The sequence below is a fragment of the Dicentrarchus labrax genome, unplaced genomic scaffold (assembly GCF_905237075.1).
Source record: "Dicentrarchus labrax unplaced genomic scaffold, dlabrax2021, whole genome shotgun sequence".
In the NCBI taxonomy this organism is placed as follows: Eukaryota; Metazoa; Chordata; class Actinopteri; family Moronidae; genus Dicentrarchus; species Dicentrarchus labrax.
The window spans coordinates 14,878,005-15,022,183 of record NW_026136701.1 but is presented as its reverse complement, the minus strand read 5'-3'; the positions used below and the strand labels follow the sequence as shown (position 1 = coordinate 15,022,183).

The window sequence follows — 144,179 nt, the reverse complement described above, 5'->3', positions numbered from 1 at the left end:
GCTAGATTCATGTTTTCAAAAATCATAACTTCTCTCATATGCCTGAGCTATGATAAAAGTATTTTTTTTAATCAGGTTAAGTAAACACCAGCAACAATCAGCTCCTTCCTAGAGGCATTCTCCAAATGTTCTAGTCCACGGCACTGGATCAAGAAACACTCTCTTTTGAGATTGCTCTTTGTGATCACACAGAAACACTGCCGCTGCCAAGGACCTTCCTTAATACAAGTTCATGGTCACTCCGTCTGAGAAAAAATACCAAAGCTGGGTGCAACAGACGGTGAGAATGGAAGAGGAATGACAGACAGAAAGGTCACATTGACTCCAGAGCTAATCTCAATCCTCTCCAGTCAAGTATACAAGCTCACAGACAAATGAGCTCCTCTCAAATACATTAACATCATAAATAAATCCGCCATTAAGCATCTCATTTCAATGCTAAGGTGCCACTGTAACCTCATACAACAATATCTCTCCTTTGTATCCCACTGGGCGATCTCTCCATTAGCCCTGTGATTTGGAGTCTGATGAGTCTATCACAGGTGACAGTGACAAGGAGGTCCCTCATCATACTTCATATACAACTGATATGAGCACAGCTGTGCACTTCAAAAGAATTCCTGGATGTCCTTTTTGCGGCTTTCAGTCACTTTATCATCCAGACACAATGACACCATGTGGCCAATGAATTACAAGCCAAGGCGGATACCAAAGAAGTGTGTCTCATGAATTATTCTTCACATATATTTAGCCTAAAGAGGAGAAATTGTTCCATTTAACAAGGAAAATATTCTCTTCTTATCTTACAGGCCAAGGGAAAGAAACCAGAAGACAAAAATGTAATTTGTTATGTCATAACAATTGAACACATGGAGCTGAAATATAGATTCAGAAGCTAGCTATTTGAACTTAAACATCTAAATTACCTTAATATTCATATTATGCCACTATAACCATGAGAAAAGCAACCTAGATAGCTTCATCTATATCTTTTCCATCCCACATCAAGCTGCAGGTTGGCCTGACATTGCAGCTAGAGGGAACACATCAGTGCATGTTTATATTTAAAAGCAAGAAGTAAATCATATTTCTGCTAAATAATTGTGTGAGTGTGTGTGTGTGTGTGTGTGTGTGTGTGTGTGTGTGTGTGTGTGTGTGTGTGTGTGTGTGTGTGTGTGTGTGTGTGTGAAGAAGTGTTTGTGTAAGAAGCAGGATCTGGCACAAAGCATATGGTAGCTCTGCCAGTCCTACTTTCACAGTTTGGTAGGTGCCAGAGTAGTCAAACTGATTTCTAACATGCCATGTGTTCAATTGTTCTCATTTAGCAGCTACTGAAAACACAAAGAGGAAAGTAAAAATCTGGAAAAAAAACGTGTGGACAGCACATTATCTGTTATATGTGCTCTCTTCCAGATTTGTTTAGCTAAGCATCTTAAATTGCGCGTGTAGGAAAAATATGTCCTAAAGTATATGAGCTGTTTGGGACTGAAGTATTCTGACAATCCATCTATCTCCGTCTCTCCATTCGGCTGCAGTGTTGTGCTGACCTGATGCTTCTCCCCGCCGCATAGACACCCAGTAGAGATGAACAGTAATTCTCCTCCAGTTCACTGGACCCACACTTAAATTAAACAGCTAATGTTTAAAAGAACTCAGTGGAGTTTCTGCCCTGCAGGGATCCTGAGAAACTCACCCGTCCAACTTAACTTCTGTCAGGCCTCTTGCTTTTTTGTTTTTTTGTTGGATTGATTTTTGTACCAGAGAGACACGGCTACTGCCCTTTTCCCCCATATGACATGTACTCCATTTTCAGTTGTGTTTGAGACAGACAGTGGTGTGTGTGTGTGTGTGTGTGTGTGTGTGTGTTGGTGTGTTAATGTTTTTCATTTTTGTAAAGAAATGAAAAACAAAAAAAAAACAATCCTCTTTTTTCCATTAAGAACTGAAGAAATGTGCACAAATATATGCCACAAAAACATCTCCGCGTGTATGCCATATTTCTTACACTCACACAATGTGCTCAGTAGCTCTCTGCCAAAGGATAATGGTGGGAAATACTCTTACTCACATTCATGTTGAGAGTTGGATGAAAAGATCAATACCACTCATGTCTGTACTGTCAATATGAAGCTGCAGTCATACAAAGGCCGAAAACATGGAAACATCTTGTCTGTCCAAAGGTAACAGAATCTGCTAACCAGCACCTCTAACAAAACATCCACATTAAACTGTATTTATGTTGATTTTGACAGGTAACCATAAAATAATGATTTGGTCAGCTGTGTTACCAACTGAAAAGAAGGCAAAGAAGAGATTTAGCAATTTCTTTGTTGTTTAGGTTTCACTGTGGACAGCTGTTTATACAAAATGACATGGAAACACTAATGTGGATGCAAATAATTTCCCCAGGAAAACAGCATTTTAAAATGTGGACACAATCTAAAACTCACTAATTAACACATTGTAAGTTGTTTGTTTAATCTGTACAAAAACTGAAGTGTAAAAAGAACACATGGGGTTCTCTGCTGGACAATGTCTTGGCTGTTACTTCCAACCTCAAGGTGATAACAGTTACCTTTAGACAGAGCCAGGCTAGCTGCTATCCCTTGTTTCCAGTCTTTGTGCTAAGCTAAAGTAACCGGCTTTTGTTTCATATTTACTGTACAGACAGGAGAGTGGTATCGACCTTCTCATCTAACTCAGAGTGTAAGCGAAGAAGTACATTTCCCAAAATGTTGAACCAGTCTTTTAATGATAGATTTTCTAAAGGGAAATGTTACACACAACTAATCTAATGGATGTTTGATTATCATGTGTCCAAATGATGACAGAGCTAATATCGAGCATGCACTTTGTCAGCTCAGCTTCTAGGACTTCTGAAGAGCTTTTTAGATATGTGTAAGGCTACATTGCAGTGTGATAATGTAGGAGTGCAGGCTAAGATCATGAGATTACTGTTTGAACACTATGAACTACTATAGTGTCTCTCTCGAAAGTGGTTTGCATGTGTGTGCACAGAATGAAATATACCAGAAAATGAATGTGTGTATAGCCAAGTATAGTCAGGTAATATGAGAGAATTACTGTACTGTGTTTGTGTGTGAGCGTGTATGTGTGAGTAACTTTATGTGCCTATATAGCAGTATAGGTGCTTTTGTGCAGAAGTGTATGCATAATGATTCTCTCTCTCTCTCTCTCTCTCTCTCTCTCTCTCTCTCCCCTGGCTGCTCAGTGGAGATCAGCGGAGTGTCACAGGGGAAATAAACAGCAGCAGCTCAGCAGGATGGGCCTAATTAAACACAGCGCCTCAGCACTGCAGCCAGCAGACTACTGCAGCTTGGACCAGTCTAGACCTGACTGGCCCCGCCAAAGACCCGCCGTTGCCATGATCACCGGCTGCCACCGCAAGCGAATGCCAGGGAGGAAGTGGAAGAACTGGATGGCACCTACAGAAGCTCATCCCTGCAGCAGCTATACAGTAGAGGGCTGGGCAGCACTCAGTCAGCACAGCAGGTATTCTTGACATGGACCAAAACCTTGCTTTATCATCTTCTAAAACTGGAGAAGAATCATTTAATAAGAAAAGAATGATAAGTGATTATGGGGTTGAGGAACCTGTGGAAATGATTTTTATTCAGTATATTTAAGAATTTAGATGTTTTACTTAAATTCTTAAATTATGCAGTCTCATGCAGTACCTTTTATCCACAATTCTTTATTGTAAATCCTGGCAGAGACCTCACAGTTAGAGATACTAAATATTTCAGCCTTAATTGTGGGGAAATGTGTATAAAGTCTTGAGTTTGAATATATCAGCCACTTTAAATATGTAAGATTGTCAGACAGTGTGGAATAAGATATACCATCCGTAAAGCTACTTAAGGGGGAAAAGTTGACAACTGCATGTTAATGAGTTAATTAAAAGCAGCGATATCACACTTAATTTCTAGTAATTTGAAGTTAAAGTTTTCAGAGTGCATTATGATATATATTATATTGATAAATTATTATTACTGGTGCATTCAATGTTAATACGGAGGCCGAGACCAGCCGTGTTTTTTTTTTTAAATGTCATCATCTCAAGTTCATTTATCTCTTCATCTACTGAAAACAGAGAGACTATTTCTCAAAATAACAAGAGAATTTATCACAAGAAAACAACTTGTGTTTTCTTGAGATCACAGGGCAATTATGGAGAACTTGAAAATGAGTGTCTGGTTCATTTGATCACTCTCATAACTTTCGGGGAGGATTCATAACTGAACTGAAAAGAGTTATTACCAGAATGTACATCTGAGAGTTCATTTAAGCTATTAATTTTCCTGTCAATGTGATTCATTCCAAAAAGTGATTCAGTCCAGATTCTCTTCTTTTCTCTTTTTCCTGGCTGCAGGATGAAAATGAATGTTAACTGCCACGGTGCAGGTCATTCCTCTCTGCATTGTCCATTCTGTTGAATCAATTGTACATCTATAACACACCTGGCAGGACACTCCTGATCTCTGATAAACATTACAAGTAATAAGAAGTAACAAAATCTCATGATAATGGATTCATTATCTCATTATCTTCGGATAACACAGCTCTTTTTATCGAGATAACGTGTTAAAGTACCTTGTGATTTTGACGTTATGGAATTGAAAACAATAACAACAAGCCATTCTTGGCTACCCGATGTTGTAGATGGTTGAGGTGAAGCTATTTTTTATATACTTTATATGCAGTTTATTCTATAACATTATTACATCATATTTAATAAGCTGATATAGTTTTTGTATGTAAAATATTTACCCCTGAAATGCAGAGAGTATTAAGTATTAAGTGAAAAAAATTGAAATATCTAAATAAAGTACAAGTTTTTCTCAAAAGTACAATTCTTGTAAATGTACTTACCTTCCACCACTGTATGATACCTTAGAAGTCAGGGAATTATTTTTTTATATCCACTACTTTAATAAGTAAAAAGCTATTATATCTGACAAAAATGTTACATGGTGTGAGTCCCACTTGCAGCGCAGCACAGAGTTTGTGTAATACGTCATGAAACTGGAGGAGATGTTTCACAGGCTACTCTCTCCCACCGGTCGATGAGCAGAGAAATGTTCAGCAAAAATGAAATATCAGAGCTGCCCTTATGTGATTTATAACACCAGCCTGCAGTGAGAACTGTTCCTCACTGTGTTTTTTTAAGGTCTCACAGGAAATTACGACAAGCTTTCTGCGAATGTTTGTGTGAAGGTGTGAATCGAGATGGTTGCGAGTAAACCAAGCCTCAGTTAATGCAGTGTTTTTGCAGCAGAAGCAGTGACTCAGGTTTCAGTTCCTCCCTGTTTCCTACAGACTTTCCTCCTTTATTGCATAGTACATAATAAAGAATGACAGCAGAGATGTTGGTGAGACAGAATAACATGCGGCAGAGCATTTGAATTAGAGCAAAACCCACAACCTACCCTGGCATGTATCTCAGTCATCTGATCTACTCAGCGCAGTGTTCGTCTTTTCTAACCTTGTATATTTCATTTGACCTTTTGACTCTCATGGTGTCACTTAAAATAAGCAGCTCCATCTCTAGTGCTATTCTTAAACCACTTATACTGCCAGAGAGGGAGAGAGAAAGAAGGGGGGGAGGAGAGGAAGCTTGTTCTCCGTGTGATGTTTATCTGACATTTTCCACTGGCCTGTGACTCAGTGGGCTGTGATTGCTAGTAGAACACATTGCTAGCTAGCAGGGGCTCTCCGTTGGCTATAGGGCACCACTTACTGGATGCTGAATTCCTGCATCCTCGCTTTCACAAGAGCCAGCAATGGCAAAAATCTCCCGCTAGGATTATGACGGGGGTGGGGTAGGGGGGGTTGGACCCATTCATGGTCCTTGTTTCCTGCATCTGCATGTGTATTTGTTTTGAATGCATTCATGTGCATCGGTGCTTTGATGGTCCTTGCGAATGCACTGTGAATTCTGTGCTGTCTAAATTCAGGGCCAAAGTGCTTTATTTTTTCTACATTAATAATTTACATCATCATATCCTTTTTTTCCCCCCGCAAAAAGCCCCCCTTGAGGACTTAGACACTTAGACTGTGATTAAGAAACCAGTAAATAACAAAGTGGCCGTACAGTGCATTGTATACAGTGCAGATGGAGACAGCATACTAACCTGCCCTGGAGAGATGCTGACAAGTCTGAGCTTCCGTTGTAGAAACTCAAACGTTACAGAATGGTGATAATTATTAATTTTTTTTTGCTTTCAATCTAACTCTTCTGATCTTCTCATTGTTATCTTGTTTAATAATGGGCAATGAGAAGCTCCCCTGGGACGATTCTTAATCAAAAAAGAATGTGTAAAAATACTTATCTCTGGGGTTCTGGAGAATTATATGTGCTTTATACTTATGTTCACAATTACATGTCATCATCTGATAGGTGACGAGATGTACTGTGTTGTATAAGATAAAAGCTTTTGTGGTGATAAATACTAAATGAAGACGTGCAACCTGAAATTACACGTATATAGCACAGAAGCAACCTTGAAGTAACTTGTCTAAGTAGCAGCTATGTGGCAGCGTAATGGCCAGGTGTCCTGAAACAGCAGGTACGGATGGCATTCCTCCATATTCATATTTCACATTCATTCATGTTTCACAGTGGAAGAGAGATTAGCATACATATCATGTCACATCCACCTGCCAACTTATTTCAAGTTTTATACTCCGCTGGTTACTTTCACCAAAACCCCACAAAAAGTTAAATTTAATGGTTCCAGATGTTGCACACTAATGTATTCAGTAACTGTATATGCTGTGTGGATTTCAGAGCATCTTGATGACCATATTAAGATATTTTAGAGCAGGCGGCACAGCAAAGGCAAAATAAACATTCCGGGAAGGATGTTTCCTCGTCCCTGATTCAAAACAGCTTTTAAGCAGTTAGGGTCATTGCCTTTTTGAAACCACAAGCCCTTTTATAATCAGAGCCACATGTGGACCAGGGGGCAGAGTCTGGTCACCAAAATCAGCCGTGTTAACAACCAAAACCATTAGCCCTGACACTTTTTCCATCATTTTGTTTGACTGCTTTCTGAAGAGTGTTCACAGATCATTTTTCACAGCAATGAACAAGAAGACAGTATTTCCCCCCCATTCATTCCTGTGGCTCTCTTTCTGTGGACACAAATTACCGGACCACATCCGTACAGAGCTGCCTGCATGTACTCTGAGTCCGTGATAGCCCATTGCAGAGAAAGTCAGCAGTGAATAGGCAAATAATACACTATTTAACTTCTATTTATAGCAAAGATGACAACAATAGGAATAAGCAAAGAGAATGTATGGATGCAGCACACTCCAGATATAATCAATACACTCCTTTGCAACAGTGGGGGCAAGTATTGGAGTGGTTTTATTTGAGAACATGATGAAACAGTTGCACACATTTCACAAAAGCTAGAGAAAGCTAAAAATTTAATGTAACAGCCTATAGGAACATCTTTTCAAATTTCTGTATAAATACCTATGATTATGTCCATTTTCTTTTACTTTTTCTGTAAGTCAACACCACAATTAGGGTTCTAATAAAATTTGGAATAAGTGTATTTTGTTTGTAATGTTCAATTAATAAACTAGATTTTCAAGTCTAGTAGGAGTAGTAGTTTAAGAAACAAGCAGTTAATTCAGATTCCACAATACCTTGACAGTAAGCTAAACCACATATAGCATTCAACGTTGTCCCCATTATCAGTTCAAATCTAGAGGTGAGGCCAGTTCACATTTAGGAGTTTCACTAAAACATTCTGTCTCTGAGCAGCCAATTTAATTTATACATATAAACTGCATATTTCTTTAAACCAAGAGAGAATAAAGTAAAATATGTGAGCTTGATTTGCATTGATGAGTGCATTTGTTTAACAAAACTTTAAACATCACCTATAATTGTCTTCTCAGGCATAAGAGCTTGTTCCTACACAAACATTTTCATAACCATTTCTGAATGTAAAAACAAACAAAACTCTGCTGAATGAGGTATTTGCAGATTTTAACCTGAATTTCTGCATTAAATCATTACTTTATTGTGAGTTTCTTCATGGCCTAAGGGACTGTACAATCTATCTTCAATATCACTTGATATGATAGAACCCTTCTTTCAATAACAACAAATTGCATCTCACTTCAGTGTTATCTCTTGACTGAGTGTTCTTCATCTTTGCAATAGGCTGTACTGGTCAATTGCTTTGTAGCATCGAGCTGTAAAATAAGAGGACAAGCTTCATGACATCAGCCTCAGCCTATGCTTTTAATGGATTAAGCTAATAATTTATAGCTAGCAAAAGCAAGCATGAGCACATAAACCAGGGGACAATTATGCATACATATAGTTTTTAATTATGGATTTGAGAGAAAATGTAAAGGAGAGTAAATCTTAGAGATCCATTTTACATATCCATAAATACTCCACATTGACACATACACACACACACACACACACACACACACACACACACACACACACGCACACATATATATATACTGTACATCCATCTTGTTACAGCATTCTTGAAATTACCCCTCAAATCATCTTTTTTGTGCATTGCTTTGCATTACATTTAACTCCTGGTTTTTCTCCTATGACTTTTGTTATTTCGTCTTCTATGTTTAATTTAGGAAGAAACAGCGTGGCCTGCTTTCATCTCTGCCTGTAACACCTCCACCTCTGCTTTTCTTTTGTAGTGAATTTCCATTTATTCATTCATCTGCTTGCAACAGACTCATGCACAGCAGAGGCCACTTTTAAGAACACATCCAACTCTTGCTTTCTGGAAGTTAATATTCAATGTATAAACAATATATTTTGTTTTTCAGAAATAAAAGGAATCTAGATTGTTAGAATTAATGTAATAGTTTAATATGTCATGTTTGTATACATAATCTTTGAGTGCATTTTAAGACATACCTGATGATATGGATTAATATACCCAGCCCTTGTAGAACACACTAACAATTTAAGATACGTTCATTGATCTTACCTAAATTGTAAGGCAATTGCCTGCAGATTCAAGTGGCCAGTGAGAGTTGTTTCATTTTCCCAGGAGTGAAGTCTCTTCCCCCCCATGTTAGCTAATGGTGCTTGCAGTGTTTTTATATTTTCATTTTCAGTTTTATTGATTTATTTATTTTGGATGCCACTATGACAGAAATGATCCGGTATGATCAAAAAAGCACGGGGAAGCCTCGACTCCTGCGGTATTAATCATAGCGGTGAGGAAGGGTTTTTGGATTGCCTTTGTCCCCGGCTCTGGTGCAATCAAAGGGTCGGCCCTTGCTCTTCACAGCCTGAGACACAACATTTAATAAGGATGTTGTGTCCTGGCTCCCTCAGTGACACTGATGCTGTCTTCAGTGTCAGCTACTGGACACATACTTGTGCTGATTACACCATTTTATTTTGCAGTTTTAACAGACCCTTGATAGCAAGACCTCTCTTATTGTGAGAAGTCCAAATGCCTGGGCATTCTTCACATGAGGATTGTTGTGTTGCAAGAGCTGGCATTTAAAAAATAATTGTTAGTAAGAGCACAAAAATAAAATTAAACAACATCCAAAATATCAATGAAGACAGTCCTCTAGATCACAGTTTCCTGCTTAGGGCCTGCGTCTTAAATGTGGACAGCATAAAGCTAACAGAATGCAAGACATGGTTGTGACTCATGTGAAATATATACGCCGATAGCCACAGCAAATTGGTCTTTTTCCAAATTGGAACAGTTCCTTTTCTTTCTTTTTTTTAAATTGAGAAGCCTGCGAGCCAGTTCAGGCAGGCTACAAAATTGCACTTTCACACTCTCACATGACGTACTCTACTGGCTGAAATATACATCCACAGCACCCTTAGCAATACAGTGTTCCATATAAGCTTCCAGGTGCTACCCTGCTCATTAGGTCTGCTGTAACAGTTGCTGCTACCACTACTGCTCATGTTGTTTGTCATAAGAAGCTTAATAAGAGGCGAATTACGTCTCTTCAGGGTTACTTTGTGGAAGAAAGAATTCAGTTGTACCTTGCTTTCCATTTTTGCTGCTTGTAGTTCCTTGACTTCATTCGTTGGTTGTTCTCAGCCTCCAAAAGATGCACTTCAAGCCAGATTACAGTTTTCCTCTCTGTGGTGTAGCAATTTGAGCTCAGTGTATCTACCTTCTCTACTGAGGTGCCAGGGATCAGTACTTCACATCACCAAGCACACTTCACCAAACTATTTACTGCTTGTAGTATCATGGAGGTGTCATTGTCTTGGCTCCGTTGCGATGTTTGTGTGCTTGGCAATATTAGTAACCCACAAGGCGGCTGACACTGCTCACTGCGATATGTAGATCTGCTTCTGGGCCACGTGATGGTATCTGCTGGCTCTTAATTTTTTCTTCTATGTTGTTGCTTGCTTGTGCTGCTACAACAGCCCACACAAGGTAAACCCCATATGAGCCAGCATCTCTCTAACCTATATTGCAACGTAATAATGTCTGAGAAGCAGGGGCGGCAAAGAAAAAGGGCACCAGTTGCATTCAGTGAGGCACCAGCACAGGAAGTTATGACGCTTTTATAGTGAAACCCTAGTTAATATTAATATAGTTTTATTATGTGACTCTGCCATATAATCACAGAGAGAACCATTAACTATTTGTCAGTTTAAAAGCATGTAGAGACCAACACATTTTTTAGCATGTAGGGCAGCTTATATGGCCCTGCATCATGTTTTCTCCACTGGAAGGGCATCTTGGTTTGAAAACCTCGAATTGCCAAGGAGCTGGCGGAGTCAGGCACTGCCAGGATGGTGGCGGTCGGAGCCACCACAGTTTACAAGCGCTTCACAATGGCTCTTTAGAAACCTATGGGTGACGTCAAGAACAGATTGCCTGCCATTCTCATAACGGATACATCTTCTCTCCAGGGAGACCACACCGCATTCTTTCATTCATCTGTTTTCTATACCAGTTTATCCTGTTTAGGGTCCCTGCAGAGCTGGATCCTGTCTCAGCATGAATTGGCCAAGAGACAGAGTAAACTATACCCTGGACAGTCACAAGGCTCTTTTTAGAGCTTGTGTTATCACCGTATTTTTATATGGCGATAACACAAACGGACCAACCAAATGCACCAAACAACAGTCATGGACATCTGACACTGACACACTGATGTTAAAGATATGGTATATTAAGCTATCATTTTCAATTCACCAGGTCACAAAGAACTACATTTATAGCTTTTGACATGCTTTATTTAAAGTTGTGATGTCTTGCCAGTGTTTTATTTTGCCTCTTGGCATATTTCTGCAGAGCTACTCAGTGATGGTAGCTGGTCTACATTGTTTGTTGACCTTGCCATGTTAGATTAAAATGACCTGATAAATTCACACAAACTGTTGTTTGGATTGAGTGGAAGAGTGGAAGAGATGGTTTGAGGAGTAACCTTGCACTGCTAAGAAATTCATTTAAAGTCAGAAAAATGGATATACTGTAGGATAGCATAGGATTTCCTCAGACTTTTATATTTCCACACTAAACAAGCACCCATAGATTTCCTTATGGAAACCATAATAATAATAAAGAAATGTTGTGGGTCAAATAAGTGAATGTATAGATTTATACAATCAAGACATAGGAAAGTAATAACTGACCTTCTTGGCTTGTACAAGAATGTGAGCTGTTAAATACAGAAATAGTAACTTTTCTCTTTATATATCTCAGTGGTTATAGAAATACCATGCATTCCTGAAGGCATGGTCAGATAAACAATTATTTTCGATTTATTTTATTTTTTCTCACATCGTTAAATGCGCCATATGTTCACAGAGTCCCAACGGGTATGAAGCTGATGGATCTCAATAGAGTTGCATATCATTCTGGACAGGATGGAGGAGGAGAGATTAGGCTAATGAGTAAAATTATAATCGTAATGGCCACAGTATTGTACAGTGTTAGTAAAGGTTCAATGTTCTATTATTTCTGACCTCTATCTCTCCCCTTCTTTCTCATTCCCTTTCCCTACATCACCATCTTCTGTTGTTCCCCTGGTATCTGTGCAGAATGTGTGCACACATGCATGTTTGAGTAATGAACTTGTGCATACATATATGTAGGTGGTTGGTGGGTGGATATGTAATCATTCCCAAGTTGTGCCCCTGGTGACCTGTTTTACTAATACGGCCATTAAGGAGAGTTATCGTGACCACATGGCAGCATGATGATTTGTGTGGAATGCAAATGCAGAAAAATTGGATAGTATAGCATCTCACATGTATTATTATAATTAGTAGTAAGAAGGTGTTTCTCACAAACACACAGAAGGGTGCATAAAGCTGTATATCGAAACTAATAATCCCTAGTGAAATTTGGGGAATTAAATGTGGGCGTTGGTATTTAACGACCTAGAAATGAGACAATCAACTACCCTTCTCCAGAATGACTGAGCCAACTTATAACACCATGCATTTTAAAGCAATATAAATAAATACAGATGACACGTTACAGACCATTAAAAGCTCTATTAAGTGATATTTGTACTTCCATTTAATGACTTCCTGTAATGTTTTTCTGCAATAGCCATTCAATGTATTTAAATCCAGTAATTACCTCTCTGTTTTCATTGTTACTGGCGGAGCCCGCTATTGTCTAGCTGGACTCTTTCACATGCATGAAGAATTCACAGCAGGAAACGATGCAGCATGTAAACTGATGTGATTTTATAAACACATTTGTGCTTGCTCATGGTGGTACTGTTGGGTTTCTGTAAATAATGTTATAAGGAGTTCGGTCTACACCTGCTCTATTTGGAAAGTGTCCTGAGATAACTTCTGTTATGAATTGGCGCTTTACAAATAAAATTGAATTGAATTGAATTTGTCGCTTCATTTACAAGACTAGACAATGGTTATTTTTGGCATTTTTTGCAAAACTATTGCAGGGAGTAATGAAACCAAGGAGCAGCCACAGTGAGCTGTAAGATGAAGAGCTGCAGGCAACAAGCTGCACGCCTCCAACTCCTCCGCAAGGTAACAAACTTTACTGTGCACTACTGTTGTGTGGAAAACTACTCGCTCCATGCTCAGAATGAAATCAGATTGTGGTTGCAATTATTATTGACGTTATTACTTTTTTGCAGCTTTACGATGTCAGCAGTTGATTTACATCTAAGCGTCTAGAAAACCAAAGAAATCCAGTGATATTACTTTCCTCAAGGGTTCATGGACTAAACTAGGGATGAAATGTGGGTGAATATCAGGCTTACATTTAACGGGTAGAAAGAAAAAATACCCCAGTGGGATGCCCATGTTGCTCTGTGTGGCTGCTGGATGTGTAAGCAGCCAATTCTCTACTAATACTTCAGCCCTCGGCACTGGATAAGCTGATGGTATATCAGGGCTCTGCTTCTGTGATTTTGTTTTTTTAGTCCTTCTTCTCTCTATTGGTAAACACTTAATGCTGGTTTAAGGGACATTCATTAGCGTATGACAGCGCATGACAGCGCATGACAGACTTTCCTGAGGGACATCTTATTTGTACTCTTTCATGTTTAATTCAGCATTAGACTGGTGGCATTTTAGAACAGCACTACTGTCAACAGAATACAGTAACTATAAACAGACAGAACTGGAAGCCACATTGGTCCTATGTTCCTGAGAGTGTTGCACAAAAAACAGTAAATGTTGGCTTTTATAAAGTGCACAAAAACTTCATGTGTCAGAACACTTATGATTTATGAAGCCTTCACTGTATTGGTCCTGTATAGTTCATGACAGCTGGCAAAGCCATTAATCATGTGATGTGTATCTTGCACTTCCCATGGGGTTGATCTACTGTCATTGATCATTTTCATGTCAACAGCAATGGGCCCAAGACACAGCCTGGAGATATTAAACTTTAAATAAAGATGATGGCGACATTTCCTAACATGGCTTAGGGACTGGCTATTATGACTTGTGGCTGGGCCACTCTGTAACTCCACAGGCCTTCTGAAACTGACTCACCTGTGAGTTTATTACATGAGTGGTCACTCTCAGTCAGTGCAGATAATCCCTCCTTGGATTAACCTGGATGTTCACTGATGTAGTAAATATAAAAAGGATTCAGTTTGTGCTTTCATCTTAATTAAAGATGGGGGCTCTGATTTCAGGGAGATTAGATGGAGGTGACTCTTTGGAACACATCGCATTTGTCATGACCTTATCCTCAAGTGACTTAGGTAAGACAGTGAAATCAGCCGCACTGCAAAAAAACATTTATGATAAAAAGACAATAATAATTGTTGCTGTTTGATGTGTTGCTCTGTATGTGGACAAAACAATGTCTCGCTTTCTGTCCCCTGCACCAGGGCCAAACCAAATGAACAATTTCTTTTACAGAGATTTTCACTTTGCAGATTATTCATACAACAGACTACCAATTTAAACAATTATCAGTATGACCTCACTAGATTGAATCGACTTGAGTTGAATCAAATGACACTAAACAACAATAAATAAAATAAAATTCAGAAGTCAGCTATTTTTTTTCGTTCAGGTCTTCTGGAGAGCTGTGTGCAGTCACCGACGCTAAGCCAGCTCCTGGATGGCCATTAAATACCTGTACATTGCAGGGTTGCGTGTTAAATCACAATATCTTGTTTCATATTTCTACATGTGTAAAATACAAAAGATATGACATGTGGTGTGTTGTTTGAAGGCATCTTTGACAGAGCTGGACTGAGTAACCATAGTAAAGTAACAAGTAATGTGTTATATAATACTTTGCTGCTGAGTAATTATGTTATGTAATTACTTTTCATTGAGTAATGTGTAATGCGTAATTTATTACCGTTTTCGAATAACTTGCCCAACACTAGTCTCCACAGCGCTGTGACTGTGCTGAAGAAAGGTCTGGCTGCACCCATTATCATTCTGCTAAAAAAAACCTCTCTAGCTTGTTTGTGCTTCTTTGAACAGCATCACAATCGTCTTGGGTCCAAGTTCAGGATGCACCAACTGTGCCCCTGCAAAATACTGTCGGGCGTTTTGTTTGGGTGGAACATTTACACGTGGGGAGGCAATAAAAGGGCTAAATGTTAGCAACCAGGTTAGGGTTGGGGTAACTTGCCATTTTCAGCATGTAGGTTGCTAGCTCAAAGGTTGTTGCTGTTTATTCAGAAAGCAATATCGATTTTAAAAATGGCAACACACAGATAGTGGAAGGAGAGGGGAATGCCATGTGAAATAAACAGCCCATGGTGGGTTCATACCAACAATCTAAAACTGGTGAGTCAGACTAGTCCTACGCTGGTCAACAGCAAAAAAGAGCTTCACCAAGACGGTGAAGACACACAGCAATATGAACACCACAGCAGGTGCACCCTACAAGCACATGCATTGTTTTCACACCTTAGCACACGCTCATGACTACACAATGCAGCAGTTGTTGATGTTCTCTTATGGAGAGTGCGTTGCAGCCAAGCAGCAACCTGTGTGACTGTACAATGAAGCCAATGCAGAAGTGCCAGAAACTGCACCTCAGGCTGGCTCTCAAAGCAAGTCAATCACTTCACAATCACAAATTAAAATGCCTGACTATACAGCAGAAATAAACCAGTTTAAAAATGTATTTGGTCACTATAGCTAATGTTCCTGTTCATGACAAGTGTATGGGGGGTGGATTTTTACATAAGTCACCTGTTTAAAATATATCCAAGCTTAAATGTATGCATAATTAAGGAAGTAGCTGCACTGTGTGACTGGTGGGTGCCGTCACAGGTGGCTGATTTCAACAACCAGGCTTCATTCTGCCAGGACTGCCGTGATGGTGATGGCCAGAGCCGACCACACTAAGCCTTTCAGTGACTCTTCAAAAATCTATGGGTGATGTCACAGGAACTACGTCCATCGTGGCAGCCCATCAGTGACTCAAGTAAATATATATTGTAATAAACACACACAGTCCTTGAGCCTAACACTCCATAAAGCCCCAAGTCCTCAAACTGCATGCTCCAAATCCCACCATTTCTTTCTCTTCTGAGCAACACCTCTACATTAATGCATGGCCTTTTGGCTGCACAATCCCATTGTAAGATTGTTCGATTCCGATTTTGTTTTTTAACCTATGCCGAGGTATGAACTATAATTAAGTCATCCGTAAAAGTCATTGTTGTAAATTCTGTTTTGTACTCTTCCCAAACTGCTAATGGGTATCCCCCCCTCAACAGGTAATTGTAGAGCCTGACAGTGATTGAACTGAACATTTTGAGAGCTGACACTGTCGCCACAGAATGTTGCAGAATGTCTCACCACCCTGTTAAAGTTCAAAGAATATCAATAACTCGTAGAAACATGGTAATCGACTTTTACACCATACACAGTATATACTGTGGCCAATTTTCAGAGGAGATTGTGAGTAAAGCCTGCAGCGCTCAATGGCAATAGTGTTTTAATCACTCTGTCACAGACTTGAGGCCAGCTTTAAGAGCACAGTGAGACATGATGAATGATGGCTTAGGCTCAGCACAACTGGTGTAGTCTGCAGGATTGCTATGATGCTGCAATAGAAAAGGCTGATTAGTGGCATCTGGGGGGATGATTAATTGATGCAAACACATTTCAATTTAACGGCTCTTTGATCAATTATTAATGAACAGACCCCCCACCCCCCTTCTTTTATTATGTACAACTTCAATTAACAGGCTCTCTGCTTTGACCTATTGCTGCCCTCTCCTGCAATTTTGAAACACTGGAACTCTGCAAGGTCTTAATAAGCAAAATCTTCATGCAGACTCAGACAGATATGTGGTAGGATAATTTACTTTCACGTGTGTAAATATTATTGAGGATTTAAGAATAAATAAGATTAAGACTTCAGAACATATGCTTTGGGAGAGGGAGAGCCATCGAGTGCTGTCCCATCTCCCTGAGATCTTTCTACAAAAGATTCTTCTCCAAAGAAATATAACAAAGAGCTTGATTCGTCATTTGAGGACAGTTATTGCTCACGTTCTTGTGGAAGCTGTAAATTGGAGCACAGATTTCTCCAAGGACCTTTAGGTGAGAGAGTGCTCATGAATGTGCTGCTGGTAAGTTGGAAATTGTTCCCCTCAAGGCATCAATGCCTTCATTCTTGTAATCTTGCTTGTCTTGCGGACTAGTGGAGAAAAAAAAAAGAAGCAAATCAAAAAACACCTTTTGAGTATTGTCCTGGGGCCTAACTGTTAAAATGCTTCCAAAAGCTTTTTATTGGTGTTTCTGATTGCCAGGTAGTCATGGATAATATTTGACACTCTTACTGAAATTGGGAGAAACCTGCAATTGGAGTAGCACTTTGATTACTATGTTTGCTTTTACTCTACCATGGAGGTCAAACTGCACAGAAAATGCAATATTTAAGGCCAGCCAGGATTATTATAGTTAAGATCAATTGTTTGTGCATCAAATTAAATACGATGTAGTTTATAACAAAGCAATTTCACTTAGACCACGTGTTTCTCAAGAATCACGTCGCTAAAGAGTTTGGACATTTTTAAAAGTTCAAAAATGGTGCATAGCCCATAATACTTTGAAACCCATTCTGGTAAAAGGGCAAATGATGCCTTCCATATCATTTTATTGCACTCATCTCTCCTTTTATTGGAATGTTTACTCCGAGGGAAATGCTCTCTACCCCTTAGCTCTCCCCACTATAAATAATTCATTAAGGAGCCAGGGATAACAAGGGTATAAAGAAAAATATATGTATTGCTAGTGATCTGGGAGAGAAGCCAAAGGATATGTCAGACACAATTATGGGGAAACGGGAGAATAATTCCTCCCATGTACTGCTTTGGCCCCACTTGTCCCTTTGGCTCTGTTCTCGGCTCATCTAGCCAGTGTGGATGGGTGCATTAAGGCACACAGGTGGACTGATAGGGGTTGAAAGTGACCCTCTGCTCTCAACACTGGCACAGAGCTGCGGAGCATCAGGCTAAGCCACTTTGACTCTCCCAGCTCTCTTAATTGCTCAGTGAACCTGGCTGCAGCATTGCGCTGCCTGACTTACTGGTCCCCCGAGAGTGTATTACGAGTGCTCTGTCCAGCTAATCGCCTCCTTTGTCCCCCATCATCCCCACACAGTTTGTCCACACATAGTGACAGGCCGGTCCTGGTGATACTAGTAGCATCACCTCTTTCTTCTGCTTCCCAAGCCCCCAATCACTCTCTTATTGCCTCCATGCACCATCACATGTAGGTAAAGCAGAGTGAAACTGGTGAAAGGGATTTGTATTTTCTCTTTTTTAAAGTGATAAAAATATTCAGCGTGGATTATTTTTTATTTTGCAAACAAACATTTAAAAGAGTCCTACACTCCAACACACTGGCAGTTTTTGAATCTATTTTACATTTTTCCCTCTCTGTAAAAGCTACCATCAGCACTCAAGGACGCTGGGTAATTCAATTTATAAAGACTGCTGTTGGTCAAAGTGCTCTTGTAAAATATAAAGAGGTTTTCCACTAAAAGGTGCACTACGAATTAATTCTTTTTCTGTAAATTTACCCTTGGAAAAGAGATACACTGCACTGAATGCTCCGGGGCATCCTTTTGAAAACAGAGAATGTGACAAATTAAAGCAAATGGTAACGTTATATGGCAAGAGACAAAATGTCTCATCAGCATCATAAATATTTTAATGTCATCCCTTGATCCAGATCAAAATATACAAGGTTGGAAGCGCATATTCGCTCTTAAGTAAACTACCATTCTTTATTTTGAAAGAATAAAATTGACTGATTGTTGTTTTGATTGATTGATTGATTGATTGTTATGGTAATACTCGCAGTGTCAAGTGTCCAAGCTCCAACTGTGGCATAAAAATATCAAGTAGAAATATAAATGTTAATTATTTTATGTGAGTTTCCACGTAAAAAGTTACACTGCAAGAGCTAAAGTCCAAACCAGACTAGGAACAACTTTTTTGAAGTTATTCTAAAACAATATTTTACAGCAGTCTGAGACTTTACACCCACAACAAGGAGGAGCAGAAAATGTACATCAACAGAATATAGCTTTTTCTCATTGTCTATCTCTCATTCATTGTCACCTTCTCATGGAGTGACCCCCATTTACTGTTTTATGATGGGCATTATAGTTTTGTATCCTTGGTTTAATGTTTTGTGAAAGACTTTTTGATGCAAAGACTTTGAAAAGAACTGTTTAATAGGCTATAGCATGTGTGATCTTTGGCTAGGGTCATTGTTGAAATGCTTAAAGACAGCTGAAGTTGTCACAGATATGTATTTAGTTCTGGGAAGTCAGGTAGTCATAGCCCCTCTGTGAAGAATAACATTCAGATAAATCAATCAATCTATGAAATGAATGCAGAAGCCTACTGTAGTTGCAAATATGCAGTATTAAGTAATTTTCATATTATATACATCTTTACAGGGTTTCTGTCTAAGTAAACTGAAACATCCTTAAGAGCGACACAATGTAACAACAGCGATTGTCCAATCATAGCTTAGCAACCGTAACTAGCCCGTCAAGCTTTGGATTTCTTACCATGATGAAGTGCAATTGTAATAAGAGGGATACTTGGCATTAAAAGAGTTTGGTGGGTGGTGTGTTGTTTTTTATTGCTTTTCCAACATAAAAAAACACAAAAGCAAAAGTGTAAAAAATGGATTAAAATGCATGTTTATCTGCTCTAACATAAGAAGCAATTGTTAGTATGTCCAGGCTGACAAGCTTACTAACTGCAGTGTGTTAGTGAAATTCAATCAGGAAGACTGAGTGTCTTGATGGTCACTCGTTATGTACTCCCTGTCTTTTCCCAGTCAATCAGCTGACCTTGGGCATATCACTCTTTCAGTTAAATCTTTCATATTTTGCCAGAGACGGCCCATTGTTCCAAAGGCCCATTATTCCGAAAACCCCAATAGTCCAAGAATGTCCTATTGGACTGAAAGCCCATTTGTCCAACAATCATTTGAAAACCAAAGACCACTGCTCCAATGGCTGTTTTTTCTGAAAATACACACTCCCCCTGGAGTGTTTTGCCTCAATATTGAATTGGGAATTTGGACATGCATAAAGGATTAAGTTAGATAACCTTAATGGTAAAATAAATAATTATGTGTTTTTATACATATGTTAAAAAGTCGCAGTTTGGTTAGGTTAAGGCATCAAAACTACTTGGTTTTGATCAAGGTTTCAGTTAAAATACGTACATCAGTTACATCAGCTTAGTTATGAACATAACCAGTGTGTATATTTTTGAACAACGGGCCAGCAGGAAACATAAAAAAGTTAGCTGAAGACCATTTGTTTGGTTCAGTTTTAGTCTACCTCTGTCTGACATTAAAAAAAACATTGTTTCTAAAATTTAGAAAAAAACTTGTCTGAAGATTTAGAAATAAAGAATGTATTAATTTGTAATGCCCCTTCAGAAATTTTCTTCAATGCTTTACTAATGTAATGCACAATAATGTAATGTTTTTTTTAAAAACTGATTAGTCATTAAGACGATAAAGATAAATACTGTACAAGGCTGTAAATTTAAATTGTTTATAACCACTAAGGTTACTACATTGAGATTAGACAGGGCTCTCTTAATGCCTTACTTTTTTATGTGAATTATTCATAAAAAAAAGCTTTAAAAACAACTCCCCCACAACCCTTTTTCATAAACTAGTGACTAATTGTGAAGGCTGAATATTTAAATCTATGAATCACCTCCAAAGTGTCATTTCAAAGGCAAAACCAGAGACTGCACTAACTTGTCATTATTTAAGTTAAAGTTGCAGTTTGACAGTTTGAGTGGAGCTTTTCTGTAATTTCTCAGTGTGCTGAAGGTGATGTGAGCATTTGAATTTGTTTGCCTATCTGTATTATACACAGCACTATGGTAGAATGAGGCTTTATGAGCTCTAAATTTACATCAACAAATAAACAAAATACATTTTACATAATTTTGCTTGACATGGATTATGCCGAGCATAATATTTAGGATTCAACAGTAGCAGCAGAGATCCGGAGGAAGAGACGAAAGAATCAAGAAAGTGTTTTGTCTATTTCAGTTAAAAAACATAATAATCAAATTCTTCCCTGGAATTAGACCATGACCTGCGGCTAGCCGCTGATCCACAGAGTTGACATATGGATGGATATCAGATAAGATGCATGGATGTTTAGAAGATTACAGATAACAGATGCAGTGCAGAGATGGATATTACTATGTGCAAATGACCTTAGCTGTGGTTTCATTCAGGAACATCTGCCCTTTTGCATGAGCTATGAATCAGTATTTGGGACATGACCTTTAAGAACAATGAGATATTTACCCAAAGGAAGGTGTTGGCATATTATGAGTTGTGAGGCGATGGAAATATCTCCGTACAGTAAGAGATTGGCTGAAAGCATTACGAGGAGGATAATGACTGTCTCAATAGCCCTGTAAATGGTTAAATCCCATAATTATATGCAAAGCCACCATCAAATATCTCATCTGCCCGTCGTTTATCTATTCTCCATACAATCAAGAACTCTCTGTACTCACTGTCAGATGTATATGCACATAATGTTTTCAGCTATATTCTGTTTTCTCCTCCTCCATTAAGACAAACACTCACCACAAATGTGCACAGAAATGTGGAGAAATTTTGCTTTTAATGGAACATGATGTCATTGAAAGACAGTGTGAACGTGATTACTGGCAGCTTTTGTGGTACAATACACGGTCGCCTCTTTTCATTCCAGTCTTTGTTGAGCTACGAGCAATGTTGATAATGTCTGCCAGTGCAAAGTGCTCTTTGTGCTTTTGAATGAGGCTGTGCTTAGAATCAACAGTGTTAATGAAGACTCTTTCCTCCACATTGCCACACGTCAGTTATATATGGTTATGAGGGATTTGCCTCTCCCATCCCCGCATGGCTTTCTGTCTGTCTCTTTGTATTTCTTTCTTTAGTCTTTCCCTCCCATTCCCTCTCTTCCTCTCTCCTCCTCCCCATCTCCCTCCCACTCCATCTCTCCCTCTTCCTCCTTTGGTCTATCACTCTGTGTGCTGGCATCAAAGAGGTGCATAACCTGAAATGAATGCATGTGTTAATCACCATCTCCTCAGAATTAAATGATCTCCAACCACTCTGACAATTCATGTGCAAAAGAGAGCTCTCAGTATTCATAAGCACTGCGCTGAGCATTTACATGGATAACAGTGTCAAAACATTAAGTAGGAGGTTCAGAGAAAATGGCTCTTGCATGAGATCAAAACCTTTCAGTGTGCTGTGTGGATTGGTTTCCCCCTATGTCTCTGTCGCTCTCTAGAAATGCATTTTGTAACCTAGATATGTTCATAAAAATACACAATTCATATCAAGATTTTTAAGTTTACAGAGCTGTGGGATGGGGCATTAGGTTGGGGGTGCTGTAGTGGGAGGTGCGTGTACATGCTGGGTACATGCTGATAGTGTTGACTGCTCGACAGCTGCTCATAATAAAGAAAACGCTTTACCTTGAGCCGGGTGCTCCAGTTATATTACGCTCAGGGATTGAGGAGGCAATGCCCGTTGACTATGATGCTTACTGTCATTTTAACAATTACTAATTTTTTTTTTAACCTTCCTCAAGCATTCAGTTCTCAGGTAAATAAGAGCAGGAGAATGATTTAAAATGTTTTAATACATTCAGCACTCCTACTTCTAACTTTCTTCCTCTTTCCTTTCTCCATTCAGTGACTGTTTATGAGTCATTCTCAACAAACACTGACATCAAGCAATTAAGATGATAAGCAGCACTTTCAGGAGTTATGAAATATGATATATAGTTTGGTACACAAATATTATTAAGAGATCTCTACGCCCACAGCATGATACATAGAAAAATCCAAAATTGGATCAAATGTTTAAACATGCAGTAAGTAATATTACTACTAGGGGGCAGTGAAAAAAAGGTGTACACAACAGTGACACCTGATTAACTTTTCAGTTGACATGGCAAAGTTATTAGCAAACACTGGCCTATATGTGCATCCTGCAGACAGAGAACAACATAAGCACTCATTTGGAGTTTTGATTCTGGCCACCTGATGAATAGCAGTCAAACATTCACTGTCCTTTTACCTCTGTCCTTTTACTACTGTCCTTTGGGCTCTGGTGTTTAGTTCTGGGAAGTCAGGTAGTCAGTTTTTTTTAGCTTTTTCACTAGTAGCTCAAAACAACTCAAGGCCAACGAGACTGAACCAATACAATAAAGTTGTGCAGAAAAAACAAAAATAAGATAATGAGCTGAAAGATGCTGTTATGTTCCTGGAACTGAGGAGACCTGCAGAGTCGGGTGATAATTCTCAGTGGGGTCATCACTACGAGCAAACCCCTTTACATGTACATGTTCATGTGATCCATTATTAATGTAAAAATATTGATTATAGCTGCTGTCAGACCTTGACGATTTGTTTTTCAACTTGATGTTAATTGGTAAATAATACATTGAGTTTTGCAATTGATGCAGGAGGCTATGTAGCAACATCACTTCCAAGGTTTTCATGTCTGGCAACTTAATCAAAATGATGTTGACCGATAACAGTGCTGTCCCAATTTGGACAGTCAGTTCTGGGGACCAATGGTGTAGAACTAAAACCTTTGCGATGAGCAGAAAACTGATTTCAAGACCAAACTGCAAGTCCAGTTACCACAGGCTTTTTGATAATTTGAATATCTGCAAGACAGAGACTCTTTACTTACTGCCAGCTTTCTGCGTGCGGAGATGAGTAGCTAAAGTCCTTTAAATCATTTCAGTCCTTCTTTCTTTAGGGGCTCAGGAAAAGATTCCCATCACAGGGCTCAACTTGTGATCACTTATGATACCAAGCTATGAATCGGTAAACACCAACTCTGGAGCAAGTATAAAATGGGTAATGTTTTTGCAGTTGGGTTTACATTGATAGAAAGACATTTATCATTTTTGTAGTAGCAGCAGTGGTTCAATAAGGAAAAGTGTTTTTTTATCTGTAAACAGGCTGTTAAAAAAGCACATAATTGTACAAAATGTTTGTACTTGTAGCTTTTCAAGTAAGTATTTTGAACCCAAGGGACGCCAAAAATAATGTCTGTTGCAGATGACTATTCACGAGCAATTGAAAACATTATGTCAATTCACGATATAACATTAAGCCATCCTCTCCACATGGCTGAAGTGGTTTCATTTAGTCAAGGCAAGAATTTTTGTTGCTGATAATTTTGGTTTTAGAAGGAGCAACAGCATCAAGAGAACTCAAGCAAGTGCTGTTAAAGCAATCAACAAACTCTTCAGATCTGAGTGGAAGCATTGAAGTAGTATTGGAAGGAAAGGGGGCTCAAAACGCTCCTGTAAATAAGCTGGCAGATGCAGAGTTAAAACTATAGGAGCAGGCAAGTGCACAAAAGGCTGGGAGAGTAACCAACAACCATATGGTCAGCTACACATATTTCTTTGAATGCAACATTAATTAAGGTGAGTCCAAATGGCAGTTCTCTCTGAGATCTTTACCTTTAAATAACAATGCTGTGGTCTTTAATACAGCTATTAGCAAAATAAAAGGCAGTAAGATTCATAAAAGTTGCAAAGCAAACAAAATTTTGGAAATGTGAGTTTCAAGAAGGATCTGTCTCTTAGTCTCAGGGGTCCAGGAAACACAACAGAACGTTTTGTCATTATTCAGTGAGCCCAATTACTCAAATGGAAGTTTAAAAGGAAGAAGAAGAAGGGATACCATTTGAAATCAATTTGGTGTAAAAATGCAACTCCATCAAGAGTAGCTGCAATCAATGGGGCAAATCCTCCGTCACTCAGCCGCAATTCAATTATCAGAAATCCATAGTGTAAAAGATCAGAGATTTATTTGACGTACACTTGTGTTTAATTATCCAACGTTGACGTAAGCAGTTGCAGTATTGACTATGGGCAAAAAAGAGAAATAAGTATTAAGTTTGAGTATGACGATAGTTGTAAAACACTCTGAAAAGGAAACAGTGAATCTTCAAGGGGAGAAATGTTGAGTGTAGGTGGATGTTGAAGATGGCAGAGCTCCTGTTAATTAGTGTGGAGGCAATTTAAGAAAAGAACAATGCCGTATCTAACAAAAGCTGTTGAATAGTTTCTTTATACCAGCCAGCATAAGTATATTTACTTTACAAGATGTTTTTTTTATCTTAAAAATACTGTATTTGATACTTTTTCTCTCTGGAATGTATGGCATTATAGCAATAACAATACAACATATCTCCATTCTCTAAAACTAATCTATATTTTGTCCTTGTTGGCACAATGGTTCACAATTCCTGTACAAATTGTATTAATACAAGAATGTGAACAGCAACTGTTTTTAGATACAGTCCTGACAATAACAGTGTCTCATTATTGATGTGATTTGTTGTGACAACCACTTACCATAGTTTTTCAACAAAACTGCCAAACCATTATCAAATCTTCTAAAGCTTGTTCAGGGTTCATGGAAAATATTATATAATATATATATATATATATATATATATATATATATATATATATATATATAATCTCTTCACTTTACTGTATGTCAGTATCTTTCATACACTAGTTTTATAGTCTAAGTATCACTTCTTAAATTGTTACATAATAATTGCATCACAAGCAACTGTCAACATTTTGACATAAGTTGGGTCTCAAGACAACCATGCGGGGAAAAAACAAACAAAAACAAAACAGATCCGTTTTCTGAAGAGACAGTCCTTTCATATTTTTCAAAACTCTTTGTGGTGGTGCATTTAAGGACTCGTCAATACTCCAGAACAGGATGTTGACAGCTGGAGAGCATTGCACTGATGAGCTATATTGTGTGACAACATGAACAAGTTAAACAAGCAAAGGATTGCAGGAAATCTGTAACTTTTTGTGTTTATGTTGAGAACCTTTGAACACATCAACAAGTTGTTTTTCAGAACAGTTTGTGCTCCCTTATCACAAAAACTTTGTACCCATCTAAAGCACATTTAAAATCTCTGAAACTTTATTTTCACGCTTTAGTGGAATAAATGGAGATCAATGGATTCCTAGAAGAAAATCAATGATATGCTTTGGAAAAGAATTGGCAGAGAAACGCACATGATTCTTAATCAATGCTGTAATTGCGAAGATGTAAAACCAGGGCTATTTTCTTTGGAGATAATCTGTGAAAAAGCAGTTGTCTAAAAATGACTGTATGCACAATGTTTATTTACTTTATGCTTCTTTTATAAAGTATTATTTTACTTTGGCAAGATTTACTTTTTAACCTAATCTCTGAAGTTTGGTGTGTCTGCCGAAGTTCCACAACATTAAAATGAATAATCGGCTGCAGGAGCTTGCACAGTGTCAGGCTCCTCAGGCAGTGTCTGTTTATTTCCCAGAGTGCAGTTTGTAAAGGAAATTGGTTTATACTTATGAGCCATTGATCCACAGAGAACAGTACAGTTTGTCATTCAGTAGGTCTCTCGGACAGAGGATGGAGAGATAGGAGAGAGTCCGGGGAGAGATACATCCAGATAAGTTACTTCCGTCATCGCTATCAGCACAGTCTAGGAGGAGATACTGTTAGAGAGGATATGAATGGCTTGCTGCTAAAAAGATTTACCAGCAATGCTAAATACATTGGTTTAGATGCTTAAAGGTCAGGGTCAGACATGGCATTCTAAAAAATATTGCTACTTTTATTGGTCTAGATTTAAGACATTTAAAAACTGGGTTGAGTTTTTTTTTGGTTTTTTTTACATGCATAGAGAAGACATGCAGTCCAGAAAAGTTATGAAAGCCTTTTGCATTGTGAAAATGTTTCTGATATAAGTTTTATTTTGAAGATCACTTGTTATGTAGATGAAGCCACTTAAAAATCTTTCCTGCACACTTGCTGAACTAATGATTATTTAGCCATAAATATTTAAAAGTTATGTTATTAATAACGACTTTGTTAAAAGATATTATTTCAATGAAATGAAACACTTTTGCTTTACTGTACATCAGCCAATGAAGGCCATATTTTGATGAAACCAAGATTGTTTGGAACATGCTGAGCCTATAGATACAGACTGCACTGCAGGGGGAGATCCTATGACCTTTAGAAAACTTGGAAACTATTCACCACAGTTGCTGTGTTTTTTACATAGGCGGAAACAACTTACTTTTTACAGCCACCTTTTGACCCTTTCAAGTCAATATTTGATGCTAAAAAAACTATATAATTCAATAATTCAAATTCAGGTTTCCTTGTAGCGTAGTGTATATTGATCAAATTATGAAAAAAATAATAATCTCAAAGTAACAGGCAGACTGACACCTTTAAGTTTTAATCCTACTTATGAAAATCCTAGTGCAAAAAAGGAACCAACCTTGGGAGGAACCTCACAGAGAGTGAGCTTCATTGACATTCAGGCACTGGACAAAGACTAAATGACTGTAAAAAACTTAATGCGAAAAAAAAGCAACACCCAGTGGAGGCAGATCATCTTGGCTACTTTATATCAGTAAATAAAATGTGGCATGACTATAAGCCTTTTCTTGCTTGAAGAAGAGGCAGCTATTTTATCCACCACAGCCTACATGTTGCCCAAAAGGATTAAGTTATATCTGCAGATATATTAGATTTTTTGTGCTATGATACTGATGAATTAACTCGATAAATGCCTTATTTGCAGAGAGGCAGTGCAGCCTTTTGAAGGAGAAGATTGCAGAGCTTGTGATGCCCATGCTCAACTATCTGCATTCACAATGTGTCATTACATACTCAAGCTTCAGAAGAGCAATTCAAGCTAATGAAAGTAATTACACAGAAATTATAACCTGTCTGAGTGAAAGACTACAAATGAGCAGGCATGTGACTGAAATAGGTGCTTCTCATACAATCAACACATCTATCTGTGTATGACATACTTAACCACTTCGCCAGTGTTCTTAGCTACAGAGTTCAGAGGCAGGGAAAAGACTGACATTTCCATAATCTTACATGAACACTGAATTTGACCTTGTGTTACTTAATACCCAGCACAGCTCAACACTTGAAAGAACTCTTATCTCCATTTTGATGAAGTTCAGAGGGGGGGAAGTGGATTCATCCCTTTTCTCTGCGGAAATCCCGAAGGTTAAAATCTACTCCCTTGATATTTAGTGTATGATAGTGAATTTGATTTTACTGATAATAAAGCTATCCTTTTTGTAGTAGTCTATTACTAAGCTCAGACTGTGTTTAGGGTACTAGAATTTGCTCCATTTGTATTCTACTTAAATTCACCTTCATTTCATCACGGTGTGGTTCTACAGCACATGATGAGCTGACAGTATTGACTGTGTAAGCTGAAAATTGAGAGCGGGTGGAAAGGGGGAAGAGAGAGTGTGATCTTGTGCTCTCATGGCATAGTTCGTCAGTGTCTTCCAAAATGTGTGTGATATATCTAATGTGACTGCTTTCTGATCTGCCAAATCTACAGTATGGTTAATGTTTGGTTAGGGTTAGGCACAAACCCAACTTGGTTAACATAAGGAAATTATTATGGTTGATTAGAAGAATACAACGGTGACCATCCAGCTCCCCAAACGCCCCTCCTCTCTTAAGGGTATATAGGATTCTTAATGCAGCACTATAACAAAATTGCGCTGTTTATTGCACATAGGTATAAAATAATCTTTAAACAACATTATATTATTTGAATTTCTGATAAACACTCTTAATTACATAACAATGTATTGCTACAGTTGCTCTATATGGTCCATTAAGCTGTGGCAGCAGCAAGTAAAAAGAAATTACATTTTATTTCTGCATCTGTTTACACAAAAGCCAGAACTTCTAACAAATTTTAAGTTGAAAAAAACAAAAGAAAAAGCCATTACAAACCAGGCTGCACAGAATTTGTTCCAATGGACTAAAATGATTTTTTTTTTTTTTTGTCCTTTGAATATTTGATAAATTACTGTTTTGGGTCATGAGGGGGTTTTGGTATTTATAATTAGCACAAAAGCCATACATCCATGTGGGATTTACCCATTCATGGAGCTCATTATAAAGAAAAATACCATAATTGGAGCTGAGGATACCTTTACTGTCAGTGGTTTGAACTGTGACCCTGGCATTTTCAGAGAGAACAATCTCTGAACCTAATCCTGGACCTTTTTGGTGGGGTTATGCTGTGTTTTAAAGAGCCTCATAATGAGTGGTTGGGTTTTAAAAGCTAAGGGACCAGGGTACCACTGAACCCCCAACCCTGACTGATATAACACAGTTAAATTATTCATTTGAAGTAATAGTCTTGGTGATGAAATATTCATCATTCTGTAATGAGGGATGTATTGATTTAAATAGCACCACTTTGTTGAAAGCCCAGGCTTCAGCCAATGAAAAAAAAACAGAAGAATGAAAGGTATTCTGCAGATCATCGTTTTGTATTTTATCAGCACTGAGCACTTGTACTGATTACTAATTAGGCACTCTTGTGTGGAAACTATTTGGCGGGAATCACAGTACCTTCATATGGTAGATTAGAAATAAGCAGTTACTGATAATGAAAACATTGTTACTCGTTATTGCATCATTTCATTGTGAACTTCATTTGCCCCAAACACAGAATTGAACAGACTACTTAATGACCACTTCTCACAATTAGGATTTATTTCCATCCTTTCGTACTTCAGAGTAATTCATTACATCAGAGATGTACAGTAATGTATTTATGAAGAATGACAGAGCCATGCAAATATAGTGATGTGATTACACCTAAACAGGAAATGCATGCTTAAATTCATCAGTTGTACGGTTTTAATGGTGGAAAGTAAATACATTTACTGAAGTACTGTGAGTATTTCCATTTTATGTTACTTTATACTGATACTTTATTAAATTACAGTTTACTTTCAAAACGTATGATCACTTTATAAAATATGATCCATGTTACAGATTAAACAACCAAACGTATACATAGAAGTTAAAATTGGCTCTACCTTGACAAACAACAACATACATATTACACATATTATATTATACATAGTACTAACTTATATATAAAGACTAATAACAATGATCTAATAATATAATGGTTTAACACTGACAGTAGCCACTCTTCATCTCAAATACTTTTTATTGCCAATTTTCTGCTCTGTTCTTTAACTGAGGCTAAATTTTGAATGAACGACTTTTACTTGTAATGGAGTCATTTTTCAGTGTGGTATTGCTACTTTTACTGAAGCAAATGATTTTTTACTTCTTCCACCACTGACAGGCTTCAACGGAAGGGAACGGGAGATGGGGCGAATATTAGCTGAATGGAAGACTAATGTGAACATACCTGTAGGTGTAAAAGCACTCTGATGGCGATGAGCCACATGGTGCTCATTGTAACTGTTATTCACTTTTTCCATGATTGTGAAGTTGACTTCTGCTCTTGAAAGGTGCTATGCTGTATAAATAAATGTGACTTGAGTACTAAGTGGCTCTTCCTGCTAAGGCATGTTCAAGATCAGGAAGTCATACAGTATGCAGGTCAGAAGGTTTGCTATACATTCAGAGAAAAATGCAAAATGCAAGACAGTCAGATATGACCCAGTCACCTGATGGATAAACTGCAGTAACCTGTTTCATACATAGCTTGAATATTATACTGCACTTTACCTTATACTATTTAATATTTACTGGTTACTGCCTGTTTACATCTTCACGTATATGTTTTCATTGCTACCATTTATACCTGCATACATCGCAGTATATTTATATATAAATACATACATTTGTTTTTTTGTTTTTTTCTAGCTTTTAAGCTTTTTAACCATTAGTACACTGCCTGTCCTGTTCTTATCTGTCCACGGTTTATTCATTTTCTCATCACTGTGCACCTGCCTACCACAGTATTATATATGAAATTGTATTCTATTGTATTATACTTCATATTTAATTCCATGTCAATATTTTAACTTCTGCACTATTTTATTATTTGAGCATTGTTGGAAGAAACCTGACTGCTTCACTTATTGTGAATTGTGACAATAGAGAATTTAAACTTAATAATAATAAAATGAAAACACTACATGTGTCTCCCTGTGAAATACAATCTACATGTACTGTATTGTTAAAATCATTTATAGAATGAAGGTAGACTTGTCTATGGGGGGTTAAAGAAGGTTACAGTAGGTAATACTTACTGTACAATAAGGCTGTGTAGCACTTTTACAGTGCAGTTGTTTTGTGTTTTCCGTAGGCCTTGCTTGAGTTTTTTGTTTGTTGTTGTAAAGCACCAATTTGTTTTCCTATCATAGAAAGGTTTTAAACAGCCCTCAATGAAACACGCAACATGAAAAGCATTTATCCCTGCTCTGCAGAAGCATACACAGTGTTACCTTGGATTGGAATCCTGACAGTAGCTTCGATCTTTATGCACTATGGTTGTCATTGTAAGCAAACCCTGTCAAGAAACTGCTGTTTGTGTGAAACATGATATCAGACAGATTGTCAGACACTTTATGGCAGGGAACAAATGCCTTAGGATAATTTTGTTTACGGCAGTATAAAACATGGAAAAGCATGGAATAACAGCTTTGTGTGCCAAAGTTAGAAGATGTAAGTTAAGGATGTAAAGAGGCGCCATTTGTCTTAGGTAAGCACCAGCCTACATCTTTTTCATGGCATAAACTGCTGATTAAACATGACATATTGAGGGGGTTGAACAGGGCCTTTGAGAATTATGGCACAATAATAAACAAGCAAGAAAATGTGTCCCTGCTGGCTAGAATGAATTAAAATACAACGCTGCTGCATTTCTTTATTCAGCTGAATCATTTATAGTGTACATTTGCTATAAGTATTATTAATGATTTTTTTTTTTCAGTACTTAATGTACTGCACACTTATCCAACAAGAGTTATCAGCCATGAATGAAATGCCATTCATGGCTTGTTCCCACCTTTATTAAAACCTTCTGAACATACAACAACCACAAAACCTTGTTTACAGCAAAATTCAGGCAGTTCTGTCAGACCAAAGAGGATGCCTACAGAAGTGGGGAAAGAATCCTGTACAACTAGACCAGAAACACGCTGACAGAGGAGGTCATAGCAGCAAAGAGGAGCTACTCTAAAAAGCTGAAAAACATCTTTAAAAAACCAACGATCCTGTGTCAGTGTGGAGAGGCCTGCAAAACATCACAATCTACAGGAGACCATCCCCCCACACTGCGGAGAAACATCAACTGGCTGACGACCTGAACGTGATTTACTGTAGATTTGAAAAGCCCACATTCACACCACTCCCCCGCTCCAACATCATACAGGAACCTACACCCCCCCAGTCACCCTGTCACCCACCTCCCCACTGACCCCCCACCTGCACTCAGGATCTGTGAAGAGGATGTGTGTCAGCTCTTTCAGAGACAGAAGATCAGGAAGACCAGACAGAGTGTCACCATCCTGCCTGAAAAACTGTGCTGACCAGCTGGCCCCCATCTTCACACAGATCTTCAACAGATCACTTCCATCAGTTCATGCCTGTTTCAAACAGGTCCCCAAAAAACCCTCCATCACAGGACTAAATGACTGCAGGCCTGTTGCCCTGACATGTAGTCATGAAGTCCTTTGAAAAACTGGTGTTGGTCCACCTGAATGACATTATAGGCCCCTTGCTAGACTCCCGGCAGTTTGCCTGCTGGGCAAACAGACTGCGTTACATCCTGCAACACCTTGACCCTCCAGGGACATATGCAAGAATCCTGTTTGGCTTCAGTTTGGCGCTCAACACCATCATCCCGGACATCCCTCAACAAACAACAAACACACCCAGCTCACTGTGCCAGGCTCCACCTGTCAGTGGATTGCAAACTTCCTGAGTGACAGGAGGCAGCAGGTGAAGTTGGAGAACATCACATCCAGCACCCGGACAATTAGCACTGGCGTCCCCCAGGGGTGTGCGCTCTCCCCACTGCTCTTCTCCTTCTATACCAATGACTGCACCTCAAGAGACCAGTCTGTCAAACTCCTGAAGTTTTCATGTGACACATCAGTCATCGGCCTTATCCAAGACGGTTATGAGTCTGCATACAGATGGGAGGTTGAACACCTGGCCTTCTGGTGTGGTCAAAACAACCTGGAGCTTAATACATTCAAAACTGTGGAGATGACAGTGGAGCCCCCCAACTCTGCCCCCCACCCCATCACCGTACACAACAGCCCTGTATCTGCTGTGGAAACCTTCAGGTTTTTGGGATCCACAATCTCCCAGGACCTTAAGTGGGAGTCCAACACAGACACCATCATTAAGAAGGCACAACAGAGGATGTACTTCCAGCGCCAGCTCAAGAAGCTCAACTGGAAGGTCTGTTCTCTGTTCATCAATCACTGCCTGGTTTAGATCGGCCACCAAACAGGACAGGAACAGACTACAATGGATGGTCAGGACTGCAGAGAGGATCATTGGTGCCAACCTGCCCTTCATTCAGGTCAGGACTGCAGAGAGGATCATTGGTGCCAACCTGCCCTTCATTCAGGACCTATACTTGTCTATAGTCAGGAAGCGGGCAGGCAACATCACTGCAGATCCACCTCACCCTGGACACAACCTGTTCCAACTTTTCCCCTCTGGTTGGTGCTATAGAGCACTGTACACCAAAACAAACAGGCGCAGGAACAGTTTCTACCCACAGGCCATCGCTCGGACGAACAGTTAACTCCAGACACACAAACCTGCACATACATATTTAGTTCATCATCTTTTGCTTTTTGCACAATTGCACCATTGTCTACTGTCTACAAATGTTATTGTTTGTTTATATATATATATATGCATAACTGTACATAGTAGTTTATGTCTTTTTGTTGAGCTTGTTGTTCTGTTTATTTATTCTTAGTGTGTATGTACATTGAGAGCAACGTAAAACCGGAGTCAGATGTCTTGTATGTGTGCACATACCTGGCCAATAAAATGATTCTGATACTGATTTTGATTTTCTAAAATCCAAGCTGAAAGGACCCTGAATTATATTGTGCTAAACTGAATAGACTTGTTTTGTGTGTTAAAAAGGATAGGATAAGTACTAACAGGAACCATTCTCTCGTAATTAATAGTTGGAGACAGAGCAGATTTTACCTTGCTTCGGGCTGAATGAAAGTCAAGAGAATTTCTTTGAATGTAGTCCTAGCTAACCCTCAGCTCTGGTAAATATCATAATTTAATCTTCTGTAGTTGCCTAATGTTAATTCTATGTTTCACCATTGTGCATGTGACTTAACTGTGTGTGTGTGTGTTTTGACCTTGGAATGAACACTTGAGCATAAGGAAGCACATGTATCCCTTCATCTGCCTATGCTAAACATTCTCCTATAATTATTGTGGGATAACAAAAGGATGGAGGAAGGCATTGCTTATCTCAGAAGTAGGAATAATTAAAGATGTTATTCCTTTTTACTGTACAGTTTCTTTTAGATTTGAAGCTTCTCTTGCATCACATTTAGCATCCAGTGGGAAAGGGTTTAAAAGCCAAGAATGCTATGAGGGAAAACAGAAGACACTTCCACTGCTGTTACACATTACTGGCTAATACTAGTCAGTGTTTACTACGATGCCCTTTAGGTCTTCCTCCCATGGTCTTTACAGCAACAGGAAAACTATAAAATGGCGAAAGAAATGGGATGCCTTCCTTATAACCCCAAACACATTCCAAAATAAAATTTTAGAACTACTAAATTGTGAAATAATTATTTCCTTTTCAAATGACCCGGAATGCATGAGCATTCTAGTTTTGCCCATGAGCCTATGTAAACCAAGTAGCATGGTTCTCATGGGTCATCTCTAATTTTAGAAAGATAACCTTTTTAATCATTGTATATGACTACAATATTTTGTACATGTCAGGAACACTCATGCCATGTTGCAAATACAGATGTCAACACACTTTGACATGGCAGTACGGCTCTTCTTTTTAGGATGCTCCCTGCTGCGTCAACATAGCAAAGCAGCATAGAAAAACAACAACATAATAAATAGTATGCATGGGGGGCACTGCAAACAATCCCCAAATGGGAATAAACTTGGAAATAAAGAGACTCCAAGGTGCATACTAAGGCTGGAGGAAGCTCCTGCCAATAACAGCAGAAGACTTGTTTGGACTTTAAAACAGATGCACCTTTGACATTAACAGCTTGTCAGGAACTTTGTTGATGGCTAGAGGTGTAGTTTTGTAGTTGTTTTGTCTTGCAATTGTTAGCTCCATGTGGTAGCAGTGCCATGGATAAGGATGTCTTTCTGTGTGCTTGTGTTGCTCGCAGGTAGTCTGGCTGCTAATTTGGTTGACATTTCAGCCGAAGTCTGTGGGGTGACTCAGGAGCGGTTTAGGAGGCTGAAGAACAATCAGTTGATTGCTTGAGTGAAAGCAGAGGAGGCTGAGCTGAAGGACCAAATGATGAAGCGTGCTACAGCCCGATTGATTGATATTCTGCAGCAGTTATGTGGTTGCAGGACAGAGAAATAGCAGAGCAATGACAATAGCAGAAAAGAAAGATGGGGAGAGTTGGTGTTTAGAGGTTAAGAGGGTTGCTGCAGGACAAAGACCTGAGCCAGTATTTGATATCTGCACTTATGCTGAATAAGTATTCTGTTGTTATTTACTTTGTTAATGTTTGAGAAGGTTATCATTATTAATGGCTATTAATGGGCAACACATAAGTCTAGTTTGAAAGACACAATATATTGCTGAAAGGAACCTTAAGTTAACTGTTCCAAATGGAACAAAAGGTAGCTTAATGTATGTGTATGTTTGAAGGCAGTGAGGTGTGATGTGAAAAAAACAACTCAACAGATAGGGAAGCTATTCCTAACTGTTAGAGCAGAACATGAGCCTTTTTCTGATACAAAGTAGATTTCACCCTTCTGCCAGCCCAATAGAAGTTGTTTTTTAGAGTTTTTTTTCTTTTAGCATTTCACCTTTATTTGACATGCAGTGCAGAGAAAGAGAGAAAGAGAGAGAGAGAGAGAGAGAGAGAGAGAGAGAGAGAGAGAGACAGAAAGCATGCGGCGAGAGAACAAAAGAGTCGAACCATTTTATGTGGTATGCACCCTAAGCATTAGGCTACTGTGGCACCGTCAACAGAAGTTTTAAAGGCTGACTCATTTCTGACTGCTGGTGAAGGCAATGTCTGTTTTGAAAGTATAAGTGACCCTCAATTTTTGTAAATCCTTAACTTGCAAAGCTGACATTATGTTACTTTGAAAAGAAGAAATAACTGTAATGCCAGTCTCTTGAGAAATGAGAAGTTTAATTCATTTGCAATAAATTGCATCTTTGCTCAGTTCAATACGGGAGAGCAGGGAATAACTTTACACATTTTGGTTTTGGCTAAATCATTTTAACTGAGATATTTGAGTTCATTTAATCATTCTTTATTACAAGCAACATACACATCTCTGCTACAAAGAAAAACTTGAAGTTTCAAGGATCAACCATTCTTTTACAATTGCACCGAAAGTGAAATGTTACTACTTATCCCATAGGCAGGGTTAATTGTAGTTAATTGTGGATAGATAGATAGATAGATAGATAGATAGATAGATAGATAGATAGATAGATAGATAGATAGATAGATAGATAGATAGATATTGACACATTTATCTATCTATCTGTTCCTCATCCAACCATCCATCATAGATGAAAAGATCAATACATAGATGGATAGATATGTGGGGATATCATCTATGTCTTTCCATCCATGATAGATGGATGGATATAGATAGGTATCCATACAGGTTTATTTATCTATCTATCCATCTACTGGTCTATCATCGATGGCTATTCAAATGGATGGACCGGTTGATTTAGATAAATCGAGTGGATCCTCACGTCAATAGATATTAGATCCACATAAAATACTGTATATATACATATATTAGAATTAACAAGAGACAAACACAGAATATTTTTGTCCACAACGTAGGTAGCAATTAAAAACACCATAGGTCAGCAGCAACACATACACTGTTAATCTGACATGTATGTAATTAAAAAAAGGCTTTAATCTACCGCATGTTTCAAAACAGCGCTATATTTTAGAGGGTTAGAGATGATATAAAATTGGATTGGGCTTGGCTTTCTTGCACAGCTCAGTAATGGAAAAAACAAGTCAGAAACTGGCTTACATGCAGCCCTCTTGCCAAGATCACCACGAAGAGACCGTCTTCTGGCAATGTTTGGCACATGGGAGAAGTTTGCCAGGGTGTTCCGCTGGAAAGGCTTTCTAACACATGATTAAAGTTGTAAAAGGGTCTATTTTAACCCAAACTATGATTTTTTTTCCTAAACCTATATAAGTAGTTTAGTGCCTAAATCAAAAATGAAACTAAAAAGAATTAGTCAACTCTGACTTTTGTTTTCACACAGGATAGAAACTCATCTCCTGGCCCTGAATGTTAACTCCTCACACTTGCAGTAAACTGACCGGAAGTGAACCCTGCTCAACCTTGTGTAACTATGCAACATGTCCATGTTACATTTAACCCTGCGTTAGGAGGTACCACATGCACCCCTACACTACAGCCTTACTTGGTCTGGTACAAGCAGTAGCTTACAGGGGCTAATGTTAGGAAAAGCTAATGGTAGCAGATATTGTTGTGGAAGACCTATAAGTCTTGAACTATTTAGTATGTAAGTTAATTAGCTGACTTAATGACTCCACTCTACTTGTGTGCTACATGTGTACCTGCAACTTATGGACTTAAATATTTAACACTAATTAGTCCACTGGAAAATTAGAAACATTTCCTTGTATAAACTTTAATTTAATGGAAGAAGGAATAATTGTGTTTTCCTAGTTTTTGTTATGTCTGGCTTCTGTTTTCCTTACAGGGATACTAATTTATTACATGCCTTACCTGTTTTTATTTGTATTGTGTCTGTCATGTAATTATTCCTTCTAGTGCATGTGGTTGCTATGACTAATTAGTGTCTGGGATGTTGTGCTCTCTTATTTCAGTCGTAAGTACTAAGCGAAAGGTTTTACTCTTGTCAATTAAAGACTCTTCATCATAGGTGTATTTGCAATTACTGCCACTCATTCATGGCTTAATTTAGACTACATTGATGTTCACCTTGCAGTTGCAGGCACTCCTGTCCCATTGTACATACTGTGCACAAAGCTCCTGTCTCTTGCTCTCTCTGCTCTCTCTGCTCATTATATGTAGCGTTTAATGTGACGTTTTCTCGGGGAATGTGAATTAATGTTTGCTCGAACCAGGATCAGCTGGATGTGCATATCTTGCAACCTGGATGTAAACATAAGAACAGGTAAAATACTGGGTATTTGAAAAAAAAAAAATGTTTGCTTCACCACAACGAATTAAGTAAAAAAATATAGTACATCTTTTAAAAGAAAAAATTATAATTTTTACTCATGTCAGTACTCAGAACTGTACAGTAGCCTATGTCTGACAGGACCAGAGAGCAGGAGTATGATTTTTTGTTGTCAAACTCAATCTAACATATTCTCTTCCAATAGCAAGACAGTGTGACATCTTCATCGGGTTGGAACCATGATAATTTATGCAGAGACAGGAGGTGCTGCAGACTGGCATATATTCAGTGACACAGCACAGGTGGCTGTATCAAGGAAGGTTTACATTTTCTCCGTCCAGATGATATACCAAGTTTAATATCAGTTAAAGTTGTGCTATCTGTTAGTTTGCTTCATGGAGTAAATATACAGACACTGAAATCTTCTTCCTAGCATTCAAAACAAAACATTTTTTTTTACCATTTCTAAAAAGACACTGTCTTGGAAGCAGATCTGTGTGGGCAGGGGACACAGCAAAAGTGCAAAATAGCATTTCATCTTTTTAACTGCTTGTGAAAAGCGAGGTGTTATCTAATAAAATTTAATGAAAATGAGAAACACTATTCCCCCTGCAGAGTCTCTGCCAGAAGAATGTCAGAACAACTGAGCTCCTGCCCCCACTGTCGCTCCTGCTTCCTTCTTTCATAATGAATTTAACAGGCTTCCATAACGAGGCTATTATAGACTCCAGCCTCCCAGCCGAACAGAGAATTAGATAAGAGGGCACCTGGACACTTCAGCAGCCATCAAAATAGATGCCAATCAAATTAGCCAAGGTCTGTGGTTCTCCCTTGTTTTTCTCCTGCTAGACAAGACTATACAATGATCTCCAGAAGGTCTTCACCCTCTGATTTACAGTTTTCATTTTCTTCAGACAATATGCTGTCATCAAAGTTGACCCTATAAAATATTCAAATCTAGATCAAATATTTTTTGAAAAACCTTTAAATAACAGTCCTCGTGCAGAATAATGAGGCATTTCTAGGAGAGCACAAGCTCACCAGCAACAACGACTGACAGCCTCAGAGAAATTTAATGAAGAAAGTACCCCCAGGATTTGTATCAGCAGTTAGCCTTTTTCTTGAACCCTAAAAGTAAATGAAAACATAATGGAACAAGACTACTGACATGCTGGTGTCTCTGTGAGGCACTGTTTGGAAAGCAAGCTTTGCGATTGATGCTGACCATGGCAACATGCTAACAATGACACTGAGTTTTTGAGGTATAAAGTTCACTATGTTCCTCATCGTAGTATGTTAGTAGTGTAGTAGTAGCATGCTTATATTTGCTAACTAGGGCACTCGGAAAGCACAGACCTCTACCTCTACCTCTCCTATAAGCCACAAAACTGCACACCATTTACTTTAATTGTGAATATCCAACAAATTCAGTTAATTTTGACATGGGAAAGTGACATTTTTTGCATCTGCCCTGTGATTTGGATGCACTCCAAAACTTAATGGACTCTTCCTTAGCCCATGCTACACCATTCCACCGAGTTTAATGAATATGGGGCCCACAGTTTCTCAGTAATCCTGCTGACAAAGAAACAAACCCACAAACAGCAAAGGTAATTAGCTCTACTCAACAGCACAATATACTGTACAAATGGCTGATGGGAATTAATTAGTTTTACATGTATTTAAGCTAGGGTACGTAAATTTGGACCAAATGAAAGGATTGGCTGGCCGACCTGCCTGTCTATCTCCGTACACTCTGCCCCTGCACTCATTGCGCATGATTGGTTTCTTCCACAAACCAGCCAGGCAGATATTGATGAAGCTACAGGGGTAGTTGGCAGAGAAAGAACAACCCAAATATATAGTTCAAGCTGTACCTTCAACAGTTTGCGCTGCTAAACAAAGCAAGAAAACAAACACAAACAGTCAAAACAAAAAGTCTGGATGAAGCAACAGGTCAAACCAGAGTCAACATCAGTGTGGCTCTTTAACAATGCCGAGAACTGAGGAGCAGGTTTGTTTTGAGGGGAATTTGTTATTTTCCTGATCTATGTAGTACGTAGAACTATGTATGAATGAGGCATGAGGAAGGATATGGTTGGCAATGCACTGCACTGCATGTTCATGTGTGTTCATGTGGGAAGTGGCCTTGGAGGGAGTCCTAAAGGGGAGGGTGAGGGTGGTCAATATCTAGCTGTCTCTCGCTAGTTTCTCCAACGTTACCCATCCCTAGCTTTAAAACCGTCCAAAGGGAAGAGATGAACATCTGTGCCACATTTCATGGCAAAAAGGATGTGAAATGTAAAGTTCCTCACTGTTCCTCCTGATTAAATTATTCTTTAATGGCTTTACCCGTAACAAGTACCAGAGATGTTCACAAGTCTTTTTTTGCAAGTCCAAGTCAAGTCTGAAGTCTTTGGTCACGAGTCCAAGTCAAGTCTCAAGTCTCTAAAAAAATAAGTCAGATGTCTCTTCTGGTTGTAATGAGCCTTCTGTCATCTGCTGCTATCCGGTCTACTAAGAATACTGCACAAATATATCTAAGAAATTCAAAGCATTTAGTGTATTATTATCACTCCTTTATCTATTAGCATACAGTATCAGGACTGATTAGTTGTTTGTTATATGATCACTTTAAACAGGCTATTGCAATGCAATATGAAGAAAACACACAATGAATGCTTTCCTCTAAAGGAAATGTATTCTTCCAATATGAACATACAGTTACAGTGTATCTTGCCCCCTCAGTGGGACCATAATAGGAACAAATATAGAAAATGTTACACATCACCCAGTAAAAGACCTTATAATTAACATCATTCCAATTAGTGCAAAACATTACACTTTAGCTAAATGCAAGCAACTTGTAAGCAAAACACTTAAAAGTACTTTACACACTTGTATATGTTACTTCTGTGTTATTTGCAATTAAAAATTTGTTCACATAAAAAAGCCAAACTGTTGCTGCCATATTATCTGAAACAATCAACAGTGTTGTTTTGCATAATGGTAACCTGGTAAACCTGTAACATTAACGTTACCTGGTCAACAATTAACCTGTAACCTGCCTGTAAGCCGACAGTATAACTATGTATTTTTCTACGGTTAACGTTAGCCAGTAGATGGTGGCAACGTAGATGATTAACGTTACCCGACCTTTTTTTTTTTTACTTCATGTCAACGCCTCTCAATGCAAACAAGTGCGACAAGCAAACTAACATTCACTCATCTATTAATATTCAGTTACAAAGCTAGTAGCAAGCTTAGTGAACGTTACATAGCTGATGCTGAGCTAACCGTCCATACGCTAATGTAACTGACCTATCCGGGTGAGTTTTCAGGTGCCTGATAAAATGTGATGTGGTGGATCCAGCATCCTTGATTCGGGTACTGCAGACTTTGCAGTCAGCGCTCCTTTTGTTGGTGCCGTCCAGTTTGAAGTGTTTATAACCAAATTATCACAAAGGTGTCCGCCGGTCGCCATAGTCGTCATCCGAGGTACTAGTGATATGGTTACCATGGTTACCATGGTTACCGTGAAAAAAAGGAAGGAATCACATTAAGCTCGTCAGACTTTTCAGTTTCCTCAATATTAATACGCCAAAAAAGAAAACATAATGATTGTTCACGAGTCCCAAAACACGAGTCGAGTCTGAAGTATTTTGAGCACGAGTCCAAGTCAAGTCTGAATTCTCTGTGTGTGTGACTTAAGTGCAACTCCAGTCCGAGTCACAAACTCGAGGACCCATCTCTGACAAGTACAGAAAATCAGGAGGAGGAGGAGGAGGAGGAGGAGGAGAAGGGAAATTATGGTTTGACTTGTCAACCAAAGACTTTCCAGTTTATCATCAGAGAAGGAGGGAGACAGAAAGAAGGGTGCCAAACAATGGAAGATTCTGCCTGCAGGGCAGCACAGAGCCCAGTCCCATCAACACAAGTGTCACGTTTTGGAGTTTTTGTTAAAGGAAGTGAAGGTGGAAGACAGAGAGAAGCAGAAAAAAAGTGAAACGAGATTAGTAATAGAAATATACCTCTTGACAGTGCTTGACACTGCATATTATTAAACACTGCTGTGATTCACTCTGTAATTAAGAAAGGAAATGGTCCGCACAGTAGCATGGCACTTTGAAATGTCATTTCTAAGCCTCCAACTCCAACAGTATCTTATAGGCAAATGTTTCTTAAAGATTTGAGTCTGAATATGGCATTAAATTGGGCTTTATCTAAATGTCACTGCCTTAGCGATTGTTGATTATGTTGCCTGTATTGATCCCAAATCTTACATCTTCTTCAGGGTCCCTCACAAAAATAAAATCTTTGTCCTCAGCAGCCCTGTAGCCTCTGTAGCCACCGCCCACAGCTTAGTCAGAATCTCTGCAGCTTCTTTCTTTTTTTATGTGTTCAGGGGGACTTGATTTCCTTCCTTAATGCTTTATAACCCTGCCACTGTCTCCAGGCAACTCAAAGGCTGTTGAGCTCGTTAAGTCTCTATCCCCTGAAGAGGCTGAGTCCCTTTAAGATTTTATGCACTTCCAGAACCTCTGCGTGTTTCTGTTGAAGATCAGATCATATTCACACACCAAGCACTTTGAGAATAATTAGAGCAGTAATAGTGTTAGGCAGTCCAAGCCCCTGATTAAATTGCTGTTAATGTGGCTATTTGAAGCAGTTGGTTTTGACACTACTGTGATGTCAAAGAGACAAGAAGCAAGAGGGGAATTCACAAGTGTATGACCAACACCAACCTTATCTCCCACATTTTATATTTATATTCTGTTATTTCCAACAGAATACATTTTGAAGGGACATGTGCATGTAAAGCCACCTGGAATAAATTTTTCCCGTACACACATCATCATGTGGAACATTCATAATGAATATATCTGCAGAATGTTAACTGCTAGGGTTTTTAAATATTTTATATGGCAACTAAAGTATGTTGTAAGTAAGTTAATATATGGTTGGAAGATTAAACAGATAACTCGGTTAAAGTGAAGAAAGATTTTGGTTGTGACATTTTACATAATCACTTAAACAGTATGGAAGGATGGTTTGGATTAGAAAATAATTCTGTCCTGGTTGAAATATGGAAAAGGTCACAGTGATGGATAAATAACATGAATGTCAATGTTTGCTGCATGATCACCACTTCACATTCCATAAATAAATAAATAATTCTGAATAGCTGCATATAAACACAATTCTTATGTGTTGGAAAACACATAATCCATGGAAACAGGCCCAATACAGGCATGGTTAGGTAGAGATAAAAAAAAATGGAATCACTGCGCTCAGCAGAGACACATGTAGTCCTGTAGAGAAAACAAGGTGGAAAGATCAAGGTTTCGAGGTAAGATATAGTTTTATATTTTGTGCCATTCTAATATAATGTGAACATATAATAGCTTTTGGCGATGTTTCCGGGTGTCTGTTTGAAATGTACCACATATAACAGTATTGTTCATCCATCAAAAACCCGGAAGCAGGGTGGCTAAAAGAATAGTGAGACCATACTTTAGTTGTAAACCCACTTTCAAGCTCCACTGACAGCAACATCCACCAGTGGAAGTGTCCTTGAGGAGGACTACGATTCTCTACCCGAGAGACATTGTTGACACTTTTTCTGACCTCCCACTAGATTGGGGCAAGCCATAATTGAATTCTTAGGGGATCAATGCAGTGTAAAAAAACATAAAAGTCAAGCATCTTGACTGCATGACTGTGCAAAACTGATAACAGAAATGTGTGAAGTAACAGAAGAAAGGGCTTCCTCTTACAGACACTGATAGAAACTAAACAGTGAATATATTGTTACTCAAAGGCAGAATAAACTAACATAGGCACTGTTAAATATTTCCATGCCATAAGGAGAGAAAAATATATATCATGCATACTGTCATCATGTCAGAAATGTTCTAAAAGTTGATTTTACCTAACCACCCACATTCATACGTACACTCTCGACTATAACATATAGTACAGATTCTGGCGCTGCTTTGTTATATTTTTACATTTGAGGAATAGATGAATATTTGCAGCTTTAGAGTGTTCGTCTGAGATACCGTATACCATGATGTTTGGAGTATAAAATAGATACATAGATTCAACAAACTTTGAAAGTTAAGTACTGGAAAGAGTACTAAAAAATTGTTTTTTAAAGTTTTGGTGAAAGAAAATCCGTCCCCCAGATAAGCAATGGACCCAATCGTGTGGACACTAGTTACAGCCTTAACCCACAATCGCATTGTGCACGTCAAAACTCTTTTAGAGGCGAGACCTCATCGTAATATCAATCTTATTTGAAGGGGTTGGTGAAGCTATGATTAATATAGGAAACCTCCTGGTGGTGAGGAAGGAAAGAAGAGAAAGCTGGATGTGTTGAGGAGTGGACGAGCTCAATCTGGGCACTGGATATGATGAACTGGAGGTGAATGGCGAATGGGGTGGAGGAGGGTTGCAACCATTTCGCACTGAAATGACAGCTGAAAGCAGCACAGAGAAGAACAGATTAAAAGTTTGACAGCAGCAACATGATTGGGCAGGAGGAGATTGTGGCTACAACTGATTGGTTAAACTGAAAGAGTAAACACCCCTTGTCAGCTGATTAGAGAGTGAGAGAATGGTGAATGAATGAGGTATAATGATAATGTCTTCCTGATTGAACTTACACTGAGCTTCACTTTAAAACTGCAGCAAAGGTATAAGAGCGCAAAATCATGCTATGGTTCTCTCAGTAATATGTTGAATTTAATTTAAAGCCAGACAACAACAAAAAACCTACATAAACATTTAGACATTTGGTTATGCTTTTTATGCATAATTTATCTTCATTCCAGCTTGTAATTTCTTTATTTTTATTCAGGAAATGAGGAGAGTTTGGTAGGTGGGCCATTAGGAGTTGCCAAAATAACAGCGTTCTTAGCCCTGCTGGTATGTGGAAATATGTCACAAAAAGTACAAAAAGTATGTTTCACAAAAGATATTCATGTGCATAGTTTGATAGCACAAATTACCAGTTTAATAAGCCAGGAACCAGGGATCCTTAGAATTGTTGTTTCCTTAAAGATTCTGGGTTTCTTTTCAAAAGAAAATGTTCTACGGCAGCTTTGAGTAAATAATAAAACAGACTGCTATTTTGATGCGGAGCAAATAATAGTCAGTATTCAAAACCCTCGACTGTGTCTGCCAGTCTTCCTTGTAAGCGAAAAATATGAAACAAATTTTTCACTTCTGTGGTCACCGACAAATAAAATGTGGCGCCATAAGCAGGATTAGGTCAACACTGTCTCGCTTGCAGGAGAACGACACACTAATTAGTGCTGTTGAACGTCACAGGGCAAAATCTGTTTTCTGAAAAGCAAACCATTGATCACAATCACAAATAATGTTTGACTCCTTTTACAGTCACAGTCATCTGCATCTGTCACAACATAAAATGAATCCTGCGTTCATCTGCACATGCATTTCAGGGAGGGAAAGCAAAACACAACTTCAGAAACTCATCTATCCATATCCATTTTCCTGTCAATAAAAAATTGGGTTGCATTGGTTGGAAGCACCAAAAGTAAGAGTATGTGCTTATAAACAGAATGTCTAAATGTATTTTGTTTTTCTTACAGGCAAATTATGTCAGACCCATTTCAGTCTTATCAGAAAGCAAGATTTTTGCTCACCTAGGACACATTATAGAATGATTCAACAGTGGGTTTTTTTAAGTAATTTTTTTATGGCCTTTATGCCTTTATTTGATAGAGAGAGATAGACAGGAAAGGGGGGCAGAGAGAGGGGATGACATGCAGAAAAGGCCGCAGATCGGATTCAAACCCAGGCCGCTGCACACATGGGTCGCCAGAGCTACCAACTGAGCTAACCGGGCGCCCAATTCAACAGTGTTTTAATGCATGTTTGACATATCCGTTTTCATACACAATATCATTCTTGAGTCTCCTGTGAACAGCTGTGTGATCTTTGCAGCTTCCTCCTTTGTACTTACCAACATTCTCCTCCATAACTCTTCCTTTAATCTCCCATAACAGTGACAGCAAAGACACCTAGAATGTACTGTATATTTTTGTAGGTAGCGTCTTTGTAGTTTGTCTGATGTTTGACTGGTCGGTTTGTGCGTTGCTCCTGCAACATCAAATACCTCTGTGAGAGTCTATGGCCCACATTTATTTACACAACTTCGGGAAAAACTCACAGCAACACAAATGGCTCTGGCGGCTCCTGACAGCAGCGAAAATCGAAGTTCATCCCAGATCACTCATATCAGAGATGTGTGAGTGGCATTGCTATTAAGAAAATGTGTAAGATCATATAAAATTATTTCCCAGGCTAGACAGCCTGCATCTGTTTCCCCAGAAGCGGTTGCATATTGTTCTGCATTTCAATATGAGAATATAAGCCATTAGACAAGGGCAATTGAGTGGAGTTGTCAAATTCAAGAAGATCTATGGTGTTGATGGAGACAGAGAATACATAGTGCTATTCCCAAAAGATGTAAGCAAGGAAGTAATATGTGTCCCATGTTACCCCTACAGCTTGACGGTATGCAATGCTATGGGAAAGATGTTATTTTAACAGTTATAGTGATAACACAAAAGTGCACTTAATATTACCTTCAATATAGTTTCAGTATCTTCCTCTATAATCAATAATAAGTGACACCAGAGAGCAAAACTTTGCAATAAGATTTAAAGGGGTTTTTATGTGACCATATCTGAGATACCAGATATGCAAGCGATGCAGAATACGCTGGGGGATGCCTGAAGATTGCATACGCATTGTTATCATTACAGAGATAACATGCAATCATTGTGGCTACATTATCAGGGGACTGCTGGCATGCATCTTTCGTGACAACATCACCAGTGCAATTCAGTTTGATTGCTTTCCTTTCATATTCTAATTGTGCACATTCAAAACTCATAGTGAACTGCATCTATTATGATAAAATTGAAGATGATGAAGAGTTTAAACTATAAACAACGGTTGATTGTGGCTTTGATTATTATGCCTAATTAGACCATCAAATTCCCATGTCATGTAGTAAAAAGATTACTTGTGGATATTTCCACAGCATGGAAATAGTTTGAACACTTTTTTTTATCACCAACACCAGAGTTACACACCCTCTTCAGGCAACCTTTGCAGCAATCTTCTACTGTGTCAGACATATTTCTTTATAAAAAGCTGTCTGTCCCACACCTTTCCCAGGGCTGTGCAGTCTGTCACCCAAACGGAGCGTGTCCATCTGTCCCTTCCCATTTACGCTCTGTTGTTCTCACCACGGCTGAGCCCGTCATGTAACGCAGGGATGGTTGACAGCTGTTTGTTGATTCAATGCCACGGCTTATTTCCTCTGTCTGTTTGTTTTGATGTCAGCATTCAGCGGGATCAGTGGGTGAGTCAGCGTGCCTCTGTTTCAAGGCCCACTCTTGACATCAGGACACAGACACCACAAAGTACTTGGTCTTTTTTTCGACATGTCTGACCAATTTGAGTTCACAGTAACAGAACCCTTGTAGAAGACTGCCTGTATGATTTTATCATCAGGGGGATCGAAATCATTCCTAACGTGGACGTTAAAAAAAGTTGAATAGTGCTAAGAGGATTTGCTAAATTTATACAGCATATAAAGACTCTGTGTGTGGGCACACACTCATCTGGTTCGTCTATTTTCAAATGTCTGTGGAGTTTTGAATGAAATATATTATGGAAGATGCTAGCAGCTTTGTGAGGCTGTACTTAAGCAGCTAAATGCTAACATGCTCACAATAACAATGCTAACGTTTAGCAGGTTTAATGTTTACCATACTCACCATCTTAGTCAGCATTATAACAGTTGCTGTTTAGCAGTAAAGACAAAATACAGCTGGGGCTGATGGGAATGTCCTAATCTGTTAGACATAAACCCAAGTATTGGACAAATGAAATTTTCTGAGCTGATGATGGCACTAGATGCAAAGTCAGGGGATCACCAAGGTCTGTCCAAAATGTCATGTCAATCCATCCAATGGCATGTCAGTCAAATCCAGCAATGTGAATCTGCTGGTGGTGGATCATTATTGTCAATAGGATTTGCAATCTCGGAACAATGAATGTATTTTGTGTCAGTTCATGTTGGAAATGTTGAGATATCCCATTGCTTAACTTTATACTCATACTTTAACCTAATGGTGTTTGTAGATGCAAAGTTAGGGGATCACCAAAGTTACTCATCCTCTGGGGCTTATTAAGGTGTGTACGAAATTTCATGGCACTCCATCCAGTAATCGTTAAGGTATTTCAGTCTGGACCAAAGTGGTAGACCAACCGACCAACCTTGAGCCATGCCGCAAGCTTAACTTAAAGCAACTCCATTCATGCTGATTGATTTGCTATTTGAAAGAACTAAATTATATTAATCATATTGTCCTTTACAATGATAGAGTTTCTCTCTTTGCATACATGCAAACTTTTAGTATTGGTTTTCCCCCTTCTTTTCATTCTGTTATGTTCAGCCTTTAATTGTGTAAGTCATCTCTGGCATCAAGGGCTTACAGAGTTCCCAGATATTTAAACATTTAAAAAGGTGGAGGCCCAAGGTATTGTTTAAAACTGCATGTGGCTAGATTTTTTATGACTGTTGTTCTTGCAGAAGTATCAGCACACTGCTATCCCCTTTATTAAGTACACATTCTTATTTACACAAACAACTTGCTCCTCCAGATAGTGAGTCATACTGTATATAAATAATACATGAGTGTAGAGCATGCGAACAGGGATGACAGATTCAGTAATTCTTTGACTAAATGGTAGAATGGGCAGGATGTGATCTAAGCAACTATGAATGTGGTGTGATGTTTGATCCCATATGTGCTAATTCCAACATAAACACATTCACTATTCTGGGAAGTTCACTCAGTGGCTTCAGTTTAGTTAGAATGGTGCCACGAGCAAAACGAATGAACAAACAAACAAAAACGCTTCCAGTCAGTGACAGGTTTATGGACAAAAAAGCCTTGTTGCCAGGAGAGGTCACAGTAGAACGACAAGATTTGTTCAAGCTGACAGATGGCCTACAAAAATGCAAGTAACAGCTCAGTACCACAGTGATGTGCAGGAGGGCATCTTAAAACAGACAACTAGTCAAATCTTAAAATGGATGGACCACAGCAGCAAAACACCATACCAGGTTCCACTCTGTCGCTCAAAATGAATGAGAACAAGCCATGGTGGGGATGTCATCACCACTGCACAGCGGGAAGTGTTGCTTAGTCCAAAGGGATCAAGGTTTGTGTTGCAACATGGTCACGGCAGGGTGACGATTTAGCATAAACTGCATTTGTGGGTCCATCTTATATGGAGGCTGTGCAGGCTGCTTGTAGTGTTTTTTCTTGGTGCACATTAGTCCCTTTAGTGCCAGCTGAGCGTCATTCTAACGACATAGCGTACCTAAACATTTCTGACAAAATACGTCTTTTCATGTCCACAGCCTACCCTTTTTAGCTGAATTCTTCCAGCAGTACAATGCGTCATATCATCTTAACACGGTTCCAGAAACATCACAGTGTTGCCAGCTTGCTCCCCAAATCTCAGCCCAATAAACCACCTTTGGCATGAGGTGAATCTGAGTGTTCGCAGCATGAATATTCAACAAAACTGTGTGTACCTAGACAGAACTGTCAAGCTCAGATATAGATGGGACTCAGTATAATGATTCCATCTTGCTGTACTAACACTAACACTTAAAAATCAGCCTCATAAATCCTACACATTTCACAACATGTCCTGCACATATTGCACAAGAGGCTGAACTGTTTGCTTTTACAGATATTAATTGCAGAACGATGAAACCCATTTATTCTGTATTTCTCTGCCATTAATTTGGCCTTTTTGTACTAACATTTATGAAAGAGCTTTTGCTGGCCAGCTTGTTTTGGGTTTCATCAACACAAAGAACTTTAATTAAAATTTGTGTGGTGACTATTTCTGTGGAAAATGTAAATAGTGTCTTGTATTCACTCACATTTTATTCCACATTCTGTCATTCCTATTGCAATTTGGAGTCACATGCATTTGATCACATTTTTATGGAATATCTGCCAATGTGAGGGGGGGGAAAGGATCCTGTAAGTCATTATAATGTGAAACATTTTCAAAATAATGACTTATTATTATCAGTATCAGTATTATTTATACTATTAGTATTATGCTACTAAGTCATTATTTTGTGATACCAAGTCAGTACTTTGAGATACTAAGTCATTATTTTGAGATACTACGTCTTGAGAAAGTTTCTCATTATATTGACTTACAGGATCTTTTTTTTTTAACACATTGGGGGAAATGGGCTTCCATAATATAATGGCTTAGTATCATTATCAGTATCAGTATTATTTTGAGATACTAAGTCATTATTTTGAGATACCAAGTCATTATTTTGAGATTCAAAGTCATTTTTTGAGAAAGTTTCTTAATTCTTCTAATTACTTACAGGATTCTTTTTCCCCCCATCACATTGGTGGATACGGATTTGCATCCATTTGGTATTCACAATATTAAAAAAAAATCTGGGGTATACTTGGACATGAAGCTGCTATTCACAGCTCACCGAAGGCTAGTCAGTGAATAAAATAATGACAGGTGTGACAGGTAGAGGCTTATTGTTACAGGAAATTTAGAATGCCGCATAACTGGCATTTCTTCATTACATGGTACTTTCATCCATCTTTGTTGTGAATACGTCTTTTGAGTCTTTTGTTAACAAACAGATTTCCCGAATAGGCCCGAATAAATTATTCTCTATATTGCCGGGAAAAAGGGGGAAAAAATCTTTTGAACGTACCCCAGCATCTTGACAAAGGCTTGGGAAAATTCAAGTGAACATGACTTGTCTTCCCCAATAAGCACAGCTAGTCCATCTTCCACATTGAAGCCCCCGTGCTTCATGCGAGAAGAAAAGAGCCACTCCCGGACAAGCTGCATATCAGATTCATTGTGACTGACGTCTACTGCATTTAGAGGAATATTCAATCAATCATGGTGGGAATGTAGTATTTGCACTTCCTTAATGCGAGATTGTTAATGCTGTCTCTTATTTCACTTATTTTACCGCGTGGAGGAATAAGTAACGTGATTGTAGAGGAGCAACAAACCCTTAGTTTTGCATTAAGCACACGGAAATTTTATACATTATATTATTTAAACATGCGATTTGTGGGAATATGTTTTAACTGTTAGAGTCATGTTCACTTTATTTTATTCACCAATAACTAAATCTAAAAAATGTATCATGTTACTTCCAGTGTTTGCTTAAGTTCAGCAGTGTGAGTGAACCATGGCTACATCTGTGCCATATGAGCCAGTCCAGCCTGCTCTTTATTCTCATACTTTCCACATCATCTCATCCATCCAGTCAGATGCAATGCTTGCTGATGCACCTCTTCCCATTTATAAACTAGCCCTTTTTCTCATCATCTGTGTTGCTTGTCTTGCAGGAAGTTGGAGCCACCACCCCGACTGCCACAAGATACTTCAATCCACTCAGCCAAGATCTGCTCCAGTCGTTACAGTGGGTTGTATTTCAGGGTAATCTTCTATTCTGTTCTTTATAATCTTATACATGCTATATAGTTTTCTCATGTTTTATGTAAATGCAGTAACATTACTTAGGGACAAGATGCAAGAGGCAACCATTTTAAGTGTACATTTTCATTTTCTCTATTTACAGTCACTCAAAATACTGGCCTGTTTTGCAGAAGCACACATTATATAACTGGAAATAGGAAAAAGGTTACTGTTTTTTAACTTGCTCCTTCTAGTGTTCTAAATCAGAGATAGGTCAGTTACAGCTGACAAACGCCTCTTAAGTGCAGCCAAAAAAGATTGCTTTGATTTCACTCCTCTCACAAATGTGGAGGGATCTTTTAGATCCACCAACACTGCTGCGGACAATGTCTGAAAACATATTGAGTAGGCTTTAAGAAGATGGACAGAGAAACTGAACAAATGGAAGCAGGTATATTGTAAAGGGAAATATCTTTGAAAAAATCCAGCACATTGGACATACAGGCTATGCAGTGCAAAGTTCTGTCTTAAGGAAGTCTACTTACTTGTCCTGATGCTTTAAAGCTATTTGATTTACTGTCTCTTTACATCTTTCCCCAGAGGGTTTAGTTTCTTGCAATATTAATATGGATTTTACTAATGTTCTTTCTGTCACTCAGCTCATATAGGATACTGTATCTGGGTACTGCGTCCTCGCAAGCACAAACTGTACGTTATGCTGTTGCCTGCAACATGACTACTTTGTTATTTAGCAGCGTTGCTACAGATATTTAAGTGTTAATTTATGTTTAAAACTGGAGAAAATGCTTCACAACCCAAATGTCAGTGAGTCTACATATAGCTGGTTGTGCAAAATTCATGCAAATGATGTTCAAATCATTGCAGTGCAGGACAAAATGTGTGTGGCCTGCCTAAAAGTGAAACATGAGCATGAGAGACACGAGCCAATAATGCACTTTTGAGAGAGGGGTATGTTAAACTTAAAAAAAGAAAAAACAAAGAAAGTATACACAGAGGAAGGGTGGTTTTCCAAAATAATAATCTGTAAGGAATGTAGTTGGATTTCCTGTAGGTGAAGTTAACATGGATTGTGTCATGCCAAGTATAGTGTTGTTTGTGTGGGCTAGCAAAAAGCTACAGAAAAGACCTCTGATCACATGGGAACAGAAATAGTTTGAAAAATATTTTAGTAACCTGCAATGACACCAGTTTTATGAATACATATGCTGCTTTTTAACAGGCCAGTCATGCTGACAGCCATGATCTGGAGAGGGCTGAGGATGCAGGTTGTAACTCAGCCATGCAAACAAAAAACTGTCCATCCTACAGTACAGTGTGTCAGGGCTGAAGAGGGACGGAGTCTCAGGAGAGCAGCATGTTAAAGCTTAGGATAGGATATAAAGGGGCCACTGCCGAGCTGTGTTGTGTGAGCTATGCTTTGTTTTGAACTGCAATTGTAGCGCTGCTGTTGAGCAGTCAGCACAATATTTCAAGTGACGGAAAGCAGCATCCATTAGTTCAGAGGTGCCCTCTCAAATTAATTCTTTACTCAATATTTGAATTACACAGAGAAATATACAGCATGAATGAGTGCCAATGCCATCCAATGAGTATGTCAAGGACTTCAACGTTTCTACCTATAAACAGAAACGAATGAATATCTATGTGAGACCCACTTGCCCTACAGGCTAAAGAAATGTGTTTTACACAGAATTACTGCTATAAATTAACATTAACATGTTATTGAATGGCTGCTTTTTCTTCACTGGTTCTGATTAGTAAAAGGGCCAACAAGGAGTTACAGTATACCGTAAAACATTTCACTCATTTCAGAGCACAGCTAGCTTGTGTCTATTTAAGATAATCTATGTAGGTTTAAGCAGTTCTCTTTTATTGTTGCAGAACATTTGCAAGCTTTATCGATTCACTTCCCAGCCTAGGGAAAAGCCTCAGTTTTTCAGTTATTAAAATACCACATAATCCTATAGTTTCTCATGGTCATTGCCAACATAAACAAATGAGTGAAATGTTGCACATAATGTGCGAAGCACAATTTGTAGCCATTGGCCATTGTTGTGCATGAAGAACAAAGAGCAGCATGATGCACATATTGATTTTGCTGTAAAGTACACGCTCAGAGGGAGTATTCAAACAAAAGGTCAAGAAAAATGAGATGGAACTTTCTTATTATAATACTGACATTCCCCATTACATTCAGAATCATGAACTGAATCCTTAGTCACCACTATTCCCTAGTGTAATGCAACGCTTTCAGTTCATAAACGCTTGTTTCTCAAGGACACTCTATCTCACTTATGTGTAAATTGAGGCAGTTATTATAGCTGCAATTACAATATCATATTCTACAATATGTCAGATGGAAAGCTCAAAGTGGACAGGTATGAGTACAAGCTGAAGCAAGGCAGAAGAAGACAGCATAAAGAGAAAAGAAGGATTATGGGTGCCTTCTTAGTGAGTCTGCCTTTTGGAATATAAATACAGAATAGGTTCTTCCCTTGATGAGGATAATTATACTGCTTTTTCTTCAATCAGCTTTCCGGCTCAGCATGGGACCCAGGAGTCTAACTTGGATAAATTTTTCATAGCCTTTCAACAGCATTCAGTTCAAGCCAGTAACTGACATGCGAGGAACAAGATACTTATTTAACCCAAATAAACAGCATCGCTGTGCACAACCCAACAGGAGGAGCACTGAATGTGCTGCTGCTCTCTGATATTGTTTTCCTAAAGTGACAGGATCCTCTACTCTAACCATTATGTGCCATGGCAACACGTCTGTTTGCTTCATTCGTGATCCTTTTACGTCTTCCCTCACTTCTTCTGTATCTCTCAACAAGTTGTCAAATTACCTCAGGAAAGCTGAGTTTATGCACTGCTATACTGCTACTACAGCCAAACAGGAGAAGAGTACCACCTTAAAATACTCCAACTTTCTCTGGCACTGCTATAAATGCAAATGCTATTTTAATCATTTCAAATTGGCATAGCCTATTGCTTGTTCCACCTCATGAAAGTGACAGTATAGGTAGCTAATTTCAGTTGTTCATTGGATTGAGTTGTGCATCTTACATTTGCGTTGTTACTTTGTTATTTATATCAGCTCCAAAACATGACACTTCTAACATTAGTTAGTCCTAACAGCCACTTTGTGGGATCAATTATTAAAGTTAGAGTACGGTAGTAAATTTATTAATGGAGACTGTTGAAACAGTCCTAAAATACAAGATAGCAAAATAGTGATGTAAGTTAGTCCTCCACTGTAGCCTGTTCCACTTCAGATGCAGCTCATATGAGCAACTGCGTTATACTTGGGTACTTATTTTATGTCAACAGTAAACAAAAGCTAGTACTGGCGCTTTTGCTCACCACTTCCACTGAAATTTTAAAAATGAAATACTGAACACTCTATATCAGCAAATGAAAACATCTTGACAAATGTGAAGCATTTAGATAGAAATTCTGCCAATTAAGAAAAGACAACCAAAATGCTGAAAGTTGCACAGACAACAATGGAAACTGTGTCCAAGTGACATAAAAAGTGATGAACACACCCAGACACAGTTGGGACAAGCAAAAAACCTTTTTCAATTTATGGAAGAACCGACTTCAATAAGATCATAAGTCACAAACCATGGTGTCACAGGCATGTTCATCACTTTTTAGTTTCCACTGTAAACAGTTTCTGGTGTTGTTTGTGCTACTTACAGCGTTTATCTTTTTGGTTGTGTTACTTAATTTTCTTTTGTTTATTTGCATGTGATTTCTTAGATCTCACTGCTTTGAGCTTTCAGGACCACTGTGAATTTCAATAATTTGTTGACCTTTCACTCCGGTTCATATGACAAAGACCATGGGATACTGAAAAAACTTAATTTCAACTCATCACAAACATTTAATTTGAATTACAACATTACAGCTTGGTGAGATTTGTTTCAAGTCACAGGCACAATGGTCAGGGTTTATGGATTGAATTCACTTATTAGCAACATTAACAACTACACTGTGGGTTAAAAAAAACTAATTTACACATCAATTGTCCATACACACTTTGTACTCAACGTAAAAAGTTTTTCATTCAGCTTTCATTTACTCATCTAAGCAAGTCACGTCTTCTATGTAACACATCTAATCATACACACATATGCCATCCTGTTTGTTTAAAATTACTTTTCCACTTTTTGTTGCTGTGTGGTTCAATTAATTTCCACATAAAAAAGAAAATGGAAAACTGTTTTATCAGGATCACTGCGCACAATTACTCTCATTTGTTTTGACATTATTCCTTGTACTAGGCTATGTATAGAATTGAGAGTGTTGCCATAATGTGTTGCCATGTGGGAAGAGTCATGAAGCCAGGGGCTAACAGCCGCGCCAGTCAAAGCCAAAGTCAGAGCCATGTGCGCCCTTCACATGCACCCCCAATACACACATCAACAAGCCTACAGTACATTTTCAGCCACTGACTTTCATTGCAAATGACTGTTCTCTGAATGTTTCCAGGCTAAGTACATCCCTCAAAGAAAAAGGAGGTTTATATCATGTATTTTACAGATTTATTAAAAGTAGTGAAAACTGTGATCTATATGCTCATCATTCCCTCCCTATTTTTGCCTGAGAAGCAGGTTTTAGCCCATAAATTTGATTCTATATACAGTAGCTTGTGCCTATGGTGCATGAAGAGGAGGGTTTACTCCTACAGGGACCGGCCTTTGGCAGGCTCACTAATGGGATATGGTCCACAGCTCCACCTGTTCCAATGAATTTCTCTCCTTGGATCAGCTAGACAGCGTCACGTGAGAGCCTGCAATGGGGAGGTAATGGGGAGGTAATGGGGAGGTGGCGGTTTGAGAGACAGCAACGATCATCCTTGATTTCACGGATATTATTCCAGTAGCCATTTCACAATCAAACATCACCACCACTCTCTTCTGAGGGAGGAAGCAAGAAGTTGAAAAATGACAAAAGGCTTCAAGGACAAGAACCAAGCAAAAGAGCTCTGACAACCCAACTTGTCGTGCTTTTCCAGAGGATGCGGCAGTGTCAAATATGATTATTTTTTTGAACGCAACAGAGTGACAGTGTGGAAAATTCCTCTGGCTATTCTATTCCAGAATGGTATCTCTGCACATTAAGTAACCTATATTATGTATAAACAGTGTTTGACAGGAAATGTTTTAAGACAATAATATGGAAAGAAAAAGTTGCATGCCTGCAAGCTCAAAGGCCAAGTCGAGCCTGCAGTGCGCCTTTTACCCCCACTTGACGTTTGTTTGAAATATAGATGTCTTTTTGAATACACTGTGCATTCATGGCAGTATACACGGTTTAGTGCAAATCCATCTTGATTATTGTCATATGCCGAGTGGAGTGTGGACAGAGTGAAACATGGTCATGCACCACCTAACATGTTTTAAGAAGAAAATTTTGTTTCATCGGCATTCACACCCTCCATCGACTGTAAATCATGTAAAGTGAAAATGTGCTCTTTTGAGCAATGGTATTGCAGACCGTAGTGACAAGCAGGATATAATCTAGAGAATGGGATCATTAAAATGTGCATTAATATTGAAAGGGACTGTCAATCTAGTCTTGTCGTATCCTTCACCATATTTATCGTCTTCTTACCTAATCACTCTACATTTATGGCTCCTTTCATTAATTCGCATATTGATTTTGTGTGTGTGTTTGTGTTTGTGTTTGTGTTTGTGTGTGTGCATGTGTGTCTGTTTGCGTGTGTGTGTGTGTGTGTGTGTGTGTTACCCCGGGGTGCTTGTTCGCTAATAGAGTTCTTTAGTCACAGATCTGTGTGACAGGTGGCCCTGCTGGCCTCTAGTGTGTGCTCAGTACAAGTGCTCTCCTGGGTGAGAAGCTGTCACATCCACTTACACAAGGGAACAATTCCTCAGTCCCACTTTCTTTAAACACAACTACCTTCCACTTTCTTCCAAAACCAAACCACTTTTACAATTTCACCATTTCACATTCACAAATCAACGATCTCGCTCAGCAGCATGCAAAAACATACAGCATACTGTGTGCACAAATATCCCCAACAAAATATCAATACTTTGTAAAGTTCATTGGGGAGTCTTCTACTGGAGAGTATTGAGATTTGCTGAAAAATAACTGACACAGCTGCACGTCTTCTTGTCGGAGCCTGGAGGATATTTCGGCTTTAACTTTTGACCATAAACACACACACACACGCACACACACACACACACACACACACACACACACACACACACACACACACACGAGTTGCCTACAATGCATTATATGTTGGAAAAAACAGTGTGAAGACCTTTTTGTGTTGTGCTCTATGCTATGAGAGCTGTCTCAGCAGAGAAAAGTTATTTTCTGTCTTTTATACTTAGCAGTGGGGAAGATAATGTCATTTTTGTTCTGCATCATCTATATGTCACCGTAGGGAAATATTCCTCCTATGCCTGCTCATTGTAGGCTACCAATTATGCAGCTGGAACTCAGGCATAAAGGAGAAAAGAGGCATCTGAATTTCTGACTTTCTTCAGCTTTATACTACGTTACACAATTAAATACAAATATATTTAGTTGAAATAAAGATATTTCTGGTGAGGTAGAGTGTCATCTGATTAATGGCAATGGTTGGAATTGAAATTTTACAGCTGATTAAATTGTGATTCTCTGGCTTGATCATCCTCTTCTTGACACTAGAATTGACATCAAGCAGACATCATTTATTTTTTATGGGACCTGATGTTTTTAACATTGATTTGATTATTTTAAAGGAACAGTTTGACATTTCAGCAAATGTGCTTATTGGCTTTTTTGAGAGAATTAGATTATAAGATTGATACCACTCTCATGTCTGTATGGTATAGTAATTAAGTATATGAAGGTATAGCAGCCTGTTAGCTTAGAACTAAATTAAACTAACCAACTACTTGCTGTTACCTTACAGACATGAGATGGGTATCATATCTTGGATACTTGTGTTTTCCAAAATGTCAAACTATTCCTATAATGCAGCCTGTATACTATTGATCGTACTGTGTTGCTGCTGGTTGGTGGAAACATTAATTGGCTTGTAACAAACATAGGTGGCCTTGAATGAAATATCTGGATGGCAAAAGGAGAAGTTTTCTTTATTACATTTTTTAAAATTAAAACATTAACTATCAACTGAATTTTTAAAGTTACCACGCAGGGTTTGAAGCTAAATGTACAGTAAGGTCAAAGACTAAAACCTATTGTGCTACGCTAATGCTATTATCACATGGGTCCACATCCATGATATTTCTCAAGCCATTATTTTATCCATTAAATGACAGCATTTGTGTAAAGACAGTGGTCGTCTGAAATAGCCGAAGCTGAGATTTTGTACTAAGCCATCATCTTGTTAAAAGAGGGATAAGATAAAATAAGGTAGAAATATGAGTAGTGCCAGAAAGCTAGCAGGGAGCTCATACTGTGACAGTACAGCCACCATTAAGTTAATATTATATAATGTCACTAAAGCTGTCACTCAGAATGTGAAGTTGTGGGTCTGTGTGGAATCTGTGGGTGGTGGAGGTCTCTGTGTTTCAAAGCACACTGGCACCATCCTGAGGCACCACACGGTACCTGCATCAATTTAAGAAAGAGCAGCAGGGTTTTCCTTAAGGCATCTTAGAGAGAGAAAGGGGGGGAATACTCAACTATATAAAAGGAAACCAATTAAAATACGTAATTTGTGTTAAAGTAATTTATTGATGTTTATATCATATTGTTATTTGAACTGTCAGTCCATTTATATTGACAGTGTATATATATGATTTTTATTCACTCTCTTTAAAAAATTCTACAACCTACGCCAAGGTATTCATAATATACACAGTAAACCATTTCAAAACATGTTATTATGTATCATGTTATAAGAAGAACTGAGTGTCTCTCTCAAGTATTTAATCCTGCTTTAAAGGCTTTTTTCTTCTGAAAAAGTATTATCTTGGCAAACAATAATACACATTATAAAATAAACCCTATCAGTATGATAGATGTTTTGCAGGGCTTGTATTTTTGTGGAAGTGGTGCTCCTGCTTCGTGACCTAGGGCTAAATCAATTCTGTTAACAATGCATGTGCACAGAAATCCTGCATACTCCATTTACTACACATAAACTGGTATGTGTTTAAAAACATGTGCAAGAATACGTGCAATTCACACATACTGTAGATTGTGTTTTAGAACTTGCCAAGTGCTATGTTGAAATAAAAAAATATGGTGAGAGACAGATTCTGATATGTTGCTTGTAGATTTTTTTTTACAGACAAAAACCTGTGTAGTGTTAATATATGTTTGGAGTTCATACACCTATTTATAATATTCTTCGTAAGGACTTTCTTGAGACACACGAATGGTCAAAATTTATGTTGCAGAAGCCGAGAAATCTTTCATTTTAATTCCCTAGTATGGGTTCTAAACTTCCCATAATGCAACTTAAAAGTATCTTTCATTAGACTTGCCTTGTCTGGTAAATCCCTTTCAAACTTAACAACTCAGTGCAGGCAGCTATGGAAGCCTTTATATTATTCACAGACTGAGTCCATGATAAGTAAATTGATCTTTGTAAAATTGGTCGAATGCCCCTTTAACTAACAGATTTCACGTGGTCAATTTTCTTACTCTTCATACTTCGTTTGCCTTTGCTGATTTCTGTTGTTTCATCACTGGCTTGATTGTCTGAGGCCTGGGACATCTGTTGTCCTGTGGGCAGTTCATGCACAGTCTGTCCCCGGGCCTTGCTGCTCTTTTAGACCGACAGGCGGCTCTACATTCTGTCAACAAGGTGATAAATGAAAAGAGCAAATGATATGTTTCTTCTTGTGGGCCCAACTCCATCGTCAGTCTATTTTTGGAAAATGAAGAGGAATAAAATGTTACCAGGACTGAGAGGGTGAGTGAGTGAGTGTCCATCTTGGAGTGGATGGGTGTACAGAGTGCAATGAAAAGGACGTGCTTGGCACTGGGGCTAAAGAAGCCATGTTCAATGGCTCTCCACCAGAGGCTAATGTATTAGTAGAAGTACACTAACAAAGGGCTACATCAATGAATACTATTCATTCATAGTGAATCAAAATATTTCATTTAACTGGTGGAAATAGAAGCTATCAGAGATTTGATGTTTAATGCAAAAGCAACCAAATGCAGACAGAAGCCTCTGAAAACACACTGTCTAGAGTGCATGGCCTTATTTAGTGACCTACAGCCTCTGCTGATTTTCATCTTTCTAATCACCTTAAAAAGTCCTTGTTCTGTGTACAAGTGCTTTGGTGTTCCCTGTTTTATTTGATCTTAAACAAGACATGAACAACTAAAATCCATTGACAGCATCATAGGCTGTGCTTTGTAGCATCAGAGGTTTGTGATTCTGCTCTCAAACAAGAAGTTGATGTTTTCTTAAGGGGGTTCCCTTTACCCTACTGACCAGCCCAGCACGATGGAGCAGAGAGTGTGGATGACACTGACGCTTCCTCTGTCTGCTGGCCTTGGTCATTTGAGAGCTAGTGTGATATTTCAGACTCAAAGTGGGTGAAGGCAGATATTTGGGGCTTTGGCGGAGTGCTATCTCTCAGCACTTCTGCTGTAAATAAGGATTTTATTCCCTTTTAGCTTTGATGTTTTGTACAATGACAAGTATACATTTTCAGTTGTAACTTACACTGATAATATTCAGTAAAATGACCTGTGATATGTGGCATGAATATTCTGTCCTATAAATATTGTTAATTACTAGTCAGTTGACGTTAAAGATGTTGATTTTTGGGTGATTTATGGTGATTCATCTTTCTGAATCATTAATACTTGATTCAGCCACACAAGTCTTGTTTCTATACTGTCACAATTGCACATTATTCACAGTTATTTGTATATGATTCATTGGCTGACCTTGGCCTAAACAAGAGGATCTTGACATCTGGATCGATATTCATAGTGAGGCAAGCTCTATAGCTCATAATAATAAGATATTGATCATATTGGTCAATACAGGAGCTGTCAGTGGCAGTCCTGGTGATTTTCTGTGGCACCGATGCTTCTTTCCTCATCAGTGATGAATAGTGGCAGTGCAAACTGATAGTTGTGCTATTGAGAGATCCGGATATCTTCTGAGTTCAGCCATATTAGTGAGATAGTTAAATCTCTCCACTGGCAGCACTGACAGCAGATTGTAAACTCAAACTGAACCCAATGGACTAACACCTTGTGGAAGAGTTGGTTTATAATCAAAAATTCAGTTTGAATGCTTTCTCCGTAAATATTTTCTTTTCCCTCTAATGCTGATGCTAGCAGACATCCTGTTTCCTTAGCTTTGGGAGTTGAGGCTGATGGTTTGCAGCATCTGCAGTAGGCTCCTGTGGGTTTCAACCTGACAGCTTGTCTCCATGAAGGCTTGGTAATGAGAAAGACTGTGTTCATTCTGTCTACATGTGTCAAAATGACATATACACAAGTGTTTTTGGAGCTTGTGTACACTGTGGTTTTCCTTAAGCATTACTTGACAAGTATAGCAACCAAACACCAGTAACAGCATTCGGCCATTTATCTACCCATCTATTTGTCTAAGTTTGAAGTTATGATAGGCAGCTTTTTAAGTGTGTCTGGTGTAGATTCATGGCATGCATGTGACAAATTTGTAGTAAAATTGCCAAGCAACAACTTATTTGGGTGTTATCTTTAAAGTACCAGTGCTGCAGTTACAGAAGTGATTCTAGGTTAAATGGAATGGAAGCAATCATAGTGATCTTGTATTTTTATAGCTATGCAAATGGAGAATCAAGACACCAGATTTTTTTTAAATTCAAACTTAAAGGACGAGTGTGTAGGATTTAGTGACATCTAGCGGTGAAGTTGCAGATTGCAGCTAACCAAGCAGCGCTCCTGTCTGTATTTGATGACCTGGGGTAGCTGTGTGTAAGAGAAACTATGTTGGTATGTCCAGTGACTCCATGAAAGGTGACCCACAGTGTCTGTAGATAAAAACACTTAATTCCAAGGTAAGAAAAACGCAACGATTCCTGTATTCAGCTGATTATTATTACTAATGAAAACATACCTATGAATATTATCTTCAGTTTCTGTCAATAAATCCTCTTTAATTTAATTTATTTTGAATTGAATATAATTTTACTCGAATAATATTGACTTATGGTACCAGTATTATCACCTTATAAAGCTTATATGGAGAACAGCTTAACAAAGACTTCAGTACTACTGAGTACTATAGTATTTACTTATCCAGCAGACATGGAGCAACATCAGCATTTATCTGAAGCCATGTTTCAGTCTATGTGGTAAATTAAAGTTCAATAATCACTGTGCTTTTAGCTCTCCACCAACTCCTTGGGGAAATGTCTGTCTGTTTAACTGCTAAATGCTACCTATGTTCACAAGCTAGTCACTGACTTTGTTTGCTTGCCATTTGGTGCTACTGCAGCTGCAAACAAGGTTGATAAGAGTGCTGGGATTTAACTAAAACAGTAGAGTTGGAGGCCATACCCAAAACAATGAGCTCAAAGAAGTCAAGAATCTTAGTTGAGAGCTAGTAGGGGAACTGCAGAGTTGGTGATAAATCTCTGTGGATTCATCAACCCGTCATGTGACCCATTGTCAAAATAAATATATTGATTAGTGCTTTAATGAAAACATCTTAAATTGTTAAATATAATAATAATATGCTTTTGTCTGATATAAAGTCATAAGGAAAATCATATGTAAGCTAAGCTATAACCAACAGGCTGTCAATAAATAACCATTATGAAAACACAATTTTAAACCTGGTGCTCCACAAAAAAAAAGAAAAAGGAAAAGTGTCTTTTTATTTTCCCTGTGCTTCAACATGGATTTTAAAATGTGCATGGCCTTGAGACTGCTTTGCAATAAAGGTTGAGACTGTGTGGCTTTGTTCACTCAGTGGCTGTTCTGTGTACTATGTTGCCCTAACAGGCAGAAAGCCTTTTAATTAGTCAGCACTCTCAAAGAGATAGGGGTTGTTGCTGACTATTATTCTTCAACCTTGCTTGACCGACCAGTGTATCCATCATGCAAGTAACAAAATATTGCACTATTCCACAGACGTTTGTTTGTTTTGTTCGTCAGTTTTGATGAAGAACTATTGGGAAGCATGTATAAACTGTTTATACAGTATTTAAATTATACAGTATTTAAATTTGATGTTATATTGCAAAAACAAACCAGTCTTTGGTTTTTGTATCCCCATGTACAGCTTTGGTGAAGTAACAAGGTAGTAATAAAGTAATAAGGACCTACTGTTCTGTATAATATATTTTAACTATTTAGGTTTTTAAGGGGAAATATAACTATGAAATCAGGGTTCTTCAGCAGTGGTGAAGAATAACAGTTACTCAAGCACTGTACTGAAATACAGTTTTGTGCTTTTACTTTCCAAACTACACTTCTTTATACTTTCACTCCATTATAGTTCAGAGGTATTTTTTTTTATTTTACTAGTAACTTTTCCAAATAAACCAACATCAAAAAAACAAAAACATGTGATCACTTTATAAAATACATTATTAAAGATTAAACCAGTGGTTCCAACTTTTTACAGAAAAAGCTGCATCTAGTTGGGTGTCTTTGTCAAGTTTCAGATGTCGCTGTTGTTAGCAGTTCCACTCTCCCTCTAAACATCTTATGTATCATCTAAATTAGAATTTCCAAAGTCTGAGACTATGGGCCTCCACTCAGACGAAGTCCCCTCACTCCCACTTAGTTTACTTGCTTAGTTTCGCTCAATTCCTGGATGCCTATGGGATTATGATGATGTTTTTTGATCCCATGAGTCACCCAACAATTGAGCTAAAGCAGCCTAATGTTGCTGCAAGAAAAAGTTTCTAACTCTGCGGAAAAAAACAGTAAAATTACCCCAACATACTGTATCTCTGACCTATCTTTTCAACCAAAGAACACACATTTGGGCTTTTCTATGTAATAACTGATGTAATTTATTTTCACCTCAGTTCCCTGAGCCTCCACTGAATAAGTTTACAGCACCTCTGGGGAGGGCTGCCTATCACTTCGAGAACCTCTGATTTAAAAAACTGTTTGAGGCCCAAAGAAGTAAAGAAAAGATCAGAAGGTCTATAAAATGAATCCAAGTGTATGTAGCAGAGTGTTTTCTTCGTTCCTGCCCTAGAAGCGTCTCCCTTCAGATTTATCTTGTAACATTTTAGAAGGGCACTGACCCTTAGGTTGAGAACCAGTGGACTACTAAACCATATGTAAAGTATTTAACTGAACTTTAACTGTACTTGATTATTTTTACATTGCAGTATTGGTACTTTTACTTCAGTAAAGGATCTGAATACTTCTTCCACCACTGCTCTTCAGACAGTGTATTTAATTAAATCAGGAAAGGAAATCAGTCTCAGTCCAGAGACCGGATGTTCTATGATACTGTCTGTGCATATTGTCTGAAAGCCCTGGAAACTACAGTATCAGTGTTTACTCTACACTGGTCCTCCCACAACACAGAACAATTTGTTCCCCTCTAATGCACTTGCTCTCTGCTGAAATCAAAAAGGGAGAGATGTAAGACAGAATCACTCAACAGTGCTTAGTTGCTGTGTAAGCAAGATATTTATGATCTTTCCTCTCTGGGCACTAGATCACAAACTGATCTTGAGAGAACAGGGACAAGCTTGGTGAGACTGGTTTTTCCTGGAAGAGGAAGAGGGGCCAAATGGCACTCTCATTTCACAAGTGGACTGAAATGAAGACATGACATACTGAAGTAGACAGGTCATCCTTCAGTTCAAAATGACTCCGCAATGAAATGTTGTCTCACAGGGTTCTGAAAACTTTGTATACCGTAAAATATGCATCACATGTGATAGTGTGTGTGTGTGTGTGTGTGTGTGTGTGTGTGTGTGGCGTAATGAGAGTGTTTGCTTGTTTGCCATTTTTCAACTGAGTGATCACGCTGAAATGCGGCTATGTTCTGAATGGTTCTGCTGATGGTTTTTTGTATATCTGGAGGCCTCCATTTGTTGTCTTAATGTTCATATACATTTTTAAAATATTTTTTTGTAGCTCTATAACAGTATTAGCAATGGAAAATTCTTATCAACCCACTGAATCTCTTTGAAGTCAAAATGAATGAGACAGAAACTGAGACACAGAGAGAGAGAGAGAGAGAGGGAGAGAGAGAGAGAGAGAGAGAAAGAGAGAGAGAGAGAGAGAGAGAGAGAGAGAGAGAGAGAGAGAGAGAGAGAGAGAGAGAGAGAGAGAAATTAGGTCTTAAAATTAAATCCCCAGCAGGTGATAATAAGTTATGCTGAAGGTGATGCGATTTTGCGATAAAGGCCCCGCATGACATGAGGTATTGTCCCATGACATGAGTGTGAAGCGTTATCCAGGCCGAGTAATATATCGGGTGACTGAGAATCCAAATAATATTTGATACCTTGAAATGAATTTTCCTCAGATACAATTGGTTCTGCTTCCTTTTATGTTGCAGTTCTTAAAATAATACCTCAGCTAAATTCCACTAGGGACTTTTTCTATAATTTTGTATCAAGCCAAAACATTTCCTGTCCTGCATATCAGCGGCAGTGGAGACTGCAAGACTACAGTTCAGTAAGACACTGGACAGAGGACAATATTATCTGTTCTTTGCGGTCCTGTGATTACAGGCAAAGCTCCCTAAGCCATCCATAGTTGCTTGTGCATGTAAAGTTATTAGGTTTAGCCACCCCAGACCTATGGTGGCTGCCACTATCAGAGGGCACAATGGTCACACTGTTCCTTATCCACTAAGAATTAAGGGACCATTCAATGGCAGGGTGATTTCGGACAAGGATTCTTCATTGGGGGGACTCCCTTGTTGAGGAAGGTAAAACTGGGTGCCCTCACTAAAAAGCCCTCCAGTCAAACTGCCACCACAGTTCACACATAGACATTAAAGCATGTTTATTATTGTTATTATGAGCTGATATTGTTGTGTTACTGACCTTTGAAGGAACTTTGCCTAGGTATGATATATTTTCATTTGTACAAAAACTAATGAACATTCTCCTTTTTTTGAGGTAAAAATTACGTAGGTAAAAAAAAAAGATACATTGTGTTTTACAGCTCAACATTCCTATCACAGCAATGTGATGGCTTTTGCTCAAGTTAGCCTAGAAACTTTCAGTATACTCTGTGGATGATTGAATAGGAGTAATGAAGCTTACATGGAATGTGCCCTCTCCCCACAGCAGAAAACATTGGGATCTTGTCAAGTTGTTTTTGTCCAAGAGCACTATAATCTCAAGGTCTTTTGAGTGCTTCTGAGAGACAGGCAGGGAGAAACAGAGAGAGTCTGGGAGAGTGAAAGGAAGAGAAAGTTTGTGTGTGTGTGTGTGTGTGTGTGTGTGTGTGTGTGTGTGTGTGTGTGTGTGTAGGTGTGTGTGTGTGGGGGTGTGTTTGTGTGTTTATCCAACCATTGGCTTTGCAAAGACTGCCAGCTACTAGAACTAATTATATTTTGGTCAGCTGACTCACAGGGGTAAAGTTTTATTGATATGTGCAAACAGAGTAAATGCAGTTAATGTTTAGCATTTAGGCTCTGATGTCATCACACCCCACAGCATACACTTCAGGCTCCATAGTAGGAGACTGGGATTTGACAATAACAAAATCTTCCCCCACAGGAAAACTAGAGTCAGGGCCTAGAGGCGGAGCTGATTAAATACTGTAATAGCAGCATGGTGATGTAGTAATGGTTGCAGGATGAAGTGTATAGGCAGAGAAATAGGGTGATCAGAGCAGTGGCAGCAATAAATGCATTGAATATTTGCTGCATTGAGTTTAGTCAATCACATTTATACAGAAGAGCACAAATTGCATTACAGTTTCTCAAAATATACAATGGAAATTAATTGTAGGATTCACACTGCAAAACCCTGGACAGATTAATGATCTGCTGCCTCTCCCTATGTAAGATGAAATGTATTAAATTCTTATTGAGATTTATTTTGTGTACCGATGTTGATTATAATGACATAATTGAAGGACTGGTGATTCATTGTTGAAAATTTCCATATTTTTGTTTTGATGGGAAAAACATATTACACTTCATACTTACCTTTCTCTGTTAGTAATGTTTGAGGTTGGCAGAGTGATAAGAGATAAGAGAGTGATGTATTACATCTGCTGCAGGAATTCGGTTGTCCAGTGTTTGTGCCTGTCATTAAATTGGACCAAGTGACATTGACGATGCTGTCCCCATGTTTTTACTTTTACACACAACCTGAAATTAGTAGTTGTATTGTACCTTTAAAGAGAGGATCCCAGCTTTGGCATGGTCATTGACACTGATAGTACAGCCTAAATTCAGCCTGTAGAGGGGACAAGATACTTCTTTAAAACTGAACTTTGGGCTGCAGTCAGAAGGCCCAGATCAGAAAAACTATCTTTCCCCCCTGAGTTCAATTATGGTGTCAGATCAAGGCACAAACAGAATGATAAATATTTCAACTCTAGTTTCATGATCAAAGCTTAAGGCCTGTAATGGGGCTGTATATTGTATCAAACAATGTACTTCTACATTGCAGAAGTGTGTATCATGAGCCTACTCAGCCCTAACCTTGCGAGGCAGCTGGACTTGCAAGATCACAAAATCAGGAGAGAATCCATCTTGCTAGGCTTCAAGCTATTCCCGTGTGTCTGAATACAGTGATTATGGATCAATCAGCATCCTATGAGGAATTATACTGGCAGCTTTAGCATGAGCTACGGGTGTGGTTTAAAGCTAGGTGTGTGTGACAGCGTATGGGAGAGGTGGCTGTTTGCTCAAAAACAACACTGGTGGTCGCTGAAAAGGTTAACAGCGTAGATTCAGCTAACAATCATTTATATCATAACTTGAGAATATTTCATTCCTTCTAAGGAGGAAAGACTGCACTGAAGGATTTTCTCAATAGAGGTTTGCGCTCTGACTGGCTTCAGTAAGAGTTTGGTTTAGTTTAGTTTAATTACTGGTGTTCATAGAACTATAGTTACAACATGTAACTACTGCATTCATTTACAGGTCTGTTGTGCTCTTGCATACTGCACGAATGCAAGCATAATATATATTTTGATTAGAAAAACTTGTCGAAATGAACATGACATGGAATGACCTCATGTTGTAAATCACAATTTGCATATAAATTTGGTGAAAGTCTCCTGGGGAAGGATCCAGTCAAACCCCTCATTTAAAATCAGATGAACAGGGCTGGTGTTGAACACGATACCATAATATACAATTATGTCCAGAAAAGGGCCTGCATTGACATATGGACATTTCATATGATTTTTTTGCAGCTGGATCAGCTTTACATAATTCAGGAAAGGTAAGAGAAGATGCAGCTACTGTTCTGTTAGAACTTTTCTCCTCGTGCCTTGTAGGAAGAAATCATCCCAGGAGAACCATTCAGGTTGCATGCATGTTGGATGGATGCATGTGCTATCTGTGCCTCTTGCATGATTGCATGATTACCAGGACTTACAGTTAGCAGCTTGTTTTTCACTCTGTGTCAAAGGTTAAACGAGCTTTCACGGGCAGATTGTCATTTGCTTCATTTACTTCAATAAAAATCAACCCTCTAACAAGTCCTGTCTTTCAAGAAGAGGCCACTGATTTGGCTCCCTGACAAGCCTATAGATTATATAACAGTGTTGGGATTCTCTTCACTGCGGCATGTAGAAAACTTGGCATGGTGCAGCTTGTGTCTAACGAAGCATGGCAGTGTTACTCTGCATGGAAAACATGTTTGTTACCAGAGACAGTCTGCTTATGCTGCCTTTGGAAAATCCCCAGGTTACAGTCCGAATTGATTGATTTGATTATTTAAAAATAAATTGATAGTCATATATATAGATTACCACTTTATTGTTTGACCATTTGTTATCGATACATTTCCATGTTATTGAATGGTTTGATGTTATAATAGCTAAAATATGTGTCTGCATTTGTATGCCTGAGTGAAAAGCATTAATGCTTTAGTATATATGGACAGCGGCAAGCTGATGTTATTCTTCACTTTACTTCAACTGTATGTGCTGTAATTCAAAATGTGTTATGTAGCAGTAGTCATAGTTGCCAGTGTTGTCAATAACAAACTGTAAATCCATTATCTTGATTATCTACCAAAATGACTCTAAAAAGGTGAGCAGTGCCATATTAACATATTACTCTTCAATGCACATTAAGAATTCCCTTTTAACAAATGACTTTCGCTTGAAACCAAACAACGTGATCTTGAGGACAGCTCTCTAATCAAACAGAACTCATACTGTATCAACAAACATTAATTGACTCAACTGTAATTTAAACAGATGCAAATCTGAAGAATTAAGGCAAGCTTTTAATTAGTAATAAGAGACTCCTCTGATGTGTGTGACGCCTGGAGGAACTATAGAAAGAGGATCCTCTGCATGAAAATGTGTTATAACAATTTATGTAGCTCATTAATATTCAATATTTGTATAGCATGCAGATTTAAATTTTCCATGTAAAATGAGCAAGCCTAATGGCCATATTTACCACTGTAAATAAAACTGTATTGCAGGCATAATTGTCAATTATGCATATGGTGTAGGTTGTATCTCATTCTATGGTTAATACGGCACTAAAGTTTGCTGTCTTATCCAAGGTCTGGCCTTTTTTTGTTTATTTTTTCTTAATTGAAAGTGTAAACTTGGAAGCAATGGCATTAACAAGGAGATTTTTCTACCTTGAATTCCTTTTGTAAAATCAACCATAAGTTGCCGCTTAAAATTAGACTTATTGGAAATACCGTATTTAGTATTTCAGGGAAGCAAAAAGAAGAATTTCTTTCCATGAAAACTGTGCCTCTATATGCTCTTGTTTTTGGCTGGGGGTGCAAAATGATACAAGCTGCATAACTGAATAGTGACAAGTGACGACAATATATCTTCCTCGTCCTCCTCCCAAGTATGTCTTTACATCTAAACTGAGACTGCAATATCTCCTTTTTAAATGACAAAAATATTTCACTCCGTTGATGGTATCACAGGATGGATCATGTTACTCTAACCCTGACGTGCAGTTGTTTGCAGTATGCATTCACAATATGCTTACAGCACCTCTACATGCGGAAATTCTAGAAGTTAACGTCTACCACCTTCATAACCATTCCAAAGAGAGTAGGTGAAGTATCCAGAGTAGAGGTTATGTTGCAGATGCTTGGTGACTCTTGTTGCAGCATAAGTCATCCAATTACTAAAAAAAAGTTTTATCGTTTTACACATTATTGCATAAATGTGGTGTGTGTGTGTGTGTGTGTCTGTGTGTGTGTGTGTGTGCGTGTAGTGGAACATATTTGTGCTCACATATAAGACAAATCTAGGTCATAGTATTTTATTTACGTCAGACTGAAATTTGCACAGATAAGAGAGATGGAAAGAAAGAAAGAAAGAAAGAAAGAAAGAAAGAAAGAAAGAAAGAAAGAAAGAAAAGAAAACTGTGTCTACTTGAAAAAAACATTGATATTACTTTGTAAGATAAGATGAGTTGGCAAAGATATATTTTTCAATCCAGTGAGCCTCATATTATCTCAAAATCTAAAATCACCTTTGCTTTCCTCTTGACCTTCTTGTTGCTTAATGGTGAGGAACTATTGTGTTGGCCTTAAGGAGCATGAAGGATCTTACAGACAAATATTAACACATGAAACATATTAACGCATGAAAGCTCCAGAGAATGTCCTTTTAGTGCAAGGTCACTTACATGGTCACTGAATGCATCATTAAGTTTGGTCTCACAAAATTACCACAAGCTACATGTGTAGTGTTTGTGAAGCACTGTACATTGTACATACATATCTAGCTTAGATAGATCTTTACATTTTTGGGCAGGGTTTTAGATTTGATCTGAATCACAATGGATGATTCATTTTTACTGTTTCACTAAATTATTTTATAGATTAAGACATCCTGTTTTCACCACAGTAAGTAATCACTCCATCTCAAACACATATTTGAGAAAGATGGAGCTGTGTTTGGTGCCTAATGTGGTGCTTTCTACTAGATAACCAGTTTTATCATATCTTCAGTATTTGAACAGGAGGATATCAGACACCTGTGGCACCTGCTATGGTACTTATGGAATGTCATAAGTAAGAATGTGCAGAAAGATACTATTAAAATATTGGCAAATGGGAGTGGCAAATTGCAACTAATTTCTTTAGATTGAGGTCATACATGAGGCATGATGAGTAAAGACACTTAACAATGGCGCCTCTGACAAGATGGATGGCGTTTCTCAGAACAAGCAACCAACACAATAAACATTCAGTTCAGTGTCCACTGAGTGTTCAGCATTGTTCTGTTTTTATTATTTAAAGAATTGTTTAGTCTGTGTGTACTAGTCATCATAAACCGATACATAAAATGCAACTAGTCAAACTTTCAAAGAATCTCTTTTTCAGACCATCCGATATAAAAACAATAAATAAAAACACATAAATCCTGCAGTTATCCCTCGAAGAATACATGCAGATATGAAGATTATATGTGTCCAGACAAAGTATCCTCTGTGCTGCTTGTTGTTCATATAATCATCATAGTCACAAACATCTACAATAAAAAAAAAATGTGAGAAGGATTATGGCTAGAAATAATAGAATGATGATGTTAGAAATTATGTTATCTGGAAGCTGAATGTAATTTTTGTTATTCTGGAGAAAGATTAAAACTATTTGTTCACTGATCACTTCTCTGTTAACTTGTGAATGAAGCAGCAATGTTCTGAAACTGTCAAAATGACAAAGGCAACATTTTATTTGGTTAGAAATTGACCTTTACTGTTTTTTTTATAAAGCAGTAATACCACGGAGAAAAATCCTTCTCCTCAAAAATTCTATTGGCTGGAGATTCATTTCTAAATTTTCACTGACATTAATATGTAATCCGATTCAAAATGACATAATATGAAAGTGTTAGCATCTGTAGGTTGATCACTTTGAGTCACTCTTATTCATTATACTCTTCTGGAGGTTTGGATTTAAGATTTCCAGGAGAAGCTGAATCAGGCTTCTAAAAGTGAATTGACTTTTGTTGGCTTCGAGCCAAGTGTACAGATGCAAGTGTAAAAGAAGAATGAAAAAAAAATGTGCTAAGACCAAAAATAGTTCCAGTTTGGCAGTTCTCACCTTTTTTCTGAAGGGAGCTGCAGACATTTCTTTCTTCCTCAGACACAAGAAGGAGGTAAACCAGTTGTGATTTGTGGGAAGCGTGGCCTCAAATACTCACTGTAAACCATGAAAACACTGGGCATCCCTTACAGTACAAGTCATATAGATTTTCACATGTTTGCAATCCCTATTTCCCTATTTTTTTTAGATGACTATCAGAAGGGTACCCAAAATAGACAGCTACAGCTTTCCCCTTTGGCACTTGAACTGACAAATAAAAAGACCATTGTACTTTATTTTTAGTCATCTGAGTTCCTTCTTGTAAGAGCAAGGAGTAATAGCATGATGATTTATGTTTAACCTTTTAAGCAATTAAGAAACTAGCAATTATTGCAAAAAGTGCAAATTTTGTGTTTTCATTTATTTATTTACTCACTTCTTAATTATCTAGAGGTCACAGTAAAAACCCCAAAGAATGACAACAGGTAAATGTAAAAAAAAAAAAAAAAAAAGGAGGGAGGGAGGGAGGACCTTTCCTTGCAGCAATCTCTGTATTCATCCCACAAGGATACTGTTTGATCGCCATAAAGATAACATGTTTATCTTTCCGTTCATACCAAATAGGCCATGTTTCTTTCTGGGAGGCTTATCATGGAACAAATGATGAAGAAAAGCAATGTGTGTGCGTGTGTTTGCTAATGTGCAAACACTTAAGTACTTGATCCAGATAAAATAGAAATGTGGAATTTTATTTGCCTCTTTGTTAACAAAGATGTAAACTTAGAGTTTATGGGTTTTTTTCAGGGCTGTTATACATCCTTAGACCTGGATATTTCTACCAATAGATTGGTAAACCATGTTTTTGTTGAAATGAATGCTCACATCGCACCTGTTACACACTAACAAAATCCTTGGCTTTTTTTCAACAATGAGGTAACTTTTAGTCAAAGGCACTAATTTTATTAATCTGCCCTCCGTATCTCAACTGTCCTAAAGATTCAAATCAAATATAACATTTTACTCTTTAAAAATAGTTTTTACTGGTTTGAATAAAATCTTTACTTAAGTAAAAGTACCAATACCACAATTTAGAAACACTCTATTATAAATTGCCTAAACATCCTATATTCAAGCTTCAAGTAAAAGTATAAAAGTATTAGCGACAAAATGTACAAAAAGAAAGACAATTTGAAAACTATAGCCATTAAATAAATGTAATGGAGTAAAAAAAGTACAATAGATGTAGTAAAAGTAGGAGAATAACAGAATAAAGTAGAAATACTCAAGTAAAGTATAAAAAACCACTACTGAGCCACTATTTTTGTACATTATATCACAATAACACTGCTGTAATATCTGTACATTGTCCCTCTACAAATACTTTAGGATGACTATAGTTTGGTATTTTTTTGACACTTTGGAGTGGAAATGGTCAGTAAGTTTTTAAATTGAATGAAGTGAATTTAATGTGTAGTTCTGCAGTCTTGTTTTGTAAATATTGCACTCACTCCAGTGTGTTTTCAAAGCTCTGATATGACTAAGATGCTGAGGCTGACTGAGTCACTGTGCAGTAGCACTTCGTGCAACTCTGCTACTGTTTGCACTGCAAGCAAATCTCATGACTCCTCCCCCTGAGAAGGCTGTTTAATTCCCGTGAGGTGATGCCCTGGTTAGTAACTTAATAAAGCTGCTGGATGCGATCCCGGGGCACAATGTGTGGATCATGTTCGACTGACAGACCTGCTCTCTTCTCCATTCCTGCGCTCACACAGCCTGCTGCTTTCCTGTAAGTACTGCAGGTCACAGCCATTTCAACTTTTAGATGTGATGAAGGGAGACATGTCTCTGCTGGTTGAAAAACTCACCAGGACTTATGAATGAAAATAGACAGACAGACACAACGGGGACAGAGAGAGGGAGAACATGTTATTGCATTTGGTAAGTTTCAGCCTTTTGACTGAGGAAAAGAGATGACTGAAGTTATCAGTGCAACTTTGTTGCCTTGGAGGTTTGTTGAAAGAAATGTCATGATATTAAATTTCATTTTCTGCATTTTTGTATGGTATGGTAACCCTAATTAAGGTAAATCATGTTCTGTTTGTCAAAGTACATTTTTCTTCCATCCTGGTTAAAGTTCAGTGACTGACAGCAATTAAACATTGTATGCTTTGACTGTGTGATCATTTGCCCCTATACACAATGTTTAAAGAATGCTCTGTATTGCTTTTTGTGATGGAAAGTCACTGGCTTAAATCCCTAGTGGAGTTATAAATGTTGTGCCCTGAGGCAGCCATCCTGATAGGGTTCAGTACATTTCCAGCCACATGCACACACCAGGAATACATAAGTGGGCTAATCATTTTGCTCATTATTCTTTTTGCCAGGAGGTTCCTGTCCTGGTGTAACTGTCAGAGCATAATGGTTGCTTTTAAAGGGATCTGGACCAAGGACTTCTGGAGGGCTGTGTCTGGAGAATACCTGGCCACTCTCATCTTTGTCCTTCTCGGTCTGGGCTCCACCATCAACTGGGCTGCAGGGGAGGAGAAGCCTCCCCCAGCTGACCTAGTCCTCATCTCTCTATGCTTCGGCCTGAGCATCGCCACAATGGTGCAATGTTTTGGCCACATCAGCGGCGGACACATTAACCCAGCGGTCACTGCAGCCATGGTGGTGACTAGAAAGTTGAGCCTGGCAAAGGCGTTGTTCTATGTGGTGGCTCAGTGCCTGGGAGCTATTACAGGAGCTGGGATCCTCTACTTCGTCACACCTGCTGCTGTCAGAGGGTCCCTTGGTGTGACCACGGTGAGAATCAGGTCATATTAGGTCTTTTTTGTGTATGACACATTTTCTTACAGTTAAGTTAAATCTTCTGTTTCCAAGGTGAACTCCAAAATCTCAGTGGGACACGGCCTTCTTGTGGAGCTCCTCATCACATTCGAACTGGTCTTCACCGTCTTTGCTACCTGTGACCCCAACCGCTCAGACCTAGGAGGCTCTGCTGGCCTTGCCATTGGCTTTGCTGTAGCTATTGGTCACTTATTTGCAGTAAGTACCTTCCAGTAAGATAGATAAGAGATCCCTGTGAAATGCCAGTTGGGGTTTAGAAGGCTAAGAGAGAATATTTATAGCAGTGATGCTAAACTAATTTTGGCCTCTCCCTATGTTGTTACTGCATGTTCCAAAATTCTCATTACTCTAGCAAGAAGTCCATCTAGATTATATGAAAAATTAAATATTTACAGTAAATTAAAATAATATAGTACAGTATAAAAAAATCTGACAACAATAAATCAGCCTTAGAAAAATCTTCTAGCTAACACTTTCTGTGCTCCCAACCGCAACAGTGAAACAGTGATTTAAAGATTCATCTCAAAATCTGAATAAATTCAACAAGCCACATTAAAAAATTGCAGAACAAGACCAGTTCCACGTGCAAGCCTCTTTAGCTTGCTCTGAAAGCTGGAGCGCCGATGCTTCTTAAGAAAGAGCAGGTGCAATGAAGCATCTATTCTTCAGTGTGTGATATTGTATGCTTCTCACTGATTCACACCCACGTGCACATCTTTATTGGAGGCTGCCATCGCATAGCAACCAATCTCTGGGGGCTCCCTGAACCCTGCAGAGCAAATGAATGCACAGGGAAATAGATGTTATCTCTGGCACGGCTCAACTGATTTCTCCTTAGGTTTGTTTAGCAATTGCATATACACATATATTATGACTTGCGTTAGATACAGTCTGCAGTGTAAGACATATTCTGTGAGTCAGTAAGACAAAATTGTACCTAAAAACATATCTCTGCTGATAATGTTATACAAAACCATGATGTTTAAACATTTAGACTGCAAAAAAGGCTGTTATGTGTCTTCCAGATCCCCTATACAGGAGCCAGCATGAACCCTGCTCGATCCTTTGGGCCTGCAGTGGTCACACTCAACTTCGAGAACCACTGGGTAAGAGATACCTCTCCAAGAGGATAATCTTTCTTTAAGGAGTTTGCATGGCCAAAATATTAGCCAGTTACACCTGATAGTGGCTGGTTCAGTGTGCTTGGACATGTGCAATTCCTGTATTTGTACTCAGGTGTTATAAATCAAAACTGGTCAAATATTATGTCATGGTAATGAGGATTTTTCTTAAGTCCTGAAGGGGGCAAGCTCTACCACAGTAGGCTAGTGTGGCATGTTGAAACCTGGTAAGGTCACATTTTCAGCACCATTGCCAGAACAGTAAAAACAGCTGTGACCTAAAGATGTAATCAAAGAATAGTCTTTCACTTTTATCAGTAAATGCAAGGAGAAAACCTTTAAATGCTTAGAAGTGACCCTTGAATTTATCACTTCATCCACCAAAAGAAGTGCAAAGGAATCACAAATTAACAGCATTTTCGCTTCTAGCTACATAATGAGACACCACTGAGCAAGGTGTAAAATAGCATTAGCTTTGAATTTTTGTACCCAGGCAATTACTTCCACTGAGCTATTTGCAGACAGCATGGTGTCATGTTGTCTGTGTGCGTGTCAATAACTGTCACTGTGGCTGGTATATTCAGAAGTCTCTTCTCTGGGAGGAATGTGTTTAATGCCACAGACACTCTACTACCTGCCTCTGATGAAGGTTGAACCTCTTTTCCTATTCTGTAGCATAACAGAGGAAAAGATTTGATAGCAACTGACTTCAGTAATAAAACATTTCCTACGGGCACTAATTAACCAGCTGACTAACTACGGTGTTTGTCTTGCTGTTTATGGTAGGTGTACTGGCTGGGACCTGTTCTGGGGGCCATCCTGGCTGCTGGTCTGTATGAGTACCTGTACTGCCCTGACCCTGAGCTAAAGAAGAGGATGAAGCAGGTCTTTCAGAAGGACCCGTCAGGGAAATATAGGGAGGTGGAGACGGAGGACATTGCCATCAAGCCCGGCTCCATCCACACCATCGCTGATGTGGAGAAAGCTGAGAAAAAAGATCCTTTCCACGACTCAACGGGAGAAGTTCTGTCTTCAGCATGACTATCACATGCACTGGAAATGGAGACCAATCTGTAGAGCGGAATGACTTTGTAAAACTTTGTATCCATCTTGAGCCTGTCCCCCCTCCAAAGACTTTGTCCTCAGAGCAGAATATGATTTCTGCCCATGAGGCTTCACAGCAAGGCTAAATTACTCTCATTGTCATAAAGCTAATATGATGCTGTGGCTCAATCACACAAACATCTACGACCTGTTCAATACTGCTCCTGAGGCCCTCCTTCAACAATTTAGTAGCAGTGCTGGTATGTGGCGAGCATTGCACGCTGCAGAATGACGGCCCGCAATACATTGTGTTAAGGAAATATGTGTACGGGTCAACCAATTATGTGAGGTCATCACGCTGAATTGGAGGACTGAAGAAGAATATGCAGCCTTGTTATTTTTGGATTAGTGTCACATTTGGTCCTTGTATTGTATATGCAATAACAGGAGAGATGTTCCTTGTGATCATTAAGCACATTACAGGTCCCAAGCAATGTAAGACATCTCTGACAAGCTTTATTATCAGAGTTGTTTTACTGTGCTCTCTATTTTCAGTGCATTAGTCAGGGAAACAACCAGTTCATCTTTATGTAAACACTGCCTTTCTGTGTTTAGTGTACATTATGTTTAACAATGGATAATGATTTTGTCTTTTCTATTTCACTTTTTTGTGAACTGTTTTTATTCTCTAGACCTAGATTAGGTTCTTCTTATTTCTCCGTATGATTTGCTGCATTTCATATTATTACTTAAATTATTGATAAGATACTTGGAGGCTCTATCTTGATGAATTTGGGTTCAAATATTGCTCATTAATTGTTTTACAAACTGCAAGTGCTACAAAATATTTGGTTGTAATAATAAAGTTTTTTCCTAATTTCCAAGTCATCATTAATTATTGAATAATTTGGGCTGTTAATGTTTTGAAACGCGCAAACAGGATAGCTGCACAAATCTACATCTTCCTCACACACAGTGGCCATACCTACAATATAAGGCTCACTCGTTTCTGGTGGTAGGAGCTGGGCACTAGGGAGAGGAAAGGTTCAGATCAATGATGGATTGGCTCATCTACCTTTAGATTATGTCTCCCTAAGGTCAGATAAATATCCATGATGTGTGTTCCTTGTGAGTTAAGTCTCTGAGAATAGCTTCATGTAATCTCATTCTATCAGCAGAGAGCACAGGAAATGATACCACTTTGTGATACAAAATAGAGGCGATCTGTTATGTCTATGTTTTATTTCCTTTGCTAAAAGAACAGGTGCAATTCAATCTTTTCCTGTAATGTGGAGCAAATGATCAGCGCCCCTGATCCTGCTGCATCAACTGAAGTTGTCTACATGGTGCAACTATATTGAACACCAGTAAAATTCAGATACTAAATCAAAATAGTTTTTACTCCTACATGGACTTAACTCCCCCATTTCAACTTCTTCCCTTAGTAAGTGCAGTTTTTATGTGCGACAACAGCATCACCTACTGGTTACAGTGTGAATCACCTCATGTGCAATATTGCTCCCATTTGTATTTCTCCAGGGGAGGGCAGCCACGAGCCTTGGATGTACAGGTTACACGGAAGACGTGGGTAGACACAAGTCAGTTTTATTCATAAGTCTGAGCCACAATTCATTTGAAACTGGTCCAGGCCATTAATTCAGCACTACACAGGAGGATTAAGTGCTGTAGAGCCCTATAACTGGGACCCAGTACTCAAATAGGAGCATAAGCGTTAATGTGAAAGTACCTTTTTCCTACAACCTTGGTATTCTCAGCACTTTACAGTTTGGTGAGAGGATTCTTGTTTTCACCCCAGCTGTATACATTAAACAGCATTATCAATACACTTTTATATTAAAATGTTGCAGACAGTTCTCAGTGTTTTAAAATGAGTAGTATAAGAGTGTTGATGTGAACAAATGCTTTTTCTTCAAGGCCTCCTGTCGTCAAAAATGGACAGCATTGTATTTCTCAGCTGCACTATCCTGTACCTGCAGGCATGCTGCCTCTGTCCCTTAAGGCTTCAATGGCTCGAGGCCAGCACCCTCTCAGCTCCCCTTAATCATTTTTATAGCCTAAATAAATGAGTATATAAATCTGATGTCTCATGCATTGACTATTTCCTCTTGGGACAGACGATGGGGAATGGGCTCACTCAGTTTTGATTTATCAGCCCTTGCCCATCTGAAGATTAAATAGAGGAAGACAGGTGAGGAGAGCAGTCCCTGTTGAACTGGAAATTTGGTTTTGTGATGAATTTCATGCTTGTGATAGAGAGTAAAATATTAAAAAGTATTTATAAGTGGCTTCTGTGGGCACTCGGAGCAAGGCAATGTTGAAGTCTCCTTGTGATACATATTCATTCTCTTACATAAATGAGCTGTAAAGTGCCAATCAAATCCTAAGATTTCATTGGAAAAATGCTCTCTCTGTGTGTTGACAAACTTCCAAAAGCTTGCTGCAGACACCTCAATTAGGCAGAGGCAAATAAAAAGTGACAGCAAATAATAGATCAACACTTTTTCAGCTGTCTGTTTGTTAACATCACAGCTTATCAGAAAGATGTTGAGCAGAAAACTGATAACGCATGGAGAGCCTTCACAGTCGCTGCCCCCATAATTCATTCATTTCCATTCAAATGCATTGCAAATGCCAACAATGGCTATATGATGGGGATATTGTTATAACTAGAGCCTCATTTGCACATCATACAGATGCCAGCAAAGTATATCTCAAAGTGCATCTCATGCTTATCTAACTGAGAACAGGCAGATTTCTTGCGACTTGAAAATTCAGATTCTCAATTCCCAGCATACAACAGAAGGGGCAAAAGATAAAACACACACCTTAAAGATCATTAGCAAATAATATTTGGGGATTCATGAAGAAAAACAGCGTTAAACACTTGTTTAATAATTCATACTATAAACAAGAAAGTCTCCCACTTCCTTAATAATTTAGACGTAAGCTAATGTTGATTTATTCAGGAAGGTCTCTGCCACCAGCACCGCCTGGAGTGCCCAAATTTGAATTAAAGTAGGACAGTAGCAGGCGAGTCTGTAATAACATTTGTATAATTTTATTATTGCTCTGGGCTCAGTTCATTTCCTCCTCCAGTAGCTGCGTGAAATTGTTTGATTCTGGAAACTGCCTTGAGTCTGCGGCTCTGGGGTTGGAGGGTGGTACAGGAACAGGAAGGCATGCGACACTCTCTCTCGCTCTCTCTCTCAGTCTGATGCTGTCAGACACATAAACACAGACACACACAACTCCATGTACACACATATACACACATGCAGAGAGAGAGAGAGAGAGAGAGGGAGAGATAAATAACTTTGTTATTCTGGGTTTTGTAATACTGTTACATTGGCTCACTTAATAACTCAAGCTGTCTTGAGAATATGATTGATATTCTCACTCACCTTGTCACTTATGATAAATATTTTACTGCATTTTGTGTGAGATAGCTAGGAAGCGGAATAACTCATTCATTACATTATCAAATCATATAAATATGAGAGTTTGTGTTTATGTCTTTTTCCAGTAGAGAGATTGCCATTTCTCGTTAATATTAGTCAGAGAAAGTCACTTCCACTGTCCCTGTGCAAAGAGTTTGTTTGTAAAGAAGCTGATCTGATGAAATCCCAGCTTTTTGTAACTTTACTACTAAGAAATATTTCATTTCAATTGGCCCACAAGGAAGAATTAAACTTCATAATCATTTGGATACTACTATACTGTGATTTTGTTTACCAATGATAGGACTATCATTTCCAAAATGGTAATTTACAAAACTCTGATTACTGTAACACAAACAATCAAGTTTGGGAGGTATTAGCTCATGTAACACACACCTGAGACCCCGGTGGCTTTGACACAGGAAGGGAGGGTGGAGAAGTTCTGATTGGTTTCCTCGGGGCTCTGCTTCCAACTTCCCACCCGCACACATTCCCTCACTCCTCCTCCTCCTCTTCCCCCCTTCAATTCCTTTATGCAGAGCAGCCCAAACTGCAGTTTGATGAAACACATTTGTTTGACTTAACTCTTGCCTCGCCATCACGATTTAAATCTCGAAGGCCTGTCGGTGTAATGTGGCCCAACAGCAATTGGGTTAATGAGAGGATATATGTACAAGTGTGGGACTTGACCGGAGGAGCTGTTTTCCATTTGGGTTTGGTCTGCTCGTGTTATTAGGGAAACCTTTATTATTGTTGCCCTCTAGTGGGAACCATATAATAGGATTACATTTTATTAGAGCCTCCCAGCATTACCCAAGCAGCCCCCTCCTCTTGTCTCTCTTCCCCTCATAGGGGTGTCACTGACTCCTCTGTCCACCGTTGGTGGGATGGGTGGATTTGGGGCTAAAAGGGAAGCAAACAAATGGGGATGCAAGTTACCCCATACAATGGGGATCCTTATCTTCTCTTAGCTACATGACAAGTGACTTGTCAATGTAAAATCACTTTTGTCAAATTGAAAATTATTTCATGAGCAGAATAGAGTCAGACATGTGTGCTATGCTTGTGAGGTGCAACAACTCCATTGTAACAGTGAGCAGAGATATGTACGTGTAAACCCCACAGTGTTTGCATATTGGAAGTTTGTAGCATGGACCAAGACACAGCTACAGCGCACAGGCTTGTTGGTTGCATTACTGTATGCTATCACTAACTGAACAAAGGAGCTCCTCAATCTGTCATATAATTACCATTGTTAACGTTTAGCCTCCCTTATCCATACCTGATGGTATGACTTTGACTACACTGTAGCAACTGAGTTATTTCTCCAGAGCTAAATTTCATTGTGCCAAAGATAATATTTGATGAACAGTTCTGGCCTAAAACTGTGCAACCCTGCAGGGCAGACTGAGTCAGGCTCTGGAGCAGCTTCAGCACTTTCCCTTATCCATCCCACTCCCTTACATAACCACAGGCCATTAGAGGGGTGTGGCGAGTACAACAGCAGTTATTAAAATGGTCTGAGGCTAAACCAACATCTCTCTTAGTCCACACTGACTGGTTTGCAAGGCCCAGGAAGGCTAATGTCAATCAATGACTGCAATGGTTGTTCATATTGTTTGGCCACTTAAACATTATCTGACACTAGAAATTAATGTCACAAAGATGTTGTGAGCAATGCAGTATATTTGCTCCTAGATAATAAAATACACATCCAAATCCCAAAATGTTATTTTTAAATGTATGATGATAAACCAGAGCCTTCTTGGTTTAAATGGTATCAAATTTCAACTTTAAAGGGAAATATGTGACTTTTGCTAAACAGAGCCACAAGTAGAGGATAACGCTAAACACTACAATGCTGCCTAACAGTAGCACAAGTAAAGAAGAATGAAACCTACCAAGTGCTGTTCATTATACACCGACATCTATTTAATGTCGGCTAACATTAGCCACCATAAGCTATTGGTCATATCACACCAAGTTAGATTATAGCTGGAAATCCCTTGAGTGTAGTAAACTAAGAAAGGGCTTTAGGGTGTATAAATTGTTTATGAATTTAACTTTTCATTTCTAAGATGAAGAATGTGTTACTTAGTGTTGCTTTAAGTGCACAAGTTAAGGCAAAAAACCTAGATAACCAAACCAATTAGAGTTTTGTGTGTGTGTGTGTGTGTGTGTGTGTGTGTGTGTGTGTGTGTGTGTGTGTGTGTGTGTGTGTGTGTGAAGTGACTGCAGTGAGTATCTCAAAATTCCAGCAAGCAAAAGTTTTCCAGGATTCCTCTCTCCCTTTTCTCCTGTGTATGCATTTATAACCCCATGATGTCATTCAGGCTAGGCAGTATCTGTTCGGGGCAAACTCACATCTGCAACCAATCTGGATAATTTGTCCACCAAAACATGGTGCAGCCAGCCAATGCCTGCCTGCTGTTACTGCTGTAGCAGTTAGGTCTATAGATCCAAGGAAAATACTACAGTTGCAATATAACAATGGCCTTGTTTTTTTTGGTATCAAACACCACATGTATTCAAAGATCTACACTGGTTAGTTTCAACAACATCTGATACATATTTTGACTACTGAAGTGAGAGGATCCCATTATGAATGGGCTCCATTTGCGTGGAAAATGGATAACGTATGGGATTTTAAGGCCTGGGGTGTTCTTTGTTCACTATAGTTTGTCAGACTAATGGCATAAAAATGTGTGTGTCAGTGTGTGTTGGATTATAGTTGAGGCTTGGTGTATCATGCACCAGCCAGTAACCTCTGGGGCAAATAACTTCATTGTAACACTTTAATCCTATGTTTGTTTTCCTGTGGGGACATGCCGGTCAAAAAGTGGAAAGTTTAATGGTCCCTGGATCGGATGGGCAAGGGATAGTTGATCTTTCCTCAAAAGCAATTCAGTTTATCATCTACAAAAGATGCTCTGAGAGGGGAACTCTTTTGATGAAGAGAATTGGAAAATCGCATCCATCAGTCACTGGTCCCTTGACGTGGTATTCTTATTACACTGTTGCTCAAACTTCAGAACAAACTTGGATCCAGTTTTCTCCCTGAGTGAACATACAAAAAAACACAGCCATTTGTTTCAAACCGATGTTGTTGTTTTTTTATTCTTACTATTTATTTATGCTTTTTTTTCTGCTTTTCAAGTTTCATGTTACAACAACATGGCCAAATTGATTTGCTTCATAGCTGCTGTTAAAAAAAAGTTGATGCTCTAAACAGTAGGGGGCGCAAGAGCGGATATGTCAGCCTTAATCCACTGAGTATGGCGTGAGTATAACTGTTGAGAATGTAAAGACATAACTGTGTCAACTCTGTGTCCAGATGTGCACAAAATAACACTCTATTCTAGACAGAACTACGCATGTTCACATGAAAGAATTTTACAAAAGGGAAGACTTTAAACATGTGATTCCTTTCCCGACTGCATCCCCCAAGTAAATCTAAAAGCCTCAGAAGTGCCTCAATCTTCCTGAAATCATGCATGGTTGAACATTTGAAATGAGCTCGCACATCACCCCCAGGCACTGATTCAGACTTGATTGGGGCAAGGCAAGCTGCAAGTGCTTATTTATACAGCTACGTCATTTGGAGGTTGTCCAAAGGGAGGAAGGAGACTGAAAAGATTACAGAGGAGAAACTACAGAGTGAGAATTTCATTAACCACATTCCATTAATTTAATAAGTTGATTCCAGGCTCATCAACAAGTTGTCTGGTGCACATACAGTGTGTATGGCATGTGTTAAAGAAGCTGACTAGATAGGTTAGATGTTTGAGAAGTAGGGGGAAAAAATCAAAGGACTCCACCAACAATCTATATAATTATCATCATCTGCTGCTTTTCCTCCCTGGCAAAGAAACACTCCATCCATTTGTAGCAATCGCCCGGGGGAACGTTACATCAAAACTAATCATAACGATTAAAATCAGCTTCTCTGCGAGAGGGAGGCAATAGGCAAGTTGGAGGCAGGAGGAGTGAGGGTGTTGTAAATGCAGAAAAAAAAAAAAAAAAAAGATTTCTATATTTGATTTTATAAAAACATAAACTCAACAAAGACTGAGGAACTGCTGCTGTGATCTCTTCCTTTGCTCGGAGTTTTATTCTGAAGATTGGTTTAGACTGGGGCAGAGACATGAGCTAATTGTATCCTGATCTTTGCCTTGAGGGGTTTCGGAGCCCTGGAGCAAGTATTCTCTGTATTTTGTTCTGTCTACCTTAGCCAAGCTATTGCATTTCTCACTGGTGTAGGAAGAGAAGCAGATCGTGGGCCAAATCGGAGGGAAAAGGTGCATAAAAAAGATACTTTATGCCGCTCTATGTTTCAGGTAAGCGGAGATTTATTTGGTTTGCTATTATTTCCGTGGCTGGATGGACTGGGACATTGAGGCGCAGCAGCTTTTACGCATGTGCCAAGCGATTCGAGCGGTACAGTTCTTAAAAAATATTTAACCACTTCCTGGCTATTGTTCCGTAGTTACTGTACAAATGTATACGCGTGGCTACAATATACGAGGCTTTGGTACATCTGGTCTAAACGAACAGCGGATTAGACTGCGATCTTGTCGAGCAAACACTCTACTTGTCCACCGTGTGAATTCGCTCCTGGCGCGTTTCAGCTCCGAACACATCACCGTGTCCGTGTCGCTGTTGCTTTTATATAACTTGCTCATAACTTACTCAGACCTCCGTTTTGTCGTTTCAATGAAGACTTTTTGAAGTCGGGTTTTTGTCGTGAAATAGTTCTATTTCCTGGCTGCCCCAGATCTTCTAATGAAAGACGCCATTGTGGAGTAATTTTGCCGCAGGCGTTTTCGTGTATTCTGTAAGACAGGGTGTACCTTTTACTCACGTCAATGCAGAATCTGTGATTCATTCTTTAATATGAGCCGTTGCCGTGTTAAGAGAATCATATTTATGTAAACGAAGACAAAGATAGGAGCGAATTTTGTCCTCTCCTGGCTCTCTGACCGCGCCGTGCGTAATCAACTCCAGAGTCCGAATGCGAATCGGCAAATGTAGTTTACTAAGTGATAATAGGAACCCATTCTGCGTATAGGACCATGTATTGTTTAAATAAATATCTACTAATGCTCATAAAGTTTATACTTTACACTAATTTTTCTTTTACACCCTGAACAAAAAACAGATTTGATACTTAAATATTCCTCACTGCACTGCAGGGAGGAGGAGACTTTAAATGACATTTATTAAATGTAACATTATAAACAAAACCCTCTAAGTTCTGGTCACCTGTACTGAAAGCCAATACTCGGTTTCACCAGTTTCAGAGGACGCATGAATAAACAGAACGAGACCGAGATGTTGTCAGGACTGAACACTTGATGGCGCTGTACTAACAAAACCACACTACTTCACTGTACATACAGCATCTGTACATCTGTTTCTCAGTCAAATTAGACGTAACCAACAGATAGAAAACAAATATCTAAAAGGCAACTCAGTTACCCCCCAATACATCTGTCAGACTACATCATCAGTTCCAGTTTAGAGGTGCTTTACTTGCTAAATTGGAACTCCATGGAGTTATTATATTTCATATTTTGGCTGTGCCACTCCTGTGCTCTGGGAAAGTTTGGTATTTGCCAGTGAACATGCACCACTGTCTCCAGTAGCCTGCAGCAACCCAGCACTGATCACACTTCTTCGTCTGTGATGTCATGCTGATGTGCTGCTCTACAAAGAATAATGTTGAAGTAGGTACTTGTTATAATACTCAGGGAATAATTATGTGTTTCTGATTGCTAAAAAAAAACTGCTATGAAATGAAACAGGCCTGGGTGTAAAATATGAAACTCTGTGTCAGTTCAGATTGCCTTTAAGTCATTGTTAGCGGGGCTTGAGTTCTGTAACATTGCTGATTCTGGATTCTCAACCACTGATTGGATAACCCTGATCTGGAGGTTAAAAAGTTTTTTATCCAGAAAATCAAATTTCTTCTAGCTCTCAAGCAGGTCAGCGAGGTCTCTTTGCTCTGGTAACTTTTTATCTGCAACCTCTTCATCCGTTCACTGAAGTATTTTTTGTATTTGTCACCACAAACTTACAAAGCTCCTGCTGCTACTGAGAAATATGCTTTTAAGAAATACAAGTCAGTTTGGAGTTGTGACTTGTGAGGTTGGTATGATGCAAACCACAGACAACATTATCTCTCTACTCATCAAACAAACACACACACACACACACACACACACACACACAATTTTATTGCTTGGGAGCTGTGAGCTTATAATGCCTAATGTCCATTTTTAAAAACACAAAGTCATGCACACCTGACCAGGCAACCAGCCTACAATATTTACTCAGGTCATTCTGTTAGAGCAGTCTTTCTACCTGTTATTTTTCTGCCTTTACAGCCGGCAGTGAAGTTAACCCAAAGTCTGTAGTTGTCTATGTGTGGACATTTGAAACAAATGGCCGTGGGCAACAAAGCAGAGACAACCCATCCAGATTATGTAAATACCAGTCTGCCTGCCTTGAACTGAATGTTAATGCTCTGATCTGAAATGCTAATTGTGTCTTGTGCGATATGTTGAAACACTGAAGAGCTGCATTGTGGGATGGAAAATTGAAAGCTAGTTTGTTGCTGATGTCGATCCCAACAGGCCCTTTGATTACAACAGACAGGTTGCTTGCTAAGTTTTTTGGAGTATTTGTGGGTGAGCTTACTGCATTAGCTTACTGTAAACACAGCCTTTATGTTTGTTCCTTGAGATGTAAAGAAGATGTTAAAATGATGATTTTGCATAAAAGGCTTGAAAGACTCGAGACCAGTGATGGAAAACAAGAGGAGAAACTGGAGCAGCCCTAGTACTCCAGGCTTTGATGCACTGTGCCTGTTTTAGATTTGTTTGTGCATATTGTGGTGCAACAAGATTACACGAGCTGGGTAAACGAACAAATTCCCTAAACACATACGTTTCGACTTGTTTCACAAAGGCTGGAAAGTTTGGGAACACATCTACAAACACAGCCGCATGGGAGACTATTGTAGCACTGTGCCAAATTCAAAATGGCAACAGGTAGGAAAAGTGTACTCATGTGGAAGGTCTGCTGTGCACATCTGGAGCTGATGGCTGACACATGAGGATCAATGATCAGGCCACCATCACACGCTTACTGATGGTCTGTGAGGATGTGTGACCTTTGAACTGTCCTTGAGATGAAAGCGTAAATAGACAGAAATGCCATGTGGACCATCAGTCCGACAAAAGGTCCAAATGTAGGATTACACTTACTTCGAACAAGTCAGAGTGATTTTGTGATATAAGAGCTCATTCCCACAACCCGCTACCCTCTTCCACCTCCCACCCACCCAACCACCCGTTCCCTTTCACTCTCTCTTCTCTCTCTCCTGCAATTTTCCATAATGCCTTACAGATTTTACACTCAATCCACCTTTGCGATGACAAGGCTTTGAGGAAATCCAATTCCACCAAGCTGTTTTCAGAACTTACTCTCCACAGGCACACAGTCGCTCTCACACTCACTCAAACACACACACACACACACACACACACACACACACACACACACACACACCACCATCTCCACAAATTAGTCAGGGAACAAATTACCTGCATTCTGAGTGTGATCCCACGCACTTTGCCGGCTGCCTTACACAGGTCCCCTTTTGAAGAGCAGCCATGTGATTTCTCTCTCTTTTGCCCTGCAGGCCCCTTTGCCTTCTGCGAGGGATTCTGGAGTTGAATTTTAAAACTATGTATGGCTGCTGCCTGCGCTTATCAGCGCGTGCACAAGCGGCATGCAAATCAGACCAGGATCACACACCGCATTGGAGGCCTACACTCAAAGGCAAGCTTAATTGCTAATTGGGTATCTAGGTGTGAAACTCACACTGCCAATGAGAAACAGGAATGTGGATGTTTTAAGGCCAGTGGTTGAACTAATTAATTTTAATCTGAATGTTATTAAAATTTGTGGATTCCCTGCATTTTCTATGAAAAAAAAAACAGCCCAGGAGAGTGCTGTGGCAGTACTTTTAACAGCAATTGGACATGTTGTGGTCTGGTTTTATACTCCATGAAGTCATTAGTGTGGTGGTTTTGCAATGCCGATGTGGTCATCGGAGGTGGTGTTTACACACTGCAGTCATCATACAGTAACTCAGATATTTGTCAGGAATATAGCCAACAAAAAACTGATCAAGGAGATATTTAATTTGTTATTGTCTTCCCTCAGGGACAGACTGCTACTTTGGAAGGGATGTGAAGTAGTTCTTGAGCTCTGATGTCCCTTTGTGCACATAAAGGGCACTTAAGTTATTCATATTTTGACCAATTGAGGAAAATGCATTTCGACACTGCATCTGAGCAACTGAAAATGCTAGTAGTGGTTGCTTTTGTGTGACTGGAAAGATCATCATCAGTCAGGTGCTTATGAGTGATGTGTGTGTTTGTGGGTGGAGGGTGTTAAAGGGCCATTTTTGTCCAGGTGGATGAGTGGGTTGGTCACCGTTTGCGGTTCTTTCACCGTACTTTGGACTTTGTGGGTCTGTGGTGTTAAAGGGGCATTAGACCTACTGCTCAAAACCGCTGTTGAACAATGGGCAGCGACACCAGGAGGAGAAAGACTGTTCGAAAAGGGCAAAGGCCAAGCTGTGACAGGTCCACATGTGCCCGTCACATAACCAGACGATCGGTTTTTCTTTTTTTTTTTTGGTTAGACAGGTTTTGTTTTATTCTGAAAATGCGACACAGATACCTGCCTCTGAAACAGCGACAGCCCAAAAGAGCCGCAGGCGCTACAATGCTAATGTTGTCGGGGGCTTTGACTTCTCCCAGCCATTGCAAAGAAGCTGCTCCGTGTGACAGCCACGGCGCCGCTCTTCCCCCGGTGTTCACTACCCCAGCTTTTCACGCCTCTTCACGATTTGGCCACGAAGTGTCTTGAGGGGGCAAAAAAAAAAAAAACGACCGCGTCCTATCTGTTAACCTTAAAGTGCGCGTTGTATAATGGACGAAACGGACATCATGGACTTAACGCATCAGAAAGCGAGAAAGCGACCGCGTCCAATCAGTTCCGTGGATGACTCCGTGCATGCTTCCCTCAAACGGCTCCCGATCCGAGCAGCGGAGTGCAGGGAGCCCTCACTCATGTTCGCAGTCAGAGGGGAGCCTGTTCCCGCAGCATCTCTTAAGCAAAATGACCATTCGGTGACTTCCTCTCCAACCACAGTGATGCCGGCGCAGGTAAACGCGTAAAGTCCGATGTTGTGTGGTAGAAAGAAAAAATAAAAGAGGAGACATTACTGTAAGAACTGTCTGTCTGGGGTCGAACTGTCACTTTTGCTAGATGAGCGAGGCACTTGTGTTTTATTGTATGCAGTGTGTGAATACATTGTCTTCCTGCTGTCCTTAAATGTGGAGTGCGCACTATTGTCACGTTATTGGAACATCACGCACGCACTCTGTTGCTGCTTTAATTTGCTGTTAAACCTGTTTGAATCCTTTTCAGAAGATGTTTATATATGTTTATATATATATATATATATATATATATATATATATATATATAACTGTATTTTAACCCTCAGTGATTGAGATCTTGACACTAGTATTTTCTCCCATCTTCACTCAGGGTGTGAAACTTTTGTGGGGTATGAAGTAATTTTCTTCTGAGAGCTTAACAGAAATTGTCTGCTAATGGTGTTTGTAGGTTAACAGAAGACAATTTCTCCAAATCCTATTACAGTATTCAAATCAAGAGTCATTATTGCTCATTTCCAAGACTATGAGATTGATGCTCCAAATTAATTTGGTTTTGGAGATTATGGCCCACAGGAGTGGATGCCTGTGGATTGTGGCAACATTCAGGTCAAGGTCAGGCTGCTCTAACTTGCAGAGAAGAAAATCTTTCCCTTTCACTCCTGACTGTGGAATTGTGTTATGTTGCAGAAATATTAAGATAGTTGTGTTTAAGGACTTAAATTAAAATGTTCTTAACCTTAACTATCCCCCGTGGTTTAATGGTGTATTTTTCATCTTTAATAGCACATCAAGATCGGCAGAAGAAAAACAGAATTGAATACTGATCTTCCTATAAGTCTCTCCGACCTGTGCCCTAATATTTTCTTGTGTTTAACAGGATAATCGCTCCAGCATGTCCAGGCCCATGATCACACGGTCACCGGTGTCTCCCTTGAGTAACCAGGGCATCCCAACACCTGCACAGCTCACCAAGTCCAATGCCCCTGTGCATATTGATGTGGGCGGACACATGTACACCAGCAGTCTGGCCACCTTAACAAAATTCCCAGAATCCCGGTGAGTCCATTCTACCATTCATCTGTATTAAGTGTTTGATGGAGATAAAGTTCGCCTTTTTTTGGCCGTGTGTGTGTCTTGTATTTGTCTTAAAACAAGCAAGAAGATTCAGTGTCGTATAGGGAGTATATTTCTGTTCAAGCCAGATGTGTTTATCAGCATCAGAATGTCATCCTGTTTAATGTTTAATGTCATCCTGTGACATTAAACAGTCAAATGTCACATCTCATCAAATCACAAAACAATTTCACGGATGCACTTGGCGGAGAGAAACTGCATATATGAAATGTTTACTCGTTTTATCCCAAAAAATCTGCAGTATCAGTTGCTTTTGGGTTTAGAAGGTGTTATCACAAAATGTTTCCTTGTGAAATGAAGCCCACAGTTATTTTGAGCAGTAAACAATTTGTAGGAGCTTCAAGTACCGAATGCAGTGCACAGACAAAAGCAACTTGGTTATTCTGACAGATGTCACAGCAGCAGTAAAGGGCCAAAGGGCATGGGGCCATCTGGAGGCTGGGAGGCCGCGCTGTCGCTCCAAGCCCGGGCCTGAGGGTGACTGGCACCCAGCCTCAGGCAACCTACTACCAGCTGGCCCTGACCTTTTCAGACCACCTCTGCTTTTAATCTTTTTCTTTCTTCTTGTCTTACTTCATGCTTGATGTGTGCGTTGAGCTCAGTAATGTGTGCATGTCTCTGCGAAGGTGTGAAAGACATTTCAGAGCTTTGAGAAAATTAGTGAGTCACATCCCTTTGCACATGCTCTTGTTTTACTGTATCATTTCTGCCTCTCTCTATCTTTTTTCTATCCCTTGTCTCCCACTATTCTAGGTGCAAGAAACAGAAGCATTAGCTCAAGAGTAGTATATAGATAATGAACTGAATAGGAACTTTTGCATGCATAAATCAAGAAATGCAAGATTGTTAATATTGACATGTTGTCCCCCATGCCTCCTTCCTCCCCTCCCTTTCTGCCAAACCCACCACCCTCCCCTCTCTGTGGGTAGAATTGGTCGTCTCTTTGATGGCACAGAGCCTATAGTCCTGGACAGCCTGAAGCAGCACTACTTCATTGACAGGGATGGACACATGTTCCGCTACATCCTCAACTTCCTCAGGACGTCCAAGCTCCTCATCCCAGACGACTTCAAAGTGAGTGGATGTCCATCCCAGACACTGTAAAGTCCCATCAGCCAGTCAGCAGTCCTACAACTCAGCACACACACAATGAATGCTAAGGCCGTGGAATGCCTTTGGTCACTGGTCCTCCTTGAATTGCGCAAAACGGTTCCCATGATCGAGACCAAATATTAGGGCAAACAAAGCTCGATCATAATGCATTTACTCATCACAAGATGCAATTTGGTCGCCTCCAGCTATTGGTAGCCATAGATTTTTATGAGATATGTAAGGAAAACAATAAGCTTGCATCAAAACAAATAAATAAATCAGCATTGCATGTGCGCCCTGTGTTCCTTTATGTGCCAAGTGTCCATCCAGGGTGAGTCTCACTGTATGTGACACATTAGCATTCCTTCTTTTTTTTTTTAACTCATATGTGTCATTTAGTCAGTAATTACTTAACTTGCCCTGGGAGAAAACAAATAACCGCATTATCTGATGGACTGTCCACAGTGTGACTCAATCATTGGAAAGTATGTCAGCTAAAATAAGCAAAGACAAAAGACAGGCTCAAGTTCAGGGTAAGGCCATGTTCACATTGGGTAGATTTTGAGAGGAGCATGAGAAAACTTGATTGTGGTGCGATTCAGGCCCTGCAGTCCTGCGAGGAAAGGATCTGCTCCTTTACTCCATGCAACCCTGTGTTGCACGTCACACTACATCTCCTCTACTTTGCTATGGTTTATTGCTCGTTCATGTAGAACAGTGATTTTCAAACTTCTTTGTTATTTTTTTTTTTTGTTTGGATCCACATTAGAAAGAAAATCACAGCCTTAAACTGATAAGCTTATTGTGTTTGTTTGGTTATTTTGCTCTCTAGAATAGTATGATGTACTGCATGCTGCATTTAGGCTACCAGCTTCCCCCAGTTCAGTTCAGTCTAACTTTAAAATACAGGGACAGTATCTTTGTACAATATATATAATATATATATATATATATATATATATATAATGTGTTTTTGTGGGGTTGCTTGAGGGAATTCTTGAACTTTATGTAAAAAACAAACTAAAGAACTAAGATTATGGGCTATTGTTAGTATCAGTAAATAAAAACCTTCAAACTAGAATGCATATTCTACACATTAGTTTAATAATACTGAAACAACTCCAAGTATTTTGGAAAGTTTTCTGCTATTTATAATCATTCCATTGCTGACCTCACAAGCCAGCATGAGTCACATAATGTTCTCATTGTTACTTTGTAATTTTATACAGTATGCAACATTTTAATAGTCTGTAAACCTTTAAACCCTTAGAGTGTTTTTGTTTGGTAAATATATCCAGTTATCCACTGTGTTGATATTTAAACTTGGTCAAGCATCAAAAATCACTATTCATATTAGACTACATTGAGATTCCATTAAATGTAATCCTTTTAAAGTATTATTTGGGCATCTTTGCCTTTAATAGATGAGAGACTGTAATGCCCCAAGCTTGTTCTTTAAAGAACATTGGCATTGGCATTTATGATAAGACTTGTTACTTATCCTGGTAAGTTAAAACTTGCATAAAAAGAACCACCACATCAAGCAACACATTTAAAACAACATACAGTATTTGGCATATTTTTCAAATTTCAAATTTTAAATTATTATGGCTGATAATCACTCATTTCTTTTTGCTCTGTCCTAAGATGTCAATGCCCTTTTGTCCCGTCTCCTACAGGACTACAGTCTGCTGTACGAGGAGGCGCGATACTTCCAGCTGCAGCCCATGCTTGCTGAGCTGGAGCGTTGGCGCCAGGACCAGGAACTGAGCCGGGTGTCACGCCCCTGTGAGTGTTTGGTAGTGCGTGTTGCACCTGACCTGGGTGAGAGGATCACGCTCAGCGGTGACAAGGCCCTGATTGAAGATGTGTTTCCGGAAATCGGTGATGTCATGTGCAACTCTGTCAATGCTGGCTGGAACCATGACTCCACACACGTCATCCGCTTCCCACTTAATGGGTACTGCCACCTCAACTCTGTCCAGGTAATGGAAACAGCTGGCTCCTGTGGGTGTATTGTCATTTACACTTGCCATTTTATTCAGCATTCTTCAATAAGTTAGATAAAGTAATGTTCTGCTGTATTTTTCATTCAGTTGTATGCACAGGGAATTGACTGCAGTGCTGATTTGTTCATTCAGCTTCTTCATAGCTGGTGTTATACGGTATACTTTTAGAATTTTACTGATGTCTGACTGCAACATCTTATCTTTTTTAATCTAATCGAATCACAAGAAGAGCCTTGCAGAAAAATGAGTCCTTTGATGACTTCATCAAAGTATCAATTTAACAAGCCATCATTACGCAGGTCTACCAACATCTTTACTTTTCTGTGATCTGACCGGAATAATGATTTCGACTTTGGCTCCGGAGCTAGTACACGGTCAGCTTTAATATCATGCGTCCCTTTGCAGAACTCTTAGTATGGTCCTCACATCTCACCCAGTTGTCCGCTATGTTCCATGCAGATGAGAAACCTTTACAATTAATTTCAAAAGTCCTTTCGATTGTGGGTAGTAGTAGGGGCAGTAAATGGGTTAATGGTGGATTTGAAGCCATTAAGTGAAGGAATGGCTGACACCTTGAAGCGTGGTGGAGAGTCAAATCAATGTGCAAACTGAGGGGAAACTGGCTGACAGCAAGAGGTACTTGTATAGACATACAATGATTTCCCTGAGTATCTTAGCGGGTTGTTGGATCAATGATCAGTTTAAAATAAAAAAAATAAAGGCAAGCAACTCAATATAACACATCAAAATCAGTAGAACACATATTTTGTAAGACTTCTTACCAAATAGTAGTTTGAGTTCTGCAGATCCCCAAGACTCCATTACATTAATACCAGCAATTCTTTGAGGCTGTGCCGGGTGTTCTGGTAGTAGAATGGTAGTCCTATGGGGTTATTTTTGTTGATGAAAGACATCCTTTGCTGTTGTCTTAATCAACACATTTAAGGTGTTAGGAGAGCTGTGATGTCATGGGGAATAAGACTATGACTAGAAGTCCAATTATTATCCAAAGATGGATCTATAAATATGTTTCTGTGAAGAACTAAAGGCCAAGTCTACTCTTAATACTAGCTGTTACATTTATAATACTGGATAATACTGGATTTAATATCATCCTTACTTGGGCATAAAGGGGTTCTAGACAAAACAATACGTGTAAGACTGAAACAAGAAAGCTTAAATTCCTCTTTTATATTCAGCATGTATTTGGCAATATTGTATTTCCCTAATTATATATTGACATTCCACTAATTCATTGATAGTAATATCCCCAGATACACATCAATAAATGAAGGAGGAGAGGCATATTTGAAAAGATTTCACAATGATTTGGACTGTGTCTCCATCTGAGGAAGTCAAATCTCCATCTCCCTCCCAAAAACACACAAACAAACCCGTCTCTGAAGTGTGTGAGTCGTGGAGAGCAAGCAAGAGAGTGAGCATGCTCTCTGGCAGGTTGTCCCCAGGCAGGGCCCATAATCCTGTTTGGTTATTAAAGCACGCCGGCGGTGGATGCTGTATCTGCGGCTAATGGAGGCAGGGCGGGGGTTTTGAGAGAAGGAAGGGGGGCAGAGAGAGCTGCCAGCAGTAGGGGGACCTTTGTAGTTTTGGCGGAGGCTTGGGCCTGGGGGCTGAGGGAGAAATGGGGAGAGGGGGTTTTGCTGAGCAGTCCACACTGAGCCAAGTGGCAGAGAGAAAGCCTCACTGCTCCCTGGGGCCTCTTCGATGGAATGTGATCCTACAGCCCCCCCAGACACGTCTGTAGATGTCTGCAAGGCTGCAAGATCAGGAACAGCTACACACACACAGACATGCACACGTATACACCAGAAAACAATGAAAATGAGGCATGAGGCAAAATGAGAGGCTCTTGGTTTTGTGAAAGTCTTGTGAAAGTCTCATCCAAATTCCCGTCACAGGCCGTATGTTGCTGCAGCTTACTCCCAAAGCTGTTTCCAATGCTAGACTTAGCACTAACTCGGCAGCATACAACTAGAGGAGTTTCAAATGACTCTGTGCTTTCCAGCTTTGCAGTCAACAAAAGGTTAGAGGTTACATTAATGTTTGAGCATTGCAGTGCCTGTGTACTGGTGGACCTCCACGAAAGATGTATCGAGCATCCTTATTAGCAGGTTGATACTTAAAGATATATGAGCCAGCATTGCCTGTCACCAGAGTGCCAATAAAGGATGCTAAGATGCTTTTCCATCTATGATTGATGTATTGCCACTGACATCTTGCTCCTTCTATCCCATTCCTCCTTCCCCAGGTTCTAGAGCGTCTCCAACAGCGTGGCTTTGAGATCGCTGGCTCCTGTGGCGGAGGCGTCGACTCATCCCAATTCAGCGAATACGTCCTGAGGAGGGAACTGAGGAGGACAAGTCAGCGAGGATCCAATTCAAACAGGATAAAGCAAGAGCAGCTGGACTAGAAACCTCCCGAGCAGTAGGAGGTGCTAGACTTTTCTGTGGCAGCCAAACTCTTGATGCTGCAGAGCTCTGTGGACTCTGGTTTTTCTTCGTTTCCTTGTTGATGTTTTTGTTTTCTTAAACTTGAGAACCATCTAGAGAATAAAAATGAGGTGCAACAGGAGATTTTTTTGCCATAAGAAGATACAAGACATTTGATAAGTTTGAGATTGCAAGGACATTTGTGATTGTCTAGCCCCCATAAGCCAATTTAAAAAGGATTTATATACGCTGGATCCCCAAACAAAGTTTGTTTTAAAACTTAGAGCCTACATTAGGTTAAATATGATTTCTGTTATTCCCATATAAATTAATAAGGCTTTTATTGCTGATGTAGTATGTTGCATAGCTTGTCAGCAGTGACTTGATTTTGTTGTCTCACTGGCAAATTGGCTAAGTCTGTTTTTATCCCTTGCTGTAAAAAGGTCACTAATGTGTTGCTTACAGTACAGAATGTCTCAGTTGTCATTAACAGTTAGTTTCAACAAAGCATCTTTTTTCACAATTAACATGATGTTGAATATTGTGATACCAATGAAGTGTTTTTTTGTTTTGTTTTTTTACTTTAATGGACGTTATTATATTGGATTATGCCATAACATATAGTTGACATTTGTATCATCAAAATTAAACATCAAAGACCATTCTATACGCAGTAAAGAAAATAATTTAGTAAATTATTATGTCACACCATTTGCCTCACTGGGGAGTATGAACTACCATCCCCCATGTGCTGCATTGGGAATTATTTAATTGGATCATAATATTCCTCTGAGACAAGACCTGTAAATTTTTTCATTGTATATGTGTTTGTGTTTTTTACATTGAATCTTTTTAAAGCAAATTTGTTGCCTCAGACATGACTGAACAGAATAAAGCTTATTGTACTACCCACTCCAAGATCACTTTTACTTGTAGCAAATATTAATATGAAGTTGGATATAAAGTATTTCTAAGATTACTGACCCACCTACGCTCCCTAGATTTGAGTAAAGAGGAATGTAGCAAAAAATGTGAAATAAATCTCAACTAAAGTTGTCATGGTGTCTGTTTGCCATTTTTCTGTTGCTGTAGAGACTGCTTTCACATTTCTGCCCAGCATTGCAATTCAAGCAGTGGTTAGAAAGTAATTCCTTAGATTTAAAATGACTGCATCTACCTTTTAACATCCTGTAGAAGATTTTACATTATGTAGCATTATATAGCTCTCTACAACCAGAGGTAAAGCTAACTTAACCAAGACAATATTGTACCTTGGAGGATTTATGCTGGTGCATCAGTGACTACATGGTGCATTCTTTACTTAGTTATATTGAATAGAGCCGACTTCTCCACGCAAGTCCTGTCAGTTGTGCTTCCACATATCCCTGCAGGGCCGAAATCCAAAGTGAAATCCCACACGGAGCCCTGTCGTCTTGTCTTCATCCCTTTTGGCAGAATCTCCACTTTCTTTGGCTATCTACGGTTTATGCTATATGTCTCCCTTTCAGGCCTCTTTGCCCTAGATTCCCTTTTGACTGACTGTTTTTCTCATAGGCTAGAGGTGCAACTATGAGTGTTACACAGCAATGCTATGCTCTCCATCATAAAATCAAAATTTCTGTGCCTGTGTAATTACAAAGTATTCATGGCACAGGTATCAAACATAAGTAAGAATTTGCAAACTTAAAGGTCAAGTGTGTAACATTTAGAAGGATTTATTTATCTATATAAATTGAAGAAAATATTCATAACTATATTTTTATTAGTGTTTAATCACCTGAATATAGGAACTACCCTAATTACCTTAGAATGAACGCTGTATGTCTAAAGACACCGCGGGTCACCTTCCATGGAATCGGCCAAACCCAGATATATATCTGAGTTTGTTTAGCTACATGAACCCCAATGGATGGCCATTAAAAATAGTAATTGTTTTTCCTAAAATAAAATGCTGTTAAAGGTGGTGTAAGAAAGAGAGAGAATGAACATGTGTTTAGTTTAAAATTCAGCAGCACTTTTTTGCACCCTGTGTGATTTTTAAGTTTGTTACCTGTGGGGCAGCCTGAGTTTAATGAGACCCTGTCCAGCCCTATCTCTTCTCACTTCCTGGATTCACACTAACTTGAAAAGGAATTAGAGATAGCCTCCTCTCCGGACACAGCCTGTTGGAGAAAAGATGAATGGTATTAAGAAACTGACTTCCAGTCCTTTAGAGGACAGGGGTTTTGAGGAGAATAAAGCAATTTGAGATCCTCCTCTCTTCTGTGGTGTGTCTGTGATCATGTCTCTCTCACTCGCTTTCTCTCTAGTGATTATTTCCAGTCATCAAAAGGCAGAGTAGGCCCTGGAGAAAGTGGCCGTGGCCATCTTTCCCTCACTCCCCAGGCTCTGCTTACTCACCACTAGTGAAGGTCAGTGGATGGACTCATTCACCTCATCTTCAAATCATCAGCCCTCACATTGCTCAGTTCTACAGCACCGTGCAAGCAGTGGCTACTGTTATAATGATTGTCCGAACTAAATACACTTAATAGATGATACTTTGTACTCTGGAGTTAGTCTTATTCTATTTGCAGTCCTTTCTCTTGTTCTGTGTTGATCTGTAGGTAATATTCTGTACTGTAGGTGCCTCCTACCTTTATTGAAAAAGCCTCTTGGCCATTTTATGCCAGCAAGATAATTATAAATGTAACCCGTGGCAAAAAAGCAAAACACAACTCCCACATCTCTCCCTTGCCATTTCTCTCTCTCTCTCTCTCTCTCTCTCTCTCTCTCTCCTCTCTTCTCTCTCTCTCTCTCTTACTCTCTCTCTCTCTCTCCCTCCTTCTCTCTCTCTCTCTCTCTCTCTGTCTTTCTCTCTCCCTCCCCTCCTCCCCCTCCCTAAGCCTCGGGAACTGATTTCAAATTTTCAAAGATATCTCATAGTGAGGCTGTGAGATTGAAGGCTCATAAATACCTTTATTATAATATAATGGCCACATATTTCTAGCAATTATTTCTAGTGGAAAAATTAGTTCATCTGTGTGATGAATGTCTGCACAGTCTTTGGGGCTTCAAATGTTCTTAGATGGACAATTGCTGGTAGAATAATATCTCAAATGGACACTCACTAGTAGAATAATATGTCACAGTGGCTTTGCTTGAGTTAGAGAAATTTGAGTCTTAGTGTGAAGTGGAGCCGGTCTAAAGACAAAAAGTGGAGCTCACACCTGTGCTGATACAGGTTGTGGGCGCAAACTTGTTTGAGAAGAAGGCTACATGCAAAAGAGAAATCCTTGTTACTTTTGTTTCTGCAGTGCCATATTAACACATAATCCTTAAAGTCTTCTATTTTGCAGTAGCCCAAGGCAACTTGTATGAATCAATTTTTAATGTATAACAGTTTTTAACCCAAAAAGCTTCGATAACCTCTATGGTGGTTTTGACAGCTCAGCCATTCAGATGTTTTGGCAGCAGCCCTGTTTCTTGGATAGTAAAGCAACAGTGGAGGTGGATGGTCAGTGATGAAAGCCAACAATAGTCTGTTTTCATTCAAATAGCATGTACTTAATCATTTTCTATAATACTTAGTGTTATTCCTCAAAATGTGTTTTCTAGTATATTTTAAAAGAGTTTTCCGGTGATTTAGTATTGTACTTCCTTAAATTTGGGGGATTTACGATTAAAAAAGAAAGTTTCTGTCAAAATCAATGCAGCAGAACCTGAAACATCCAAATGGGTCAACACTGAATCGTACACTTCCTATTATGTTAACAAGACTAAGCAGTCCTTCCAGAGTTTTTTTGTAATTGTTGCGGGCAAAAATCCTTGATTATGTGACACGTTTCCTTAATAAATGTGATGGAATATGCAGGATATTTATGCAATTTTATGCGATGAAATTGCGGGAACTTGCAAAAACTGCGGTTTGATGAAAAAGAGAAAAAATAGTGATTCCCCCAACACCCTGTTCTCACTAGGCTACTACCTTAATGTAAAGAGTCATTTCTTATTACTTCCTATGATAAGCAAGCATACTACAGCACAGAAAGTGCTGGGAGTATTTAAGTTCTCATCTTGTTTTATTTCAGACCTTAATAAACACATGGCTCAAACTTACAAAATATTGGTGAGTCAAACAAGTTCTGTAGATTTACAAAGGGAATATGCTACAAGTTCTGTAAAAATGAATAAATAAAATATAAAAAAATTAAATGTGTGCTTCCTGTTTTACAGAGGTAGCTATACAAAACAGACGTCTTCTGTTAAAATAAGTGCTTCCAATGCACAAAGTGCAATCTCTTACTGTAACATAAATTTACATACTACTAATATACTTACAACTGTAAGGTTTTCATCGCAGGGTTTGTCCAGCTTTTCGATGATGTTCACGTCGCTTAATTACGTCAGTTCATAACGTTCCCATGGCAACAGGGGAAAATGGCTACTCTTGAGTGAAGTAAACGCAACATTTTTCAACTTTCTGCTAAGATATATGTGACTTTTTTGCAACGAAAATGCTGGGATTATGAAATCATGCAAGCCCCGCATATATTGCGTGGAAATCGGCAATTTATGCGGCGAAAGTGCGGCGTATTTGAAAAAATGCGCCCCCCGCATAAATATGCAGACTTTGGCTGATAATGCATAGAATTATGCGATCGCATAATCACGTTTTTCTGGAGGGACTGACTAAGGGTCTACAGCCATGCTAGCAGCTCTGTGATACTTTTTTCGCTTTGAGATGAATGCTCATGCTCACCATGGTAATGCTAGCATGGGGATGTTTACCATGTTCACCATTTTAGTTTAGCATGTTAGCATGCTAGCATTTGCTACTCAGCACTAAACACAAAGCACAACAGAGGCTGATGGGAATGTCATTAGTTTTGGTCATAAAGCAAAATAATCAGTGAGGGAATCCTTCTGTGGGTACCATGAATTAGAGCCCTGCGCAGGTCTTTTTTCTTAATCCCGCTCTTGCCCGCCTTCTGACTATTCCAGGATTTATTCTCTGGGTGCCATTAATGTTTTTTACAGAATTTTATTTCAATCCACCCTGTTGTTGATAAGATATTATAGACTGGACCAAAGTGGTGGACCAACTGACCAATCGACCGACATTGCCATTGCTGGAGCCATGTTGTTGTAGGTCTCCAACCCAAAACTGTGATTGCTCAAGTGATGTAGCTTGATCAATTTTGTAATACTTGACCAAATTTATAGAGCCACAGAAGACAAAATTCTACTGTCGTGTTAGGCTATGCAGTAGTCTCCATGACTACTAAATTGACTTAGACATGTAGAATCAGTTGAGTGCCCCTTGGATACAAAAGTGAAAGAGAATCAGAAAGGTAATCAACTTAGTTGTTTAAAATAATGCAGTCAGTTAATTAACTATTAAATGTAAATGTTAGCTCTTAATTATGACTAAAAATCCTGAGAGCACTGATTTTGTACAGCATTATATATAATTTTCCTGCACCATGCCGGGCTACACTTGGCTTGCCTTATTTGTCAAAAACAGTAGATTTTACACACCAACCTTCATCAGAACCTCTACTCACCTCATGGTAATTGGGCCCTAATATGTTACAGTGCTCCAAGTGGAAATTTGAGGTAGTGCTCCACAACATGCGCTTTCCATTGTTTATTTATCAGTCAGGCCTTGAGTTATGGTGCGCTTGCAGTGAGGAATTTTAGACCGGACTATGGTCGCTGCAGGCCCCTTGGCATACACTGTACACTGAGAGGGAATCATTTATATTCTACTCCAGAGGTAACAGAAGAACATGAGATTGGGAAACAGCTCAAACACCACTCTGCTTGTGAGGCTTTAGGCGCAGAAAAGTCAAGCTGGTTTTTTTTGTGGGGCTGCAGAGCATATTCAAGCAAGTTATGTTTTTCTTTTCTATTTTTTTAAATAGTTTCTCCAAAAATCTCCTAATAAATATGCTGTGCTCAGTTATACCTTCACGCTCACACATTTTACACTGACTCTCTATGGCTCAGTGGAGGTGTGATGGAATGTTGGCTTTGGTGAAATTTTCAGCAGCAATGAAATCTGACCGGTGAAGCTGCCTGTAAATGCTATAGGTGCCACATTCTTACCTGTATTGAAAAAGCCTGGAGGGCGTTTTAAGCCACTGAGATAATTGCAAATGTATCCTTTGGCAAAAACATCAGCAAATACACCCCCTCCCTCACTCCATTTCTCTTTTCTCTCACTCCCTCCCTCTCTTGGTAGAGAATTAATAAGGGCTACCTATCCTTGATTAAAAGGTCTCAACTGTACTGTATTGCTCACCGGTAGCACCCCTCCCTGCGCCAGCCTTTCACATGGGTAGACCTGCATGTTAGGAGTGCTCTAATGATTCTGGAGCTTGCCATTCGAGGGCCACCCATCCATCATAGTGGTAAGGCCAGCGGCTTTATTATAATACAGAGGACAGACATGCTCCGAGGCTATGTGGGACACAATAGAGGTCTTTCAACAGACCTATAAATACATGATCTGTCAGAGTTGCTGTCCTGAGGGCGCTCTCAGCTAGGCTCTAGCCCTCCGGTTGGCCATCACTTATGCTAAGATATGCGCCAGCCCCCAGGCTAAGGCTAAGGCTCAGTTCATTTCAGCCCCTCATCAACCACCACATTCTACCTCCAGCCATGAGAATAAATAAGAACAAGATGAAAAAAAAGTGATTCATTATGATGGAGAGCAAAACCTTAACAAAACAAACAAATGGAGGGAGTGAAAACAAACAGTGATAGCCTACTATTGACTCTTTGGCAGCAGCATCTGAAAAGCTGTTGCTGAAATAACACAGGGGGATTTTGATCCAACAGCACACGTCAGTAAAGGAAAAGGCTGACCATATGAGCATTTGACATTTGTTTTGTCATATCACTGCTATAACAACTTTATTCAGAAAACACCTATATTTAGAGTATCCACTAAATAAAAGATGTGTCTTTTGGATTTGTTTGAGGCTAGAGGAATAAGTGGAAGATCTCTGTCTCCCATCAGCTTTTCCTCCAATACTATGTTTTTGTAAGTATATTTTAAGTGATATATGCAGCCCCTCCTCCTCCCCCTGCTCCTCTCCTCACCTTATCTCAGGTGAGAATCTCCTTTCACTGTTGCCTCCGAGCCAAGATCAGCAATCTGGGAGTTGGGTGTGTTCTTTTGGAGATTAGTGTGGATGGAGGCTGTTGCATGTTAGAATAATAAACAGGTGAACACTTTAACTCTGCATAATTCTCTATCTCTGTGCCACCTTAATGTATTAAAATCATATTCTTCCTCGGGGCAGAAAACCAGTAGCAGATTATGTCCAGGGCATGGTGAGTGGAAACCCAATGACAAATCTCACCACTCGCACAACAATGATCACCTGGGCAGGAGGCTGCTATTTATCATGCTTTTCACCAAATCCCAGAATTTGAGGGTGTGATTCTTGATGTTTGAATTGTAAGTATTGCTAATGTGACTGGTGATGTGGTAATACCATGTTTACACTGGGACACACTTCGCTGTATCTGCAAACAACACCTTACTCCAAACTCATGTATGCAGCGCTCCAAGTTCTGCCTGTTCCCATTCAGAGCGTACCCACTCCACCAGCCCCCTCTTCGAGTACTCCAAGGGTTATTCCGGTCCCCTTGACAGTCAGGCCAGGTAGGGGGTAGTGTTCATAATGGCTGGTGTTCTCAGCTTTAGATTTTAGTGCCCCCTCCCTTCACACATACACACAACAACGCCCCCTGCACCAGTCTCATCCAACCCCCCAGCGCTCCCTCCCCAACTCACTCTTCTTCTTCTTCTTCTTCTTCTTCTTCCCCTAGATCTCTCTTTGCCACAGCTGCTGCCTCCTGGCCTTGCCCAGAGCCTTCAGGAGGCTTCCCAGCTCTCTCTCCTTTCCCCTGCAGCCAAGAAGGAAAAGCAGGCAAAGGAGGAAAATAAAACTTCAGGCACACCACGCAAGGCCATCTGGGTAATCTTGTTCAAAAGGCTTGAGGTGATAGCTGCAATTTACACAGGCAAAAAAAAGAAGAAGAAAAAAAAAGAACAGACCTCATTTCCATACCTACCAGCCTCAAGGAGATGAAATTGAATAAACTAAGAATTAGAAAAGAATTACAGTAAAACCAATACGGAATATTCAACATTAGTTCATTTTGTCCTTGTAACACCCCCCTCCACACACACACACACACACACACACACACACACACACACACACACACACACACACACACACACATCTTGTGATTTACTAAGAAAGAGAACAGTTGGGCTGACATGAAGGTGCCATGGACAACTAACAGAAGTACACAAGCGATGTCACACTCACATACACTAACACAGTTCCACTCAAATACACGTGCAGACACACACAGCCGAGGGGGGAAACAATATTTGCGATGAAAGCAAATCAAACTGAAATCCAACATGTTAAAGTCAAGTTGATTAGTGTGAAAATGTAAAAGCATCCTCAACTGGCATATCCCACAGTCATAAAGATATGTTAATTTGCAACTTAATGGCTGAAAGCATAATTTTGCTTATATAAACCTTGAAACATGCTGCATTTTTTGAAATGTGCCTTAATTTAATGAAGTAAACACCACAGCAAAACAATAAATGCCCCAATTAAAGAACAGGCATGAAGAGAAGTGTCTATTTCCCATTTTGCCCCCGCGGACATATGTACCCAAGCGTGTCTGTGCATTTACCCACACGCAGAAGCATATGCATCGTGTGCAGCTCATAAACATCATGCCTTCACGTTTCACATTAGCATATGTGCCGTGTTGTTTAAGATGTAGGTTATCTGGTGTGAGATCGAGGCTACATGTTTACAGCTACATCGCTGAGCATGCATGTACGTGTGTTTGTGAATGTGTTGGCGGTAAGAGTATGTGTGATTGTATATAAGTGTACATCTGTGATGGTATGGTGTGACTGTATAATTGGTACATAATGTAGTCTGAGTTACCATTCATAATTGCATGCCTGTTATTGGAACATATTGTGCATTAAAGGCAGGATGTGCCATCCTCTATTCTTCCTTCCTTCTTTGCCTGCCCCTGTGTCTGTATGTCATCTGGCCTGCTTCGCACCCCTGGGGGGCATATCCCATCAGGCTCGCTGTGCTCCAATGTGTCCCGACAGACCTGATGTGATCTGAGTGGCTGACGGGTTTGTCCCTGCTGCCCGCTGTCTTTTCTCTTCCCTGCTTCGCTCACACATGTGCCTAAGAAAAACACAACCTGATGCAGGCTGACTCGAGTTTGCACCTCCCGTGGAAAGCCTCCAATTGGTGAATATGTAATTATCAGCTGCATGTGCATCCACCAAAATGTGTCCAGCATGGAAAGAGTCGTGCATAACAATAATCTTGAGTTTAATCGTGAGTTTCACTCTTGCCTTGGATAATTTGAGTGAAGAGCATGGTTACGTGCTTCACTTCTACTTTTAGTATCCATTTGAATGAGTGCATAAATGTGAACGTTCAATTATGAAACCCCGCTGGAGAGAAACAATGCCCTCTTGGTTCAGTAGCCATCTTACACACACACAGGAGCCTGAGGGGATGCAGAAAGAGTGGGGGTTGGATACCATGAGACTAGGGCATCAAACTGGGGCTTAGAGACAGAGATATACCAACTGGAACCTTATACCTACAGGGTGTGTGTGTGTGTGTGTGTGTGTGTGTGTGTGTGTGTGTGTGTGTGTGTGTGTGTGTGTGTGTGATCTATGTGTGTGTCTGCTTACATCCTTGTGTTAGCACAAACACACACATATGGAGGAAGCAAGTGTCATACTGAGTGCTGCATTGGGGGAATACAGTTTGTGGAGGCTCTTTCTGTGTATGTGTGTTTGAATATAATCTAATTGCTTACTAGTGGAGGACAAAATTGTTTTGCCTGCAGGTATAAGTATGGGTGGTGCTGATGAGAACTGGTCTGATATCTCAATCCACCAATCAGCTATGCAGGGCCACCCCACAGCCTGCCTCTTCAAACCACGTCTTTCACGTACTAATGCCGTGTATGTGCAGCATAAGATTTTTTTCTAAGAAAATCTGGTTATTTGTTGTTAATTTTCCCCCCTAAAACGGACAATGAGAATAATGACGGTTTAAAGTCTGTGTTCAAGTACAACAGTACCAGAGAGCACCAGGCTTTTAGCCTTTAATTAAAAAAGATCAGGGGGATTTTTATTGATATTTCTGTGCACACTTCAGGCACAGAACTATAATGCCCCAAGTCCACAGTAATGTTTTTTTGATCAATGATTAACTACCTTAGTCTGGAACTTAGATCACCTTTAGGTGCTCCTCACAAGCTAGTTTGTCTTGTGGCTAAAATGAACCACAACACGAAGGAAATGGGTGCAGAAATGGCTTAGGGAGGACGGTGACGAAGCAATGTTATTGTGTCCATTCAAGCAGCACGACTCAAGTATAGGCTTGAACTCAAGGTAAAGGTCCAATAAGACAGGTGCCTTCTGTCACGTATTTGCTCTCAGTGACTATTGTAGAAATGATAGATGACTTGCTTAGTTTTACTGTAGTGCTCTAACTTTTTCCACATGAATAATACTGCAGCTGTACTGCTTTAAGATGACACATGAGTTTGGCCATTTTTGACATGATGTTTTGACACTGTCAACTCGGAAAATTCTTCCTTCAAAAGCCCAAGGACATAGCCGCCATTTTGGGGAGGCAAATGTGACCCTTACGCGGTCTGTGATCATTCTAACCAACTCGCCGACAGGAGGGGAGGGGTCTCAGGAGGCCAGGCGGGTCAGGAGTCACTCGAGTCATGTGACGACCCCCAGGGTGTTGTTCGGAGTGACAGGGAGACTGAGAAGCAGAGCTGTGGTGTAGCTGCAAGCCCACGGGTGAAAAGGAGGTCAGTGGCCACAGGAAGCAGTGCAAAAGTGCCCAGAGCTACTGTCCTTAATGAGAGCACATCCCCTGGGGTGTATATCCCAGCAGCCTAACTGCCACATGAAAAACTCCAATCTATATAGAGTGCTGTAGGCAGACGAGAGCAGCCATTTTCATGGTCCATTCCCTAAGCCAGGAGCCATCTTGTGAGGTAAACAAACCCAAGTACAAAGATGTGCACCTTGGTACGGGGCCAGTGCTGTTCCACCATTCACACTGTGCTCTATGAGTCCTTGTCTTACCATTTGTTTGGTTTGAAAGATCTTGACTGCTTCAGTCTCAATAGGGGCCTCCTCCAGTGCATTGTAAATTGATTTATTAATAAAGTTTGTGTGCTGCTGAGGAACAGAGGCTAATAAAACAGGAGCCCTATAGGGCGAGTGGGAGAAATACATTTGAAAATAAACTTTGAGTAACTCATTAGATTAAGAAAATTATAAGAATAATAACCCTGAGCACTGCCTGGGGAGGGAAATCTCATTAACAGGTTTTTCGATTCCTCCTTTCAATACATTTGTTAAAAGTGCCAGGGAGTGTTCAATTATCACCCGCCCTCTCACCTCCAAGACATAGGGGTGACAAGAAACCCCAGAGAAACCTGCAGGGCCAGGGAGGGGCCATGCACACAAGAGCACACACATATATCCACACACATGCACACACGGTTTCACTTCATCCCCCCTTGAGTAATGGAGTTTCTGACCATTTGTTTAATACTGTCAACAAACAAAGACAAGACCTGGAGGGCTACTCAGACAATGCAATCCCACTCTTGAATGAGTATGAGCACATGAATTGCACACACATGTATATTCTCAGGTCTGAACATGTCCAAGTTTTCATACCCCCCAAAAAAAGCCTTATAACCAAAAATGTTTCTTGGAAATTGAAAACACTTTCATACATCGGTTTTTATAAGAGTAAATAAAAGCCCCACCAACGTTTCTTTCTTTCATCTGTTCCCAATCTTTTTAATGGCCTTTGGGCTTCATCCTTGAGGCTGAAGGTTTGGAAGGCTATATTTGCTCTGGAACCATTTACTGGCCCTCCCCCTTCTGAAGACATGAGTGCCGGAGGGGGTTGCAACTCGGCCCACCTGGAGTGTTGTGACTGTGTCTCCACCCAACCCCCCTCTGGTGGTAGTCACCAACACTGTGCCGCATTGGTTTGTGCCTCACAGGCCTCCAAGTACAGCAACTGCTTGGAAAGACATCACAATCTAGAGATTAAGATTGAATAATACCAACTTCCAAACACCACTTTGTTTGGTTCAAAGCTAAGAGAATGGATTGGAAACATATGTGGCCAATTGAAAGCTTGACCACAGCTATGTTATGGTAGCGCCCATAACCATTTACAAGCCAGATTTTTAAAAGCAGAGATGTGATGCTGGGTAAAAAAGAAAGTTGATATGTATGCTCTAAGTGCACACTGTATACTCCCATGTTTATTTTTGGTACCAACTGGCTAAAAGTTAGCTTCACAGCAGCAACACCTGAAGCTAACACATCTTGCCAGCTAATATTCCTTAAAATAACCTTCAAGATCCATGCAAAGAAGGTGTAAAATGGACTCATAATCATAATAACTAAGACAGCTAAGTAGATTCCTAATTAAAAAGTAAGTCTTAAGTTGAGACATATATGGTTAGGCTGCCTAGAGGTGCCAAATTCTTCACAGGCTAAAAACTATTTATGTTGTACCAGAAAAACTGTCAAATCTGAATAGTTTTTTCTTGTGCTTTTCCACAATTTGAAGCTTGTGCTTCGTGTGTGATTTACTTTGTGTCTGACCCTGATAAAACAAAACTACCCTCATGGAGCTTGTTGTGGGGTGTAGAATATGTGCTGCTGTTGAGTGTGCTACTAGAAAAGCCAAATCAAACATTTTGTCCTTAATTAACTTGAATTGTGACATATGGATGCGAATTAAATCAAAACCTCTGGAAAAACAGGAACTGTGAATGTTCCTAGGTTGAAGAGTATGATTAAATAACACATTGTGAACACAGATGTATGATGACTATTGTCTACACATAGTGCATGTGTCTGTTTTTATGTAAAGGCGGAAGATGATTTGCAGATAGGTAAAAATAAAAAAGACAGTCTTTCAGCTGGAGGCAAGAGAGAAGTCATTTATTTTCTAGCCCTCTGGCAGCAGACCTTGCATCTTCCGTTTCCATTTCTTTGTTGCCTACGCAACTGTTGAAACTGCAGCATGTGCTTGGCTTGTTTCATTTTATATCCAATGGACTGGCATTTAGTGTGACAGGAAAAGAGAATAAGTGAAAAAATCAATCCTTTGAAAATGGGTTTTCATCAGGGCTGCAGTGTCTGATGTTGTGTTAAGTTTAAGGACAATGGCACACAGTGGCATTGATGCAAAGCACCAGAAACCAGGAACAGTATCATTCAACTACAGACCTGCAGTGCGAGCTCAACCGGCACCGCCTTTTAGCAAAAAAACTAACAGCAATTTCTGACCTGCAGATGTAGATGATGTGCACAGTGGGCCTTTTTTCCCTGAAGACATTTTTTTTCTTGTCCTTGTATGAAAAGCAGGTGTTACTAATAATGTTAACAATGGTTCCGTTCTATTCAGGTATCTCAGTAACTCATGACAGTGTGACAATGAACTATCACGCACAATACCAGGACCTTGAAACTGAAGCAGCTAAATGGAATTCAGGCATCATTAATTTTATTATTTATAGCTGTTCTTTTTTTAATAAAAAAAGATCTACCTGCAGAAATGTCGACATTAATCCCACCTATAGGCAACGAGTGCTAAAACATTTATTTTTCTGTGTTTGTCTGAGAGAAAACCACTTAAGTTCAATGTTAAACCCAAATCAAGGGGGAAAGAAGGGAAAATATATGACTGACAAAAAATGACAAAATCTTTTAAACGTTTAGTGTTTTATAGTCACAAACAGAATTTTCAGTTAGTTTATTACTACTATTTTAGCTAAAGTGTCTACGTGGAACAACCAAGACAATTGTAGCTATTCTGAAAAAGCTGAAACACTCCTTGACTGTAAGTGGTTAAAGTGTTTTTGTTTGCCTGCAGGTGGCGACATCCATGTATCAACAGCTCCCTCTTGTGGAGAATCTGCTGCATGCTAATAGTGAATGTGAGTTTGTGAGTGAATTACATACGATTGCGCGATTAGCAACCCACCCCCCAAATTAAAAAATAATAAAATAATTGATAACCTGACATAATTTAGTTTCTCTCTCTATAATCCTCACAAACAAAAATATGTATTTGCTGTACAAAAAGGTAAAAGGCAAAAAAAAAAAAAAGATAAAAAGCAAAGACTAAACCGAAATGGGTAATGATGCATTCATGATAGAATGTGGAGCAAAAAACGCAGGCATACACACACACACATGCACAGTCAAAGTTTTAGTGCCTAGTTTTGATTCAGCTCTTCATTAGCCACAGGGCCCAACTCCGGTTAGCTCCAGTATTAGGCTCAATTAGAACAAGATCCAATTAGAGGGCTCCTTTCCCCTGGGGCAAGGAGAGGCAGGAAATGGAGACTGAGAAATGTATAAGTCGACAACATGCGGACACAGCCAACATAAACAAACTTACTTTGTTGATCTCTGCTGTTGCTACGCAGGAGTCCTCTGGGAGTTAAAGCCCTGCTAGTCTAAGCTATGAGATAAAACAAAATAAAAAAAAGCCCCGCAGCAAAACATGAACTCTGTGAACACAAGGGCTCCGACACCATGAAGGGAACGTCTGGGCCCAGAAAATGAAAAGCCCACAGGCGTTTTCCATTTACAGCTAAAAATCCAGCACTAGCTCCTAGCCAGGGTTAGTATCAGACTCTCAAAATGAACACTTACACTACGGGGGGAACAAATGAGTAGCTTTCTATTGTCGCTCTATTAAATCTGTCGGTTAATAGACATATACCTTTACTACTGACAGAAATCAATAATGTACAATAAGATAAAGGGCGGGGAAGAAAGAAAGAAAAAAAAACAAGAAAAGAATAATTGGCTAAAGAAAGGGGGGAAAAAAGAAAGACAAAGATCCAACTGTGTGATTCTGAGCTCTGTATTTCTGTCCTCCTATCAGTATGGTTAGAGGTGGTGATGGCGGCAATGTTGTGTGAGCTGTTTGGGCTTGCCCTTGCCTCGGGCCTCTAGTGTTCCTCCCCCAGGCGGCGTGTGAGGGAAATGGTGTGTGGTGCGAGGGTAAACCTTGACCTGCCTGCCAGGAGGCTGCACACGGAATGAAATGAGCACAAACAAAGCGGGGGAGAGAGGAGGAGGAGGAGGAGGAGGAAGAGGAGGAGGAGGGGTGTAAGGCAGCAGTGGAGGAGCTATATGGCTTTACTTGTATCACTACTACACCCCTTTTTTTGTTGTCGTCTGATCTGACTCTGAGTGGCAGGATACGCACCGTACATCCGTGGCGGGGCACACACATCTCTCTGATTGGGAGTGCTCAGGTGTTGTGGGTGGCATCCTGGTACGCTGCGAAGATGGAATGTGAAATGCTGCATTTCCCTTCATGCTCTGCCAAGTTGTGTTTCAGGGAAAGATGGAAATCCCATTATGTCACATGCCTAACTTGGCCCTACAAACTCTGAAACTCATTTGTGAAATTGGGTTCAGGTCTTAATGAGTTGCAAAGTGGTTTTGGTCTTGTAAGTCTGCAGAGGATATATTTGTTCAGACGTAAGTGAACGTGCGGCTATGTATTAGTAATTTTTAAGTTAACTTTGTAACCAAGTGTCAACCTGGAAACCTGAAGTTACTATTATATTCAAAGGCATTTGATTCAGCTTTTAGCATGTGAAGATATGACAATTCGTTCATCATTATCCCGTGAGGATTAAATAAATAAAACATTTAATTGCTGTAAACCAGCGTGTTGACAGAATTGTGTACCCTATATCACCCTGCTTACCTGTAAAAAGCCCAGTGAAATCCATTACATACTTTAGAGACGACTCATGAATGGAATAATTAGCACAGCATGCTTTCCGCCCGGCTGGAAGTCTCTCTCGATAATGAACAAAGGAAAGGAAATTAGCTTTTGTCTCATAAAGTCACAACTTCAAAGATCCCTGCCATTGCATTAATACAGCCATAGCCTGCAGCAGCATGGAAGAGAATAAAATAAGCACTCTCACTCAGACCCCATTCCTATCAAGGTCTTTCTCAGGACAAATACCGGGAGCTTGGCTCTTATAGACCACACACGCTGGTCTGGATCAGTAAGAGAAATTAGGAAAGGAAAAAGGAATGCAAATACATCTAAGCAGCTCTTATAAAACAGTAAAATATCAGATAATCTTTGTGGATTTTGACACAAAACATGGTTTACATTAGTAAAAAAAAAACAATTATTCTCCAGGTGTAACACTATTTCCATGTATTCTTCCTCCGTGCAGCTGGATGTACACTTAATCACATCAGGTCAACACTTCGGCCCGGGGCTTCCCAGCTGTGGCCTGGACGACCTGCGACCGTCGTCTCGCCTAACTGCTGTTCCAGTCAGCTGCCCTCAGGAGTGTGAGTGGTACACTGATCTGGTGCTGGGTCATCCGGCCTGGCACTACTACATTACAGCACATTAAAAAGAGCCTAAACAGCCCAGTGTTTATGGTCGAGCTGACACGATTGATGGTGACGGATACAGTTTAGGTCACAAATTGAATCAATATGAGGGGGTTTTCCAAATACTGTGCAGTGTAAAACATATCTGTGTGAAGTGAAGGGATTTGTTTTTGACAAATTCTATTAAATGTGTAGTTTTTTAAGAAAAATATGATTCAAAAACTACAAAATGATCAGCCATTTATCAGATTTCTTACTGTATGGCCAACCTCCTCATTATCTGCAGTATTTTGCCCCTAATAGCTGTTATCATCATTGTCTCAGAGCTAAAGGAAGCAGCACCGAAGACCAGGGCGAGGCAAGTATTGTCCAAGGCACTCTCTCCTCGCCTATCTGCACCTTTATCTGCCAGGATCAGTTGTTAGTGCTGGCAGTTTTCCTCTCCTGTCCTCCAGAGAGAGGTGGCTCTCAGCTGGAGAGAGGCGCCAGAGGCTATGCACTGTCTCCATTGTGTGGAGAGACACATGGAGGACTTGAGAGACTCAGTGCAGGTGCAGAGAGGAAGAGTGAGAGGGAACACACCTGAGGGGGCTTTTTTTTTTTTCTCACAAAAGTCAGGCTTGTTTTTTTGTTTTTTTTTGAGGGGCCTTTTAGGTGCAGGGACATTTGTTGTCAGGAGGACAGATTTACTGGAGGTACACTCTACTGGAGGGAGGGAAAGGGCCCTCAGTAGAGGAAGTATTCTATACTTCCTCTCTAACTGCCAGAGACATTTGGTTACAGACAGCAGGCTGCCAGAATAAATACAATTTTCAGCATTGAGGACAACATGCAGGACCGTGTTATCACTGCTAACAAAACAGTCTTGAGAATTTAATGATTCAAAGCAGCACTTAGTTTGAATGTATAGTATGATGACGCATGGTACGTGTGAGGTCATATTCCTTACTTCAGTCACAGGGTGGGTCCTGTTCCCTGTACGGACAGGACACAACAAGCTAACACTGATAACCTCACCTCAGACTGGGAGGTTTCCTGTGAAAGTGATCCTTTTGCTAACTGTTTGTTTAAAAGCTGACAGGCTACAAGAGTCTCAGTGACAGCGTCTATTCATCTCAGGGTGTCAGACGGAGAAAAAGTGGGAATGAGGGAGGGATAAAGAAGCAGCTAGGAGGCGGATGAGGAGAGATTGTGAGAGAAAGCCCGGTAAAGAGTAGATGGGAGATTGGTGTGTTTTAACAATAGGCTGGATTTACCTTTAGCTTTGAAACATCTTCAGATCATCGTGGTAGCAATTTCAAAAATTCATCTGGCGAGTGACTGAATGAGTACTGATGTTTTCATCACTTTGGTTTTAATTATATGTCTCACTCAGCACAGTCTTCCTTCTACTCTGCTAATTTAGATTGAGATCCTTCCAGGCTTTCCCCTATCTTTCATTTCCCTCCCCTCCTTCTCTCCTCTCTGCATCCCATCAGCCCCTTTGTAGAAAAAAAGAGGAAGGAAAAAAACCTTCATGTCTGTGACTTTCTTGCCCTCCAGCGTATGAAGCCCTCTTTTATTTTGATCATCGCAGCACAATGGATTCATGCCATTCTGGCAACTTTATTCAGTATCAGCCCAAATTTACATACTGCTTAACAAGTTTGTGCGTGACTGTTGATGCCTCTGATCAAAGTGCTTTTGGAAATCTTTCTCATCTGATTTTTTTCCCCTGCCCTTCATTTCAAATGCATGCTGCAGACAGGCATCTTTAACTTAGGGGCAAAGAAAGGTAACCTTAGTGCTGCACAAGCCCAAATGTCATCCAACAAGGAGGGCTCATGTCCCGGGGATAAAGATAATGTAATCTAAGCAGTATACAGTGTGTGACTGTGTGTCTTTGAGTGTGTGTGTGTGACTGTGTGTATCTATGCTAGCCTCAGTGTTTGTTGGAGGCTTGGGTTTGGGGGCGGAGGGAGACAGGGGGATGACAAAAGTCAAAGCAGTCATGTGTCATTTTCGGTGCTGAAGGGCTGGGACCTGCCTTCAGGGCTGTCCTCTCTGTCAGACGCACTCAGATATCTACGCTGAACTCTCTCGCTGTCTCTTTTTCTTTTGCTCTCTCCATCTTTCTCTCTGTCTTTATCTAATGCACGCGCCTATTTGCAGCTGCATGTTCGTGCACCAGCACACGCAACAATTCTGTGCAAGTAGCGTACAGTAACAAGGTAGAACAACATTTGTATCATAGAGGTAAGGTAACACACCAGTTTTTAAACCATAAACATCTGCTTTAGATATATGACTGATTTTATATTTCTAAATTATTGCTTCTTGACCACATCTTCGGCAAGGGCAAGACTGGGAGGGACATGATTTGATCCATGAAATGTGATATAACAGGTAACCCAAAACACTATGAGGTTGTTGGGGAGAGATTTTTTGACTAAGATCTGGTTGTAAATCAAGATATCAGAGGCCATGTTACTAACCAATGGCCCATAAAAATTCCAATGGGCACAGAAGGAGGCTGCACATAAAATGTACTGTGGCTAACCCTTTGCAAGAACCCAGTGGCCTCCATTTAGAATAACACTGTACATTCGTAAATATACATGGCTACCAGAGCAAACAACAGAATTGAAAACATGAAATAACTGAGAAAGAAAAATGGATTCAAAAATACAATGAAAAGAGGGTGTGGGTGGAAAGAGAGGAATCGTGGGAATGCAAGATTGCACCTCCCTCAGGCAATCGAATTATCCTATGGGCTGATGGTTCCTCCTTATGCGTCGGCTGACATTTTCCTGTAACCCCATCCCGAGTAATGCTATGTGATGTGTGTGACTGGCTTCTGCCACGGCCCTGAGAGGCCACGGAGCCCCGGGGCCATTTGCTTTTGGCCTGCAGCATCCCGGGAATTGTTTATTTTAGCTCTGTCTGCTCCTTTTTGCCTCTCCCTCTCATTTTGCTGCCTCCTTCTTCGTCTCTCCTGTTCTCCCTGTTTCTGTTTCTCTCTTCCAGGCCCAGTGGTGTCTACTTTCAATTAGAGGAGGATGCACTTGTATTCTTCTGTGAGACAAAATCCCCTGACAGGTGACTCTTGAGGGGTAACTCAAAACCATGCCTTTAGTCTCTTCACACAAACTGTTAGTATTCCAGCACCTTTCACGGGACACAAAGGTAAAAAAAAAAAACAACCAAAGCTGTCGGTGGTATCTGTTACTCAACTGTATATGTTGCTCTGTGTGATGGTGATAAGAGTGGAGGGTGTGTTAAAAAAAAACAGTTGGAAAATCAAGATGTGTTTGTGGTGTGTTGTGCATGTGTGTGAGGGAGAGAGAGATAGAGAAAGAGAGAGAGAGAGAGAGAGAGAGAGAGAGAGAGGAAAGAGATTTAAGGACAGAGAAGATGAGATGTGTGATATGAGATAATAGAATGATATTCAAAATGTATCCCTGGAGCTAGAAGTTAAAAGAGAACATTAAAAGAGAACATATTTTGATCGCTTATGGATATGTAAGCCAGCACACCAATATGCCCAAACTTCTTCATACTGCTTCAGAGCCCTAAAGGGCATAAGTGGAGGCGGGCAAATCCTCTATACGCAAATAGTGTATGTGTGTAACTGTCGACATGTGACAAGCAGAAAAGGGACAGTGTTGAGAGCATAGCCTTTTATGACCCAACACACTTTGACAGCTTGGCCATCGCTTCAGGGCACAAAGCTATGTTGCTTTTTCATCTGACAATTTTTAAGCAAAACAACTCTCCCTCGATGGATTCCATTGTTCATAGAGCCTTTTGTGGCTGCATGTTAACGCACAGAGACAAAAACATGTCAGTGGCCCGTAGATTCTGCTCGCTGTTAGCTGGAGGAGTCATACTGTCAATCTGCAGGACAAAAAGTGAGATGAAAGTGTAAGCGATATGATGGTAATGCTGCTTTTATGCAACACTGCGCTCTGCTGGTAGAAGGTGATAACACCTTGAGTAATTCAGCAACAGTGGTGAGACAGTCTTAACAGAAGACTAATGTAACCTTAGTTCCCCAGGGATGCAAAATGTCTGTGTGCTTTTACCCTTGAAGCAGTTGCCTTATTTGGACCTAAGGACATTCTGCACTGACAAATTTTAAGCATCCCAGGAGGGGCATACTTTGAAATATAGCCACAGGGTGGCACATTAGAATGACAAAAATGTCCTCAAAGTGAAATCTGCCTGTGACTTGGAAATCAGCTAGAGAGAGGAGTAATGGATATTGTTAGGTGAGGGTAAGACTATTGGTGTTACTAACCAAATACTAAAAAGCAGATGTGAACACATGAAATGTTTCTTCCCCAGTGTTTGTTCCATGTTAACTACAACATGAGAACACATTTTGCCTGAAGTGTACTGTATGTGCATGACAGATCAAGGGAAAAGAGATGTGGGCACTGTTTAAAAAAAAAAAAAAAAAATCTGTTGTGTGTTCACATTAATACAGTGTTTGCTGTGTGTATGTGCAATTGGCCTGTAAGCTCTGTGGGTGTGTGTGTGTGTGCATACAAACAATGCACTCAGTCGACAGCCTGCAGCAGTGTGCATTCTTGCTTGGAGAGTACATGTCCTCGGGCCTCGTTCCTCCGTCGATGACCTCTGGTGAAGCCATTATTTTCTGCATTAATGATGAGCAGCAGCCAGCGATGAGAGAGATGGACTTTGGCCTGGGGCACAGTAGCGCTGATTATGGGCAACAACAATGCTGGCAAAAAAAAAAAAGAAAGAAAGAAAGAAAAAGAAAACTCTTCCCACAAGCAGTTCAAAAGACTTGGGAGTCTTTGCGGCAGCACCGAATAAACTGCTCTTACTCTATTGACAAGATGGATCAGATAACCTCTGTAGCTATGGGATTACCCAGAATAAACTTTAACAAAGTCAACCTATAGCGTGTTTTGTCATCCAAAGGACACCTCTGTTTACAACCTAGCATCAACATACCAGTGGGTGACAGCATCTTCTCGAACTGACTTGAAATACATTCGTATGTGGCAATTAGTGTATGAATGTAAAGGCTGAGTGAGTCATACAAACCCATTTTTATTGCCTCCTAGGATTTAATGACATTATGTATGTGAGGTAACATCAGAGGCTTAATTGATCCTCTGACATGAGCCCAAATACCAACCTATAAGACTCACAACAAGACAAATTGCAGACAAAGTGCAATTGCTCTAGTCAAGGCAGCCAGGGCACCCACTCAGGAAATCCTGGCTTGGGGAGATGACTCTAAATGAAGGACTTTACCATTCACCATTATGTCTTTGGTGAGAGTCAGAGGGAACCCCCGGGGCTCTTCAGCACAGCACGGCACAACTTTTCAAAGGGCTCCAGATTAAAGTCACTGAAAGTTCCCACTGGGGTCTGAGGCCAGGATCCCATTAAGCAGCCCTACCACACCGCCGGCCATAATTGTGTCGTTGAGAATTCAGAGCAGCGGTTGCTTGATAAGCGAATTTAGGGTGAAATAAAAAAGGAGAGGCAAAAAGGGGTCTCGCTGGGCCACCATTAGACACTTCGTTCGCTCATCACTAATTTGTTTTAAATGACTGAGGGAGAGGTGAGCACTTTATAAAGCAATCGGAGATACCTTCTTTTTTTCTCATTTCCAGGTTTGTGCGACAGAATGCTGATAAATGAAAACCATTGCACTTTATAGCCACACACTATACTGCCGCTAGTGGTGTTTTAAACTGTAGTTATCTTTATCGCAGTACTTGCTTTGCAGTAGGATAATCAATAAAGAGAGGGGTACAAAAGAAAAAGGTTGGAACCCTCCTCTGCTGTTTTTTAAGTCCCTTCACTCTCATCTCTTAAGAAACCAGTCAGTGCACCGCTACTAAAAACATTATTCATAGTACGTCTGCTATTTGGCATGAAAGACAGTTTTAACCTAGTTTTACAAATAAAATAAAAACATGTTACAAACAAGTCAGCTTTTATTGAGTATTTAGTTTCATTATGTTTCTGAATGTTGCAAACAGTTTATTTCAACATTTGAGATTCATAACCATCAGAGCTGTTTCGTGAATGATATAAAAACTTCCTGTAAGCATAGTTTAAGATATAAACCCTAACTTGAGATCTACGCATGTCTTTTTAAACCGCTGTCAAGTCAACAGCTGTAAGTACAGGAACTAGAGATTCTTTGCAAATGGTACAGTATCACTCAGAAACATGTTCAAAGCATCTGAACAAAATCAACAGATCCCAAGTTATGATTTAGCTCTTAATAATGAAATAAATGAGAGAAGTAAACTCTCTAAAATGGTCAAATATTTGCAACCCAAATATGCTATTGTCATCCAAGTGCAATAAAGAAAACTTTGTTAACTGCTTCAAGTGGATTTTTTCTGCTTCTTCTTCTCTGCCTCTTCCTCCTTTTCCTTCTCAATCTCAGCCACCAGGGTCTCAATTTCCTTGGATTCCAAAATCTGCAAATGGCCAAGAAAAAAACAATTATTAGCCTTTAAATAAATTAAAAGGTGAACACAAAAAGGCCAAACACAATCTGCAGCAAATCACCTTCAGTGGCTGATTCCGTCTGATCACAGCAAGTTCAATATTTTTCCCTCCTGACTGGACAACCTGTGAGGAAACAGATACATATCAGCATATATGAACTACTGCAGCCTCTGAAAATTTCATTCTGCTGAAATGCAGCATTTATTTAATTTGTTTCATTAAAGGGCCCGCGTGTAACATTTAGGAGGCTCTATTGTCAGAAATGGAATATAATATTCAAAAGGTATGTTTTCATTGGTTTATAATCACCTGAAAACAAGAATTGTATATTATTATTATATTTATATGTATTTATAATATTTGTACGGCAATGGGGTAATTCTATTGTGAAGCACTTTAGTAATTATTCAGTTTGAATATATGTAGCTTATGACAAAGTGTGCAATTTAAAATGGGTCAATGCAAAGATTCAATCTGCCCTTACCTCAAGCAAGGCTTTGATAGCCAACTTGATTGCCTCGTTGTCCCCAGCAATGGCTTCATCTGTGTAATTCTTCTCCAGGAACTCCCTCACGGTTTTTGCACTACGGCCAATTGCATTTGCCTATTTTTGTTCAAGAGTAACACAACATTAAAATATTAAATACATTTCATACTAACAAGGTACAAAGTCAGGTAAAAGGAAAAAAACTCACTCACCTTCCAGGCATGGTAGGTTCCTGATGGGTCTGTCTGATACAGCCTGGGAGTCCCATCGTAGTCAAAACCAACAATTAACGCGGAGATGCCAAATGGTCGGCGCCCATTGCTTTGAGTGTAGCGCTACAAATATGACAGATATACAGACTGATATGACTTTTCATTCTTACAAATATTTTGTGACTGTAACTAGAGCACAAAAATAGTAAAAAAACAAACAAAAAAAACAAACACAATCTTATGTTCTTGCCCACAGTACCATACAGTAAATATATGGTAAGAAGGTTAAGTACCTGTTTCAGTGTAGCTATGTAACGTGTGATGTATTCCACTGTGACTGGGTCCTCTACAGTTAGCCTGTGGCTCTGGCACTCAACACGAGCTCTGTTTATCACGATGCGGGCATCTGCTGTCAAACCTAAAAAACATTGAAAATGGTTAAGTACCTACGCAACATACAGGTAAAAAAAACACAAGAAAACTTAAGTGACAAAAAACCTAATATATGGTATAGATATCTGCAATGACTTAGAGTTTGTAACAACAGATTTTAGCCTACTTATGCCATTTTACATAATGAATTATTATTCAATTATTGATAAAGTTTTATTGTTTGTACCTGCAAATGCCATGCAGACATGCTCGTCCAGGGCACATATCTTACGGACAGTCCTTTCCTCCTGCAACTTTGCTACAGATTTCTTCTCAACGCCAAGGACAACAATGTCTTTCCCTCTGATTCCCACCTGCACAGGAAAAAAACAACATCTAAATGAAGTTATGGACATCGGCACTGGCAGGGGTTGACGAGCAGTACTAACGTTATATACGCTACCAATGTAACGTTAGTACAACAGAAGTTATCTGTAAGTAAGCTACCTACAACTACAGTGGCTTAATGCGTGCAATAATCAGTTCATTCTGCTATACTATAGTTTCATTGTTTGAGCAATTGCTGGAGCAAAATTAAACTTTGCCAACAACCATGTAACAACCAAATATTGTTTGTATGAAGTAGCGCTAGCTGGCCTTTTCACATTGAAACTGAAACTGTTAGGAGAGTGACACAGCGACAAAACGTTTGCTAGTGGTACTCTTTTTTTCCATGTTCAATACCTTTTAATGTTTATTGTACTACATGCGGAAGTTACAGATGAGCAGTCAAACAAAGTGGTAAAAAAATCTCAACACCTGAGTGTACGGAGATCTTACAAAATTAGGAAAATACATGAGTAAAAAGAGTTCCTGCTAGGCGCTAGCTTAGCTAGTTGGCTAACTGACGTTTGCTAACGTTAGCTTAAGCATTAGTTTCATTATAGGACTTACCGCCGTGGATCCTTTCTTTACTGCTTCTTGTGCGTACTCCACTTGAAAGAGATGACCGTCGGGAGAGAAGACAGTAATAGCTCTGTCATATCTTGCCGCCATTGCACTGCAATACACGTACAATCACAAGAAAAGGGGAGACTTCAACCAAATGATTCAGCTAGTTAGCAACGAGACGCTCAGTATGGGAAGCTGCCGTATGTTGAAAACAGCGCCTGCGCATGACCTCTGAACTGGGCGATACCAAAATTAGGGTCAGTCAGAAGAAAAGTTGTGGTTAAAAAAGAAGACTCACTATTTGATTTGCGTATTTGCTCTGCGAAATCTATATACTTCATTTGTTTGTTTGTTACAATACCAAAAAGGCTCAGGTTTAATATAAAATAGTACATTTAATTTAGTGACTTAATTTAATTTAGTGGTGGTTTGGCAATGTGAATGAGATTGCAATGTGGGAAAACTTAAGCATATAAAACGAGGATTAATAAACATTGTTATCAGTTATCATTGCATGAAACTCCCTGCATTATTATTTGGATTTCATACAAAATATATTAAAGCTGTGTTCCCCTTTTTGTTGAGCGGTCCATTTCCCGTGGCCTTTTTAAAGTCGACCAGACTGTTCCACTATATGAAAAATAGGTGACTTTGCAATTCCTTGAAGACAAAATACGGGTTCTTTAAACTATTTAATTAGATATCTTGGAATTTTATAATTTACATTCATTCAATTTGAATATCACGTAACCCTGTGTAATCGAAATAAATAATAATTATCATTTATGTTTTCAAATGTGCCGTATCCCCCCCCAGAACGGACCATCGCATTACGAAATTGCGTCCTATTCTGAACAGTTTGATCTGAGTTCTACCGATTTGTTAAGTGTGTTGGCTACTTTGGACTTTTATGCTCTAGTTCACTTTCATTTCATAGAGTATCACCATGTCGGTGGCGTTTGCAGCTCACAGGCAGCGTGGGAAGGGTGATATAACACCCGCCGGAATACAAAAGGTAATTCATCTTTTTAGCGCGTCTCAGAATGGAGGCTATGGCATCAGACGCTGCTAAGCGTTGAGCTAATCAATGTAGCAGTGCCCATCCAAGTCGCACAGTGAATAGGAACAATTTCGCAGGGTCAAAGCGCGGTGAATATGAACCTCTGTGGAGTCAGGGCGCCATGTGTAGTCGGTGGATCTTAGGTCGATTCACCGGACTAACGTATAATTGTAGCTCATTTGAATGGAGGCCTGCCGTTTTTGTTAGCAAAGGACAGCTAGCTAGCAAGACGTGTCTTTTGTTAGCTAGAAACGCACGCTCACATTTCACAAAAACGCCCCCCCCCATCCTCCTCGTTGTGTTCAAATTTCGGAAAAATACCAACCAGAAAGAAAAGCACAAACCCTTCCAAACGATTGAGTATCGCTGTTTTTACATTTTGTGTGATCACACATATCAAAAACACGTGATATAAATCTCTGCATTTACTTTCGCAGTTACTTGACGAGAACAACCAGCTGATCCAGTGTATAATGGACTTCCAGAGTAAAGGCAAAACAGCAGAATGTTCACAGTAGGTTATAAAAAAAATCTCTTGTTGCTTTACCACACAGTTATTTTCTGTTGAGTTCCCATTAACTTAACACCTGCATTGGTTACTTTTTCACCTGCCCAGGTATCAGCAGATGCTGCACAGAAATTTAGTGTACCTGGCGACGATAGCAGACTCCAATCAGAACATGCAGTCTCTCCTCCCTGCTGTAAGTATTGGTCCTTGCTGATTGTTTTGTATGAGTGAGTTGTATATATTCATAAGGTAATGTTGAACTCACCTGGTAGTGTTGAGCTCCTATATTAGTTCATGTCCCATACAAGTCACTTGTGTATTGGTTCTGGTAACTTATCTGAGACAAAACTCAGGACACATATATGTAAATGCAATAGTGCAATATCAGATTAACTATGAAACCATCATGTTACACTAATAGACTGCCTGACATATGCCATTTCAAATGTATAATTACTTCCACTGAATATTATATAGAATCTGAACAGATTAATTGCAAATGTCTTAATTTTGACTCTTTTTGTGTCAAATCCAGGCAAACCTCACTCTTGTATCAAAGGGAACTCCACTATTTTAGCACATTAATATCAATTTACTTGTCACAAGCTATACTACTGCCTGAGGAAACGTTGTATAATGTCTTGTGTGTTTCTCAAGGGAGCTTTCCAAAGAAAAAATGACCCCAGTGATGTCACCAAGGTTATGGGAAGTGTAGAACGGGGGTACTCCGTTAAAGTATCAGTGTTACTATGTGACCTTTTGTAGATTTTCTTAATGAATGCATCACCAGTATGAAGGTGTTCTGTGCACTTAAGTTTGTCAAAGGTACATAATTGTGTTTGCTTGTAAGCCCATTGCTTTAAAAGTATCGCACCATCATATTATATGTAAATCTGCAGTAGATCCGATTGAACTTACTATTAATTAAGCAATAGTGGTATCGGTTCAATTTGTTACGACTTTGTACAACACCTTTTTCAGTCATTGATGGTCCCCGGCTGTGACTTTGAGGACAATTTATTCAGTGATTATGACTAAATATTGTACTGCATGGCTGTTTCCCTTTTTTAAATATACATTATCTTTAAAAAAAATGTTTTATCCTTGATTGATTAAGGTGCATCACATTTATACTTCATTGTGATATTTTGTACAGAAATCTTATCTGCCTTTTTTTTTTTTTTTTTTTTTTTGAGTGGCTCAGACTCAGATGTGTTTGTAGCCAGCTGATGTGTATTTTTGTGTCTGTGTTGTGCGCCTGCAGCCACCCACTCAAAACATGCCAATGGGCCCTGGTGGGATGAACCAAAGTGGACCCCCCCCTCAGCCTCCTCACGGTCACAACATGCCCTCTGAGGGTATGGTCAGTGGTGGCCCCCCAGCCCCACACATGCAGAACCAGATGAATGGACAGATGCCTGGTAAGTGACCCCCCCCTCCTCCCCTCAACTTCCCTCCCTTGTCTTTCTCTCTTTTTTCTTTCCCCTTCTTTTCCCTCAGTCTCTGTCTCAGTTGGGTTGCCTAGCAACACCACAGAACTGTGAGGGAGGTCGCTCTGCTGAAGAATGATGTCACCCATTTGTCAGCTCTGGTGGTCTTGGACTTGTACTCGTTTGTTTATGATTATCCTCTCCTATCATTCGAAATGTAAAGATGTATTGTGAGACGGTTAAATCACAATGCAAATATGTGAAGTTTCAAATCAATAAGATGAAATATACATGGTTTGGCATAGTTTATACCCTACCTCAGGGGAAAAAAAGGGTTCTATAAATTGATGAAGAAAATATAAGGGGAAATATATTTTATAGATTTTTCTCTGGGAAGTGAAGGAATCTTTTTCAGTCATAATTTGACTTTAGTTACATCCGTATCCATCATAGTGTGTCAGCATGTGCTTTTTTTTTTTGCAAATGTATATATTTGATTATATGCTAAAACAAAAAAGGCACGACATTAGAATGCCAGAAAAAATATTGCCACTGTAGGGTCACTTTTCCACTGGCATGGTAGTGTTCACTTAAGCTGTACTATGCTGGGCAGTTCTGTTTTCTGGATTTCCATTGAAACCTCACAACAGGGAATATACATTCTGACCAACAGTATTATGGTATTACTGTTGTAAGCTGGGTATCATCATTATGATCCCTGTCTAGTCATTTAGGTGACTAGAGAATCGGCATCATCTATGAGATTGTGGCCAGCTTTTGCAGCTCCTGCTCAATGGAGGAGTTGCTGTCCAATGGTAGTTCCTTTTTTCTTGTAACTTCCTGTCATTCATTTAACCAGTGGAAACCTCAGTGTTCTCTCTAAAGACAGCTTCCTCCTTCAGGCTGAAACTATTCAATTATTCCTCAACAATTCATCATACAAATTAATAATGAAAAAAATGTTTTTAATTCTTATGATGATCTGTTTTTTTTTAAAAATAGCATTAAAGGGAACTATATCTAGAAATTTCATTCTGCAACCTTGTGTTGTAGATTACAATAAAATAACTGAAGCCTTGAATCTTTTAATTGTTATTTGAATTGTAATGAAGTCAGTTGCGGTGTTAATTATGCATTCTTAATTAATAATGTGTTATACACAGTGTTGACGTATGATGGGTGATAAAAGACAACTGAAAATTGGAGATTCAGTTGCTCTTTGCAGAAACATCAGCTTTAAATATTGCAAGAGAGGAATTAATGAAAAAAAGAACCATATATAAATAACTGGTTAGACAAAGGTGCAGTGGATTAATTACAGTTACTTAAAGTTTGGGTTAACCCCAAACCTCTTTCACATCACCAAGGTGATTTTAATTAGATTTTTCACATGCCGTTCCTGCTGTATGGAAACACAGCCTCAGACTACGGTTGTTCAGAGTGCTCATATCACAACATGATGGAAGTATGTGTGTTAAATATGTATGTAGTTAAAAAAAAGTCATGAATCATCTCTGCTGTTATTTTTCAGGTCCTAATCACATGCCCATGCAAGGTCCTGGTCCAGGCCCCAACCAGCCCCCAAACATGCCCAGTGGCTCTATGAATATGCCCCCCAGCAGCCATGGCTCGATGGGTGGTTACAATCATACCGTCCCTTCTTCCCAGGGCATGCCAGCTCAGAGCCAAATGAACATGACCCAGGGCCAGCCCATGGGAAACTATGGGCCTCGGCCAAACATGAACATGCAGCCCAATCAAGGTAAAACGACTCATTTCCTTCGTCTACTGTCTCCATGGTGCTTCACTTTCATTTGATAAGCCTCATGCTGCTTGCATGTTTTCTAGCACAGTTTGAGTGTTAACTCTTTTACGGTGTACCACAGGCCCCATGATGCACCAGCAGCCTCCCTCCCAGCAGTATAACATGCCTCCTGGTGGTGCTGGACAGCACTACCAAGGACAGCAGAACCCAATGGGCATGATGGGCCAGGTCAACCAAGGGAACCATGTCATGGGGCAGAGGCCAATGCCCCCTTACAGACCCCCACAGCAAGGTATACCCCTCAGAGTGTGTTTGTTAAGTGTGCAAGTTGTGAGTGTTGGTCTTTCTTCTCCCTAACCCACCCTCCTGTATTTCTTACTCTTGTTCCTCTCAATTTCCTCTATTTCCACTTCTGTAGATCACAGACATCTTGATGACTAAACTTGTAACCTAAAGCCTCCAATCATTAAAATTAGTCAAGTGACCAAAAGAAAGCTTTCTAACAAGAACTAGCGGCAAGGAATCCATCCTCTCTACTCTTCCCCTCACACAACCGATCCAACAACACCTTGAATCTACTTGTGTGTATGTTGTGTGTATGTGTATGTAGGACCCCCTCAGCAGTACCCAGGGCAGGAAGACTACTATGGGGACCAGTACAGTCACGCAGGACAGGGAGCCTCAGAAGGTAGGATAACCCTCCAGTCACTTGGAGAAAAACAACAAAAAATGAACCCAGGAGTTGTGTTAAAACACAAATGATGCAAAGAGACTGCGACAAACCCAAAATTTCAGTTTCTTCATTATTTTCTGGGACATCAAAGTGACTTTGGGCTCTAACAAAAAAAAAAAGGCATCTAATTTTGAGCAATCGTCCACGTGCCAAAGTGCACCCAATTCCAAATGGTGCTGCAGTCCATGGATAAGTTAGCACCTACCCAGTCTTGTAATGCTATCCCCTCAGTTGTGGCTGGAGCGCCACCTGTTGGTGTGAAAGAAGAGAAAAGTCAGGGAGAGAGTCTTGCGTGAGTCTTAATGGCCAAAGCTGTACCAAAGTTGTATTACAGTCAAATAACAATCATCCATAGGATTTTCAATTGAAAAAATGCCACGTCAGACACATTCTGTGTAAATATAGATATGTTGTGCACAGACGGTAACAGACCACAAACTATTTTAAAAAAATATGCTACCACTACATTATCCTCAAAATATAACACTTGATATTAAGCTGATTTTCTCCATGTTGGCGTGTTAAACGGTGGTATTATTACATTTGTAGCCGCATAAAAGAGTACAGATTCATAACAAACAACTCCTTCTCTTTCTTTGTCCAATTAACATTTACTTATTTGTTGTTTGTTTTTGTTTCCTCTACTGACTACACTATTTTCCTTTTGACCTTTCAAATACAAGTTTTTCCCTTTTTCAAGTAGAGAAAATCCCGCCCTTTTGAAGAATGACCCCCACCCCACACATACACATACACACACACACACACACACACACAAACTTTTAAAATATGGTTGGCTCAAAAACTGCTGCCATCAAGACTATTTTTTGCATCCCTGAACTCTTGAATAAGATGATCAATTTCATCCTATCTGGTATTTCCTAAATATATGTGAATTTCTCTCACCACTCTCATGGATACCCTCCTCTAATATGTGTGCTCATGACAATGTTGACATGGGTTCAGATTCTTTTAAGCTACCATTTGTGTTCAGAAAGTATAGAGTAGTACAAAAAAAAGCTCTATCTTATCCAACATTTATACATGACTTGGTACTTCATGCTTTCTTTACTTTTACTTGTATGTCATCATTGCTACAGGTTGTATCATTTACTTTGTATTTTATCTACCTAATAATACACTTCACATTTGCTAACAGTATCTTATTTCACAATGCTGATGTAATTTTTAATGGCTGTATGCGCCAGTCCATGTGCTGTACTTACAGGTACATCTTAACAGCACCATCCGAATGGAGAACTAATTGCTTAAGTAATACCATAGAAACAATCCTTATTCATTGTCTAACTGCCTGTTTGCAGTTCCACTGTAGTCTTAACATATTGCTCACATTTCTTGCTGTTGCCCCCTTAAGGTAATGCCCAGTATGGCCAACAGCAGGAAGCATACCAGCAAGGCCCTCCCCAGCAACAGGGCTACCCTCCTCAACAGCAGTACCCAGGTCAACAGGGCTACCCACCTCAGCAGCAGGGCTACGGTGAGTTACTTTCTCTCGAATATGGACACACATTTGTCCTTTAGGAGGCAGTATCGGCTCTTGTTGGCTGCCTTTTTTTAAGTGTTGAATAATTCTTCCTGAATGAGTTAGTGGTTACTGCCCCTTGGAAATGTAACTGTGCCAAATGCATGTCAAGACATCATCAAGAGCAAGGAATTAAAGGACCACCTTAATGAATGGTTGGGGGATTGGAGCTTGGTGGAAGAGAAATTTAATCAGTAGTGGTGGCTGGCACCACATTAGCATTTCTCCCGTCGCTTCAGTTTGATATGACACACTGTTCTGAGGGAGTGGGAGAGGAGCTTTGGCTGATGGGTACAGACATTGGGCAAAGTGTGTGTAGACTGCCAGCCAAACATTTTGAACTCAATATTGTAAATATCCAAAAATTGGCAGATATGCATAATAAAAACTAGGTGTAGAAGATAGTAATGTTTTTCCTGAAATGGCCTAAGATTTGATCTTTGCTGAAACATTTCAAGACACTCAGCAGATGTTTTCCGATTTGGACCTCATGACAGAAAAGGAAAGTTAATCTACAAATAAAAAACAAATTGAAAACAGTCTAAGAGACTTAAGTTAAAACACTTAATTAGTCATACCTTTCCGATACTTATATTTTCTAACTTAATGGTATTCGCAATGAGCGCATGGCTTTGGGATTTAACTATTTAACCAAACAGAAAAAAAGTAATGCAATGTAAGTATTTAATCTCTTTGGACTTTTTCTTCCTCATCCTATTTTTCAGTGAAACTTTCCATCACTCACCCTCTGTCTGAACCAAAGCTCATGTTAGTAATGAGCTAACTGAGAGGCAGAGGCTGTGAGGTGAGATCCATCTGGCACACACACACACACGCGCGCTTTCTTTCACAAGCCCCCACAAGGTTATGCTCAACAGCATAAGGTATTATGAGCGCCTAACGATGCTGCGTGGGCCTCATTTGACTCCAGCCCCTGTCAAGCTTTGCTTGGTCTTTCACAGCACCTGCATAGAAAGCTACAGTGTGCGGGGGCTGATGAAGTGATTTTTTATTTTTATTTTTTCCTTCCTTTTTTTTAATGAATCCTGCTCCTCTAATGAAGACCAACAGAATCCTTGATGTCTCCTTGCATTAGCGAACCACTGCCCGGCTCCAACCTGACTCACTCATTCTCATTCATGACTGAGTCAGGCATTCTGGAGGCAGCCTAAACAAATGGGTCTGACATATCCACCATCCTCTTTTTGTCATCCATCAGCTTTTTTATTGCAGGCCATTAGTGATAGTAAACTAACAGGGATTCCCTAGAGTTCTCAGAGTAACAAGTAGGAAACGGGAACAGTTAATGAGCAAAACTTAGGGCAGTTTACACACTGGGTTCCTTTGTTCTGAGTCCAAACCTGAGTTCCATTTCTGCTCTTCTTAAGAAAATTTTAAAACCCAAAAATATGCAATCTTTTAACTGTGTGTCATCAAGTTGTGCTTGAATTTTACTCACTGCTTATACACCAATGAGGTACTTCATATCTCCTGTTTTTTTTAATGACATTAATGTTGCATTTTAAATTGTCTTGCAATCATTTGAGTCAGTTATGGTATGGTATTTGTTTTGTTTTTTGGCTGACAAACCATGCCCATGTGGTGCCAGAAACAACACATGCTAATAATGAAAGGTTAGAAGAGTTTGTGTTGACGGTAGCCAACAGCATTTTTAAGTTCACTCTGTCAAGTATACAGAATTTTAAATCGAGTTCTCAATTTGTTTTCGTAGGTCCCTCCCAGAGTGCCCCAGGACAGTATCCTAACTATCCTCAGGGGCAGGGACAGCAGTATGGGGCCTATCGCCCTCCTCAACCTGGACCCCCACAGGGCCAACAGCAACGCCCCTACGGCTATGACCAGGTGAGTATACCCACAACATAGGACAGTCACAGAGACTTGGTTATACATTCGTCTTAGTTTGTCTCTTATTATGTTTATTGCCAGACTTAAATGTAAATTTCTTGTGTAGCGAGACCAATGTGAGTGAAGTTAGAACGTAAAAATTAAAAGGTAGTATGTTATGCATGCTGTCATCATATTGGGGGTTAAATCTGTTCTACCCAAAAGAGTGTATGTGTTACTATTGTCTTTCACTTGTTAATCTGAGTCTTAGCTATATATCCTGGCTAATATGGTTTGCCAGTTCAGTGAAATATGAGGGCTTTAAGAGGATTCTTCCTTAAACTTGATGCAGACTGCTCTAGTGTTTAAAGGGAGATCTATTTGTTGCCCTGTATTTCCTGTGGTCTTATGTGGGGACCACAGCTACACTTTGATATCTTTATCTTTGAATATTCAGGGGCACATGAGGAAATAAAGACCCGGGGATTTGAACCCCTGACTAGCTCTGTAAGAAGCAAAGGTAATGGTTGCTGTGAAGACCTCAACGTTCAATCTAGACGTTTGACCACCTAGCCTTAATTTGCATTTGTTATGTTTCTTCTGTCTCTCTTTTTGTCTTTATCTTTCTTCCATCTTTCTCTTTTTCTTTCTTAAGCTTTTTCCTTTTTATTTATTTTTTTTATTTTTTATTTTTTTGGTACTTTATTTTTTTATTATGATTTTGTTATTAACCAGGGGTCGAATTGTAAGTCATGAGGTCCAGAAACACAGCATGCTTATCCTGCAGCGAGACAGCCAAAAGCTTAGTGCTTTGGCTGTGTCCTTAATCTCTGCAATTTACAACGATGACTATTGTGCTTATGAAAACACTGATATTTGAATTAAAATGTTATGTACATCAGACTGCGAAATCATAGTTTGTTTCCAAATTTGCTTCTATTGTATTTTCCATTAATGTCAAACACATACTTCGACCCCTGTTTAGAAATGCATCAACTACTACTGTTCTTGCACTGAATTTGTCTCACATGAAACTAGTGTCCACTGTTTTAATAAGGAATATCGTCCTCAGCCATGCTGCTGCTGAAACCTGAGGTATCAAGTTAGAATGTACAGCTCACAAGTTGTGAGGCCATGCTGCCACCTGCTGGTCAAAACCAGCAAATGCAGCCATAAATCATGGTTTGCAGTATGATATGGTTGAAACCACATATGTTTGTTTGCACCCTATTGAGATTTGTGAATATAAGCTTTTACTCTGTTTTTGAGAAGGTCAGTAACACGAGTCTGTCACATTTCTCTCCACAGGGCCAGTATGGAAATTACCAGCAATGAGAGATGGTCACAGCAACCCACACAGCTCTGCTCTGTTCTCTGTCTGAGCTTTGACCTCTGGTCAACTGCTAAGCAGACTTAAATGATGGTTGTAGCACGCTGAGATTCTCTCAGACATGAACATACAACACTCAAAAATACAAGATCCCCCCCCTCTGTTTGGGCTCTTATCCTCGCCTATAAAATGTATTCTGTTTATCATGTACATTGACTTGATAATGTCAAAGTCCATGACTCACCCTCTGGTCCAGTATGTCTCAAAGCAGCAATGCCTTAAAATGGAACTGCCTTATCCTTTAGCATTGCAGATTGTTAAACAGGCTAACAAAATTTTGGATATCAGAGATGATTTAAATGTACAGTTTCAATCTACTGTGGTGCATTGTTTCTCTATCCCTCAGCTCCTTGTTCATAAGAAGCAATAATGCCAGCAGTAGGGAAATGTGTGGGGGCTTGAAATAATGCACCAGACGAACTTCCCGCTAGGCCATGGTACATGTCTTGATGTATGTGATGATGTAAAAATATATTTTATGCTTTTTAGATCAAGCTAACTTTGTATGAGACATTGGAAACTAGTACTAAAGCTGTGTTGTTTATTTCATGAAGTGTATGTGTCAATGTTTTTTTATGATCTTTAATGATGATCCTATCCAGCGCATTTTGTTTTTTATTTCTTTGTTGTGTTGACTTGTATAACTATTCAATTGGATCTGCTACTTCAGTGACATGGACTCTGTATGAATTTTTGTGTAAAAATAGAAAATGAATTGGCATGCACAGAAATTCCTTGAAGGACAAATACAAACAGCATATCTGGAATTAGAAAATCATGTTTAATGTCTGAAAACGCATGAAACAATTGCTGTATTCTGTGTTGAGCTTTGTATTTAAGTCAGTGAAAAATATATATCAGATTTGGATATGAATAAGTTTTTTTTTAACCACATTACTTGACATAATAATGCTCATTGGCCTTTGACATTTGTGCCCAAAGAGGTGATATGTAGCAGATGCCACTGCAAATTGTAAGTGAATGCTCTCTAGAGCCTTTTTTTTTTCTTCTATACAAGCACCTCAGTCTTGTCCATTGACTGCAAATTAGTAAATGGGAAAGATCAGACTTGGTATAATACGTATTTCTGACAAGTACTTTGTTTTGTTAGTCTTGACAATGCTGGAATTCCCTTTTCCCTTTGAATAAACGTCTAAGTTGATGTCATTCAAATAGTGTTGTGTGTGTGAATAATAAAGTTACTGTCAAATATGTAACATAAGATGTGAAAATAATGTTCTGAAATGGATTCCTTAATTTCACAGTAAAGACTGGTTGTGCAGTTTTATATCACTGGCTTGATATCCGTTTTATGGTGCATACTTTATTGATCCCATATGTACAGCGGCATAAAGAAGAGGAATTCATTGTCCTCGGATATTGTTTATATGGCTGTTTTAATATTTTGCATTCTGCACCCCCATCCAAGTGGTCACATTTGTGTCATGGCAATGTATAACTGTAAATTACAATAAATTGGAAGAATCTTTAATATATTTTGACTTGTGTTATTTATAGCATTTGACCTTTTTATTGACATGCTGTTAATTAAGACAAAAGTCCAAAATTGTTCATCCTGGCGACAACATAAACAAGATGTGCACGATTGGCGCTGTCATAATGTGACAGTATGATATAATTGTTTTGTCTTCATCTGCTATCTGGTAATCAGTTTCCAACTGATAATGACCCTGCACCACTCAGCAGCATGTCTGCTTTGTCCAGATGCATCCAGAGAGGTCCAGAGCACATTTACACCCAAAATTACCTTCCGTGTCTCTCTTTCCCCTTCTGCTCCCTCCAGAGAGGGAGAGGGACTACCTGTCACATTGGGGGGAGTGATACAGATGGTACACCAGATGTGTGGCCGAAGCACATGATGGGAGAGTGGTGTTGGTGTTAAGAGGGCCACAGACTGCCCTGGTGCTGATGATGAGTTTGTGTGTGTACATGTCGGTGAGTACCGCAGAAGTGCTTTAAGAAAAGAGGGAAGTGTGAACTTTTTGAGTGTGCCTATGTATAAAATTTGTATGTGCACTTGTGTATCCCTGGCTGCTCAGGTTTAGTGGCATCTCCTAGTCACCCCACCATCCTGCTGCTCCACAGCTGGCCGCCCCACCCTTCCCAGCTGCCACTGGGGCTCCCCCCGGCCCCTCCGCTTGGCAGAGCTGGCGTTTTGGGCGCTCCCCCACCAGTCCTCCCTGGCAGCTGCTGCCCTCAGCTGCGCTCTCGCAGACGGTATTGGGGTCGGTCAAAGTCACTCCTCCTGTGACTGTGTCTGGGGCCGTTGGGGGAGGATGAAGAGGTGGCAAGGAGACTCTTACCTCCTATGAAAGATCTCCTTTAAACGTTCATGAATTTAAATTGATGGGCACATAAAGTGAAGCAGTGGAGGAATTCTGGTTGAGTACGAATTACTGTGGTAGTTTATTAATGGCCAACTCAAGTAACTCAATATTACAAAGTGCACTCTTGCACAGAACATGTCTTTCACTGTGTAGTTCTAAATGAGTTATTAAGAAAGCTTACAGGAGAGCATTACTCCATGCATGTTCTATGACAGTAAGGCACATAGTAAAGTGGCAGCATCATTTAAGAGGATGATTATCTTGTTCAATATTTTGATAATTATAATTCAGGGCACCTTTCAGAAGAGGCTCCTAACCACTGAGGGGAAAATGACATTGTGATCATAGCTGGCAGGCAAGATGTGATCTCTCTCTCTCTCTCTCTCTCTCTCTCTCTCTCTCTCTCTCTCTCTCTCTCTTCCACTAACTCTCTCTCTCTCCCACTAACTCTCCCTTTCACTCTCTCATACCCACACTCTCAGTGTGACAGAAAGTCTATGGGGAGGTATAAGAGGTAGTTATGGGGGGAATGCAGCAGCCTCCACAGTTTAATTGGAGATGTGTCACACTAAATAAATGGTGCAAAAACAAGCGCTGACTGGAGGCTTGAGGGAGGGGCCCTGGGGATGCAGCCTGTTATATTGGGCAGGAGCTTTGCACCGCTCCAGGGTGAAACTGGGCTATGCACTGCTGAGATACCCTCCAACCACCAAACCACCAGGCCTCCCAAAGTACTGCTGTGGAGGAGAAGACAAAGGCATTAATTTCACTCCGCAGCAACGCATCTTACTGGTGCTGAGTAGAAGGTGTGGGTGAACTTGGTGACCCGATTGTTATTCCTCCAATAAGGGGCACATCACTGTCCTCATCTGCAATTTCAATTTCTGCACACAGGCGAACAAATCCATAATTGTAAAATCTTGAGCAAGTGCTGTCTGCCTCACTTGCTCCTAGATCATATGTATGTCAATTTATGTTTTGAGAAGACGGCAGCCAACAGCCTCCAGCCAATCCCATTTCCCTGCGTAATCCATACATGACCTCCAAGTTACCAGGAGAATGTGTTTTCCAATATTCTATCAATGTCTATATAACTGTTGTCTCGCTTCGCTCATGCAGTGTGCGTATGTGTATGTGTGCACCTTAGATTCCAGAGTTCACGGCACGAGTTTTGATTTACCTCTACAGTGTGCCGCAGTAATTGGATGTGACACCATTCTCTCTGCTCTCCCTGGGGGATATAACAGGAATCTGACTATTATGGCCCCAGTCATGAATATGTCACGACAGCTGCAAACAAAGGCCCGTGATTTGGATAAGGCTTCTCTGTATGTTGTCTCTCCACTGATATATGAGATAAATGCTGCAAGGGTAAATTAGTTTTCTGTAAAGCAATTTGCAGTGTTTACAAAGAATGATTAATTGCCATTGTTTGGTTAAAAAAAAAAAACCTCTGGTAGAGACAATGTTCAATATTACATGTTCATCACTATGCCTGCCAGATACATACTTGCCTCACAGATATTTGCGTAAGCTATTATATCTAGTTTCAAAACAACTGAAAAGAGTTTTTGGACCTGACATACACAAACAGGGTGATCCCCTAGAAAGACATTGTTTTGCATGCATCTGATGTGCAGTGCTTTGTTTAAATCCCATCGTTTGTTGAGGGTTTAGCCATCAAATCAAATTGAGTGTGCTGTTTTGTATGTGTTCTAGTCTCATAAAAGTAGTCTCTGGGTGAAATAGCAGGTATGCTGATATCAGTATTCCCACAGCCTGCATAATTGCTGTAATTTGCTTTCCCTTTGGGTAATCTGTAAACATGGCTGTTTTGATGTTTTTGGCATCCTCCATTGGCTGAGCTCTCTACTCCTCCAGTGGAGCCCCCATCCCAGCCCAGGGTGACACAAATAGATCCTTCCCCAGAAGGCGCACGTAGTTCCACATGGGCACAATCAATACAGCCCAGTCATCACTGGAACTGTGGCGGTATTAAAAGCACCCCGTGAGCTGGTTCTCACCACGCCAGCGTTTTAGGGAAATAAAGCTATTGATCCTCCGGGGCCTCTGGCGGAGCATTAACCTGGGCCCACAAATTAGAACGTGCTCATCTGGACACATCTGCCTGCAATGTTCCCAAAAAGCCAGTCCCAGGGAGAGAAAAGGAGGGCTGTGAGGCCTGCTGCTTCCAATGATGAGTAGAGCGCTACTTGACGTCCATGTCGGAGCGGGGGAGGCGTCTGGATGCCCAGGACTTCCATTAGAGGCCCAGGATGGTAGCATGGGTCGATGTGGTAAGGTTTGGTTGGGGGTACTCCATCTCAGATCAGTGTGGTTCCTTCCCCCTGATGTAGAGAGAGAGGGGGCTGACCCACAGTAAACCTGAGCTCCTGACTGGAAGGACAATGAGGGAAAGGGCTGCTGCTTCCAATGCTTGTTCAAGCAGTGTCAAAGACATTGCCTCTTTTGTACAATTCTATATCCAAAACTAGAATATAAATCATTTTCTATCATATTTAAAAGAAATATCCATATTATTCAAATTGTAGATTTTCAACAGAACCCTTGGATTTAGTACAACAGTAAGCTGTGATTTCCATTTTCAGATTACATTTTTATTTATCTGCAAAACCTAGAATTACACGCCACGCCACATTCATGGCACCATGAGGCTATTTGAGCCATTGATTCAAATGTATCACTTGCTGGGGTGTCATACAAGTCAGTAATTATATTTGACTAGGAGATCAGAGGGTATCAGAAAATACACTGAGATAGAAACACAAACACAGTTATGTGCATCTACGTGCACAGACAGTAGTTTTAGTAAAAACTTTATTGATTGGTGTCCCTTTTCATCATAACAACACACCTTTATGACTCGTGACCCCAGTCTGACCCCTCCAATTTTTCTTTTGTCACAGAATGACTCAGGTATAATTTTCATGTCACCTCTATTCCACATTTAAATGTCACACACTTGCAGGATACTAGAGAGCTGTTTTACGCTTAAGAAACAATTGCATGATTAGTGTTTACTGATCAAGAGAATCCATGTATCTCTCCTAACAACACATTTCACCAGCTACGCTCACACAGACAGAGACACTTTGGAAACTTTCCCTCTTTTTTTCTCAGCCTGCCCTACCAGTGGGAAGCCTGGAAGTTCTCTGCCCCAGTTCTCCATGTCCTTGAGAGTTGTGCCTTCGGGCCGGGGCTGGTGGGGTCCCGTGGTGCACAATGTGTGCTTCTCACTCAGGCTCCCGCTGTACTCCGCCGCCCCTGCATGGCTCTGGAGAGTTGCCAAACTCTGAGGGGTTGTCCGTGCAAGTGGGGGAGCGTGCATGTTACCACAGAACCACTCCAACCATCTCACTTCCTTCCCCCATGACAGTCGACCGGATATAAATCACTTTCCTGGATTGGCCAACTACAATGGGATGCTTGGGAAGATGTTGTTATGAATAATCAGACTAATTGCAATAAACAGTGTGAAGTGATGTGCAAATGACTGAGGATCTTGTTTATACACATCCTGCTTTTTGCAAAGGTTAAACCATAGGGTAGAGTGTGTGATGCCAGCTTAGTGAAGTCAAACAAAAGCCTCTGTGAGACTTGTTTGAAGTATGAGGAAAATTTAATTCTTTATGAATCTTTTTTTCAGCATAACTTTACTTTGTTTGATGATTAAATTAGCATCATCAGAAAAGGCAATTATACAGGGTGGTCATAATTTGTTCCTGTATGTGTTTGACAAATCTCTTTATATTTTATTCAGTTCATATGCAATGTTGTTTTTTTTGTAATTAATATGGATATTGGCCGAGAGCAAAGATAAAGATCCATTTTCTAATATTTTGTCCTTGGATTGTGCACTCAGGGAATTCACTCCCCTTTTTCTCTTTCGTTTCCATGGCTAAGGCATGGGGAATTGGTGGGATAAGAGGCTATTCCCTAAATAGCCCATGGCAAGAGGTATCCTGATTAGCATGCTGCCTGCTCTCTGGCAGCAGTCCTCCAGGCCACCAGCGCTATCACTTACGTGCTGTTTGTATTTGTAGTTGATAGTGTGTGCTGTTATAATTGGAATGAGCTCAGGAACCTCGTTTGCTTTTGATCCGCTGCCAGCCACTCAGAGTGCTACTGGGCCACAGCTCTCACCTCAACACTCCCAGTGGATTATGGGAAACTGCAACGCTTATGTTCTAAAAAGCGCCTGACAGCATCTCACTCAAGGTCGAACAATACAATGGTAAGTGTGGGGAGTGGAACAAAAAAAAAAGATGGAGGAAAAAGTTAAACAGATATTTGATGCAACTCTGGGTATTGAGTCTAGAACTGGGAAAATGGTATTTAAGACTTGTGAAACTAAAAGTCAAATATCAAAGGACTTGTAGGATTGTTTGGGGTAGTTTCAATAACACACAAAGATATGTGGAAGTCTCAGAAGGTCTTAACGTGAATCTGCATTCTTATGGTCAAAATGCTGAACTAGTCATAAGGGCAAATCTGTGCAATAAACAATACATAGGTCATTTTCATGGCAAACATTTTGACATATCATTCTAGAAAGTCCCAGGTGTTACTAATCATAATGTTATAATCCTTAAGATTTCAGCACTGGCTTATTTGGCAACAGCTGTTACTGGTGGTAACTTACTTCTACACTTAACTTAAACAACAGCGGGATAAATGGTATATCTGTTTACAGTAAACAATGTTTTATTGTTTTGAAGATGCATGTTTGGCATACAGTGCTAACATTGTTTCCTGCAACTGCTTCACAATAAAAGCCACACAATGTTTTGCCAGTTGAATGCTTTTAATGTGAAGCAGCAGTGGGATATGTTCTAATTGCAGAAGCAGTCACTTGATATAACTGATGTGCCTGTGGGGAAAGTAAACAGCAACAGCGAGGCTGATATCAATGATATAAAATTACAAACAGTATCACTAAATTACATGCTGCATTATTTCCTGTGAAGCCCTTGTGCGGTAATTTGAATCCAGCATGGGAATGGCGGACTCTGCCACTCACAGTGAACACTACCATAATGAGAGGTAACAGGATGTAAATACATTGCATGACTATTGTCTACCATAAACTGTATCAAGACTGGGTCTGATTTCATGAAAATATTGTTGTTATAATTTGTATTAATATTATTACAACTTTAACAATGGCTTTGTTCTATTTAAGTTTTCCACTAAGTCATGATGTTGTAATAGTGAGTCAGAATGCACAATACCAGGACTATTCCCACTGTGACATGTCTAAATGTCTTCTATGAAAAAGGCCTATTGCAACACATCATAATTCTGTGATTCAACAGGCATAATCAAGTTTACTTCCCACACTATTACTCATCTGGGCCTCATCAAGAGCAAAAATGTAAGATATGAAGAATGTATGCTTGTGGTTAATTTCCTTTCACTCCATGGCATTTCTACAGTTTGATCTGCTGGCTCAGCACTTTTCCAGAGTGGACCAACTCCAGGGACTTATGGGAGTTTGATGCTCCCTTGCTGCCAAATGCCAGCAGGCCAATGAAAAAAGATATCTGAAACTTCTAAGCTCAATATTTAATCAAGCGCTGGGTTACATTTGCTGTTTGATTAGGTAAGAGAATTCCACCTCCCAGAGTCTTTGATTGCTTTGAAAATATTTGGCCGAAAAATTAATACTCCTCTTTGAACTGTGTGCTCTCAGCATTAATATCCCACCACCAGTAACAGTTTATAATTGTCACGCTTACATTTGTATTCTGTTATAGGTGGCACTGAATTACTGTTTCCTCTTCTTCTACTTCTTCACCTTTCTTTCTTCCTAGATTATTATTATTATTAGCAATCACATTATTGTTAGTATTATTATTATTATTATTGATGTTGCTATTTTTTGTTGTTGTTATTGTTGTCCTATTCAGCAGCCTCATTATTATCTATGTTTTTTGACCAGGAGTCCATCTTGTCGCAGCATAATCATCCAGGACTGCAGAGATTCACCTGAGAATAGCCCTGATGAGCTTGTTCCAGGAGGGCATTACCACTGGTTAAGTACAAACACCTGCTAAAATATTGGCAATTAGGACATAATTAGCTGCTAATGTATTTCTAATCCGAAGCGGGCCATAGATTTGTCTTTTTTTGCGTAGACTCCCTTTTTTAATGTTCTCCGTTGTTATTGTTTTCCTCAGGTATTTGTATCCCGAGAACATTGACTAAGTGCCCTAGTTCATCATATGCAAATGGCTTATTAATTACACATGCATTATGCCCGTATTCAGAAGACATCAAAGGGCCTGCGAGTCTTCAGATGGTCCCCCTCTGTACCACACTCAGGTTACAAATGCCTGCGTGTGCACTTTCCTGCATGCCTTTTCGGGCAGAATAACTACATCCTCAATTAAAAATTTTCACAGGAACCTCTTTTTCTTGCCTCCTAATATTTGAGAAACACCTCCGGTGGTCTGTGGTTGTTTGGTAACCACAAATTGCAAATAATCATTGGAGCCTAGATTACATAGCATTATTAGAAAGCAGTGAGACAGTGAGTGTATCTCTGTAGCAAAGCCAAAACAATATTTGCTTCACTAATCGAGAAATGCCTATAGCCGTTTAGCGTATGACCTCACTAAGTTCTACTAGATCTTTCCATTGATCAACTCCTTGATAACCATAATAGCGTTTTGGTATCAATGCCTCAGACTGAGCTTCAGACATTTCTGTTCTGTGTGTCTGCATGTTTGCTCTGTCTATTCCTCCCTGGTGAGTTCTCTGTTAACGACCCATACAGCAGGTGTCAGAGTGTGATTTATACAACCTATAATGCCTCACATTGATTAGCAATAGAGCTCTAATGGGATGCCAGCTCTCAAACTCAGGTTAAAAAAGAAAAAACAATTGCATGCCACACCTTCTTAGTGCTGTTCTATATCATTATGCATCCTATTTTTGCATGAATATCAACAACTCAACCTGTCCAATGAGATGCCATAGAGGGAGTTTGCAGTGTGCAATCACTGTAACCCTGGGCAGTCCTCTGTTATCAGTCTCTGGTGGGCTGCTCTGACTGGGTGCTGCTAGCATAATTAGCACAGCACTCACTTTGATGATAAAATGGGTAATAGAGCATTCATTCCCTCCCCTGCCTACCTGATTTTACCATCGCCTATTGATCTAATTAAAATAATTCTGCTGTTAATGGTGTGTTTTTTTTGTTATGGAAAGGAAGTTTTGATTACAGACACTTAAAAAGATTACGTGTGTGAGTGTGTCTGCCGATATTAACAGCAGACACACTCAGAAGACATTTAATTTAAAGGTAGATTTCTTGTATCTGTTTGGAGCTTGTTGTATTAATGCTTGAATGTGTAGACTTGGGGCTGAAAATAAATGTCTTCTGAAGCCACTCAGGAGCTGATATAACATGATCAGACAGCTGAAAAACAAAATCTCTCATTGAATAATTTGCAATAACACAGAAGCGTATAGTGTACATCAAAGCCACCAGGTGGGGCTGATTCTTTCACAAATGAATCCCACTTTTGGCATTTTTGTTAAGAATCACAGTAGAAAATGCTTAAGTGAGATGTTATTCTATGGCATTTTTGTATGGCACCTCCAAAACTATCATTTCTCATTAGGAGACCAAACTGTTTGTGGTTGTCCTCATTACTAAAAAGATAGAGCTCTACCCCCAAAGGTAACTTCATCAACACCAGAGACAAATCTATCTTAGGTGCTCTATTTATATTTCTGACTCACTGCCACAAAGATTTATTCTGCACTCCTGTCAATCCATCTCTCTAATGGGCAATGGCATCCTTTTTAGTTTAGATGGCTGGTGGTGTGTATGTGTGTGTGTGTGTGTGTGTGTGTGTGTGTGTGTGTGTGTGTGTACATGCATGTGTGCACATTCTTTAGCACCAGGATTTTTTTTTTGTCAGATGTGCACACAAAAATAAGCACCTCGAAGTCACAGAGCCTGTCTCATCTCTAAAGAGAGTCATCTTTAGATAGAGACCTCAGATGTCATGTAATTAAGATGATAAAAAAAAAGCTATTTGCACTTCCATGGGTTATTAATGTGGACTAATGATGCTCAGATCAACTATAAGATGTCTGCTTGTTATGGGGTTAATCTTCTCATTCCCGCAAAAGCCATAAAGATAAACATCTTTACACAGAAATGGGCTCATGAAAATCCCCAGAGAACTGCATCCCAACTTCATAAGAAAGTTTGAAGGACCAAAAATAAAACTGCTGTGCAGACTTGCATGGTCATTTTTGTTAAATGTTCAATCAAACTAAGCAAACTAAGCATTGTTAGTAAAATAAATAATTTGTTTTGAATCTTTGATTCTTTGTTATACAGCATTCATTAAGAAATAGATATTTATTCATTCATTTCTATTGAATACATTCATATATAGGGTGGTTACAGTGTAACATTGGTATTTTAAGGTAACAAATAGCCATAAAAACACTTGAAAAATACACTTTAATTGAATTCCTATTTTTGTGTTTTCATCATGTTTTCAAAGGGTTTCAGCAACGCAAGGGTCAGGTTATTTATTTCCTTTAGGACAGCTTGTAATCCTACATAAGACTGAAGATACAAAGTTTTTGTCCAAGAAGTGAAGACATGATAAGATGTTAGTTGCCACTGAAGGTCACAGCTATAAAGTCTAAATTCAAATTTTTAATCACTTCAGAGTTTCTCAAATGGATAAATTCATGAGGAGGAACCTGCAGTTCACCTGAGTGTATGGGTGGTAGAGATCTTCGAATGTGTAAATGTCATGCCTTCTGATGACTTTATCATGAAGGCTCTGATCATTACATTGTCATTAGTTAGCAGACATGGTTGCACCTCGTTAATGCACACAAGCAATCTGAGGAGCAGCAGATAATGTTGTGTGGTGGTGGTGTTTAATGAGGGTCCATATTTGCATACTGGCCTCCACCCCCACTTGCATTCCCACCCCACTCTCATTTATAAAAATAAATCACATTAGAACATCACCAGCTAATAAAGTCGACTCCGGCCCACATCCCACGTCCCAGTGATAGCCAAGTCTCAGTGCAGGAAATACACAAAGCAGTCTCTCAGGATTAGA

General features: G+C 39.6%; 4 protein-coding genes across 9 annotated transcripts; 3 read left to right on the top strand and 1 right to left on the bottom strand.

The window, feature by feature from the left end:
* The first annotated feature begins 74,654 nt into the window (after positions 1-74,654).
* LOC127365434 (aquaporin-4) lies at positions 74,655-78,886 on the top strand. Of its 2 annotated transcripts, none has more exons than XM_051403491.1 (5): positions 74,655-74,776; positions 75,375-75,792; positions 75,871-76,035; positions 76,863-76,943; positions 77,745-78,886. In XM_051403491.1, the coding sequence occupies exons 1-5, from the start codon at positions 74,685-74,687 to the stop codon at positions 77,997-77,999; spliced, it is 1,011 nt and encodes a 336-aa protein (XP_051259451.1). In that variant the 5' UTR covers positions 74,655-74,684; the 3' UTR covers positions 78,000-78,886. The 2 variants fall into 2 exon arrangements, with proteins under 2 accessions (XP_051259451.1, XP_051259460.1); XM_051403500.1 differs by lacking the exon at positions 74,655-74,776 and adding an exon at positions 74,801-74,928.
* Positions 78,887-85,346: 6,460 nt separating this feature from the next.
* On the top strand, positions 85,347-98,462 carry kctd1 (potassium channel tetramerization domain containing 1). Of its 3 annotated transcripts, none has more exons than XM_051403479.1 (5): positions 85,347-85,797; positions 91,598-91,776; positions 92,784-92,928; positions 94,626-94,931; positions 97,225-98,462. In XM_051403479.1, exons 1-5 carry the CDS (start codon positions 85,789-85,791, stop codon positions 97,384-97,386), a joined length of 801 nt encoding a protein of 266 aa, XP_051259439.1. In that variant the 5' UTR covers positions 85,347-85,788; the 3' UTR covers positions 97,387-98,462. The 3 variants fall into 3 exon arrangements, with proteins under 3 accessions (XP_051259439.1, XP_051259430.1, XP_051259421.1); XM_051403470.1 differs by lacking the exon at positions 85,347-85,797 and adding an exon at positions 88,081-89,305; XM_051403461.1 differs by lacking the exon at positions 85,347-85,797 and adding an exon at positions 89,362-90,702.
* Positions 98,463-119,866: 21,404 nt separating this feature from the next.
* Positions 119,867-122,646, bottom strand: psma8 (proteasome 20S subunit alpha 8). Its single transcript, XM_051398904.1, has 7 exons — positions 122,436-122,646; positions 121,729-121,855; positions 121,403-121,527; positions 121,110-121,232; positions 120,895-121,014; positions 120,471-120,533; positions 119,867-120,379 (listed from the first exon to the last, which is right to left on the bottom strand). Exons 1-7 carry the CDS (start codon positions 122,535-122,537, stop codon positions 120,284-120,286), a joined length of 756 nt encoding a protein of 251 aa, XP_051254864.1. The 5' UTR covers positions 122,538-122,646; the 3' UTR covers positions 119,867-120,283.
* A 619-nt stretch (positions 122,647-123,265) lies between these two features.
* On the top strand, positions 123,266-134,198 carry ss18 (SS18 subunit of BAF chromatin remodeling complex). 3 transcript variants are annotated; one of them, XM_051398878.1, is made up of 11 exons: positions 123,266-123,447; positions 123,930-124,006; positions 124,109-124,193; positions 125,265-125,421; positions 126,962-127,192; positions 127,317-127,487; positions 127,806-127,883; positions 129,304-129,426; positions 131,204-131,334; positions 131,774-131,836; positions 132,625-132,802. In XM_051398878.1, exons 1-10 carry the CDS (start codon positions 123,379-123,381, stop codon positions 131,789-131,791), a joined length of 1,140 nt encoding a protein of 379 aa, XP_051254838.1. In that variant the 5' UTR covers positions 123,266-123,378; the 3' UTR covers positions 131,792-131,836; positions 132,625-132,802. The 3 variants fall into 3 exon arrangements, with proteins under 3 accessions (XP_051254838.1, XP_051254828.1, XP_051254849.1); XM_051398868.1 differs by lacking the exon at positions 131,774-131,836 and having other exon boundaries at positions 132,625-134,198; XM_051398889.1 differs by lacking the exons at positions 127,806-127,883; positions 131,774-131,836 and having other exon boundaries at positions 132,625-134,198.
* The last annotated feature ends 9,981 nt before the right edge of the window (positions 134,199-144,179 follow it).

Coding starts and splice junctions, on each gene's coding strand:
- LOC127365434 (XM_051403491.1), top strand. CDS start 74,685: ATGCGATCCCGGGGCACAATGTGTGGATCATGTTCGACTGACAGACCT. Junction 74,777..75,374: donor ACACAGCCTGCTGCTTTCCT/GTAAGTACTGCA, acceptor TCTTTTTGCCAG/GAGGTTCCTGTCCTGGTGTA. Junction 76,944..77,744: donor TCAACTTCGAGAACCACTGG/GTAAGAGATACC, acceptor TGTTTATGGTAG/GTGTACTGGCTGGGACCTGT.
- kctd1 (XM_051403461.1), top strand. CDS start 90,466: ATGGACGAAACGGACATCATGGACTTAACGCATCAGAAAGCGAGAAAG. Junction 90,703..91,597: donor CCACAGTGATGCCGGCGCAG/GTAAACGCGTAA, acceptor TGTGTTTAACAG/GATAATCGCTCCAGCATGTC. Junction 94,932..97,224: donor GCCACCTCAACTCTGTCCAG/GTAATGGAAACA, acceptor CTCCTTCCCCAG/GTTCTAGAGCGTCTCCAACA.
- psma8 (XM_051398904.1), bottom strand. CDS start 122,537: ATGGCGGCAAGATATGACAGAGCTATTACTGTCTTCTCTCCCGACGGT. Junction 121,528..121,728: donor TGTCTGCATGGCATTTGCAG/GTACAAACAATA, acceptor AATGTTTTTTAG/GTTTGACAGCAGATGCCCGC. Junction 120,534..120,894: donor CTATCAAAGCCTTGCTTGAG/GTAAGGGCAGAT, acceptor GTTTCCTCACAG/GTTGTCCAGTCAGGAGGGAA.
- ss18 (XM_051398868.1), top strand. CDS start 123,379: ATGTCGGTGGCGTTTGCAGCTCACAGGCAGCGTGGGAAGGGTGATATA. Junction 124,007..124,108: donor AAAACAGCAGAATGTTCACA/GTAGGTTATAAA, acceptor TCACCTGCCCAG/GTATCAGCAGATGCTGCACA. Junction 127,884..129,303: donor AGGACAGGGAGCCTCAGAAG/GTAGGATAACCC, acceptor TGCCCCCTTAAG/GTAATGCCCAGTATGGCCAA.